We start from the raw sequence: 144,179 nt of genomic DNA on the forward strand, positions 1-144,179 counted from the left end.
CAGGATTATTAGCGACAGGCTTGATCTCACATTAGCAGGACATATAAACTTACTTATCATGAGATTCCGCCCGATGATTTATGCCATGTTTGTCAGACATGGAAGCGTTGGTGAAAAAAAAACTGATATCCCGAGGGCTCCTTCTGTCTCATATATTATGTACACACATCGTTCAAAACTGCAGCGAATGGAAATAGGAAATGTTCTGGTTGGTTGCTTGCATCAGATTTTAGATGCCATTAGGGAAGGTTGGAGCTATACATAAATGGTCGGGTTCTGATAAACAGGGAGGGGGGTAATGTAGTCTTACGGTAAATGATAAGATTAGAAGTCACCAAGGAGATCATTGACCGTATAAAAGCCATTGGGCAAGTGCTTTTATAGCGGTTATGGTGCTCCAAGGTGAATTACGACGTTCTTCAATGGGTTGTCTGGGACTTTACTATTGAGGACTTATTCTTAGGTTAGGTCATCAATAGTTGATCGGCGGGGGTCCATGCCACTAAGTGGATATTGGGCCAATTGTTATTGTGGACAGAGCCGGAAGCAGTCAGCTCCGGCTGTACAGCAGTGGCCCAGGTTGGTGTTGAATTGAACTCAATGGGAGCTGGGCCTGCAATACCAACCCTGGCCACTGCAGTTTGGACAGAGCTGTCCAATTCCAGCTCTGTCCGCAATGACAGCACGTCCAGGAAACAGCTTGATTGAGGTTTCCTGGGACTTTACTACTGATGACCTATCCTCAGGATAAGTGATCCATAGTTGATTGGCGGAGATTCGACGATCAACTATGGATGACCTATCCTGAGGATAGGTCATCAGTAGTAAAGTCCCAAACAACTTATTTAAATCTTTTCCTGCACACGGATATACCATTATATCTTAATTGGGATGCCCCAACTGCAATTAGACATAATAGTACATTCAGTGGATGGCAAGGGCACGGGAGCTGTGCATACACCATCAGCGCCAATAGCTGTGATCAGAGATAATGTTGATCCCGGACATTTAATCCCTTAGATGCTGTGGTTAATAATGACCCCAACATCTAAAGAGTTCAACTTTTGAAATTTGCATTTACAGATTTTCCTGTGGATCCACCCGTAACCCGCAGCAAAATCTACAACACTTGAGTTTTGTTGTGGATCTTGACATCCCCATCAAACTCAATGGGGAACATCTGCAGTGAATCCGTGAAAGATATCTCATCTACATGGCCTATACTGCAATCCGCTGATGATTGTACATGTGCAAATCCAGAATCTAAAAAGCTGAAGCATTTCTGCAATGTGTACATTTAACTTAAAGTGGGTCATCTCACAAAACAAAGTTATCTGATGGGGGATATCTATATGATTGGTCATGATAATGGGGCTCCAAAAGGTCCCTGAATGACTAGTGGTGGTCACACATATGCACCACCACTTCATTCATTTCAATAGGACTGCTGGAGATAGAATTCAGCTATATATTGCAGTTCCAATGAAGTGAATGGAGTGGCAGTGTTCATGCTTGATCGTTGACTCTTTTATTCAAGTACCAACGAGACACTGCTTCTCATGATCGGTGGGGATCTCAGTTGTCAACCCCCACCCATCATTTACTTATTCCCTGTCCTGTGGATAGGTGATGACCTTTTTTTGTGGGATGGCACCTTCTAAGCCTATCGACACTATTGTATTTTTTTTTCTTTTAAAATCAATGTGTTTTTGGAAATTAAGAATTTTTGTAATTGGGTTTCATTAAAAATGTCTGATTGTTATGCTTTCATTGTTTTACAAGGCATGACATTATGGAGGAAATTAGAACTCAGCAAATTCCGTCAATTAGAGTAAACTGACAGCTGCTCCCCTGTTGTGAATGTGCATTAACTTCCTTTCCACTGAGCTATGCTGCGGAATGGTGGAAGGATCAGAAGGAAAGAAAGCAGAGAAAGCTACTATTACAGAAGACTGCAATTCACTCTGGATGAATTTTCTGCTCTTATCAACAGTGAGGTGGAATGACCAACAGCCACTCAGAGAGAGCATGAGAGATATCTGTGTAGTATTGAGTGGGCGTGGCTATACTACACAGCCTCTGAAAGAGGAGAGGTGAGGGGGGGCTGAGCTTGTGTGAATTTATGAGAGAGACCAGTTGATTAGTGCTGGGAACACCCCCAGCCAAAAACCTGAATGTAGGAGAGCCTGCAAACCAACTATGAGGCCTTATAAATGCACGAGAAGGAAAACCCAATGCAAAAAGAAATAGATAAGTGCATCATTTTTTTTTCTGCAGGGACTTAGCAAGATATGCATGTGTGTATTTTTCAGGCACAAGGGTTGCCGTAACTTTTACGGAAGGAATGCAGGTTCCAGCCAGAGAGCATCCTCCATACATTGCCACGCATAGTATGCTGTCAACCATAGCATAGCAGCAGAAGTGGCTCCTATAACCAGCAACAGTAAGTCTACTCATTGCTAGCCACAATATTCCCCAGTAAGCAATCCTCCCACCGTGCAGTTAATACTTACCTCTCAAAAGTTGCCCTTTCTCTTCTTTTCCTTACCCTTTGCCATTCTCTGGCCTTCCTCTCTCATGCCTAGAGGAAATTCCAAGCAACCCAATACTTGGTGAATCTCCTGGTATGAACAAGTCTCTACAGTTGCTCCTTAGCTCAGATCCCCATGCAAAGACACAAGACATGCTGAGGATTCAGTTTGTGACTTTAATGCTTTTCAAGTATAGTAGAATTCAGACATAAGACAACCAAGGCACAATTCTCGAAACAGACAGATCGTGTAGTGTATCGTAGACATTCAATAACTGTAAGTGAATATTTAAGTACACGCGTAAATAAGCAAGAAGTGCTGAATACGGCAAATCAAATCACACGAAGAACATTTACATCCAAATGGCTTCAAAATGACAGTGATCCCATTCGATATACCACTGCTCCTGAGATACGATTGCTGGAGCTCGTTTTTCTAACCCTGGACAACCCTTTAACCCTCTACCTCAATTCAATTTGAAGGTGTATATGACCTAAGAGTATCTCCACCTTCTTACTCTTGGGACTTATGCTGGATGTGGATGAGGCCATAACTTGACCCTTTTTGTCCACTCCCAATTGCATATTACTGGAAATTATCCATACGTCATATGAAGTGGTTATGAAAATGACTAGGATGGTGAGAAGTTGGGAATAGGATGCAGTTCATTGAGTCACACAGTAGGCGCATGTGCCAATGGCAGAAGAATGCTGGGCTAATTAATCTGGATGATACATAAATTTGTGTGCCTCTTGCATTTTTGCCTGGATCACTTTTGGATGCCACCTGCCGTAATGGGTCCAAAAGGGTACCCAGCGCTAAAACCTAGTCCATACTTGGAAACATATTTGTGAAGAGTTTGAAAACACTATGTTTGTAGAATGTTTTGAGTCCAGAGTTGCCATAATGGTTCATATCCAAACCATCACATGTTCCTCAGAGAAGACCCACTTTTCTTTCAGTTACACAATGTGCACCGTTGCGGCCTCTAACTTGACTTATCTGCTCCTGTTGCAGTTGGTCACTGTTCACACTAAGCTCCTTCATATGGCAGATGCCACGTCCTTCCCAGCTCCCAGTCTCTAGCCTCCGCCTGTAGAACCCACGCTTGACTCCATCCTTAAAGGGCCAGCATGCATCCTACTAATTTAAAGGGCCAGCATGCACCCTACTAATCTTTCCCCACATAGTGATGGTTATATTAGGCAGCCTCCCCAGAAAGTGGAAGCCTAAGCAATCTGGTTCCCCCTGTTAAAGCCTGACCAGTAGTCTGTGTGCTCTCCTGGTTTTCTAACTCCTGCTCGTCTTTGAAAATACACACATTATTGCGGCCTTGCACTGGTTTGGCCTTCAGTGAAACAGTCAATGCTGTAGAATCTTGTAGCAGCAAGTGTTCACTCGAAGGCCGCTCGCACATATCGCAATGAGCATGCATCGGGGAAGGGGTTGACATTTCATGCCCATCCTAGAATCTCACGTGCCCCAACTAGTTGACGAACTATATTTCAGCCCATGTAAACGCTCCCAACAATTTGTTTAAGGACTGTGAAATTAAACGAGTCAACAGTCGCTTTGTGTAAAAGCACACACTTTAGCGACTACTTCAAGCAGGTATTCAGATGATAGATATCCTGTGTCAAGTTACCCTTTGTTTCTTGTTGTCCATTTAAAGTGGGGAAACAAGAAACATTGTTTTGTTTGCAAAATGTTTGCAGTTTGTTAACAACTTCCAAACATTTTGAAAGATTTGTAAAAACAAAAGAAACCTGTTAACATGTTTGTAATTTGCTTGCAAACAACATTTCCAAAAACACGATTTCAAGTATGGACTAGATTTCAATTTAAGGTTAAGTTAAGGTTAACTAGGACCTCAAGTATACGAGGTCCTCATAAGTGGTGAAGCTCCAAAATGTAATAGAATATACTTGACATCTTAGTAAAGATGTTCTAGAAGCCGGAAACCAAGAGCTTGGTGGGTTTTTAGGTCTTCCCATTCCAGGACCATGAGACAGTTGGACAAGTTGAACCATACATGCACAAATATGATAGGACTCATCCCACGGATCATCATTAAACTGACAAAACACTTTCATTGCCCTATATAGGAACTTTGTGATGGGAAATAGTTTGAGTCGGGAAATCTTGTTATTAGGTAGACTATCTTTGGATAGCTTATTGGTTTTTATAGAATTAATTAATGAGATACATTCGCATGAAAATTGGTGAAACACACAAAAATGGTGATGAAGAAAAAGAAGCACTTTAGGAAGGAGACTTCAATAACTAATATTCCAAGATACAACACTGATGGCCAACACTCGGGATAGACCATCAACTGTGCAATGGGCGAGTATCCTTCTACAGATTAGCAGTATGAAGGGGCAAAGTGAGCACCGTAGCCGCTTATGTATTTATCCAGGCACCGCGGCTCGTTCTTACATGTGGCTGTGCCTGGTACTGCAGCTAAGTGAATGGAACTAAACTGCAATACCAGGTACAGTTGCATATCAGGTGCCTGGAGCCTGTCAAGTGATCCCTCTGGGCCAATCAGCTGAGAGGGATCTATGTCTCTACATTACTTTGGGATTTAGGGAGCTAAGATGCCAGCAATATAGTAAACTAAACACAGTGAATACAATGCATTTGTGGTAACTACTAGACATTGTCCTCCATTACAATGGGACATAATTTGTCGGGGGAAGGGAGGGCTGGAATTATTTGTACCACCCAGACAGTAGAATCCTTCAGCACAGCAATAAAATATATAAATGCCCATTTTTATACATGCCCATATATGATACATTTCAACACCTTTAGTATATGTGTTTGCAATGTGTTGGCATAAAGTCAACAGTACATTTAACATGCATGCGTACAGCTGATTTTTGCTCCTTTTTGGCTAGTAAATCAAGAAGGAGACCTAAGTACAAATATGCTAATTAAGTCTTAAAGGGATGTACCACCTGATCATAACTTTTCCTTTAAAAAGTACTCATTGTTACAATTCTTTTAGACAGGGGTGTATCTATAAAGGAAGCAGAAGTAGCAATTGTACCTGTATCTAAGGAGGCCCAAAGGCTATTCTGCCATAGAAGTAGAAGCCAGAATTATAAATGACACATGGTAGGTGGGGGAGGGGTTACAGATTTTGCATTGGGGCCTAAGTAATGCCTGTTATTTTTGTACAAATCAGAAGTATATGTGAATAGGTAAAACTCTGCTTTACAGGAAAGCAGCCTGTAGTTCCCCTTTTCCATCTCTGTTACTGCTTAGTAATCTCCTTCAAAACTTCATCTACGAGAATCAAGCAGTAAATAGAAGACAGGGAGGAGGGGGATGCAGCTGCAGTTACTCTCTTTGCATACTCTGAGAGGAGGAGTAAATGTGGAGTGACATGTGATTGGCTGAGAGTGCTGAGCACATCCCTAGTGTCACACCAAAGAGAACCCGCCCACCAATCAGGCATGCAGGAGGTTGAAAATGACCCTAAAACATAGCTTACACATAAATTCTAATTGTACAGTAACTGCCTAAAGAGAGGTTGTGGGTTTTTTTCTGGACGCACTTTAAAGGGATTGTCTGGGCTTTTGTTTCAATTTATGACCTATGCTCCGGATAGGTCATCAATAGTTGATGGATGAGTGATAAAAGTCATTTGTGGTACAACCCCTTTAACCTCTTAAGGACCAGACACTTTTTAGGGATTTTTCCCATGTGGCGGTTTTACTGCCCTATTTTATTTTCTTCAGCTACCAAAATTATTTTTGCTGCATTTTTTTCTGTGAGATATAGAGCTATTTTTTAAATATCTTTTTTTTCATTGACTTTCTTCCCGTTTTTTTTTTTGTTTTACTGGGGTGGGGGGTAAAAAAAAAGATTAAAAAAAATTAACAGTTGTTTATTTTAGCGTAAATATACTAATTTTAAAAATAAAGTATGGTAATGGGTTTTGAATGTTTTGGATACATAATTTGTATAGTTTTGGATTGCAGGGCGCATAAGGTGATGGTATTGGTTGGAGTCGGCAGTCGGTCATTCTCTTTTTTATGTATATATTTTTATTTTATTCTGTAATTTTTTTTAACCACCTATGTCTGCCATGAGGTCATAAGACCTCTGGAGGACATTTACATTGTAATTTTTTTTATTTCATACTTTTCCACTGTAGCTGGGGCATTCATAGGAGCAGCATACATAGGAGCCCCAGTTACAGAGGAAAACATCCCTTGTGGTGAAATCACTCACTGGCAGAGCTGATCAGGGTCTGATAGGACTCTGTAGCTCTGCTGTAACAGGTGGGAACCGGTGGTCACGTGATCGCCGGGTTGCATAGTGGAAGTAATACTTCCACCTTCACTCTTTAGTACATAGCGCTCACTGAGCGCTATATAGCCTGGAAAGCAGAAGGTAGAATCGGTTAATTACGCTTTTTCCTTCTCCTTAGGGTTCTCAGCTGTGACTAAAAGCTTTTTTCTTGTCCTTCGGGTTCTCAGCTGTGACTAAAAGCTGAGGACCCGATTTGCTCCTGCTTGATTGAAGGAGCAGAGACTTTAATCCCGCACCGTACTTCTGCTATTGGACGAGATTAAAGCCTAGAACAAAGCGCCATATAGTTACCCCGCTTGGTCCTTAAGGGGTTAATATCAAATCAGTGGAGATCTAACTATTTTTCCCCCTCTCAGCTGATTGAAAGGGCCATATATTTTGTAGTGGCTGTAGCTGATTCATTTACTTGAATGGGACTGAACATTGCTGCAGTACCAGGCACAGCCTCTACAAAACTTATGGCGCCATGTCTAGTAACCAATAAAGGGGGATGTGGAGCTCATTAGAGAACCACAGCCCATTCAATCAGCCATCCAAGGGGGTGTTGGACCCCCTGATCTCATATTAATCACATAAAAGAGTTGTTCTGCATTAGGATTAATTTCCCCCAAATGCCCCAAACATGTAAATATTACAGAAAAAGGAGGAAATTCTAATATATTTCCCATTAATATTGGCTTCTGGCCTCTATTGGGCCCATGCATACAATAGACCTCATTGACTCTGTCCAGTCACAGTTGTGGGATGTTATATCATTATGAATACAATGTAGCCCTGTAACTTTAACCTAGTATTAAAACTTTGACTAGGTATAAGTTCCGATTAACAAAACGATGATTTGGGTCAGGAAAAGGGCTATTTAGGAAAAAAGTATAAAATGCTGCTTTAGACATTTAGAAGATCTCATTACTGCAAAGTGGGAACTTTCCATGTTGGGACTGGAACGAATAGGAACCCATTGTTGTCTGAAAGATCATGTGAATAATCAAAGTGGGAAATTGTGGCAGAGATGAACCCTACCCAGACCGGTGGCCAATATCAGCCTCAAGCTCAACTTTTGTCATTTATCTGTTGTCCATTGTATTGACCTCCTGATTGACTACAGATGACCCTTCATTGGAAAAAAGCATGAAAACTTTTCAAGAGCTGGGAATGCAAAAAGTGGCCTGAAGTATTGGTCAAGCCAAAAGCACCAAAATGACAATCCTGTTAATGCCACTTTCAGTTTTTGGTCAGTAAAGATACCCAAAAATGTATTGAGCAAGTACACTATCCCACCAAAAGTAATTCGACACCTGAGCAAGAATCAACAGTAGTATTTTTTTCCATAAGTTAACACTTAGTGGGACTCCTTTGGCCCTAATGACATCAAAAACTCGCAGTGCCATACTTTTTTTACTAACGTCTTAGCTGGTGTTTCCCTCCACTCATCCTGCAAATGTCTGTCGAGTTCTCTCAAAGAAGATGGCCGCTGTTCATATTTCCTAACCCATTCCCCAGGAATCCTCCACATCTCAGGTGAAGATGGAGCAGCAGGATTCGTCACTCCATAGAATGTTCTTCCATTCCTCAACTGTCCAATGATGACGCTCCTTGCACCACTGTAGATGGGCCGATGCATTGCACTTTGTGATGGACGGCTTGTGTGCAGCGGCATAACTTGTATATCCAATAGTGTGCAGTTCCAGTCACAAACTATGGCTGACAACTTCGAGGGTCTGCACCTTATGGTTTAGGATACGTCCTAATAAGACACGCTCCATTCTACTGACAGGGGTGTCAAAGTATCAAAGTACTTTCGGTAGGATAGTGTACTGCAGCTCTCATCAGCAGATGATGGACTGTTATGTCTATGGGGTATAGGCCATCACCAGACAACTATTCTCTAAAAGTTTATGGGCAGATTAAGGACAAGCGTTACATTTAACATTCCGGCGCCTCTCAATGAACAATGCAGTGAAATACATTCAACCTGTCCCATAGACACAGACATATACAGCAATTAGACTACGCCATAGAAGGTTTCCAAGTGTTTCCTCTTGGCATATTTGCCAACTGGGAGTCATAATTAAAAAAAGCAGCACAGAGGAATCACAGTCAGTAAAGAGCTGATATCTAACTGGTTGTTCTTTGCACCATTTTTGAGTAAATTCAAAGCATTTTTTGCATTTATATATGTAGCTGGTTTCAGACCTGTGCAGGTCGCCCTTGGAAACAGACTGCAATTTACCTCCCTCTGTTGTCAGACAAGTCATCTGAGCTTTCATTATGCACCACTTGGCCAATGATTATTAATGGCATGGCATCTAGGTCAGTTGGTCAAGAGTCTCTGGCCATAGATGTATCATGAAGTCCACTTTGGAGCCACCTTGTCCCTCCACAATGTGAGCCCTCTCAACCCTTCAGCAGTACCAAGAGATGTCACGTGAGTCTTGGTGCCCCTCTCATGGCTGACGCTTGGGAGAAGATAGGGGGCATTTAGCAGGCAGAATTAATTTAGCCTAACTTAAAGGCATAATGCTTCCCTACAATTAGTCATGTGATCATGTGTCATAAGCCAGAAGTGCCGAAAGTGTAATAGGAGGAGCACTCCCATTGATTTCAATGGGAGTGAAGCTCTCCATGACCCTTCCGCCTCGGACCCCAATGACAACGTCTGACCCTGCTGTACTGACAGTGGGACGGATGATCAACTGATCGCTAAGGATACTGAGTGATGGGCTGACAGCGATTATCTATTGATAACCTATCCAAAAGATAGATCATCAATAGAATTTGCTTGCAACATCCCTTTAAGATGGCCTTACACATTGCAGAAACGGTGGCAGAACCCGTTGATGTCAGCAGGACCAGCCAAACATCTAAAGTATATGCTAGTTTCCCAACACTTCCCCAACGGCAGATGTTGGGGAAAAGAAAAAAGGATCAGGCATGTCGGATTTCAATATGCCCAATACTTTGTTTTCATGGGAGATAAGCTGCTAACAAACACCTCTGGTGGTAGCTTATTCCCATATTCACAATGAGAACATGTTCACACTAGGCCGAGCCCAACAAGGATTTGGAGGAAGTACAACTATTCAAACTGTATGACCACCTTTAGTGTACCTAAATATCCTGGTGGTGCAGCTTGGCCCCGACCCCTGAAGAAGCTGCAGTGGGTATACAACGGTTTCTATCCATAGACTCAAACATACTTAAAAAAAAAAAAAGGATTTTGGTACAACTGCTTCTGCAACATGATTGTTCTCAGATATCTTACACTATAATGAACCTATTTGCAAACAAAGCAAAGGACCCCATACATACATTACCTGAACATTCCTAAAAAACACCTTCCAAATCCCTGCTTTTTACCTGTAATCTCACGCTTCAAGACTTTGCACCAAATTATTGCTCATTACAACAATGCACTGAGGATTACTTCTGTGTGACTGATAATTAGGCAATATTACTATATCGATAGAGAGATCGCAACTGCTCGTGGAGGATACAAGGCCCTGGGGTGGCTTTACACAGGATGACTATAGTCCGAATAGTTGCTTAATAGAGTAGATGGAAGCAAGAGTTGCTCCGTGTGAATATAGTCACCAACAGGGTGACAAGCGAGAACTTGTTCCCTGGTCACTAGTTGTTTCGTTTCAGCTCACCTAAAAATAGTCGCTGGTTGATTAACGGTCTTCTGGTGTAAACAGGTAATCGTTGTCCAACGACAAGCCAACGACTTGGCAAGGAGGTGTGTGCTTGTTTGGTATAAGCCACCCACCGAATGTTGACTGCCCCCTGCCTTCTTTGCGAACATTTTCCCCTCCCACTTAACATTCATTGGTTCCCGAAAACAAAAATATGTGCAAGTGATCCTCTGCTGATCAGTCCCTGCTGCTCTTCGAAAGAACACTCGCCGCTACGGTGTCTCGCTGGTTTGACTTTCACCAGAACACTTGTTGTTGCAGCTTCTCGTAGATCCCTTGAAGACTACTCGTACGCATTTATGTGCATTCAGTGGACCAATTAGCATGCTTTGGGGAGAGGTTACATTTCAAATACACGTCCACCAAAGAACCTCACGCCCCCCGAACTAGTCAACGAATTATATTTTGGCCCATATAAATGCTCCAAAAACTGGTTTAACAATCGTGAAAAACAAAATTGCTCCGAGCTAAAGCACACAAACAGTCGTTTGCACGCTTTAGCGACTATTTAGACGACAGTTGTCCCATGTAAAGCCACTCTCAGTAAAAACCAAACTAGGCGCTGGGTGATACTATCCCGCACCCCATCTCATCGTAAGCCGTTTCCGCTCACCTATTGTTGTGATATCTATGGTGTGGGTGGACCTGTGCAGAATGCTACCACCCATGAGGAAGCAGGATGGGACATACTTATACCTCAGTATGGCCCCCTCCTCAATGCTTCTATGGTATATACACCTTTAGGAGAACGGTTAATCCACGTTTCCGTTAATATAGGTCCAAGAATGTGATGTTGTTGGAGCGTTCAACTACGTCTTCTCTTCCATGATGAAACGTGTGTTGCGTTCCAGTCCTCGATACATAATGCCCATGCAAATAACTTTGATGCTGTGCAAAGACAAAAAGAAAGAAAAACCCTGTGCAGAGGATCGTGTCAGAATAAACTGCAGGAATTGTATTCATTGCAAGCTGCTGAACGCAGAGGTGGCTTCTGTTGCACCGGAGGAGGCACTGTATAAGTTCCATTGCACTTGGAAGGGTAAGCAGCAGCGTAGAAGAAGACTCTGTCCCCGTATTAAATAAAACATATATATATATATTTCTATAGAGCTATATGCCATTCAGAGCGTTGAATACAGCAGTCTGTCTGCTTTTACCAGCAAGCAGTGTAAACAAGCCAAAAGAAACAAAAATCAAAAAGGTGAGTGCACTTGTAGAACGTGATTGGTCCGAGAGCGGCCGTGGCGGCCTCCTAGACTTGGTTGGCAGCCAGGCAGCAGGACGCTTTGGAGGCACTTACGGCCCTCTGGATTACAGCCTGACATTTCTCTCTCTTAACCAGTTTATTGTTCTCAAAGAGGCCTTCGTTTCTCGGCATTCCATGGGAACCGTCGGAAAACGTCAAAAGACCTAAAAAGCAGATAATGGAGCGGATCTTACGTCAAAAGGACGAAAATGGAAAGTAAAGTAATAAAGTAGTAGAAAGAATGATGTCGTCGTTGTGACAGCTACCGGCTTACCATAGCCCTCGACGCGACCCCCTTTGAATTCACCCTCGTATTTCATCAGGTCGTACCTAGTGAACACACCCGCTCCTTGGAACTTTCCTTGAATGAACTCTCCTTCGTACCTTGTATACAGAGAATAGAGAAGAAAGAAGACATCGTTAGGGAAGACTAATTAAATGGAAACAGAGGTATTTATAATGAGTATAAAGAATAACAAGGAATGCAAGAAGTCTGATCAGTAAAATGGGTGAGCTTGAAGCGAGAATGTCTGAAGAAAATTATGATATAGTAGGAATAACGGAAACATGGCTTGATGATTATCAACAGGAACATCTCCCCGTTAACAAGGGAAGATGTACAACCAATGCAAAAAAAAAAGTTACCAACAACTCTAAATTATCCTTCAGATTCCCCATGCTAAGAAAAAGACAAAAACATTACAAAAACAAAACTTTTTTACTAAAAAACTAAAAAGGTCTCATAAAATTGCTCTTACCCAGGGAAATATTTCCAGTGTTACTGGATAGAGGGCCAAGATGGACACATTAAGGCTCGGGCTACATGGTGGCTTTGGTTGTGTGACATCAAGTCTAATAAGTTGCAGGATCAAAAAATTTGTACAATTTGCTGTTGCGGGATTGTTTTACAGCTTCGATTTGGCTGTTAAAAACAGCCAAATTGCAGACATATTGCAGACAAGTCCCAGTCACATGCAAGCTGCACTGCAGTCTATGATAGCAAAGTTATGGGTGACTTGCGACCTGGAGGAATTAGGTTGCACGTCGCAACATGACCTCATTGATATTTAGGAGATGTGACGTTGAGATGTGATATAGGTAAGTTCATGTCATGTGACCAAAGCCACCATGTTGCCCAAGTCTGCGGTCCACTTTACAAAACCCATTTTCATATTATGGAATTGTGAGCTAGTAGACAGAGGGGGTTCAAGACCCTCATCTTTTGGTCTGAAGGATCTCTCTTTCTGGAGGACCTTTGCTGTTCTGCATCACACAGACAACTCATTGATAACTAAGCATTACACAGTGTTCATTCTTCTCTGTGGAGGCACTGCAGGGACACTGAACACCTAAAGGGGTTGTCCAGTTGATGGTCTATCCTCAGGAAAGGTTTACCAATAGAAGGTCTGTGGTCATCAATAGTAGGTCCGCCATCTGGGACCCCTACTGATCAGCTTTTCTATGGCCCAGTGCACTCATGCACTGAGCTGATTTCTGCAGGAAGCAGACACCTCCAATCCAACTGCAGTGGCTAGTCTAGGTATTGCATGCAAAGTTCCCTTTCACTTCAACACCTGCAATACCAAGCCTGGCCACTGCAATGGGAACAGAGCTGAAATGAGCTCAGTGTACGGACACACCAGCCCAGAGAACATCTTATTGGTGAGGGTGCTGTGCAGCAGACCGTCACCAATCTATTATTGATGACTAATCCTGAGGCTAGGTGATCAATAGTTTACAACTGGACAATCTCTTTAAGTTACCTTTACATGGGCTCAGAGGTGTAACTTGAAGCTCCTGGGCCCCAATGCAAAACCTGGAACGGGGCCCCCAACTATAATGCTTTATTCATAGTACTGGGCTCTCTATATGGAGAAGAGAGGCCTTATGGGCCCCCCAAGGCTCCTGGGCCCGGGTGCAACCACATCCCCTGCATCCTCTATAGTTACGCCCCTGCATGGGCTGCTAGTTGCCCAAGAAGGTGCTGTGAAAGCACAGGAGTGACGGTTGCTGAGATGGCCTCCATTCAGTCTCCTGACTAAGGACAAGGGACCCTCGTTCTCAGGATTGGTGAGTTTCTCAGAAGTGAGTCCCCCACCAATCAGCAAGTTATCCCCTATCCTGTGGATAGGGGAAAACTTGCAATTGTGGTGCAACCCCTTTAACTGTGCCTTTTACTGATATGCCCCCTTTTGTCATGCACAGAGCAGAGCTGCAGAAGTTATGGTAGCCATCTAAGGTGGTCTCGCTCTGTAGCGTACAGCAACTTATGCCTGGGCTGTATGTTTAGTGCCCATGTAGAGAGCTGGTGCCGAATGTAGTGAAAGAATAAGATGTGAACAGCGGTGTAATCCGCATACAGTGTGATCAGATCTTACCTGGAGCCATCCGGAAAGGTCAGAACCCCATAACCGCTGAAAAGTCCATTCTCAAACTGTCCTATATAGATCGCTCCATCAGCAAATAGTAACTGACCAAGGCCATGCCTCCGACCTGCGTGCGGAGAAAAGTGCACTTTAGTTCACAACTGTTTTACTTTTGAACTTTTTTTTCGTTATATTACAGTTTTCTCCATACTGTATGACCAAGACGAATGATGGGAGGAGATGTTAGTTTTTCCGAGATCAGGCTTCCTAAGGCTAGACCATGAATGCTTAGAAAGAGTATGCAGGATTACAAAAACCATGGCTACTTTCTTCCAGAAACAGCACCACCTCTGACCCCAGGTTGTGCATGGTATTACAGTTCTGCTTTATTGAAGCCGCAATTTTACAGACAACCTGCGGACTAGTGTGGTGCTGTTTATGGAAAGTACAATCCCTTAACCCTTCAAGGATTCAGCCTAGTTTGGTACTTAACGAGTGACTACACTTTAAAAAATTGACATGTCAAGGTGACAAGTCAAAAGTTTTAATCAGTTTGGGTCTAGGTGCTCCGAGCCTCACTGATGACTGAAATGAAGGGGCTGCATTGCTCACCAGAATGGTGTGGCCCTTTCAGCTGTCATCATTGCTTGTTGGCTCTTCTTGGCAGGAGAAGACTGATGCATAGACTCCTATTAGTAATTATTTGGAAATTATAGTGCCAGTAGCAATGCGCCACACAGCTCTGCTACATGCACGTCACACACACACAGCTCTGCTACATACATTGTTCATCCCGTGCAACAGGGATCGGAAGCAGCACAGCATTGGAGATAAAGGAACTGTGATGACGTCACTATAATGCTCTGCCCCTGATCACAAGATGGTGACACTCATCCCGAATGAATGACTTACATGCTCCACCCATGATCACATGATGGTGACGTCATCAAAGATCCTGCATCCCTAAGCAGATTACGGGCAGACTACAAACCCCCTGCGGCCTCAGTTGCTATGGAATACTAATGTACACCTAGCCGTACAGTAGTCATGTGCGTTCAGGACCTGTGATGATGTCACCGTCATGTGATCAGGGGAGGAGCACGTAAGTCACTCCCAAACCCACTCACTCATACACGAACGGACAGGTTGTCATTAGTAGTTTGATAGACATCTATGTGTCAGTCTTCAGCAGCCGAGAGGATTCGACAAGCTACGATGCCAGCCAAATGGGCATAGTGCTGAGGTGATCGCTGCAGCCCCTTTATTTCAGCAATCAGCTGGTGTCTCAGCACAAATTTCAAACTTTTGACATGTTTTTCTACATGTTACTACTTTTCTTGTGAGGCAAAATGAACAAAAAAAAAACCCAAAAAAACACATTTTGGTTCCTTTTTAATTTTTTTTTTTAATATCGGTTACCATGCAGGATTAAAAGTATGCTCACTTTATTGTACAGGTCAATAATGCTGTGGCAATACCAAGCATGTTTTTTTTAAAAAATTAATTATTTTCAGAAGAAAAAATGAAAAGTGCGCAAAAAAGATTTTTTTTTACTAAGGTATTTATTTATTTATTTTTTTTATCATTTTCATTTTGTGAACTTTTTTCTTTGTCCCTGTTGGACCTGTGATCTATAATTATTCATAAAATACACTGCAAGACCTCTGTACTGCAGTGTATTAACACTTTCCTTTGCCATGATAAGCTATGGCAGTCAGTTGGCTCTCCCTGATTGGATGGCAGAGGTCCAATGATGTCACAGAGGGAGCTCATTCCCTCTGTTAGCTGCTTACATTCCACAATCAACATTCATTGCGGCATGTAAGGGGAGTAACAGCTGGGTCTGGTATTAGCTCTGATCCCCGCTGTTGTAGCAAGACCCCGGCTGTAGGTAACAGCCAGCTCTTGCGCCATCTGCATAGCGTACATGTATGGCAAATTTTGTGGTACCCACTTCTCCACCATGGGGCGGTAAGAGAATCTCTCAAAGGACTGGGCTAATTTTGGACTTCTGGACTTTCTTCTTGCTCACGTGGTTTTATGCTGCACAGGTCTAATTTCCTTACAGGGAAACTCTTAGGCTGGGGTCACACAGGGAGGAATCCCGCCGGAAATCTCGCGGTTTGGCCGCAGCAAAAACTGCGAGATTTCCGCCGGGAGAAGCGCCGCGGAAGAACCCGCGGCGGCTTTGAAGCGGCCCGGTCGCTCGCTCTTCCGCTACGGCCGGCGCTCCCATAGAGGAGAGCGCGGCCGCAGCGGAAAGAATAAATAAATAGACATGCTGCATATTTTAAAGCCGCAGCTGCGGTTTCGGCCGGATTAAGCGCAGCGCATTGGCCGTCCCGTGTGGACGAGATTTTTTTGAGAAATCTCGTCCACATGGCTGGCTAATCCCGAGATTAGCGGCCGCCGGCGGAATTTCCGCGGCAAATCCGCCCTGTGTGAACCCAGCCTTAACGTGAAAGGGCCGGGGGCTATAATAAAGTAGCCGTTCGGTGTGTATTAGTATACGGCACGTTTAAGCCGTTTCTATGAACAGGGTGTAGAAAATTACCGTCAGATGGCTGGAATTCCCGGTACTTACCTTCTCTCCATTCTCCATGATACTCTTCCCCGGTGGAATATGTAAAGGAGCCTTTAATCAGGGTCATAACTATAAGTGATCACCAAGAAGGATGAAAGCTGTCATAAAAAGAGTAACAACAAGACATCATGAAATACATGTCAGTCCTTAAGATAGGCTATCAATATTCCGGGCGCATCGGGGCACAGCCACAACCATATATATGGTATAGTACTAGGTAAAGTGGGGCTCCCGGGACTCGTGCGGCCCATTTATTTAAGGGCTTATACCCAAATACTAAGTAATTCCTAAGGAGCACGGACACGGGATCCCCAATCTTCAGATTGGCAGGGATCTCAGCAGTGGGACCCCCACCGTCAGCAAGCTATCCCCTATCCCATGGATTGATGTTACTTTTTCCCCACTGTCTCCTGGCAACCAGCATAAAAAAAGCGCAGTGAATATGCGCGTAACATCCGTTTTCACTGTTTTTCCACACTCCCATAGACTTTCACGGTCGATTTCGGACGATGACATGAACCAGAATAGGACATGCTGTGATTTTATTTTTTTTACGTGTGTAAAAAACACTGAATGAAAGAACCAATTTATTTCAATTGGCCCATATTCAGTCATTAAAAATATGAACTGAGTACAGACAGAAAATGCGCTTGTATGAATGGGCATTAACAGTTAAATATCAAATTGCAAGGTTTCTAATTTCCCATAATAGTGCAATAAAGAATACCGGCATCTGTAATGTGCAGTAAAGTAGCACCACCTAGTGTAATATTTAGTGAAAAAGGTCTTTACGAAATGTAGAAAAAAAAATTCCTATCATTCTTATGAATTTACAAAATATTAAAAGCATTTAAAATGATCAGAAATAAATTGTAACCTGGAGGAGAGAACGAAAATAGTAATAATAAAAAAAAAAAAATTTCCTTCGAGCCGGAATCGAACCAGCGACCTAAGGATTACAGCATGGGAATTGCACTACAGTCCTCCGCTCTACCAGCTGAGCTATCGAAGGAACCTGCAGACACACTGATCTGCAGTCTAGCTGTACATACAAAGGATGAGACCCTCTCGCTGCACGGTGACACAAGACCCGGCGCTCACTCCATGCAGCAGCTGCATACAAGCTGCTCGTCCCCAGTGTTCACCCTCCACTTCCATTAATAAACTAGTGCTATATATATTATATTCTATAGTTATATCATCTTATACACAATTATAGCTATATTGTGGGATCACCATAATAATAATAATATATATATCCCATAAAAGATGCAAAAAGAATTTGTCTGCGTTGGCCGGGAATCGAACCCGGGTCAACTGCTTGGAAGGCAGCTATGCTCACCACTATACCACCAACGCTTCACATTCGTCTGCTGGGTTTCACTGCATTATGAGAGAACCTCTTCCATACAAATGTATACATGACTCCAAACAACCAGGATATTAAGCGTTAACTCTGTGAAATGAGCCGATCTAGAGGATTCCACAGTATTTCCCCAGCTATATTTGCACATACAAGATATGCAGAAATAGTCACATGATGTATAATGCAGGCGATTACACGAGTTATGAAAAATGGAACATTTTCAATATTAACCAGAGACATTAAAATGTAATCAGCAAAGAGAAATAAACGAACTTTGGAAAAGTGGAGGATGCGGGCATCGATCCCGCTACCTCTCGCATGCTAAGCGAGCGCTCTACCATTTGAGCTAATCCCCCTGCACTGAAGACCTTCTTGTAGGAGAGGAATGGAACAAATCCGTTTAGACGTGCAGCCCTTCACCAACCAATTAAACTCCACGTTGCATGGTTTCTATGCATGGTAAAGATTGAAAGCTGCACTCTGATTGGCTGTTGTGTTGCTAAGGACAACAGATGGGCCTGGAGTGGGTTGCTGTGGAGGATAATGATCCATTTCACCTCCCAACCCTGAACATTTGTGATGGGGGTGATGAGGTTACACAGACCGCCTATTGGGGGAGAACACGGCTGTCTGAAAACCTATTTTGTTCGGTTTTAGGCCGGCTTCACACGGGCGTGTTTGCGTGCGCAATATGCAGAAAATAGAACCCACTTCTGGGCTATGGGCTCGTTTACATTTCTGTATTTTGCGTGCATTTCGGTGGCGAAAAAATAAAAATAGAACTTGTTCTATTTTTCTGCCTATTCACACACCAAAACTCCCTAAGTTTACTAAAACTGGCGCATTGGGATGCAGGGCTCGTACGGGGTGGGGGTGGGGTTGTTAGACGGACCTTCACGGCTGCATTTTTAATGTGACTGCTGCATGAAAAATGCAACAAACACACAAAAACATCCAGCGCCGAAACGAATGAAAATGTATCTGACAGCTGACTACAGGGGGGTCCGCCTAATAAATCCCATTTTCATACAAGCTATTAGGGAATGAACAGAGGGGGAGGGGAACTGCTCAGGATCACCGGAGCAAAAATCTGAAGTATTTATTACCATATGTTAATATTCAGTGGTCCAAATTACATTAGATATTCTTTGTGACGTACTTCTTACTAACGTCTGATACACTTCAGCTGATATGTCCCTCCATCCCTCCTGAAAATGTCCGACAAGTTCTCAGAAAGATGACGCATCGGCTCGTCTATAAAGGAGCGTCATCATTGGACAGCTGAGCAATGGAAGAACGTTCTATAGAGTGACAAATCACGCTACTCCAGATTCATATCAGACAGACGCGCCTGGGTGTGGAGGATGCTGGGTACACCTTTTAGATGAGTGGTTGTGCCAACAGGTGAAGGGGGTTCCATGCAAAATGCTATTGATGGCTTATCCTCAGTATAGGTCACAAATAGTTGATCGGCTGGGAACCGCTATTTGGTATGCTGGCGATCAGCTGATCGAGTGCCCACTGGTAGGGTCATAAATTCACAGGGGTAAGTGTTGAAGGATAGGTCATCATTAGCATTTTGCGTGGAAAACCCCTTTAAGAATGGCAGAGGTTCCATGATGGTCTGGGCATAATTTACGTGGCATGGTCTCGGTCCGTTGGTTGTAGTGACAAGAACCATGAACATAGAGGGGACCCTGACATTCTAGAAAATAATGTGCTGCTGACAATGTGGTAATACTCTGGGAACGGTCGGCCATACTTCCAACAAGACAACGCGCCTTGTCACAAATCCAACGCTGTTTTACATTGGTTTGAGGATATAAATGTTCCATGATTGGACCTGAACCTGCTGAATATCTCTGGGACAAACTGGAACGACGGGTCAGGAAATATGAACAGCATCCATCTTCTTTATGAAAATTCACCAGATGTTTGCAGGATGAATGGAGGGAAACACCAGCTGAAGTGTATCAGATGTTAGTAGAAGTATGCCATGAAGAAGACACGATCAGAGGGCTGCATGATGAGTGATTTCAATGCGACCAATGCGGTCGTCAGCCGCCAGGGGAAACGGTGTCTGAGAGGATGGAGCATGATTAGTCTGCTGATGGGTGACTCGGATCACTTGAGACATTTACATGCAGAATAAAAGTAAGCATTCGAGGTAAGTCTTAGACCTCGGGCACATCAGCATATTTGGGTCTATGTGCAGTCCGTGTTAATTCCCATACAGCACACGCACCCATTATAGCCTATAGGGCCATGCAGACTGCTGTTTTTTTCCCGCGGACCATCACATGTCCTATTCTCACTACAGACGAGCATGAGGACATGCAAGCGCACATCAATGTGTATCGGGCAGCACAAGGCCAAGTGTCCATGTGGTGTCAGACACAAGCCGTGCCTGAACCTCTCGGGGCGCAACTCGCACACATGACAAGTGTGATCGCAGGCCTTATTCTGCGTCTTTAGACATATACATGTATGTAGTGCATTGAACATGCTGGATAGCGCTATAACGGACGCTTAACCCTTTCCAATCCACTGTCTGACCTCTGAAGACATTATGATTTAAGGCTGTACAGCTCCGATGTTGGAGGACGTCCGTCGGGGTTCTCTTACTGTATATTGCCAGCCTCTCTGCTGTCGGAGCCTATCCAACGTGTCACCTCATGCAGTACTGGCTTTAGCCAGCAGATAGCGCTGTTGTATAATGTCAGAAAAAGAGTAAGGCCCCTGGGAAAACCAGGATATAAATTGGATTGGAAAGGGTTAATAGCGCCGTTTCTGGTGACAGGTTCCCTTTAAGGGAGAAATACTTGTGCAGCAAAGTATAAGTGCAAGAGTGTGAAAATGTTGTGTGGCGGAGGCCCAAGGGCTCGTTCACATCCGCAGCAGAAGTATGGAACCTCTGACGCCACCTTCTGCAAGAAAAAAACAAAACAAAAACAGGATGAAATAGCGCAGGAAGAAAGCCTGGCAGCGGGATGGAAACTGAATGGACCCCATTACAATCAATGGGGTCCATTTAGCACTGTTTAGTTCCGTCATAAGACCGATCTGTTCGGGCAAGGGGTACTGTTTTCCTAGCGCTAGTGTGAACAAACCTTAAATGAGTTTTTAAAAAAAACTGCCTTCCTCCGAAAAACAAAACAGCGCCACTCCTGTCCACAGGTTGTATTAGGTACTGCGGCACAGTCCCAATTCTCTTCAATACAGCTGAGCTGCAATCCAAGACCCAACCCGACTCCTTTGTTTCTTGCATCGAAGCAGTCACATTGTATCGTCTCGCAGCTGTCTCTCGCCATTGTGTTGCAGAACTGCCGCACATCTGCGCCATTATACATTACAGATCAAATTAGTAGTTCTTTTCATCGTTACACTTAATGAGCCGGCGACCGAACACCAGAATAAACATTAATATCCGTTTTGTGGTATTTTACAACTCTGAATTTAAATGGCGACAAAGAAAAAAAAAAGCAAAAAACGCAAAAGAACGACTTCAGTAATACATAAAAGAAGATCCGGATTGCGTTTCCAGCCTCAAACACATCAGACTACGGATCTTTGGCGATTTTCTGTACAGTAGCCATAAAATCTATAACTATGGGAAGCGGCGGCCGCACCGAGGTACTTAAGTGTGATTACATCCAAGCAAGATGATTTAATCGTGTAATGGATCCCGCAGCCCACGCCTCGTGTATGATGTCAGCGGCCATCGCCTCACTATCCCCAAGAGTGAAGAGTAGGAAGAGCAGCTGACCCTCCTCTGTAATACAGACCCTCCGCCCCGTGACAAAGGCTGAGGATACAAACTCACCACGTGGCGACATTCTTTCTTTAGAGCTCGCTCACATCTGAATCATCAGAAGCGATACAAAAAAAATACAAAAAATGGCGCATTGATTTTTTTCTTCTTATGCGCAATTTACTGTTCTTTCTCTTCGTCTCTGTACTACGGAGCTGAATGTGTGCCGCCATGTGGGGGACAGTAGCTAATAATGAAGGTATGTTTCCAATTTCGTCACAGTTCACTCTCAATGGGTGATATCAGACTTGATTGACAGTGCAAAGTCACCCACTAAAAATGGGCAGTGGGGTCCCGCCCACTTGACACACTAGGAGTCAGACCTATAAGTCTGAGTAAAAAACGGAGAGAATGGAAAAAAATTTTGATCTCAATGGGTTAATTCAGTTTTGCGTATTTTTTTCACGCAATGCGTGATCACATGAAAAACAATACGCGGCATGTCCTATCTTGCTGCGTTTTACGTAGAAGCCCGATGACTTGAATAGGTGACTGGCATCTGAAAAGTTGGACCAGAGTAGAGCATGCTGGGATTTTCTATAGTCTATATAGCCGCACTGTCAGTGAAGCGTCCGTGTGCTGTCGGGGGCCGTCAGTTGTAAATACGGACAGCACACGGACATGAAAATGGCTGGTGCGAATAAGCCTTAGTCGATTGTCTGCCGATTAGAGGATGGACTGAGGGACACGGAAAAAGGATTTTTTTCATATGTGGAAATGTTCTCCGCATGATAAGTGGAACCACAAAGCTCTGTAGGATTCTAATACCGCAGACAGGTCAAAGGTCACTGCGAAACCGAGCGCACTAAATTATTCCTACAGAATAGGCCCCGGGGACCGAGCGGCAACACGTCCTGCGATTCTCCTCCGAGGTCCCTCTGCATACAGCAGTGTGTACAAGTATTGTGACATCACAGGAAGTGATACAATGTAACAAAGAAAGAGAAACAAACATTCTACAGCAGAGAGATACAATGAGGGGAGGAGGGAAAACCCTGTGCAACCCGGGGGCCCCTATTAATGACGCCGTTACTAGTAAGGGGTACAAAGAGACGACTAGTTACCAAATCACCATACTTTCTAACTGCCATGGGGTAGCTGGCCACGGGGCACCCATACCGGGGCAGCCACACCAGGTGCAAGCATACTAGGGCAGACGGCCACGGGGCCACCGTGCCAGGGGCAGACGGCCACCGTGCCAGGGGCAGACGGCCACGGGGCCACCGTGCCAGGGGCAGACGGCCACCGTACCCGGGGCAGGCGACCACGGGGCCGCCGTACCCGGGGCAGGCGACCACGGGGCCGCCGTACCCGGGGCAGGCGACCACGGGGCCGCCGTACCCGGGGCAGGCGACCACGGGGTAACCCAGGTGCAACTGGTGACAGTGCCCCTCTTACAGCTATAGTTAGCCGCAGTGCCCCCACAACTGAGCTGCACGTCACCCAGACCCCACAACAAGAGTAGCCATGTACAACCCCAACTACAGCCGGCCTCGGTGACCTAATAACAGCTGCAACAAACTTCCATCCAGTATAGGGGGCGCCATCCCCATTCACTGCTACTATATCCTGCCGGCACCATGAGTCGCCCCACAGAACACACTGTAGTACACTGACTGCCCGCTGACACGTGGGAGCCACACTTACCGTTCAGGCTGCGGCCGTCAGAGCTCCATACACCTCACTGGCTCCGCTCCCAGCCCTGTCTGTGGTCTCATTCCCCCCCACCCCGGGTATCTGTCTGACAGACCCGATGGCTGTTGTCATGACAACACAGATCATCGACGACTGTGATTGGACAAATTCTGACATCTGGAAAGAAAGGTAGCCGCCATGATTAATGATGGAAAATATGAACATGACTGTTACGTTACTACAAACCGCTTATGTATTTTCAATCTGCACTTACACAGTAATGGGGAGATAACTCGGGTTTCTACGTTTCATTACCCATATTGAAATTGTGAAGCAAAAATAAAATAATTTACTGATATTGCACTTGAAAGCCTTAGCAGCCATTTCTGAAAAGGGCAAACCGTCATCAGCGCGCCGGCACCATAAGCCTACCTCCGAAGGAAACTATAGGTTATGACATTCGACGTAAGAGAAATAGGTGGAGTATACAAATTACCACACCCCCGTCCTCTACTATTGGCCACGACTTCCGGAAGTGTCTGCTGTTGTCATGCCAACGTTCATCCTCAACTTCTGTGATTGAACGAGATGGGTTTGCCTCTGAATATGCGCCATGTTTAATAAGGGCAAACAATAAAGCGCGACAGTCAGCGCTTCTAAAAATTATTTATCCCACCCTGCGCAAGGGAAAAGCGGACATGAAAAATTTCTATGGTTCATAATCTCTACCGGATAATATGAAATCACAGTTAACAAATTTGAGAGAAAGAGTAGGTTTGCGTCCATTTTTGAAAAGGGCAAAACGCCGTCGTTACGTAACCACCTCCTTATTTCGAAGCGACAGTGGGCGGTGAACTCTGATCTCCCCGCCTCTTTCCACTCCCATTGGCTGTCAGTCCCGGAAGTTTTCAGTAGCGCTTGTGAGTCAGCTGGTTGTCACCTGTCTTGTCGCCGCTGTCGCCCCCGCAGCGCCCGGGCACCTGTTCCGCCTCTCGTCGGGAGTCTGCGTACGAGCATGGACGAGAGCAGCCCGCTGGTGTCCCCCCTGCGGGAGCAGCCCGACTATACCTTCCAGTCTCAGCCCTCCCCGGCGCCGCTCAGCCCGGCCGCCCGCCTCCCCATCGTGCCTGGGGTGGTGGTCCGCATCCCGCAGCCCTCCCCGCAGTGCGTCCCGGCGGTGCCCTCTCCCCCCGGCTCCCCCACCGAGAGGGAGCGGCAGCCGCTGCTAGAGCGCTCGCATCACCGGGACAAGAACAGCTTCCCGGACGACCCGGAGTTCTCGGAGGTGGTGCGGCGGGCAGAGCGGGCGATCAGCCGGGGGATCTTCCCGGAGAGGATCTACCAGGGATCCAGCGGCAGCTACTTCGTCAAGGACGAGCAGGAGGTGAGTGCTGGGCCCCCGGGGTCACGTGATACTTTCTAACATACTTTGTGCTCGTCCATTCTTCACTGCTTGCTGTCAGTGAATGCAAAGCGCCCAGAGGTCTAATTACTCTGTACAGCTGATGGTTTGCTACAGTTGTATCCAGTCATATGTAAGTCTCGGTGAGCGCTGCTTTCCGTTTCTATTGGCGGTGGGAAAGCGGTTTTTATTTTTTTACGTTTTTGACCATTGATGACGTTTCCTCGGGTCATCAGTTGTTGATCGGCCGGGGTCTGCTGCTCAGTATTGCAGTCGATCACCTGATTGGGCTGTCGGCGCCAAAAATACTCTGACCCCCTTGTAGTATCCGATCCCCTGTGTGCCCAATCAGGTAATCGGTTGGGATCCTGAGTGGTAGATCCCAGCCGATCAACTGATGATCACTGACGTCAGCAATAGTATTCTCCTTGGAAACCCCAATTTAACCCCGTAAGGACCAAGCACTGTAAATTTACAGCTCTTGGTTCTTGGCTTTAATCCCAGCCGATAGTAAAAAAAAAAAGAAAAAAACTTGGCGCAGGATTAAAGTTCCTGCAGTATAGCACGTTGGGTCCTCGGTTGTTAGACACACCAAGGACCCAGAGGAGAAGGAAGAGTGATTTGTTTTTTTTTTTGTTTTGTTTTTTTTTAACTGCTTCTGCCTTCTTTTCCAGGCTTTAAGAGTGTTATATAGTGAAGAGTGGAAGCGGAGGTGTCCCCAGGCAGAGCTGCAGGGTCCTAAAAAGACCCAGATCAGCTTTGCCAGTGACTACTGTCACTACAGGGGGATGTTGTGCTCATATAAATGCCCCAGCTACAGTGGAAAAGTGTGAAAAACTACATGAATGACTCCCAGAGGTCTTATACTACATCAGGGGGGACCTAGATAAAAAAAATCATTCTTTTTATTTTATTTTTTTCAACTTTTTTTTTTTTACCCCTAATAAAACTAAAAAACAAGGGGAAAAAGTCAGTGAAAAAAGATATAATAAAGTCGCCCTATATGTCATGGGAATAAAAACACAGCAAAAATAAGTCTGGTAGCTGAAGAAATAAAAATAGGGCAGTAAAATCCCTAAAAAGTGTCTGGTCCTTCAGGGGTTAATATGTGACTCATCTGCTCACTGCCACCCATATTTTATACCTCAGAAAACCCCTTTAACTGGACATGCCCTTTAAGAACAGGGTTCCTCGTGACTCGGTAGATTGTATTGAGGAAGTGCGTGCGATTCCTCAGTCGGATCAGCCGCAGTCACGTGACGAGCAGCGGAGGCGCCACCACCGCTACCAGAAGGTGGAAGGAAATGATAGTAAAGTTGTATCACATGAGCGGGGTCACATGGCCGCCCTCTGAGCGGGGTCACATGGCCGCCCTCTGAGCGGGGTCACATGGCCGCCCTCTGAGCGGGGTCACATGGCCGCCCTCTGAGCGGGGTCACATGGCCGCCCTCTGAGCGGGGTCACATGGCCGCCCTCTGAGCGGGGTCACATGGCCGCCCTCTGAGCGGGGTCACATGGCCGCCCTCTGAGCGGGGTCACATGGCCGCCCTCTGAGCGGGGTCACATGGCCGCCCTCTGAGCGGGGTCACATGGCCGCCGTCTGAGCGGGGTCACATGGCCGCCCTCTGAGCGGGGTCACACGCCTGAGACTCCCCGGCTGCAGTACAGACTGCGGATGGGACCTCTCAGATTCTGATACAAGATTCCATAGAAAGTCTTTGTATACGAGGGGCTCCAACAGTCTGGACCCTCGGCACTGGATTCAGGGGGCGACCCGTGAAGAACCGTCACCTCCTAACCGTTCTTTGGTATCGGTTTTGCAGTAACATCGATGCCAGAATCAGGTGGTGACGGCAAGGTGCAGATTGTAACTGCTGATGGGTTTTCTGAAATCCCCTTTATCTGGCGGCACACAGGGGATCTTCTTGTTTCCACTTTAGCTGGTGCCCACGAGGGGCTTCCTGGGTTTCCCCTTTAGCTTGCAGCTCATGGGGTTTCCCCTCTTAGCTTCTGGCCACAGGAAGGGGGTTCCTTACTTCTACTTTTAGCTGGTGGCACACTGGGGGTTTCCTTGGTTCCCTGTTAACCAGCAGGCTCCCGTGAGGAGGGGTAAGTGTGTTCCCAGGTTCTCCCTTTAGCTGGCAGCTCTGCGGGGTTTCTGGGTTTCTCTTTAGCTGCAGACTCAAAGGAGTTTCCTCAGGTCCCCCTAAAGCTGGTGGCCCATGTGGGGGGTTCTTGGGGTCCCCCTTTTAGCTGGTGGCCCATGTGGGGGGTTCCTGGGTCCCCCCCCCCCCCGTTTACCTGGGGGCTCACAGTGGTAGGTCCTAGTGGTTCCACTTTTATCTTTCGGTCCCCCAGGATTCCCTTTTAGCTTTGACCAGTGTGGATTCCTGGACAGTCTCAGGGTTCTTGGCTGTATATTAGCTGGTGGCACCGGGATGGGGTGGCCCAGGTGTATAATAGCTGGTGGCACCGGGGTGGGGGTGGCCCAGGTGTGTAATAGCTGGTGGCACCGGGGTGGGGGTGGCCCAGGTGTGTAATAGCTGGTGGCACCGGGGGTGGCCCAGGTGTGTAATAGCTGGTGGCACCGGGGTGGGGGTGGCCCAGGTGTGTCATAGCTGGTGGCACCGGGGTGGGGGTGGCCCTCGGGTGTGTCATAGCTGGTGGCACCGGGGTGGGGGTGGCCCTCGGGTGTGTCATAGCTGGTGGCACCGGGGTGGGGGTGGCCCTCGGGTGTGTCATAGCTGGTGGCACCGGGGTGGGGGTGGCCCTCGGGTGTGTCATAGCTGGTGGCACCGGGGTGGGGGTGGCCCTCGGGTGTGTCATAGCTGGTGGCACCGGGGTGGCGGTGGCCCTCGGGTGTGTCATAGCTGGTGGCACCGGGGTGGCGGTGGCCCTCGGGTGTGTCATAGCTGGTGGCACCGGGGTGGGGGTGGCCCTCGGGTGTGTCATAGCTGGTGGCACCGGGGTGGGGGTGGCCCTCGGGTGTGTCATAGCTGGTGGCACCGGGGTGGGGGTGGCCCTCGGGTGTGTCATAGCTGGTGGCACCGGGGGTGGGGGGGGGGGGGATGCCTCTGCCATATGCTAGCTAGCTAAGGCCCTGCTCACTTGCACATCTGAGACTATGTACTGGGCGGCCCCCGTTCTGGTCAGCGAGGTCTGTTGTCTCCGCCATAAGACAAAACCCTGGAGATTAATGGAGCACGAAAACGGAACCTCTTAGCGCCAATCTGAATGAGCCGTGCGTGCTGCTAAATCCCTGGCGGCACGCACAATGTTGGCTTATCCTTCAGCTGGCAGCATGGCGTTTGCTGGTTTCCCCTTAATGACTGGATACATAAATGTATAAGCACATTAACCCCTGACGGCCTCCATTGTGCCGATTGCTGTGATATGTGGCGGTATAGTGATGTGATGCTGCCTCCTTGTTCTGCTGCCCCCGCCATCCGGGAAGCTGGCATTGTAAGAATGAGAATTCTCTTTCGTTCCTAGTCCGCAGTGCGTAGCGGTGACCCGCTAGTGAGATGCTAGAAGTTGGCCGGCGTGCCGCGTCACACAGATCTGACTTATGTACCGTACAGAGTGCTGAGTGACTCCGATAAATGATGGAAGCCCTTCTGAGGAGCATGACTGCGCCAGCGCAAAGCAACCAGCTGTGGAAGACGATGCAAAAACATCCTGAAAATGTCGCCGTGCGGCTGTGCAGCTCACGCCCGCTGGAAATCTGGGTGACCGGTAATGTGAATGGCTGTCCTGTAGTACTACACAGCTCAGAAAAATTGTACTACTGAGGACAGTAGTATCAGTAGTATTTTTTTCCGGAAAACCCCTTTAAAGGGGTTGTCCCGCGGCAGCAAGTGGGTTTATGCACTTCTGTATGGCCATATTAATGCACTTTGTAATATACATCGTGCATTAAATATGAGCCATACAGAAGTTATTCACTTACCTTCATTGCGCTGGCGTCCCCGTCTCCATGGTGCCGTCTGCGCACTTGCGCAGAACGGTCTTCTCCCTTCTGGTCAGTCCAGGCACGAGCGGCATTCTGGCTTTGCCCCCTTCTACGCGTCATCACGTAGCACCGCCCTGTCACGTGTGCCGATTCCAGCCAATCAGGATGTACTGGTAGTCCTGGTCCGGTGACTGTCTGTACTGCTTAAAGGGGTTGTCCGGTTGTAAACTTTTGATGGCTTATCATCAGTATAAGTTATTACTAGTAGATTGGCTGGGTTCCGTTGCTTGGGTGCCTTGCTGATCAGCTATTTGCTGGCTGGTGCAGTCATGTACTGAACTAAACTCTACAGGATGCAGACAGCACTGTTTTTACTGTAGTGGCCAGGCTTGGTATTGTAGGCAAAGATCCCATTAATTTTAACAGGAACTTGGCCTGCAATACCAAGTCTGTCCACTACAGACTATTGGGGGGGGGGGGGGGGGGGGGGTTGGTGGAAGCTGTTGTAACAGTTGCCTGTCTGACTGTTGGAGGTGTATGGGGAGGCTGTAGGGGTACTGGTGTATTATGTCACCACCAGCGGCGCCAAAGGCCAGCGGGCAGTGGTGTACAGAGGCTTGGAGCGGCAGCTCCCACAGAGGCGCGTGAGGAAACTGCTTGAGGCTGGGAGGGCCGGCACAGCAGCGAAGCAATGTGCGAGGCTGGGAATGGCGTTCTGTTCTATTCCCACGCCAGGAGGACAGCTAGGGTTGTGAGAGGGGCGTTCCTACATGCAAGCCCTGTCAAACCCCTAGCTTCTGATGGCGTCAAGCTACACCAGTACCGGATGTAGGTCAGTCGGGAAAAGGGCCAGATTCTACTTTTGAAGAACGGAGGGGGATTAGAAGTCGGGTCCGTCACCTGCAGGCTGTTCTTGTTATGGCACCCCCTGGTCTCTTGTGTACAACCCCGTACTGATGTGAAGTAGTAGCTTTTTGCACCTTCCTGCAAGTCCATCGATTGCATCATCTCCTTGCCATGCACTTGACCGCAGTGGAGACTCTTCACCAAAGACTTGTCTGACATTCCCCGGATTCTTGCCGTCGTGTTTGCTGTCTGACCTGTCAACTAAGGATCAGTCACTTTGATGTCTCATTCTGAATAATTCATTGCTTCAAGTTCCGAGTGATCTAGGACAAGAGGGTAAAGTAAGGACTCCAACTTTCCATAGACTTTAAGAGTGCACTGCTCGGTCCCTATGATCTCCACGCATGTATGACATGGGTACAGAACTTCCTTTTAGGTGCCCAGGTCTTGTGATCAGATGATAAACAGTCCCCTCTATGTGATGTATATTAGATTTGTTTGCCTTCTGATGCTTTTACGAGGCCAAAATGTAATGGGATTAGGTTTTAGTATAATACAATTAGGTCTACAGATTTTTATTTTTTTTTTGTGATGGCTGTGATACAAATTCCAGCATGGCGTGTCACCGGGCTAACATATACCGACATGCCAAAAGTCATGGGACAGGAACTAATGTAGTGTAGGACTCCCTCTAGCCCAATGAAGTGCAGCATCTCGATGTGACATTGATTCCACAAATGGACCGATGTTGAGTCATGCCATCCTGATGGCCACCTACAGCTCTGTAGGGCTGGAAATGGTCACCAAGCAGAGAAATGTAGTGAGCACCAGTAAATGATGTGTTTAGGAGGACAAGTGGACCCAACCCATGCCATGAGAACCCACCACACCAGTAGGAAACCACCACCAGCCTGCACAGTGCCATGTTGACAACCGAGGTTCATGGCTTCATGGGGTCTCCGCCATACATGAACCTCACCATCAGCCCTAAACAATTGGTACTGTGACTCATTGGACCATACCGCATGTTGCCCATCTTCTAAGACCCAGTTGGCAACCTCACGAGCCCAGATGAGGCACTGTGTCCGGGGTTGTGGTGATAACAGAGGCGCTCCGGTGGTTCTTCTGCTCCTATATCTCATGGAAGCTACAGAACATTGCACTGACCTGCAGGATATACATGTGAGGCTTCTGCACTGGATATGGATTCTGCCTGAGGTGCCATAGGTCAATGTCATGATCATTGAGCACCTGTGGGCTGTAATACCTTCAATAATATATTCCCAGTACACACGTGACACTGGATCGAGGAATGTTAAACTGGAAAGTCCTATCTGTCTGGCACATGCTTTCATGCCTTGTTCCAACATTCATGTCACTTTGTCACAAGCACGCTGGCCAATGTTTAACCTCGCTCACAAGATAACACCTCACTCAGGTGTGGGCGTCCCCAAGTCATCACCTGAGGTAACCCAACTTCATCATCAGTTTACATCCTGCTGTCCCATGACTTGTGGCATGTCAGTGTATAGCAATACGAGTACTCTGCATATAAATATTATGTATGAACTTTGCACTTTCCAGTAATTCCCCTTTTGGTACTTTTTATAACTTTTTTTAAATTTCCTTTTTTTGTACGGCTAAATAGGAAGGAAAATTGAAGTGTTCTCACTTTAGAGAGTAAATGTTATTCGCCTGACTGAGAGGTGGACTTGTGTTTAGTCCTACTGCAATCTGTACCTATTAACCAGTCTACATCAAGCGCTCCTATTCCACTTCTTAACCTAGTTTCCAATGTCCAGGATGGTTGGTCCAGTCCATAATTATCACACCATTAATGGGAGCCATAACTAACCATCCTGTAGTCCTTCAGTGGGGGGCTAATCTTAGTCATCCAAAACCATCAGCTTATGGATCTGAGTACACAGAGGTGTATTCCCATCAGGTTGGGATGTCACTTGGTTCTCCTATTGACCCTGCAAGTGTCTCTCAGAAGATGGACCTTGAGTGAGTGTTTTTTAGACCCTCAGATGAAACTTCAGCGCCTTAGTCCTAGGGGTGATACCAAAGATTGAATAATTCCATTAAACAGCAGCCTTCAAATGTAGCTCTGCCAGTCCCATAAATGAAAGCCATCAAACGACAGTCTTCTGCTAGTCTGTTGGTTGCGAACCCTCAAGTGATAGTCTTCTAGCGTTTCATTGATTAAGGGCCCTCAAGTGAAGGTCTGCCAGCCCCTTAGATGGAACCCCTCAACCAAAGGTCTATCAGTCCTATAGATGAAAGCACTCATGTGGAGGTCTTTCCCCAAACCCATAGATGAAAACCTTCCCAAGGGGGAAAGTCTCTTGCCAGTCCTGTAGCTGACAGCCCTCCCAAGGGGGAAGGGGGAGTCTCTTGCCAGTCCTATAGCTGACAGCCCTCCGAAGGGGGAAGGGGGGGAGGGGGAGTGTCTCGCCAGTCCTGTAGCTGACAGCCCTCCTGGGGGATGGGGAGTGTCTCGCCAGTCCTGTAGCTGACAGCCCTCCTGGGGGATGGGGAGTGTCTCGCCAGCCCTCCTGGGGGATGGGGAGTGTCTCGCCAGCCCTGTGGCTGACACAGTCTCGTAGACAAAGGCCCATCCACCAGGGTCTGCCTCCCACTAAATGGTTGGGGTGGTCTTTTGAATGGTTGAATCTCCCAAACAGGTTTGAGATCGAATGACTCCTCCAATGAGAAACCGGCTGCCATATTGTCCAGTGCCAAGAGGTTTCCATCCATTAGTTAGATGAAGGCCACCCAAGAGCCACTAGCTTGTTGGAAGAGCCCACAAAAGTCTTCAGGATTTGGCAATTGGTCTAATGTCTCTGGGCAGCTGATGAAATATGTCTTCTGATACTTTACTAGCAGACTCTCTTATCTTGTGTCTTTGTATTGCGAGCCGCGGAGCCGTTCGGTTGGCGCAGTGCTGTGAAACGAGAGCGTCTCAGCGGCGTTCCCTTCCGATCTCACTTTCACGTCTTTTCTTGGGTTCAGGAGTGAAAGTGCTTGGCGTCTCAGATTTCTATCTCCTACTTTCTCACTTTACCCGTCCTCGCGTTTCACCTTTTACGCGGTTATCATCCTGTGTAACGTTGTTTGGCCGTGTGCGTCGCCGCGTTATCAGTATTGTGGATCTGCTGAGTTTCTATTTTCATTCGTAGCTCGCTTGTTATTGATTTTTGGGTTGGCGCCAATCATCTCGGAGGGAGCGGAGCCTCCGCTATCTACCGCTCTTACTTAGCATAACAAAACAGCCGTGCATGCTTAAGTAAAGGAGACTCGCTGTTTGGAAGCGGAGCCGCTCGTGTTCTGCGTTACGTCTGCCGTGTGTACGGTTTTGGATTTCGCCCCACGTTCTTTCCATTCACTCAACTTTAATCAGTATAAATAGGGAACGGGGGGGGGGGGGGGGATACGATGGGTTAACAGGTGATGGTAAGCCTTGTTACGTGCGTCAATCAATCCGGACTACAGCCGTTTGGATTAATAATTTAACCCCTTAATGACTGCAATATGCCGCCTTACTGACCTCCCTAATGGGATTTACATCTGCACCTACAGCTTTTTAAGGCAGCTGCTTGACTGACTACTGACAGCCAGGCTCCTGCTCTAACGGAGAAACCTCTGATCTTGGCAGCTTGACCCCTTACATGCCACAATCCATAGCAACTGCAGCAGGTGGTAGAGGGAGGGGGCTCTTCTGTCATCCATTAGGTTTCATTAGGGACAGGTTACTGGTCTTGCGATGTTACAGTGAGAGTAAAGGTCATAGATTGGAATGTTGAGGTCTCCTTGACCCATTGATAAAGTGGATCTACATGACGTTTATACATGACCTTCCCCTTCATCTTTCAGGAAATCATTGCAGTCTTCAAACCGAAAACGGAGGAGCCGTACGGTCAACTGAACCCCAAGTGGACGAAGTGGTTACAGAAGCTCTGCTGCCCCTGCTGTTTCGGGAGGGACTGTCTCGTTCTGAATCAGGGATATCTGTCGGAGGCTGGAGCCAGTCTAGTAGACCAAAAACTGGAGCTAAATATTGTTCCTCGGACTCGGGTAATGCCACTCCTCCGTTATGCAAGTAGCTCTGCTTAGGCCACTGCTCCACAGTGATATGACCATGTGCGACTCGGAGGTCACTTTCTATAATTCGCAAGTGCCTTCAAGAGTAGACGCTCTTTGTAGGAGATTGCTCTTGAATGGGGAACTTAGGATTCTTTAAGAAGGTATTTGAAATAAGGTTTTACACGGTTTTGGGACAAAATTCTGGCACAGGAACAGCCAGGGGGTATATAACCTGCAGTTGTTCTTCTCTCCACCGGTTTCTGGCCTTGTTTTTGGCTGTCCAAGATGGCTGCAGCAATTTTCTAACTACCTTATGTGCACTGCTCTTTGATTGGCCAGTACTGAACACATGAGCCGCTATGGTCAATCGTAGACCAGGTATTGTGTATTGATAGTCTAACGCTACCATTGCACTTTGGGGATTAGGCAGTCGAAGGATTGTGTCGGCCTTCTTGGATGGCCAAAATGTGGACCTTGATCTGGAAGAACAGAGGGACAACCGAGGAGAACAACTGCAGGTAATATCCCCTCTGGCCCCAGGACACGGTTTTATCCCAACAGAAGGGAGGGTCACTTTAATAACCATCCTTACTGTTGAATAAGTGCTCTAATATCCGTGATGTCCTTTGGTGGCCATAACCAGAAGGGTATTTCCTTTGACTGGGCTTTCTGGTTGACCCAGTCAGGCATTGGGGTACCTCAAAAGGACCCAAGTCTGTCTGGACACACTAACTGCAGTCTATCTAATTGTGAAATGTGAACAATATAGAAAATGCCGAAAACTGCTACTTCTACATTCACAAATTCTATAACTTACACATTAATGTATATTAACCCCCAAGTGCATTATAACTACATGGCTGGGAAGGAGCCATAACCATTAATTTCTGGCCCCCTTCCGGGGACTCGTTACATTGTATTCTCATATTCATTATAGAAACGCGATCTGTTCTGTTCAGCCCCGTTTGTGCTTTCCTTTACAGGTTGTATTCTTAGCCAGTGAAACCTTTAATTACAGCGCTATAGACCGGGTGAAGTCCAGGGGGAAGCGGTTGGCGTTGGAAAAAGTGCCAAAAGTCGGTCAGCGGTTTAATCGGATTGGATTGCCTCCCAAGGTAAGGTAGGAGAACCAATAACTTGTATTGGCACACCGAGCCTCTTCTGTACTGCCCGATGGGGACAGTTATGTATCGCTGGATGACATCTCATTAAAGCACTCCGTAATTACAACACCCTGTTCTGTTACAAGGCAGATCTCGGATGTCCACTCTTGTTTTCTGTACTGCGGAAGACAACGTTAAAACCGAAGGCCGTACAATGTTAAAGGGAACCTGTCAGCAGCCTGGAATTGGGACACCATTGGCATGTAGGGAAAAGTAAATTGTAGAGTATGCCAACTGTCTTTATTATTCCTGCAATGCCCGCATACCTGGTAAGTGAGGTTTAATCTTCCCCATGTTGTATGTAAATGAATGCCGAATGGTTCGGTAGGAGGACCTGAACCATCTCTGCTGCCCTTCTGACCCTGGCAGTCCTCTTGCTAATTGATAGGTGAAGTGGTTGGATGGTCATGTAAGAGACCTCATTCACATCAATTGTCAGAGAGAGGAAGACCAGAGATTGGGGGGTGTTAGGGACAGTAGATGCGGTCCAGGTCCGCCTATCGGACCGTTTGGCATTCATTTACATACAGCGTGGGAAAGATTAAAGGGAGTCTGGCAGCCACTTTGAGCCCTATGAGCATAGTTTTAAGGGGTTAAATTAGCTGACCCACTTAGTCCAGGGATGAAAGTTTTATGCTTGCCTTCCCCGCCATTTCCCCATTGATAGCGCTCAAACCTGCTGCTGAAAGCATTGAACGGACTACCTAGTCATGCGAATAGAATGGGAGGACTACTTGGCATCCGTCTATGTAGTCCGCTCAATGCATTCAGCAGTGGGCTAGAGCACTAACAATGGCGAATGGCGGGGAAGGTAAGTATAAAACAAACATCCCCGGGTCAGCAGATCAGCTATTACGTTGGCATCCTTTCATTTAGTGTTCCCTAGAATGCCATTGGTGTCACCAGCTCCTACCCTTTAAGGGTACGGTCAAAGTTTGCGTATTTTGGTGCGAATCCATGCCTAAACCTACAGCATGTTTTGTGCTGTGGATTGAGGTGTGGACCCGCACCAAAGTCCGCACCATTTGATTCAGATTTTGACGCGGTTTTTGCCGTGCTCAGCAGATGATTCACCCTTTGAAGGGCATTTGGTGCGGATTTTCTGTTTTGGGAAATTCGTAGCAATTCTGCAATATGTGAAGGTATCTTAAGGGTGCGCTCACATGGAGGATTCAGCCGCCACGCGTAAAACGGTGGTGGAAATCTGCAGATTTAGCCGTGTCAATGGCAAAACCGTGTGTAGAAACTGCCGCGTTTACACGCAGATCACCGTGAAAAAATGGCAAGTCGCTTCTTGGTGGTAATCCACACGCAGATTTTGCTGATTGACAGGGCTTTACAGGTGGATTCCGGGCAGGTAATTCCACAATTGCATCGGCCTTGTGAATGTGCCCTTAAGGCCTGATGTCCACGGGCAAAATCAGGCCTGCCGTGGATTCTTCATGGAGAATCCGTAGCGGGTCCCTCCTGCCTCGCGAACATGAGGCCAAAAAATAAGAATAAACTCACCTGTCCTGGACGCTGCGGTTCTTTCTTCCTTCCCGGCCGGATCTTCTTTCTTCGGCCCGGCGGATGTGCTCGGCACGCCGGCAGCGTGCCGGGCACATCCTCCGGGCCGAAGAAAGAAGATCTGGCCGGGAAGGAAGGGAGACCTGCAGCGTCCAGGACAGGTGAGTTTTAATTCTGGTACGGGTGTTCCGCGGATCCGGACAGCTTCCATAGGCTTCAATAGAAGCCTGCGTGAGCCGTCCCCGCGGGAGACCCGCACTAAAATGGAGCATGTCCGGATTTTTTCCCGCACGCGGATCAGCGCCTGAAGGGAAAAATGACATCCGCAGGTATTTAACTACCTGCGGGTGTCCAATGCATCCCTGTGGGGCGCGGATCCGCGTGGGGGAAAAACGCTGCGGATTTTAACCCTGTGGACATGAGGCCTAAGGCTTCTCCCCATGACAGAAACCGATAGGATATCCTTAAGCTATACCATCACCTTCTGAGAATGAAGGGGGCGCAGCATCGGTTTAGCACTGCGTCCCCTTCATGGTTCTTTTCTGCATCATAGTGATGAAGGCAGAGTGGCGCTTTTGTAATATATGGTATATTGAGGGTGGCAGTGTATATATTGTACTATAGGCCTATATTTGTCCTGTAGGTTGGCTCCTTCCAGCTGTTTGTTAAAGGCTACAAGGATGCAGATTATTGGCTCCGGAGGTTTGAAGCAGAACCGCTTCCCGAAAACACCAATCGGCAGCTCCAGTTACAGTTCGAGAGGCTGGTGGTCCTCGATTACATAATCCGAAATACAGGTACATTGACACCGTGTTGCGCACATGTTGAAGAAACTGTCAGCTTCTATGAGCCCTATAAACTAAGGATACGAGCTGTCAAGTCTTTGGGTGTTGCTGTCATACTTGCCTTGCTCACCGGTCCCCTGCTATCTGCCTGCAAAGCTGCCCCTCCTTGTATATGGCACTCCTAATGCAGAAGACCAGTCCTGTCGTCATGGGTGTGCACGCTAGTGGCAGCTATGCAGATAGACACTGGAGGAACGACGAAAGAGTTGAGCTCATTTATGGGGATCATAGGAGCTGACAGAGTCCCTATATAAACACCAAAAAAACGCACATCATAATCATATAATTGCATGGTGACTTCCAACGAGGCCGGGTCATCGGTACTAGACTAGCCGGGCCAGGATTTCACTGCCAATCTTGGGTTTTCTCATGTAATCATGTGAGTATACACTGAGAATGGTGTGATCGAGGGAAAACATCCTGCGAAAAGAGATCCTGTGGATGGAAACAACTTGTCACCAAAAGGGGTCAGAGGAGGGTGTCAGGAATCATTGTGATAAACAGGTGCTGTACAGTCAAGAGCAGCTGAATACATCCCTGGTGCTCCAACTAATATGTCAGAATGTACAACTCGTCGGTCCTTAGCACGGATGGGCTATAACAGCAGACGGACCAGTTCCAGCGCCGTTGTGCCTAAAGTTGTTCATACACCTTCAATAGTGATTCCGCCGGTCACTGATATATCTGCATTCACCTGTTTCCTTAGATCGAGGGAATGACAACTGGCTGATAAAATACGACTACCCCATGGAGAATGCAGCGTCCAGGGTCAGTACGGGCTGGGGGTTTCGGATTCGTTTGGATGTTTATAGCATTTACCTGCTAATCGGGGGGGTTTGTTACCGTTTACTTCTCCTCAGGATTCCGATTGGGTCTTGATAAGAGAACCCATCATCAAGATCGCTGCTATAGACAACGGCTTGGCCTTCCCACTCAAGCATCCGGATTCCTGGAGAGCCTGTAAGTCTCTACAAGTTTATCTGCTGTGAAGAGAGATATAAAGCCATTAGAGATCTTGGAGGAAAACTTCACCTTTGGACCTGCAGTTAAGGAGTTATGAGGAAAGGCCCAAATAGGAACTCCCCAATATAACAGCAGTTAGTGGAATGCTAAAGTACAAGTGCAGCAGTCCCTCCAGTACCGTGGGTGTAACCAGAGCCTTAGTGTCGCCATTCACATTTATAGCCTATAATAAACAGAATGGGGCGGATTCACTATGGAAAATGGGCCAGAAAACTGTCTTCGTACATATTTATGATGTGTTTTAACCCCTTAGTGATAAAATACAATATTTTTTGCATCCCTGTATTTTAGATCCCATAACTTTCTCATTTTTTTTTTTATCACAGGAGCTCTTTCAGGGCTTCTTTATTGCATGACGAGCTGTAGTTTTTATTTGCACCATTTTGGGCTTTTTTGTCCCCCCCCCCCCCCCCCCGCCCCCTTTTTTTAATTTATTTATTTTTATTGGATTTTTTGAGAGGCAAAATGGACAAAAAGAAGCAGTTTGGCTCAGATTGTCAGTCGCAGCTAGCTCCCACTGTGGAGGATGGGGGGTCAGCTTATGGCCCCGTCCTAACCATAAGACTTAAGTGTGCACCCATTGGTAGGAACTGCTTCCCAGCTAGGGCGTGCATTTACACCCTGGGGAGGGAAGGGGATCAATGACTTCAGGGTAGTAGCTCAATAGTTCATTGGTGGGGGGTCATAATTTGCTTCTCCCATCGATCGGCTGATTGGAGTGACAGCAGAGCTCTGATGAGCGCCACGGCTATTTCAGTCCATACAAGGCACAGTGCTGCACATTGTATAGCAGCGGTGCATGGTATATAGTGGCTCAGCCCCATTCATTTAAGCAGGACTAAGCTGCTCTCAGGCCATGTGATTGGTGAGTGTGACGTCTCAGGCTTGAGAAGAGGCCATGAGCTCTTCAGACAGCTGATTAGTGGGGGCCATATAAATAGGTCATTTCTCTTACTTGCGAGTACCAGAGGGTAAAGACTGGGCTGTGGGGCAACCTTGTATAAGAAGTATGGTCAAAACAGCTTCACCACCCTGTTCCTCTAAAAGGCTTTTGCTAGGCGTTAGCCTGTTCTATGAGCATGTAATCCCTGTAGCTCACTCTTTGCCAAAGAGGCGCTCTGCCCTTGTTTTTTTTCACCCCTTCATACACATGCAATTTCTACAGGGCAACATAAAAGGCAGCCAGACAACTGTCCAATCCCTGTTTGCCAACGAGAGATCAAATCAGGGACGCTTCCCCATTGCTATACTTGATTTTTGATGCCATTACTGGAGCCGCCTGCTATATTATCTGCAGCTCCTGATTTATGTTATTTTACGGCTGCATGTATGTCTTGGGCCTTTTCAGTTTTTAAGTCTTACTATGTTTTGTTTCCCTCTTCCTTAGATCCCTTCTACTGGGCCTGGTTACCACAAGCCAAAGTTCAGTTTTCCCAGGAGATCAAAGAACTCATCCTCCCGAAAATCTCAGACCCCAATTTTGTCAAAGATTTAGAAGAAGATCTCTTTGAGCTCTTTAAGGTTAGATAACCGCATTAAAGCGTATCGCATGTGGCGAGTAACTTTTTGGAATAAGCTGTTGTGTGTACATTAGGAATATCCCTACATCTGACTTGTTTCCTGGTTTTATCACCCGTTTCTCCTCTATCAGCTGTATACCTAATTCTCAGCTTTCTCTGAGCTGGTGGGTGTAGATCAGCTGCTATGATGTCTCCCTTACACGTAGAAGAGCAGGATCTCTTCTTTTTTCTCTCTGTAGCACACTCTTATAAGTAACAGCATTATGGAGAATGTTACGCAGCAGTACTGAGCAGTGTAGCTGTCATTTTAGTAGTTGTGACACAGTAAATGGCTTACTGTTGGCTACAGCAACACATCATTTTGAGTCTCTGCTTCTCTCCCTCCTCCACCGCCTCATCTCTCAATAGACTTCCATGGGTAGTATGATTCATCACCCTCTTCAGTTTCCTGTTATCTGTCTTTTTTTCTGCTACTAGAGACAGTTTTCACATAACGGGCAGTGGACAGCAAAATGGTAGGAAATGGACCCCTAGTGGCCAACGTTTTAGAGCACTGTTTCAGCTCAAACAGCATTTTAGATAGCATTGCTAGCACATATGCACAAGTTTGTTGAAAAGTTGGCAACCATTTAAATGACTATTTCACCTGTACAAGATATGCATAAGTGCAGCTGATATCGGCATCTCCTCCCTGTTGGCATTCCATAGTTTAATGGGATTGTCACACTTCTAGCTGTTTTGTTGGCTGAAGCAGACAGCTCTGTACATTCTGCAGTGGCCCGGGTCGGTACTGTCGGTTGAATCCTCTCGAAGTGAATGGAACTCTGTCTGCAGTACCAACCTGGGCCACTGCGCAATGTACAGAGCTGTCTGTTTCCTATAGCAAAACTGCTACAAATGGGCCAACCCCTTTAAACTCTCCCTCCAGGCATAATCTCCCATCCATTCTGACATCAGCCATGGAAAGAGACAACTGTAAACTGGGCGATGGATTTGCTGAAGCCAATGTACGTATGACGTTCAACGAGTATCATGTATGGGTCCTATTAAAGGTGGCGTATCACAGTTGACTTATCGCCTATACCCAGGATAATTTACAAGCCTGACTGGTGGGGGCTTCACCACTGAATCCCCACCAGTCCCAAGAAAAGGGGTCCCGTGTCCCCCTCTTCTTGTCTCTGTGGGCTCATTGAATCCACCTGCCGTGATGTGGAGATTAAATGGAGCAGGGGAGTGCAGTGCGCCCACAGTGAGGAGGAGAGGGGGACATGGGACCTTGTGCTCAGGATCAGTGGGGCTCTCGGCGGTGAGACCCCTACTGATCCTATCCTGTGGAAAGGTGATAAGTCTATTGTGGTACCCCTTTAATTAGAATATGACTTGTAGATGCTTGCTGGGCAACTTCAGTTGACTTGCCAACTGGCCAGCATGCAGTTGCCCCTCTCCATGCCTGATTAGATGGTTGAGTATGCCTGGAAGTATGTCAGATGTAGCAGCCCTTTTAATATATGGTCATAGAATACACTTCCTTCTGTATCTCTGTATTGAGTATGGAGGGTAATGCTTCTCCTTGTGGAGAGCACCACAAGAGTGTAGGGAGTGTTTTATATAGGCCATGCAATGCTTCCTGGGACAAAGACATGCAAATGGATGATGGAATAATCCTCCACAGCTCCACCTGTTGGAATGGTAGCATACTATTCCACTAGGTGGTGCTGTGGAGGATTATTCCATCTTCCATTTGCATCTTCTCTAGATCATAAGAGTTGTCTAGGCACGACAACCTATTCTTGACATGAACCCAGCCCAGCGACTAGCTGGCTGCATCCCTACTGGCTTCAGAAACCCTGACGGATTGGCTGCTATCTCCATCATGGCCAATGGAGGGGAAGTGTAGTATTTGTGTCCACCAGGTCCATAGAGCTCTCTGTACTGGTTTATAGGGGACATCCATACAACCTAATGGGCCACATGGGAGATGAAGGTCTTAGACAATCCCTTTAAATAAGAGTTGTTTTCTGAGAACTAGTGAATAGAAATGAAGAACTCTGAAGGTTTTGAGGGTCTTGGTCAGTATTGTAATGAGCAACCCTTCAGCTTACAAGTAAGTGTTTGTTCGGCCGGGAACAATATGAGGCCTGTTCTCTGCGGGCGGCGGATTCCTTCCTACATTTTGTACAATTTGATGTGGTTTACAGTGAAAATTCATTTCATTTATGGATTGTGGTTCTTCAGAGAGACGAGTTGTCCATAAAACAATTTATTAGGAGTTTTCATCGGAGTAACATCATGACTAATGCAGAGGACCGAGGCAAATGTGTGACTCACCCCGCGCCGCTGCCCTCATGATGAGGGCTTATTATACGGGCGCTAGTTCACCCGGTCATGTGACCGTGCCACTGATCGTACAGCAAATGCTTGGCTGCTCGGTGACTTCCTGTTTTATGCCGCAGCACTTTTTGCCTATAACGTGTTTTATACATCTTTTTTGTGTGTTTTACTTGATTTTTAAAAGAGGAAAAAATGTAATTTTTTTTTTTTTTATTTAAAAAAAAAAAAAAAAGGCATTTTTTTGTTGTGATATTCTGAGCCCCATAATTTTTGTTTTTCTGTCAATGGCACAGTGTGAGGACTTAAGTTTCACGGGGCGAGCTGTTGGCTCCATATAACATTTTGATCACTTTTTGTCCGATTTTTTTTTTTTATTTTTTTTTTATTTAGTTATTTTTTGAGAGGCGAGGTGACAACTTGCCCCACTATTCTGACAATTTTTTTTAACAGTGTTCTCTGTTTGAGGTAAATAAAGTTCGATGCTGCAATGCCAATTATGTTTTTTATTTAGATTGTTTTGTGGACAAAGGGGACAGGGTTCAATTTTAAACTTTTTTTTTTTTTTCTTCTTCTTCCTTTTTTTTAGTCCCCTTAGGGGACATGAACTTGTAATGGTTTGATTGCTTCTATAATATACTACAATACTTCAGTATTGCAGTATGTTATTTTTAATGTTCACATATTAAGACACAGGCAGGACTTAATATAGTTAAATACATGGCAGCCCTGGGAGCCTTCACTATGCCCAGGGCAGCTAGGCATCAACACCATCACAGGGACCTGAACGTGAGTCGAAAGATGATGCCCCCCCTCCCATTATTTACATGCTATGGTCAGGATTGACAGCATATGTAAGCTGAGAACAGAGCTAGCGCCAATCGTGGCTGTCTGCAGCGGGTATCAGCTGTTTCAAACAGCTGGTACCCGCCAGGTACACAGTGGGCTTAGATTCTACTCAGCTCCCACCTATGTGATATCCATTCCTCTTGGATTGCACTCCAGTAAAAAAAAGTCAAGCAATTATCATGGGTGTAGCAATGCACGGAGCTGCTGTGCTGCCGGGTGCCCAATCCACATATTCTGGGGTAGGGTATTTTCCCTTGTTAACCCCTTGTTATTGCGGTGCTACCCTGCTAACTCATCATTAATGTCTGTTTGCTATAGAAAGATCCCGGGTTTGACCGAGGACAGTTCCACAAGCAGATAGCGGTTATGAGGGGGCAGGTAAGTTATGTTACTCTACTTTTAGATGCTTTTACATCACATTCAGTCCTTGCATGGGGTGGGGGACATATACTTCACCTCAAGATGTCTTTCACCATGACAGAAGTGCTTTAACACAAAGCAGTGCATGCTACAGCCGTTTGGAGAATTGGTAGCACACAGCGAAGATCTGGCTGAAAATACCGGAAGCTGACCGGAAAGCAGGCGGACCCCTTTATAGTCAGTGGGGGTCCATCAAAAATATCTTGCATCACTTCGGGGAAGTATCTATCTTCCGGCGTGGAGTGTTTTGTACTGGCGCACACTGCTTTGCCCACCCTATTGAAAACAATCAGTGATGAAGATGCGAAGGTATGCCCAAAGATAGGGCATGCTGTGATTCCACCCCCACCACCCCCGCCCGCATCGCTCATGCGTAGGACTCCATTCAAAAGAATGGAGTTTCATATTTATGCATCTCCCACACTGACAGCAGGCCAGATAACAGCTGGTCTTCCAGGGCCCCAGCGGGCAAGACCTAAAACAACGAAAACCACAATACTCAATACTCTTCTATCTTCTCCTCCCTGGTAAGCAGCGCAACAGCACCCGTGGTGTTTCCAGTCTGTGTTTACAGGGGAAGTCAGGTAACCGCTCCAGCCAATCACAGGTGGCAGCGTCACTATCCTGCATCTCCTGGAATGATGGCATCTGGGTAGTGAGCCCTTATGCCAGAACGAACGCTGACGCTGCAGCACTTAGCTGACTTCCTCTGTAAATACAAACTGGGAGAGCCTGCTTACTGGGGGAAGACGAGAGGTAAGTCTTGCTTCCTTTATTGTGATAGGGCAGGGCCAGCTGTTTAACCCTTTCCAATCCACTGTCTGACGTCTCAAGACATTCTGATTGAAGGCTGCACAGCTCAGATATCGGAAGATGTCCTTCTTACTGTAGCTTACTGGCCTCTCTGCTGTTGGGGGCCTCCCCAGCATGTCACATACCGCAGTACTGGCTTTAGCCAGCAGATGGTGCCATTGTATAATGGCAGAAAGAGAGAGCTCCCTAGGAAACCCTGAATCCAAAATTGGATTGCAAAGGGTTAAAGGGGTATCCAACTTAAAAAAAAAAAAAAAAAAAAAAAAAGTTTTTAAGTCAAGTGGTGGCCATCACTCACAGACCAGACATATTCATTGCTATTTTGCCACTTGTCGTCCGGTTTATTGTTACTAGTGTATTTCGTGTCTGTATCGTGGATATCTTTTATAAATGAGATCTCGGACCCCTTTTATTGCAGATCCTCAACTTGACTCAGGCACTTAAAGACGGGAAGAGCCCTTTGCAGCTGGTGCAGACTCCACCGGTCATCGTGGAAACCGCACGGTCGCATCAGAAGAGCACCAGCGAGTCCTATACACAGAGCTTCCAGAGCCGCAAGCCATTCTTCTCCTGGTGGTAATGACTGACGGCGGCTCAGGAAGGCGTCAATGTGCAGCCTTAAAGCCGCTTCTTGGACATCAAATGGAAAGAGAAAAAAAAAAACTTGCCGGGAAACTGACAAGCGGAGAGAATGTCCAAATCTGAATGGTGGTAGCACGGATATGAATGACTAATTCACTGCCATGGAATGTACACCCTGACGAGATGCATTCCGGGTGCATGCATGTGGCAATAGGGATACTGTACGACACAGTGTGTAATCACAAGATTGAAGAAGCTTTACCCTTTTAATTGTACTATTACCGAATCCATCCAAGAAATGTAACTAACCACGGGGGAACCGTCCGCGCTACCTGCATCCGACTACATCTAGTACCTGTGGTCCTGCCCCAGGGCACCCGCTTCTTCCATGCACCACCCTAGTCATGCACGCTAGCCTCGCAATGAAATAGCTAGAACTAGAGATACCACATAGGTATGTATTTAATAGGTGCATGTTCTAGATTACACAGCGAAGACTGCCACCTCATGGATGCTAAGGGTATTGCATGCATCGGTAGTTGTGCAGTCTATGAAGGCGAAGAGGGAACTTGTTTTCCCAGTACCTTGCTTGGCGCGTATTTGGGAACTGTACACAAAGGCACGCTCGTCATCCCTTCACATGCTCCAAAGTTTTAAGTTACAAAACCCTCAGTGAGGGCTGTATTATATTTTTTAAAGTGACAGCGGGTTTTGTTTTAGCGTTCACCACGAAATCTTCTATTTATAATTTTTGCAAATCTTTGTGGATTTGTGAGGAAAGGAAATGGGCTGTCGGGGTACCGTCCCACGCTGCCGTAAACCGCATCCGCTTGAAACCCCCAACGGCTTTGCCGATAAGGTAGTATTGTTGTCAGATCGGCCACTGTGGGGTCTCGCGCTCGCGGTTTACCGCATTGTAGGACCGTACGCTTTAAATAATTTAACACGAATCCTATGGCAAATTAAATAAATGGTAACTGGTAAAAGGTCCTTGTGGTCTCCGTTTCTTGACATGGGCTGATGAGGGTCACGCTCTCCTTACTTCGGCCGCTTTCATTTTTTTTTCTTTGTACGTGCAAAAAACTGCATGTGGTGATATAAAACATGCGGTTCAGAAAGGCAGGCGAAGGTGTTGTTGACTTCTGCGTCTAAGGGTTTCGTTAAAATCCAGAATTAAATGGCGCTGCTTCTTCTGCGCCAGAGCGCATACGGTAAGTTGAATGAACAGACAGTGTTGACTCCAATGGAATCTGACATAGCCGAGATCTATTTTGGCCCAGAATTCCGTTTGCCAGTTACTATAGGTGTTTCTAGACGGGCCAATATTGTTTGGATTCCCGCCATCCAGTGAGGACCTGAACGCTTATCGTTGAGTATAAATGCATGCGCCGACTGAATGACGACTGAGAAGGCATTTGCTTCTCACTTATCTAGATTTTGCATGCAGAATCGGTTGTGGAAATAGGCGCTCGTTCACTTATGCCTGCTTACTGTGACTGGAGGTGGGTGGGCTGGACCGGCCCCCTCCGCCTCCATTCACTAGCAATAGTAGTCGCTGTGTAAAAGTACATAAACAATTATCGTTGGGACGACCTGTCGGGCATCTACAGCCACAGGTTGTCCCATGGAAAAGCATCTTATACCGGAACTGGCGAGCGCAATTCATAGGGTAGATGCGAAGGAGGCCGAAGAGGAATTATCTACCAGCCATCAGTACTTTTTCTAGTAAGATGTTCAAAGCATTGGGGCACATCAGCGGTATTCCAATCTCTAACTGAGGCCCTATCCCCTGGGAATCAATGCAATTACAAGCACAGACAACTACACCGACCTCCTACTCCGACCGCAGTGTATCCTGGCAGCCGCTGCCTCTAAACCCCTTTAAGTTGGGGGTTTGTCCAGGCCCAGAAGATCACTTTAAAAAAAACAAAAGTGGCGTCACCCGCTGCACTTTAGTAGAAGGCGCTTCTCACTGCTTTGATTAACCAGCGCTGGGCAATTAGCATGTAAGGTCTTAAAAGGATACTTCACACGGGGTGATTAGCCCCTGAATTCTCAGTGGAAACAGTGAATTTGGGTGATGATCATGCGGCTGGTGACAGGGCACTGAGCAAGAAAATAGCGCACCTGTCGGAGTCTGTTTTTAGTGGGCATTGGCCGTGTAAACGGGAACTACTCCATCTTCTGCTTACTGTAAATAGTGGCTGGAACAATGGCGGCCCGCTCTGTCTCCCTTCATAGAATGACTATGGCTCCTGTGTAAGCAGTAGTAATAGTTAGGCGGTGGGCTACTTCTGCACCCAACAGTCATCCCATGTAAAAGGCATGTTTGGACTACCCATGTGTACGAATACAGTGTACAGCAGGTAGGTACCCAGTGGTTTGGGCATCGGTGGTTGTCCTCTACTCGAACACTGCACGGTGCTGGGGCAATAACTTAGTAATATGACAAAGGGAAGTAATGGTTATTAATAGGGCAAACAATTAAAGTGACCCCAGCGGCTAGTCTTTGTGTGGGGGGCACATTTATCATACAGACTGCCATGCTGTGCCCACATTCTGCCAACTGGAGGCTTCCCAAACCCACAGAAAATCCTTTAGTGGAGCTATGAGCAGTGGGGCCCCCACATAAATGGAGATACGGTCACATATGCCCACTACTGTTCCACTTTGCTCCGTGAGAGCGTTGGCTGTTTCTGAGTAAACGTTCTTGGCCATCTTCTTCGCAACCACTGAAATGACCAGATTGACATTGTGCATACACAACCGCCCGCTGTATTCCGGAGGGGCTATTAAGAGCTTCGGGGTCTCAGCGGCTGTATCTCCACTGATCATGAAGTACCATTTTGATTCTCTAAGAAAAGCCTGAACACCCCGCAAGCAAAGTGAGACTATGAAATAAGATTTAGAATGTATTACTCTTTGGTCTTGAAAGGGTTAAAGGGATTATCCAGGATTAGAACACGTCTGCTTTCTTCCCAATGCAGCGCCACTCTTGGCCGTATCTAATATTACAGTGTAGGTCCCATTCACTTCAACTGAGCCAAGCTGCAATACTAGACAGTCCATAGCTGAGGGTGGCGCTGTGCTTAGAAGAAAGCAGCCAAGTTCTTCTAACCCTGAACAACACCTTTAACCTCTTCCTGACGCAGCCCTTTTTTTTTTATTCCATTTTCGTTTTTCCCCCCCACTTTTAAAAAAAAAATCATAACTCCTTTATTTATCATCGACATCGCTGTATGAGGGCTTGTTGTTTTTTGCGGGACGAGTTGTAGTTTTTAATAGTACTATTTAATGTACCAGATAATGTACTGAAAAACTTTTTTTTTTTTTTTAAAGTGGAGTAAAATGGAAAAAAAAGACATTCCGCCATATTTCAGTGTGTCTTGTTTTACGGCGCACAAACTAAAACAAAAGCGACATGATAACTTTATTCTGTGGGTCGGTACGATTACTACGATACCAAACTTGTATAGTTTTTTTTTTTACTATACTGCACTTTTTTTTTCAGACATTTAATTTTTTTCAATTATTTTCTGCGGTCATTTTGTGCACGCAATAACTTTATTTTTCCGTCGACATAGTTGAGCAAGGGCTCATTTTTTGCGGGATGTCCTGTAGTTTCCGATAGTACCAATTTGGAATATATATGACTTTTTGATCGCTTTTTATTGGGTTTTTTCTGGGAGACAGGGTGACAAAGTGCATTTCTGCAGTTTTTTTTTTTCACCGTGCATGAAAAATAATGCGCTACTTTGATAGCTCGGACTTTTACGGACAGGGCGATACCAAATATGTATTTTTATTTAATTATTTAGGTTTTTAATAATAGATATGGGAAAAGGGGGGTGATTCAAACTTACATTTTTTTAACTTTCAAGTCCCCCTGGAGGATGCTTTGATCGCTATAGCATTACGTCATACTGCCATTTGACAGGCAGTCTATCAAGCCACCCCACGGGGCTGGCTTGATAGGCCCCAGGGCTGCCTTAGCAGACTGACTTTCTAAAGGCATGTGGCTGCCATGACACCTGCACGGCTCCCCCGATCTCACAGCGGGGAAGCCGTGCGGGACCCCTGAACATTGTTTGGGGGATTAAAATGCCGGTGTCAGGATTGACAGTGGCATTTAAAGGGTTAATAGCCACGACCGGCCGATTGCTGTTATTGCCCGCGGGTGTCAGCTGTAGTAAACAGCTGATGCCCGCGCTGTATGCAGAGAAATCGCCCCGCGACCTCTGCATATATACCCTAACGCTCCAGGACGTACATTTACGTCCTGGAGCAGGAAGGGGTTAACCTGTGCCGTCATAACCTCTATACAACCACTGTATACGCACTAGAATGCTATGAGCACTTTGAACCTGGTGGGGTCACAAGCGTGGATCTGATATTGATCACGTATCCTAATAATTATCAAGAGGGTCAGAAAACCCCTTTGGGCTATGCCCACACAGAACAGCAACGTGGATGAGATACCACATAGTGTGGAAACTGACCTGCAGTGTGAAATTTAAGTTCATAGTAAGTCAATTTTAGCAACAAGTTTGCAGTCTGGTTTCCACCTCTTCAACCGCGATTTGGTGCAGGTTTTCTGATGTGGCCTGTGTGGGCATAGCCTTAAAAGGGTTCTGTCAAAAAACAAAAAAAAAAACTTACCTATTCCTCCCCAGGCAATCTACTTACCAGATCTTCTCCTGGCTCCTGCAGTTCCCTGAGTCACCCTCACTGCAAGCGGTCCGGATCATGTTGTTGTGACTAAGCGTCCATTGCCGGCAATCTCCTTCCTGCAGGTCAACGTACCCTATGTCACTAATGACGTATCGTTCACTGCCTAGCAGGGAATGCTGAATCCTCGGCAGCCTGCTTTAGCGCAACTGCGTGAACTCTTACCGTTAGTGGTTTGTACACAAAACAATAGCTGTGAGACTTCACGCATGTGCAGTCGCACTAAAGCAGGCTGCCAAGGATTCGGCATTCCCTGCTAGGCAGTAATCGCTAGGTCACTCGTACTGTTCATTGCCCTGCAGGAAGTGAACGGCAAATAATGGACGCTCCAAAACAGGAAGAAGAGGATCCGGCTGGCTTGCGGTGACGTGACCCCAGGGGACTGGAAGAGCCAGGAGAAGATTGGGGAGGTGAAGATGCGGTAAGAAGACTGACAGGGAAGGAATAGATAAGTATTTTTTTTTTTTCCTAATGACAAAACCCCTTTTAAAGTACACTTCATAACTTTTTTTCCAGAAACAGCACCACTCCTGTCCACGTGGGATATTGCAGCTCAGCCCCATTTCAGTAAATAGTAGCATGTTCACATGGCAGAAACCACTGCTATTCTGTAATGAGTCCGCACATGGATTTAGCCCCGTCAGCGCACAAAATCCGCAAATAGAGCTGACACTTTCGTGCGGACCTACATGACGTTTCTTTGTGCAAATCTGCGTGAAACAGTGTTGAAAATGCGACGTTGGGATTTCGCTCATTGAGGGGACTAAATCCACAGCAAAAAGAGCGGCAGATTTTTGCCAACATTTTTTTACAAGTGGATTTTGCGGCCGAATGTACGAACGAAGCAGCGGCAAAATAAACGTGCGGATGTGGAAGTGTCCACTACAGAGGAACAGTCCCTGTGGCTTCTAGGTAGAACACAAGGAAACAATTTATTTTTTATTGACCGAGCAGATGAGGTTTTCCCAGAACGCAGGAACCTTACACAGTGTACTTGGACGGCCCAGCATGGACCTCTGTTTGTTCAGCCGAGTAGAGTATATATGTATGCTCCCCTCTGTCAGTAGGTATCATCTCATAGCAATGACTGATTAACAAGATGTCCAATCAAATCAGTCCAAAGGGCGACATCACACCCCATTAGTAATATCCTTGTATTGCGGAGGGGGGCACAGTCCTGTGGATTTTAGCAGCCGTTCTGACTATAAAAACTTGGTCACGAGAACTTTCCTAGAGATCAGTAGACAATAATTCGAGGGTTAATAGTGTTTCACTCCTGCATGTAATAAATACCATAGAGGACGGCCAGCACGGCTCCACAATACCAAGTGAGTGCTACAGAAGGGTATTGCATCAGTAGTGTAGACGTGACAAGCGGCGGCTGCTTCTTGCATAGCAGTTGTGACGCGGCAGCGGTTCCGTCCGCACCGCTCATCGTTTTATCTGGTGCAGGTAGCTTGAGATCTCCCTCTTCTGGTGCCGTCTTAGTTTACCCTTTGTTCTCTGGATTTCGTCTGCTTTCTTGCCTCCACAGAGTGCCGGCCTCTCCTGGGGGTCACTGGTGGGCTGCGCAGGTTCCTCCTCTGCAGAACTCCCATCTTCCTTAATGCTGATAGGGATCACAAACAGATTGTCAGCTCTTCAGCTCAGGAGAGAGGTGAAGTCACGGATACATTAGGGTTACACTGTGACTTTAGGTATGCCATACCAAAATGACACCCCAAAACAGATGTGAGACTTCAATGCAACAGCAAGTCACACATTGCATCCCCCCCCCATCCCTTCCCAACCCCGATCATGTGAGAGAGAGAAAAACTTATTTAATCCAGTCTAGGTCTAGTAATGCCAGCACTTCCACATCCAGCCCAGTTCCAATAGTGGGTCATGTGCTATGGACCTCTCATCGGTGGCGACGGCATCTTATTTCCCTGAAAATAAGACCCTGTCTAATAATTTTTGCCCCAAAAGAGAGACTAGGTCTTATTTTCAAGGGATGTCTTATTATACTTACCTAGCAGCCACGGTCCATGTCCTCCGGAGTGCTTGCATGCATGCAGTCCTCGGCTGCCGGCAGAAGATAGTTTCCTGGTTCCAGGATTCATTACTCCGCCTCCAGGAAGCAATAGCTCTGATTGGCTGGCAGCGCTTGAAAACCAATCAATGCAGAGCTCGATGAAGCGATGGCTGTGATCGGTTCATCGAGCGCTGCGTTGATTGGTTCTTAGAGTGCTGCTCAGCCAATCAACGGCCATTGCGTTGTGGAGGTGGGATTTTTTAATTGGCTGAGCGGCATTGGTCTCAGCTGAGTTAGTCTCTGCATCTCTGGCGGTGGCTTCTCCTCACTCCGCAGCCGGAGAAGCAGAGACTAATGCTGCTCAGCCAATTCAAAAATCCCGCCTCCACAACTTGTGAGCTGTTGATTGGCTGAGCAGCGCTCTAAGAACCAATCAATACAGAGCTCGAACTAATCACAGTCATCATATATGTTTCATTTAGAGCTGCATTGATCAGGGCCATCGCTGCCTGGAGGCCGGATTTATGAATTCCAGAACCAGGAAGCGATTTTCTGTCGGCGGCTGAAGACTGCAAGCAAGCGTGCCGGAGTCCAGTGGGAGGACACGGATTGTGGTGGCTAGGTAATGTGTTTTTTTTTTTTTCTTTTTTTTGGGGGGTGGGGGGGGGGGGGGGGAGGCTTATATTTCAAGGCCCACCCTCACCCTAAAAAATAAAGGTAGGGCTTATTTTCGGGGAAACACGGTAAGCGAGCTAAGCCCTTCTCTGCATTGGCCATGACAAAGCGATTTGGCTTGCCTATTGAAGTCAGCCAACCTGCTGTAATGTCACCAATGAGAGGTCCATACCATGTGACCCCCCAATGTTAAATAATTTCATTTTTCTCCCAATTTCCCATAACTTCTTTACTATTCTATCGATTATTGTTGGACAAGTTTTTTTTTTTTCTTTAATAGAACCAAATGCACTTTAAAACTTACAAGGGATGAAAATAAATATCTGCAGATACGCCATTCTTAGTGTAGGGCGGGTTGCTTTTACTGAGGCTTCTGCCCCCTACCGCTTAGATGCTGCGGTCAGCGTTGACTACGGCATCTAAGGGCTTGTTCACATCAGCAGCGGAGGTTCCATTCAGAGCCCTGAGTCACTGAATGCCACTGAAGAGGATGAACCAGAATGGCAGCTCCCTTGACGTCAGCACTTCCTCTCATTAAGCTTTGGCGTAGACACCTCGTTTACAAGGACAGATTTTATCTTCACATTTCATACATGGAAGATGATACTGAGATAAATCTGAGGCTCGTAGCAAGGATAAAGTCAGCGGCGACAGCTGAACCGACATACAGAGCGGGTTGGGGATCCGAAGCTCCGCAGCGTGCCTGAGAATCTAAGACCCGCTACCTCAGATCCGGCTGATCAAGTCCTACATCACCGGCCATCTATGTAATACAAGGAGGGGCTGAATCACCCAGAGCATAAATAGGACACGTGCTATGGGGGTGTTTTAGTGAAGCAGTGCTGGTATGGAAAAAACATAATAGCACCACTTTTTTTTTTAGGAGAGGGGGGGGGGGGGGTGTTTGGGTTTTGCGACAAAACTGACAACTTTATTCTGTGGGTCAGTAAAATTACAATACCAAATTTAGGCCGGCTTCACACGGGCGTGACGGGCTCCGCTGCGGAATTCTGCGGCGGAGCCCGTCACGGCGCCCTACAGAGACCCCAATACTTACCTCCAGATTCGGCGTCCTACGTCCCGCACGACTCTTTGGCGCATGCGCAATCGAGCGCGTGACGCGCCGCAGCGTCACATGACGCGGTAGGTGGGGAAGCGGTTACACGCTATCTTCCGCTGTGCTACAGCGGAAGATAGCGTGACGGACGGCTTCCATTGACTGCAATGGAAGCCGTCAGCGCGTACACCCGCGGCAAATAGAGCATGCAGCAGGTGAGGACAGGTGATTTTACGGTGCGGAATTCCACCGCTGAACTTGCATTAGGTTCAATAGAACCTAATAGCTGCGGGCAACGCAGCGGATTTCCGCCACGGATTACGCGGCGGAAAACCGTCCGTGGGAAGGAGCCCTTATACAGTTTTTTCTGTTGTATTTAAAAAACAATTTATTAGTACATCCTTGAGGTACATACTAGTTCTTGATGGCTTTAAATATTAAAAAAATTAATAAAAAGTACGCTTCCGATAGTATTCTTTTTTCTTTTTTGCACGACAGTGTACAAATAAAGCCATTTTTATATATATGACTTTTACGGACCCGATTATTATTTTTTTAAATTATTAATAATGTGAAATTTCCCTTAGTCTCCTGAGGCTGCCTTCATACGGGCTAGAAAATCGTGCAAGATTTGTGCGTTGCGAGTCGCACAAGCATGAACCCTATTCTTTGGATGGGGTCATACACACGAGCGGGTTTTTTTTTTTTCCTGCATGGCACTGCGAGGCAGGAAATATCGCGGCACGTTCAATCTCCCTGCGTGCTCTTGCATCGCAGCGCTCATTGTTTTCAATGGGGCCGATGGCAGCATCATTAGGTCTCCCATTGAAAACAATACGAGAAAATCTGCAATCCTCCGGCGGCGGCGGCGGCTTGCTTTTCCTCCGAAGTGATGTGAGGCCATTTTGACATGAAAACGCCTCACATCATCGGGAAATTCACATGGTAGGAAGCGTGATATGAAGGGAGGATTTACAGCCTCATATTGTGCTCGCCAAGGTGACGTTAGCCTGAGGGAAGTGTAGCTTGTGATTGATCGTTTATACGATATACTGCAATACTTCAGTATTGCAGTATGTTGTATTTCTGCAGGCACATCTTGATAGGTAGATATACAAGTCTGCCATGACACCCAAACGGCACCCCATGATATCATTGTGGAGTAGACAGGAGGGACCCCAGAGCTGTGCATGTATGGCGGATATCGCCAATAGATTGAGGGTGCCTGGCTGCTTCTGCATGGTCACCCTCCATTGGAGCCTCCGTGCGGCGTGCTCAGCTGTCCCATATCCCCCCCATCGTAGAGTGGCCGCCGTCGGCTGCGGACCCTTACCAAAGTTTGCTGAAGTTCTGCACGGACAGTCCTCCGATGCGATCGCCGCTCAGTTTGTGATGGGATGAATGAAATCCCTTGTTCCTCTTCTTCCTCCGCAGTTTGATCAAAGCTTCGGCGATGCTCTTGTCTCCGGCGTAGTTGTAAATGATTTGCGCACGTTCATCCGCGCACTCGTCCCCGCAGGTGCGGAAGAGCGTCTGTATCTGCAGGAGGTCAATGTCTTTGAAGATGTTGGCGGAGGCCTTTTTCCTGGTCCGCGGCTCGGGGGCCTTCCATGCTGCCGCGGGGGAGCTGATGACGGAGGCTGGCGTGCCCATGATATAGTAGCCGGATAACAACTGCGAGGGAAAGGAGAGAAGCGCGGAGATCAATGTCTGCATCCAAATGTGGCACCGGTGGGGGAAGCGGTACTATAATTTGCCCGCCGCCCACGGCAGCGGCAGACCAACAGTTTCGGTTCCTTGTTTTAACTAGTTCTGCTTTCTGCCGGCGCCTCCAGCCAAACTACTGAATCACGGAGGGTTAACCCTTGAAGGGCGATCTCCCAGGAGCAGAATATCTCACATACTGAGGTTCGTACTACAACCCCACAGCCGGACCCGCCGTCACTTTGCAGACCTGAAATTAGTTCACCAGGTAAGGGGTCTAGATATTGTACCTCGACTATGGAGGGCCAATTAGCAGCCCCCTCTATACTGGATATAAAGTTATACCTAGTCACCTGACTCCCACATACGTGTTTTTGGCCTCGCTTCCATCCGCACACATGCAGTGTGTTCCATAGTTAGGGCTGACCTTTACTATAAGGGAGCCTTCACACGGGACTTAAATGTGTTGTCCCACTTCTAGCTGTTCTGCAACAGGAAGCAGACAGCGCCGTACATTGTGCAGTGGTCTGGGTTGGCACAGCAGCCTGTGTTCTATTGAAGTGAATGGGACTCAGGCTGCAGTACCAACCCAGACCACTACACAATGTACAGCGCTGTCTGCTTCCTGTTGCAAAACTGCTACAACTGGGACAATCCTTTTACATACTGCAGAATTTGCTATGGAAAATCCACAAACAGTACAAGTTATGTGGGTGAAAGAACAGGGACTTTGGAATAGGCGCCGTTGACACCAAAAGACCTTGACAATGGCTGCACGAGAAGCGAAGGGTTCTTTGTCCACATGAAAAAAAAAAACGCACAAAATATGCATTTAAACACACAGTAAAAACATTGCGTATTTCACACGCCAAAATTGCAAACACGTGTGTGAATGAGCCCTAAAGTGCGCATCAAGCCGTGGACATGTGGATAGGATGACCCCCAGGGTGTAAGGTCACATGATCAGTAGATAGGGGGCCATTTATAGGTGGCAGCATTCCAAATAAGGTACATCAGCGATCTTTCCGCGGCGGTTCTCAGGACGCGCCGACCCCTTTAACATGTCGAACGCCTCGTGTTTCCCGGTTTACCCCTTATCTGTGGTTTCCGGTACTGGATGTCACATGGCTAGCACACATCTGACACACAACCGCATTACCCAGCCGTGCCAAGCTGCGCAAATCCCGGCTCACACTTCCTGCTTTATCTGCGATTAGCAGACATGACACATCCTGAGCTGGAGCCGCGCCAGACTTGTGACTCACGCCGGCTGAGCTGCGGATCACAGCGTTATCACCGCACGTCCTGTGCAGGCCAAGGATTCACAAAAGGGGGCAACGTATCCCCTACTATGTGCTATAGGCGAGCAGCAGGGGGCGCTCTGCCCTTGTCCAACCGCTGATAGGCACTTTCCAGGGGTTTTACGCAAATTACGGTAAAAGGTCCTTTTATCCAGCCCAAATATCGCGCACGAATATTCCTCCTTGCGTTCGTTTGCCCGAAAACTGGCCCGCGAAAGGGTGGAGTCACACGGGCGTTTAATACCTGTTTTGATTTTCTGTCTCTTCGCTCCGTTGTTGGGTCAGAGACGGAATTAAACGGATCCGTTTTTAGCGCCATTGAATTGAACGGGGTTTTTAAAAACAATAAGGCAAGTGGAAAGCTCCACCCGTTCGCGTAGGTTTCCATTAGCGCAGTCCGCAGCGCTATACGTTGGAAGCAAACAGGGCGCCTTGTGAAAAAACGGATGCAAATTAAAAAAGCACATGCGCAGCAAAAATGCATGCAACGTTCCCGCGCAGTAAAAACGGCGCATTTCCCCCCCCCCCCGAACCACGTTTATAAGGCAAATCCGTTATTATATGACGGTAGGCCATATCAGGGGTTAGGAGCGAATACGGAGGCTCCATTCACGCGGCGTACTTTTTCTGTAAGGATTCCTTGCTGAAATCCACAGCGGGATAAGCGCCATTTTTGCATTTTATTGCATACAAAGCAAATCGCCATAATTCACACAGCACGGGGTTTTACGCCCATGTCAAATAATTGCTGTGTACGTTTTTGTCGCAGCTTTGGCGCCAGAGGCCCAGTTGCCCTATTGAACCCTGCAGCGGAATCCCAAGGCTCCGTCTCAGATTTCTGCTGCGCATCAAGTGCGAGATCCGCATCAGAAAACGCCAACACGGATCTGACGCTAATAATCTGGGTGAACGCGCGCTAAATATCCGTCGCCGATACCTCGTTATACTGGATATGGGGGAGAAAAAAAAACAAACCACACATTCTGACCAAAACTCCGGAAATTTCTACTGCATTCGCCGCACCCGGGTCCGCTGCTCCTGTGTTTGTAAGTCATCACGAAAAACAACTGCGAGAGCCTTAAAGGAGAAATCCATTAAAGGGATCTCCTCATCGTCACCTTTTTTGGGCAAGTCCGCGAGCATCAACCCCCACCAGACATCCAGGATGCGGCATTCCGGAACTGGCATCAGTTGGGCACGTGGAGAGTCCATCACAAGGGCTGAAAGGGTAACTAAAGTTTTTGAAAACTTTTGACATGTCAGAAGTTTTGATCAGCGAAGGTCCGAGTGCGGAGACCCCCACCGATCGCTAAAACGAACGGGCATCTGACGCCTGTTATTGAAAGTCTACGGAGTCCGCACACCGTTCACAGCGGCATCCAATCAGGCACAGCGCCCAGTTGAACACTTCTGCCCGTACCTTATAGCGATCGCTGGGGGTCTCAGAACTCGGATCCCCACCAATCAAAACTTCTGACATGTCGAAAGTTTGTAAAAAGTTTAGTTATACCTCCCAGATCCGGATTACAAATGCGCACACGGAGAAATGAGCGCCACCTAAACGCCATCATTGATTCCCAATCAGATATATGGGGCGCGGGATCCGGCGCAGAGTCGCACTACATCCAGGCCGGGCTCACATCCGCATTGGAATCTCCAGAGGTTCCGTCGCGGAACCGACACAAACTAGCATGAGAAAAAAAGTGCTGCTGAGTTCTGCTGCAGATCCTCTTCCGTTTAGCGTCCTTTTATACGTAGCGAGGAATCGTTCGATTTCCTTCGTCATTCGCTGGTCTTTCAGGGGACCGCGCAAGGGACCGCACACTTTATACGTAACGACTTGCAAACGGCTGAACGACGATTTTTAAAATGAGCGCTAAGCATAAGGATCATCACTCGATCGGCGGCCGTAAAAAATTATCGCTCCGTTTCGCATGACGCAACGGTATCTTTTTTTAACGCAACAAGGGTTCTAAAGCCGCAGATCTGCCGGTCAACGGGCAAAACACACGGGCGGATTTTTCCAAGCGCAGAGTCCGCATTAAATAGTGACCTGCCCCTCCCCCCCCCAAACATACGGATTTCAATTTGCTGACGTTATAAATGCTGCTGCCCATTAAAACTAATCGAACTAGTCTGATGCAAATAGCTGCGCCACTTTTTCCATAGCAACACCATGTGATCACATCGTACCGCGGCAACCGTTACTATGGATACACAAACAGTTGTGAAATGTAGGTTTCCCTGCTGTTTTGCAAAGACAGCAAATTCTGGACGCCCCCTTTAAATGTGAGGTCACGTGATGCCAGTAGGAAGGTAAATACACGTCCCCATATATATGTAGCATGACGCTGTACATGTATGACGCGGCCCGTATAAGGCGCACCTACCTGCCCAGACATACAGTAGGTCCTGGAGCTCAGCAGGCCGCACACATGACGCTCCCCGCCTCCGCACACACTGACCTCAGTCTCTACCTCCCAGGACACGCACAGATCTCCACCCCGCCCAGGTGGTTGACGCAGGCACACAGATCAGCCAATCAGCGCGTTTGGGGGCGGGACTTCGCATTGGCGGGAGGAGGCAGTGACGTCATGAGGGAGAGCTGAGGTGACTGTGAGGAGTCGGTGTCTCCTCCGCCTGACGGCCGGCCGCACGGCGCTCTGCGGGCAGAAAGACACCAAATTGGATGAATTGTCCCCAGAAAATCACATAAAGTGTATAAACTTCTGTCAACATCAGAGCCATTATCCCAAACATCCCAATAAACATGGCCGCCACTAAGCTAGGGCCGCACCGCGACCTTGACCAAAGCTGACAATGTTAGGCCAGATTCGCGCGGACGTATTTGTGCACGCAATACGCAAAGTCTAGAACTTATTTTAATGGGCTCGCTCACATGCACGTACTTCTCCTGTGCGTTTTGGTCACGCGAAAAAAATAAACCGCAGCATGCTCTATTTTGCTGCGTATTTGCGCACAAAGGTCAATGGAGGCTATGCAAATGCGTGTACAATGCGTTAGAAGATCAGACGAATTCTCTATTTAAATCGGCGTGTCGAATGAACAGGCCAGCTGATGATGTCACCACTTGTCATCCCCCTCACAGCGGCGTAAAAACGCAGTAAAACAGCATTACACGTACAGCTGCGTATTTACTATATTTTTTTACACATCCCATTCATTTCAATGGGGGGTTTATGTGTGAAATACGCGCCGAAAATAGGACGCAGAGTAGGCACTAGAGATGAGCGAGCATACTCGTTAAGGCGATTTACTCGAGAGAGCATTGCCTTTTTCGAGTACCTGCTGGCTCGTCCCTGAAGATTCAGGGGGGTGGCGGAGTGGATCTCTCTCTCCCTCCCGATCGCCTCCGCAACCCCCCGCTCACCCCCGCCGCCCCCCTGAATCTTCAGGGACGAGCCAGCAGGTGCTCGAAAAAGGCGATGCTCTCTTGAGTAAATCGCCTTAACGAGTATGCTCGCTCGTCTCTAGTAGGCACGTCAAAAAATCGCATCTAGAACCTCTGGGTTCTTTCAGATGAATGATTTTTTGGTGTGCCGAAAAAAAATTGCGTTATAGGTGTGATTTTTTTTACGCCGAGATATCTCTCCATCAAAAGATAGGGAGCCGTCCGGCAAAGGGAGGGGAGCGGCATACTCGCGAATAGTAGCCGCTACTGCTATTCATTCACACGACTTAACGCTCAGGTAGCCGCGATGTTTTAGCGCAACGTTTGTGTGAAGGAGCCCTCGATGGGGAAAATTGGCTTCTACCTCATTGCTTTTTTTTTTTGCCTTCCTCTGGATCAACATTGAGGGGGGGGGGGGGGGGTAATAGACTGAACTGGATGGGCAGACGTCTTTCTTCGGTCTAACGTACTATGTTACTAGGTATTTCGCGTGCGTGTAATACACAGCTTGTGTGAGAGTGGCATTATGTAGTATGGATCTGTAGTATGCGGCCCATAGACCGCTATGTGCGAATACAGCAGGTATATGGTATCTGTATCAAAAAGAAAATTGCGCGTTACAATAACCCATTAGTTACAATAAGTTTTCACTTGCAGCGATGCTACAACATTCAGGCCGAATGCCCACGGACGGATTATCGCTGCGGAATTCGCCGCCAGACATCTGTCGCAAATTCCGCAGCAATGTCTGTCCATACACATGCTGTGGTGAAAGATTCTCCCCTGCCAAGGAGCGGAAATCAACTGCGATTTTCCCCTCATGCGTAAAATCGCACAGACGGCTTGCGTTGCAGTCAATGGAAGACATCTCTCCTGAGCACAGCGGAAGTATCATGGGAAATTGCATCACAGCCCAGCGCCGGCACGTTACGCGCTGCACTCTGGATCGCCACCCGAGATGCTAACGGCGGATCCAAAGAGGTGAGTATAGGGTCTCTGGGGGGCGCCGGGTCAGATTCCGACTGCGAAATCTCGCCGTGGGCATGAGGCCTTAGCGCTTAAACACAAGAACGTGTTTTAGTCCCGTTCTGCGGTCGTGATAATCACGGCCACATAACGGGACAAAACGAGACCATTTAGTTTTTGCTACCAGGATTGGCGCCTGTTAATGGTACAGGCGAGAAAAGACAGGACTTGCGCTATCTTTCCCACACGTATTTAACCCTTTCCAATCCACTGTCTGACGTCTGAAGACATTCTGATTGAAGGCTGTACAGCTCTAATGTTGGAAGACGTCCGGCAGGGTATTCTTACTGTATATTACTGGCCGCTCTGTTGTCGGGGGCCTTTCCAGCAAGCCCCATACCGCAGTACGGGCTCTAGCCAGCAGATGTCACCATTGTATAATGGCATAAAGAGAAGGCCCCCTAGGAAACCCTGAATCCAAAATTGGATTGCAAAGGGTTAATACTACTAGGGCATGTCCTATCTTGCCGCTGTTTTTTTCAGACTGTTGCGCGGAGTTTGAAAAGCCCGAAAACGGGAAAAAAGTCAGTTCATGCATAACTATGCTCCATACTGGCGAGCGTAGTTGCACATACAGCCGTCTGAAACCGCCCTTATATCAATGGGTTCTATTCTATGCATATTGCACACGTAGATTCCACTTCATGGGTTATTGTTAAGCCTCAGTATTCGCTCCCAACTCCCGCTATGGCCTACTGTCATATAATATCCGATATGCCTTATAAACATGGTCCAAGAAAAAAAAAAGGAACACTTATCTAGCAGGCACGGACCAGGTCCTCCTGCTGCTCTCGGTGCTCCAGAAGATCACTTCCTGGTTGCGGGATTTAAAAATCCTGCCTCCAGGAAGCGAATGCTGTGATTGGTTCATCCAGCTCTGCATTGATTGGCTGAGCAGAGTTTGAAGAACCAATCACGTTGTGGAGGCAAGATTTATGAATTGGCCAATCAATGCTGGGGCTCAGCCAATTCATAAATCCTGCAACCAGGAAGTGATCTTCTGTGAGCGAACAAGGACTGCAGGATGCCAAGCGGAGCTCCGGAAAGCAGCGGGAGGACCCGAACCAAGCCCTTTAGGTAAGTATTCCCTTTTTTTTCAGGGAATTCAGCTAGGGCTTATTTTAGGGGGAGCGCTTAACCTTCTCGTGATAAAATTGCGCTAGTTTATCTGGCAGCACTGAAGCAATGTGCAATTCTTCACAAGAAAAACAGCGGGAGCTGGCTGTCACTAGTAGCCGGCCTCCCGCTGCAACAGTGGGGGTGCATTGGAGATCCGGCCCCCTCTGTTAACCCCTTCCTTGCCGCGATCTAAGAAGATCGCGGCAGGGAAAGGGTTCACAGAGGGAGCGCGCTCCCCCTGTGACTTCAGCCGGCTCTCACTATGTTATTGCAGAAAGCCTGGCTGGTTGCTATGGCAACAGGACTCCAGATACCGGCGTTCTGTATTGCCATTGCCTAAGATCGCTGTAATAAGAGATAAGGCATGGCAGGAGAGAAGTCCTGCAATGCCTTATTGTAGCGATCATCAGTGCTGAAGTGTAAGTCCCTCAGAGGGACACAGATGGTGTAAAAAAATCAAAATAATGTACAAAAAATAAAAATGTAAACCAAAATGTTAAAAAAACATTTTTTTGTACTTTTTTTTTTTATCCAACATATTTGGTTTTGACGCGTCCGTAAAGAGCCGTACAATAAATTGAACCTGCTTTTAATCCTGCACGGCAAAAAGCGGTAAAAAAACCCACTAAAAAACAGGCAAAATGCTAATTTTTAGCATTTTGCCTCCCAAAAGACGCAATAAAAGTGATTAAAAAAAAGGTATGTACCCCAAAATGGTACCAATAAAAACGACAGCTCGTCTCGCAAAAAATAAGCTCACAGAGCGCCGTCCATGGAAAAAGAAAAAAGTTATAGCACTTTGAATGCAGTAATTATAGAAAAAAATAATTTCCAAAAAAGGCTTTTTATTGTGGAAAAACCTAAAAAAATATAATAATTTTGGTATCGTTGTAACCGTACCGACCCGCAGAAAAAAATGTAGCGTGTCATTTATGCTGCATAATTAACACTTAAAAAAAATCTGTCAGAATTGATGCGTTTTCTCTCCCTACGATCATAAAAAATAAAATGGTACCAATAAAAACTAGAGTTCGCCACCCAAAAAACAATCCCTTATACGGCTGCGTCGACGGAAAAATAAAAAAGTTATGGCTTTTGAGAAATGGAGATGAAAAAACACCTAAAATCATTTGGTCCTCAACGCCAAAATAGGCCGTGTCATTAAGGGGTTAACCCCTCCATAACTTTAGTTTTCATTTTATACTTTCGGTCTTGCATAAAAGAATACAACTTTGTACAAAGACACTACTTTGCATCAGAGTGATATCCTTTCCAAGGTAGAAAAAAACTAAGTTGGTTAATAGCTCCCCCTAAAGGAATTCTGAAGAGCAAATCTGCAGAAATTAACCCCTTAGTGACAGCCCTGTCGTAAAACTACGTCCTGTGTATGGAGGGAGGTAGCGCTGCTATCTCCCTCCATACAGCGCGGGCATCAGCTGTTTATTACAGCTGACACCCGCGGGCAATAGCTGCGCTCGGCCGTTCGGCCGATCACGGCTATTAACCCTTTAAATGCCGCTGTCAATTCTGACAGCGGCATTTAAATCCCACACGCCCCCCCCGCGGTGAGATCAGGGGAGCCGTGCAGGTGTCATGGCAGCCGGGGGCCTAATGAATGGCCCCAGGGCTGCCTTAGCAGACTGCCTATCAAGCCATCCACACAGGGTGGCTTGAAAGACTGCCTGTAAAAAAGCAGTATGACGTAATGCTATAGCATTACGTCATACTGCAGGAGCGATCAAAGCATCGCATGTTAAAGTCCCCCAGGGGGACTTCAAAGTAATGTAAAAAAAAAATCAATAAAGTTTTTTTAATTGTTAAAAAAAAAAAAGTTATAAAAGTTTAAATCACCCCCTTTTTGCCATATCCATTATTAAAAAATAAAAATCATAAAATAAAAATATGTATTTTGTATCGCCGCGTCCGTAAAAGTCCGATCTATCAAAGTAGTGCATTACTTTTCCTGCACGGTGAACGTCGTCTGAAAAAAAAAAAAAAGAACGCCAGAAATACACTTCTTTAGTTACCCTGTCTCCCAGAGAAAACGCAATAAAAAGCGATCAAAAAGTCATATGTATTCCAAATTGATACTATCGGAAACTTCAGGACATCCCGCAAAAAATGAGCCCTTGCTCAACTATGTCGACGAAAAAATAAAAAAGGTATTGCGCGCACAAAATGACCGCAGAAAATAATTGAAAAAAATTAAATATCTTTAAAAAAAAAATAAAAGTACTACAGCAAAAAAAATACTATACAAGTTTGGTATCGTAGCAATCGTACTGACCCATAGAATAAAAATATCAGGTCGTTTTTGTTGCAATTTGTGTGCTGTAGAAACAGGGCGCACCGAAAGATGGTGGGATGTCGTTTTTTTTTCCATTTCTCTCCGCCAAGAATTTTTAAAACGTTTTTCAGTGAATTATATGGTACAATAAATAGTGCCATTGAAAAACACAACTCATCCCGCAAAAAACAAGCCCTCATACAGCGACGGTGATGGATAAATTAAGGAGCTACGATTTTTTAAAAGGGAGTAGGAAAAAACAAAAATGAAAAAAAGCAAAAAAGCTCCCTCACTAAGGGGTTAAAATACACTTGATAGCCTACTGGTGATTTGGAAGAGGATTTGGGCATTGTGTGGCTTTTTATTTCATGTGTTATTGAAATAGATCGAACGTTTACAAATGCAGGACTGTCATATTGTTTAAACTTTAAATATTTTGTATTTTTTGTAATAATTAAAAAATATTTAACTTATTTGTTTATCTTTACTTTTTTTTTAGTCTCACTAAGGCCGGCTGCACACGGCCGTGACGGCGCCCCCCAGAGACCCCAATACTTACCTGCGGATCCGGCATTCTACGTTCCGCATGACGCTTCAGCGTGACGCGCTGCAGCGTCACATGACACGATGGCCACGTCACATGACACGCTGGACACGTCACATGACACGCCCACAGCGTCACATGACGCGGTAGCGGTAGGCGGGGAAGCGGTTTCACGCTATCTTCTGCTGTGCTACAGCGGAAGATAGCGCGACGGACGGCTTCCATTGACTGCAATGGAAGCCGTCCGCGCGTACACCCGCGGCAAACAGAGCATGCTACGGGTGAGGTCGGGTGATTTCACGGTGCGGAATTCCATGATGGAATTCCGCACCGTGAGCATTGAGCTATTAGGTTCAATAGAACCTAATAGCTGCGGGCAACGCGGCAGATTTTCGCCGCGGAAATCTATCCGTGGGAAGGAGCCCTAAATCATCCAATTGCATGTACAGTATACTGCAGAACTACAGTATTGCAGTAAATTATAGGGAGTACAAAATAACACATTATATATCCCGCACAGTGAATGCTTGTCAGAAAAAAATGCACAGCGCCAAAACTGCGCTTTATTGGTCACCATGTCTCCAAGAAAAAAATAATAAAAAGTATTCAAAACATCATATACACTCCAAAATGGTACTAATGGAAACTACAGGGCATACACAACTATGTTGATGAAAAAAAAAAAATTATGGCTGGCAGAGATGGCGGCAGGAAATGATTTCATTTTTTTCCAAAGACATTTTATTTTGTAGGAGTAGTACAGCCAAAAATATATATATATATAAATTTGGCATCGTTGTCATGGTACCGATCCACAGAATAACGTTATCATATCATTTGTGCCGCAGTATGTACACTGTAATAAATATAGCAAAATTACGTTTTTTCACTCCTCTTAAAAATTTTTTTATAGTTTTTCAGTCCATTATATGATACATTGCATAGTACTACTTAAAAATACAACTCATCCCACAAAAAAAACAAGCCCGCGAACAGCTACGGTGATGGATGAATAAAGATGTGGAGGAAAAACCAAAAGTGAAAAAAAGGGAAGATGCGTCATTAAGGGGGTACATTTTCTGAAGGAAAGGTCAGGTTCAGAGTCTCAAGTCATTGCAGATTGCTTTCTCTTAGGGCCTATTCACATGGGCATAAGCGCATTCCGGCCGTGCAGATATACCGCATGTTTGGCGACCGTAATGCACTATTACCCATGTATTTTACCTGCTCTGGTGTGTATCTGAGTGCACAAATACATCACATTTGCGCACACAGAAAAAAATACGCAAAAAATCGGATTAATTTTAGGCGTATATGTGCAGTGAATACGCAGGTTTTCTGTATATGACGTGCGCATTTTCACACACCCATTGAATTCATTGGGCTCTCGCGATGCGCAAATGCCATGTATTTTTTCACATGATCGCACGACGGCTGAAAAAATACTCTCATGTGAATGAACCTATTGAGATCAATTTTGTTCTCTTCAGGGTGGATTCAGACGATCGTATATCGGCTCGGTTTTCACGCCGAGCCGATATACGGTGTCGTTGTCTGCAGGGGGTGGAGAATGGAAGAGCCAGGAGCAGGAACTGAGCTCCCCCCTGCAGACAAGGACACTGTATATCGACTCGGCGTGAAAACCGAGCCGATATATGGTCGTCTAAATAAGCCCTTAGTATGTATTACGAGCGCAAAATCTGCGCATGTAAGGGCGGTTTCTGATGGTCGTATGCGCATCTACGCTTATCGGTATGGAGCATAGTTGCGCATGAATGGATTTTTTTCTTTTACTGTTGGGTTTTTCAAACTCTGCGCCAAAGTGCAGAAGTTTAAAAAATGTGGGAAGATAGGTTCTGCTCTATTTTTCACGCAGGCTTTATTAACTACGTGTGGGAAAGATAGGGCAACTCCTATCTCTTCTGGGGCGTAGTATTCACGCCCGAGAAAACAGCTAGTAAAAAACGACACCATTGAAAACAATGGTTTCGTTTTGTCCCCTTATGTGGCCGTGATTAGCACGGTCGCATAATGGGAGTAAAGCACGCCCATGTGTTTAACCCCTATAGGCTCCTCCAATACATTTGTGTGAACGTACTCTTAGGGCGACCCCCACAGGGGCGCATTTGCGGCCGCAAAATCTGTACACCGAATGTGCAGCGAATAGAACTTATTGGATTAAATGGGATCCTTCATGTTTTTTTTCCATGTGCATTGCGAGTCTGAGGGAAAAAAAGTGACATGCTTTATTTTTGCGCATGGGAGACCCCTATGACCAAAATCATGCAGGAAACTGCGCGATTTCACAGGCTTGAACGAGAACACCTGAGCCTACCAAATCAGCTGACCCACTTACCGAGTCAGCTGACCCACTTACTAAGTAGGCTACCCCTACTACTCTAACATGGTGCTGCCAGGACTAGTGGTCCCCACAGTGCAGTAAATTGCGCAGATATGGGGACAATAGCTAGCGATCATGTGCCCTGCATTGCAATAGCGAGCGTATATGCGCTTACGCCCAAATGAAGCTGCCCTTAGAAGAGGAGTAAAATCACTGATAGCTTTATCTTCCCTTGCAACGAGGGAAGCTTGACCTTGCGTGTGCGTGGCGTGTAGTAGAGAATGCAGCCTCTTGCTATATGGGACCTTTCATACAGGACAGAATCAGGATGCGCGGATATTTCGGTGTCACAATGTTATCCCTATGGGGCTTGAATTCCGCAGCTTTTAAAATTTGCATGTCTTTACTTTAAAACCGCTAGATTAAGGCCTCCTGCACACGGGCGGATTTGCATTGCAAAATTTGGAGCAGGGTTCCGCCTTTGGATTCTGCAGCAAAGCCAGCCCATAGCATGCTATGAGAAAACGCGATTTCTGCCTATGAGCAGAAATCGATTGTGATTTTCCGTTCGCGGGGAAGAAATCACAGCATGCTGCGATTTTGTGCTGGCTACACTCGGCCGGCTTCCATTGAAGTCAATGGAAGCCGACCGTCCCGTGGCCATTCTGCAATCATCATCGCAGAATAGTCGCAGGAGCGGGGTCATTGTGATAGCGACGGCGCAGCGTCCTCTGCACTACGCATGTGCCGGTCGGCGGTCCAGCTGGCACATTCGCAGCAGAGGAGAAGACGGTGGAGAGATTAGCTGGGGTCACCAGTTGGGCACTGGGTCGAACTCTGCTGCTGGAGTCCCATGACCCGCCTGTATGCAGGCAACCTAAATTCTACAGCGCAAAGTTTTTCTGCTACCGAATTAAGGACATCTTTCGGAATTATTGTTGCCGACTTCTAACCTACGGGAGACGTCATTCTGCAATTAAAGTCTGCGGAATAAAATGCTAGAAATTCCATAGAACGCATTCCGCAGTTAAAAATTCTCACTAATTGACACAATTTGCGTCTGCGCTGCGCCCTGCGGACAATTCTGTCCTGGGTAGACGGTCTCAGCCACCACATCCAGCTTTTACAAGTTACTGACACTCGGGTGAGGAAAGGGTGCAGGAGTTACACAAACATCGCCAACCGTTCTATCCAGATGTTGAAGTCCACGGAAGTTGCATGTAGAGTGATGTCAGCAGAGGAAGAGGCATTAGGTTACATGATGGGACTGCCCACACCCTGCATCTCACTAGCTGCACACAGGACGGGGGTCTTCTCCTCTAATCACAGCTAAAGCCTCCTCCTGCACTGGCACACTGGGCAGTGATTCTGCATAGCTGGCAATGTGTGCCCTGGCCGTAGATACAATGCCTTCCCAAGCTACCAGGAGCTCCTTGAGTGCCAACAAGTCTTTCCTGAGAAGTTTCCCAGGGGTGCTGAGAATTCTGCAGCTGGTCATGGGGGCCGCACTGTGGATCACCATCGCCTCCACGTCTTACAGCGGTGGGGTCCACTTCGTCCTGTTTGTGGCTGTCTTCTTCTGGCTCCTCACCCTGCTCTTCTATTTCCTCACCCTGCTGGACAAGCAAGACCTGGTGCCAATCCTAGGGGGTGACCGCTGGCTGCTCACCAACCTCATCTACGATGCTCTGGCCACAGTTTTGCACATTGCTGCCACCATCGTTGTGGCCAAAAGCACAGATGACAATTCCTACTGCACTCTCCCTGGCTACAACTACCGATGCCCTTACAACACTTACTTGGCGGCCTCTATATTCGCCAGTGTGTGCAGCCTTTTGTATCTGCTCACTGCAGCCTGCTTCATCCACAAGAAATGCATCGGGGGGCAAAGCATTGTATAGGGAGGGGGCTTCTGACTGCTGCTGGAGCCAGAGAGGTCCTGGGATGCAAAGAAAGTGACAGTATTTTCTCTACTTTTCTATGAATGACTTGTTTGGTAACACTTTATGTCACACCTGGCTATCCTGATTGGTCTGTGTCTTGTATTGTAGATACATTGTTGCTTACTGCTGGGTAAATGTTACATTAGTAGTTGTTACATCCTGCTGCCTTATGTCTGAATATAACAAAAAATACACCAGTAATGCTTCTTCTGTTCTGGTTTTGGGGTTGATTTGAAACAAAAGCACGTTTTTTTTGGCCTGCTGCTGCTTTATTTAAAGGAGACATAACCCTTTTTTTTCTTCTAAGGACCAATGCAAGAAATGAGTGTGTTTAAAATTATAGTATGCATGCATTTATAGCGGAAATGTTTTGCATAGAAGGGTGTGCTAATTCTGCACTTCAGATCTTAGACCTCGCCAGCAGCCACTTCACTGCTTTCTTAAGCATTCCCATAAAAGCACACAGCGCTGCCATGTACACAGACCCTGTAGGGTGCCGCCTAGAGTAGTAATCCTTATTCCTGTATGTTCTTTAGCACTGTACAATTCAGAGAAGGGAGGATTAACCCCTTAATGACACAGACTTTTTTTTTTTAAAGTTTGGTTTTTCCTCCCCACGTTCAAAAAGTCATGATTCTTTCTTTCTGTCGACATAGCGGTCTGAGGGCTTGTTTTTCGAAGATAAGTTGCATCAATGGCACTATGTAATGTACCATAGAATGCACTAAAAACTTTTTACAATTTCTAGGTGGGGTGAAATGGAAGAAAAGAGTGGGTGGGTCTTGTTTTTATAGCCTATACCCTGTGGCAAAAATGACAGGATAACTTTGTTCTATTGGTCAGTACAATTACACTTTTTGTTTGTTTTTTGATAAGAACTTGGGAAAAAGGTGGGGGGGCATAAATGTTTAATACCTTTCTTCTAAAAACCTTTTTTAACTCATTCTTTTTCAGTCCCCAGAAGGGTCTTGAATTTACAATTGTTTACAGTATCAAGACATGCCACAGGCACGATCATGGCATTCGCTCATGGCAGCCCTGAGGGCCTTTAGAAGGTCCCAGGCTGCCATGGCAACCAAAGAACACCTTGCAATCTCATTGTGGGGAGGGGGGGGGGGGGGGATTTAGGACCCCCAAACACCGATCAGGGCATTTAAATGCCATTGTTAGAACTGTCAGCAAATAGGGGTGAGAGCTCTGCTCACAAGAGCTTACAGTCTATAAAGAAATATTGTTCTACATATTGGTCCAGCCTCCTTATATATATATGGTATATATATAGGGTAGTATACATGAAGCCAAAGTCTCCTTTTTTAACGGATTCGGTAGACACATCAGTTAAAATAATGGACAGTTTTTTCAGTTTTATTTCTGTTTGATCACATTTACATCCATTTCTAATGGATGCGTTTTCAAGTGTTTGGTCTTTCTAATCTTCTTCACATGCTCATTTAAAAACAGATCAGTTAAATGGACAGCAAAAGCAGAAATAAATGGAAATCTTTCCATTCTGTTCTGACACCCATTAACTATAATGTAAAAAAAAGGAAGTATCCTCTCCATTTGATTTACATTTTTGTGTGGAAACAATGGCGCAGCAGTCTGCACTATTGTTTCCATTTAAAAACGAAAATCATATGGAGCAGAGACCAACTGAGCTGACCTGAAGCACTTCAGTTCCCACTCAAATCAATGGGAACCTAATTGGAGCCACTCTTCAGGCGCAACAGCTAAATGAAAAACAAAAGCGCAGATGTGAAGAAACCCTTAGATTATGAAATGTGATATGACCCTCTAAAAAGATGTGGCTTTAGGGCACGCTTAACATTGTGGATATTGGTGATCAATGTGATTGTCTGGGGTAGTGCATTCAAGGGAACTGGTGCAGATTGGGAAAAGTTTTCGATATGGGAGTGGGAGGTTCAGTCTATGGTGGAACTTAGTTTAAGGTTATAAGCAGGATGGAAAGCACAGGTAGGGCAGTAGGGATGAGGAAGGAGATGCAGCACTGTGGAGAGCTTTATGGAGGAGAATAATAAGTTTAAAATTGTATTCTATAGTGGACGGCCAACCAGTGAAGTGACTGGCACAGGATAGAGGGGCATTAGTGCAGGGATTGGCATATGATGGATGGGCAACCAGTGCAGTAACTGGTGCAGGATAGAGGGGCATTAATGCCGCGACTGGCACAGAATGGACAGCCAACCAGTGCAGTGACTGGTGCAGGATAGAAGGGCATTAGTGAAGTGACTGGTGCAGGATGGATGGGCATTAATGCAGTGACTGGCGCAGGATGGACGGGCAACCAGTGCAGCGACTGGCGCAGGATAGAAGGGCATTAGTGCAGTGACTGGTGCAGGATGGATGGGCAATCAGTGCAGTAGCTGGCGCAGAATTGAGGGGCATTAGTGCAGTGACTGCTGCAGGATGGATGGGCAATCAGTGCAGTAGCTGGCGCAGGATAGAGGGGCATTAGTGCAGTGACTGGCGCAGGGTAGAGCGGCATTAATGTTGTGACTGCAACAGGATGGATCAGTCACATCAGTCAGGCTGCTACATTTGGGATGGATTGGAGAAGGGAGGGAAAGGATGACCAATCAGTAATGATTTACAATACCAAAGGGATCATACTCCTGACCTGTAGGTTGTCTGTATGCTACTGTATGATGCTTCTGTGTTGGGCAGTATTCTCTATAGGAATGAATATCTCTGCTTTTGCGGTGTAAAAAGACCTAAATTATGATCCAAGCATGCTCAAGATCCAAATCATTTCATATGTGTTTAAAGGGAGTATCCACTTGAAAAACAGTCTTGCTTCCCCATTTTTTTCTCATACATATTAGAGTTGACTGGTGCCACAGAAATTGGCAGGTTCGGCTGATGTTAACCTAATGTCTATGGCCAATTTAAAGGAGTATTCCCATTTTAGCACTTCTTGGCTGAGATGATAAAGGTGTTTGGAAAACCAGCCGCAGCATTCTCATCTCACTAGGAAGTGCTAAAATAGGAATACCCCTTTAAACCAATAATCTTGCATCAGAGTACTGACCAATAATGAATAATTGGATTGATGGTTCATTAGGGGGATGGAGAGAAATAGTTAGGTCTGCCTATATTCCAGCTTTATATTCCCTACGGAAATATATGAAATGTACAAATGGGTCTTAAGTAGAAGCCATGTATAGGTTGTCAGAAGGGACCTGTGTGCAGCCAGGACTCCGCTTATAGAGGAACAACTGTTCACAGAGCTGTAAAGCATCCTAAAATGTAAATGGCGCAGTGCATTCATACAGAATGGCCTCCAGGGATTTACAGCATAATGGGGTAATTCATAATGAGTGATATACGGAGCACTATAGGCCATACAGTGGGAAATCAATAGGATTTAGTGTTTATCTCTTGTAGAGAGCGGTGATATTTCTCTGGATGTGCTCTCATTACACGGGTTATGTTCCTTCTTACATGATAAATTGTATATGCAGAACCATGGCAGCTCTTGGGGCCCATAAAGCTGCTTGAGCATTAAATGGATTAAATGGGGTTAATACTGTACTTAAACAGACGAACGTGTTTGCACATAATTTTGATTTCAATGGGTTTGTTCTCATGAGCGTGTTTTCCACGCACAAATCTTGCGTGAGAGAAAAGATAGGCCTTGCCCTATTTTTCTGCATTTTATGCAGAAAGCTGCTATAGAAGTCTATGGCAAGGTTAAAAAATCAAGGGGAAGGGTGTGACCGGTAGAGAAAAAGACAGCTGGCCCTAATTTGGCTTTAAATAGCCATGCAATATCCATGGAAAGGGAGTATCACGCACATGTGTGAACTGCATTTCGAGCGCAAAAATAACATTAAATGGGGTCAGGACCCCGACTGATCAGCTGAGCATGCTGTCAGCGCCGCAAATACATAGAGGTCGAAACTGAAGCAGCGGAAGTCTCCGCACCAACCTCTAACAGCAGGAACAGCTTGCGTTGATTTCAATGCGAGCTGTGCCTGCAGTTACAAGCGCCGGCCACTATACAGAGGTCAGCGCGGAGACTTCCGCTGCTTCAGCTCCGACCACTGTGTATTTTTTAGGGCTGACAGCTTGCGCCCACTCAGGTGATCGGTCGGGGTCCCGAGCGATGGACTTCAACCGATCAACCTAGGTTGTTAGCATTTTCAACGGAACTCCCTTTAACCCCTTCTATATAATGTACATTTACGTCATGCAGGTGCAGGGTATGTATAAAGAGAGATCGCGGGGCGACCTCTCTTCATACAGCGCGGGCGTCAGCTGTTTATTACAGCTGACACCCACGGGCAATAGCTGCAATCGGCCGCATGGCCAATCGCGGCTATTAACCCTTTAAATGCTGCAGTCAATTCTAACAGCAGCATTTAAATCCCCTGAATGATGTTCAAGGGTCCCATACTACCTCCCCCCCGCATGAGATCGCAGGGAGCCGTATGGGTGTTATGGCAGCTGGGATCCTTCTGAAAAGAGTACAGTTATCATGTCATTTTTGTTGCAGTTTGTCTGCCGTAGAAACAACACACACAGAAAGATGGCGGAATGTTATTTTTTTTCCCATCTTACTCCACTTAGAATTTTTCAAAAGTTTTTCAGTACATTAACTTGCCCTCATACATCGACATCAATGGATAAATAAAGGAGTTACGATTTTTTAAAAGGGGGGAGGAAAAAACGGAAATTGAAAAAAAAAAGGGCCGCGTCATTAAGGGGTTAATATGCGCTGGCATGAACGTATCAGCCTGTTTAGTGCTATCTCCAAACCTTGTTCATGCACAAATATGCTCCATTGCCACATTCATCTGTAGAAGCCAAAAGGCCCTATTTACACAGCTGATAGCAAGTTGTGTTCGAGATCCTCAGGCACAACTCACATCCCTCAGCACCTGAAGACCGTGAGGTGGTGCACATTGCAAGTCTTAGGTCTCATGTCTACGGGCGGGTCGGATTCCGCATCAGGAGCCTGCTAGCTGCATGCATGCGTAGTACTTTTTTTTTAACTCCTGCTTTCCAGCAGTATCCGCGGCCCATCCGCAATTCAATTGCGGGCAGGCCACAGATCGGACAACTTCCATTGACTTAAATGGAAGCTGGCCATGCGGGATCCGCAGCAAAATGGAGCATGCTGCGATTTGTTTTTCGGACAAAGCAAATCCACATGCTTTAATGCATTTGCGGACGTCCATGTATCCCTATGGTCAAATCCGCCCGTTTATATGAGGGCTCGTTCTTGCACGAAAATAGGACCTACTTCAATTTTTCTATCTCACACTATGACTGCGAGAGAAAAACTGTCCATGTAAATTAACCCATTGAAAACAATGAGTTGTTACAATGTGCGCACATTCTTGCTATTGCACAGAATGTGGCCATGTAAATACCGACTAAGGGTGCATTCAGACGACCGTATATCGGCTGGGTTTTCACGCCCAGCCAATATACGGCGTCCCTCTCTGCAGGGGGAGGAAGCTGGAAGAGCCGGGAGCAGTGCCCTGAGCTCCCGCCTCCTCTCCACCCCCTCTCCGCCCCTCGCCACTATTTGCAATAGGAGAGCTCGGGAAGGGGGTGGAGCTAAGTTTCCAGGCAAAGCCCTCATTCCGCCTCCTCCCATTGCAAATAGTGGCGAGGGGCAGAGAGGGGGTGGAGAGGAGGCGGAAGCTCAGTGCACTGCTCCGGCTCTTCCAGCTTCCTCCCCCTGCAGAGAGGGATGCTGTATATCGGCTGGGCGTGAAAACCGAGCCGATATACGATCGTCTGAATGCACCCTGAGGCTAAATTCACACAGCGAATTTCTCGGCCCTATATCGCGCTTGCCAAAGTGCACAAAACTCACGTGAGATTCTCGCCAGTGCGAATAAGCCCTGAGACTGTTTTTACATGGAGTGTAAAAGTTTGGCATGGACAAAGGGCAAAAACACGTGGCCATATGCGCAGCTACGCTCGCCGGTATGGAGTACAGTTACACATGAATGGGTTTTCTTTTTTCCTCTTGAACTTTTCAAATTCCATGCTAATGCATGCGAGTTTGAAAAAAGACACCAGAAAAATGGGTCCTGCCCGATTTTTCTCACACGTAGTATTAACGGGTGAGAATACAGCTAGTGAAAAGGAAACCATTGAAACCAGTAGTTTCATTTCCTCCAGTTATGTGGCTGTGATTATCACAGCTACATAGCGGGACTAAATTACGCCCATATGAAGAAGCCCTATATTTATATACCCAATAGGCTCATGTGAAATACAAGCCAGTATGTCCTCTTTTTGGTCAAATCTTGCAAGACAATAGGACTTGCACAGCACACAAACAATGCCAGGGGATGCAACTCTTGGAGGCACACCTTGCTCATTGTCTTTGCTGATTGGCCAGGGTCACAGAGGTCAGATCCCCTGAAATCAAATACTGATGACCTAATCTAAGCGTATATGCTATACATATCTATTATATCCCCCGTATTTCTAGCCCTAACACATGGAGGCTTTATTAACATGGGTGTTTTATCGTGGCTGAAAATCACGACCACCTGAAGCATTGGATCCCAATGCATTTGTTCAGATGGGCAATTTTTGGGGCTGACCGGAATAGATAGCTCTGGACCTTTCTTTGGCCAGAATACGGTGGCCAGTCCCATAGACTTGGTCGCGGCTGCCTCTCGTTGATGTGATTTTCAGCCGTGATGCAGCCGCGTCGCGTGTGGCTGAAAATCGCATCACCCATGTGAAGAAGCCCTCATGGTCTCTATTTCTAGGCTCTGTGATGATGACATCAACATGAGACTGCTGCAGCCAATCACTGGCCTCAGCATTCTCTTGCTGGATACCACTGAAGACAGTGATTGGCTGCAGCAATCACATGTTCTTTACACGATGACATCGCTGGAGCGAAAAGAGAGCAGTGGGGTTGGAAGAATGGGGACTTTTAACAGCTAATTATAGCATATTTTATTTTATACATTTTCCTCTCCCTTTCTAATTTTTTTTATTGGACAGCCCTTTAATTCCACAAGAACTCCTTTAAGCTGTGCATTACAGGGTCCCATTAATTTCAGTGGAATATGGCTCTAATCTAATTTAAATAGAGACAGGCAGACTCTTCTATGACATCACCAATTAGGGGAAACAGGATCAGACATTGCATATTAATAGAGGAGTCAGGAAATGTATCCGTCGGACGAAAAACTGTGCACACAGGAAGTATCATATGGATATTGGCAGCTTAAACCATCTCCATCCATTCAGTTTAGTTGCTGTAAATAGGTCAGAGATTCTGAGCTTATTAATTCCATAAAATATATTTATACAGGTTGGAACTCAACAGTTTTTAGTACAAAGCTCCAAATCCCTTCTTGCCTACCGGGTTCTCATTAATGCTCCATTCGATTGCTTTCTATGAGCAGTAAGGATAGTTGTTCCATACGGCAGTCTTTGTAAATGAGGCCCAATGTGTTAAAATGTTGCTGCTGAGAGCTGGTAGGATGTGAGCAGCTGAAAGGATGATCCCTCTTAGACAGAACACAATGGAAGCAGGCTCATCCCCGAGTGCCCTCCCAAGGATCGACTTCTGGGCCGCGTTCACAAGTAGCATTTTTGGTGTGGGTTTTATTGCAGATCTGCAGCAGATTTCACCCTTTCAATTAAATTCAAATTGAAGGGATTGAATCTGCTGCAGATCTGCAACAAAATCTGTAGCAAATCAGCTACATGTGAACGTACCCATAGACCATATTCACATAGGGGGATTTTCAACACTGAAACTCCACAGCATTAACAGTAGCAGAAATGTGGATAGGATTTTCAAAATCTTGTTGACACGCTGCTGTATGACACTTGTAGGGCAAAAATAGACAGATGTATGCACAACTACGCTCGCCGCTACGTAATTGCGCATGAACAGGGTTTTTTTCCCCCTGAGTATTCAAACTCCGCACGAGTTTGAAAAAAAAACCCCAGCAGGTTCCGCCCTGTCTTTTCTTGCTCGTACTATTAATGGGCGAGAATACCGCTAATGAGAATGAAACCATTAAAATCAGTGGTTTCGTTTTGTCCTGTTATGTGGCTGTGATATCAATGGGACTAAGGGCTCTTTCACATTGGCGCTGCAATTTTCGGCTGGCAGTGTCACGGCCACAATGTGATCGAAGATTGCATGAACAGGAGCCAGCTAAAGCTCCCATTCAGACAGCCAGGGTCTGGCAAGTATACGCCGAGCCCGGGATACCATTGGGCAGGGGGGGAGAGTTTAGCTCTGCTAAACTTCCACCCCTTCTCCGCCCCTTACCGGCTGTCAGCAACGGGAGGGGGCGGGAGCTAGTGTGCTAATCTCTTGCGCCGTCTTGCCCCGTCCCGCTCCCTCCCTTTGCCAATAGCCAGCAAGAGGCGGAGAGGAGGGAAGGGGAAGATGCTGCTAAACTCCTTGCCCCCTCTCTTTTTCTGTATCTCCCATAGGCTTCCATAAGAGTCTATGGGACTGCCCGCCGTATTCCGTCCAGAAGATATTTCCAGAACTATCTTTCTTGACCGACGTAAAAACAGCCGACCAGAACGCACACTGTATGCACTATCCTTGCCAGACTGCCGTTTTTACACACCACAAAAAAGGCCATCTGAACTGAAGCATTGGAAGCCTCAGATGGGTAGCGTATATCAGCGAGCCGTGAAAACGGCTCATGTTAATGAAGCAGGTTGATCTGAAGAAGCCCTTATGCCCTACTGAAAACACTGATTGATATTGCTGATTTTTTTTCTGTGTGCTGCGAGACTTTAGAAAAAAACAATGCAAATGAGTATGAAACTATTGGAAATCATTGGTTTCATAATCATGGCTCTCGCATCGCAAGAAAAAATATCGCTAGTGGGTAGAAGAAATTTTTCTTCTCGGACCTTGCTCCAGTTTGTCTATGTATTTTTTAAATTGGGGTGCCCACAACTGGACACAGTATTCCAGATGAGGTCTGACTAAGGAAGAGTAGAGGGGATAATTACCTCACGTGATCTAGACTCTATGCTTCTCTTAATACATCCTACAATTTTGTTTGCATTTTTTTGTTGCTGCATCACACTGTTGACTCATGTTCAGTCTATGATCTATTAGTATACCCAAGTCTTTTTCACATGCGCTGCTGCTTAGCCCAATTCCTCCCATTCTGTATGTGCTTTTTTCAGTTTTCTTGCCCAGATGTAGGACTTTGCGTTTCTCCTTGTTAAATATCATCCTCTTAGTCCCCACCCACTGTGCAAGCTTTTCTAGATCATTTTAAATCCTCTCTCTCTTCTCTAGTGTTAGCCATCCCTCCCAGCTGTGTGCTGTTGGCAAATTTGATCAGTTTCCCAACAATTCCCTCATCCAGATCATTTATAAAAATGTTGACCACCACTGGGCCTAGAACAGAGCCTTATGGTACCCCACTTGATACATTCTTCCACTTGGATGGGCAGCCATTTATGACCACTCTTTGAGTACGATCACTCAGCCAGTTGTGAATCCCCCCAGTAGTTGCCTTGTCAATCCCATATTTGATCATTAATAAGTATGGTATGAGATACTTTGTCAAATGCTTTACTAAAGTCAAGATATACTATATCCACCGCATTTTCCTGATCAACCAAGCCGGTTGATCAGGAAAATGTGGTAGATATAGTATATCTCATTCACTTTGCTGCTACTGTAAATCTGCGGAGGTCCACACAGCAAATCCTCCCAGTGTGACCATGCCCTTTAGCTGGGATACTTTGTGATAGCCATGCCTGCCACATAATAGGTAATGTAGTCGTTATCAGACCCCAACAATCTCTTCACTAGTACAGATTTATATCCTGATCTTCTCCCGCATGTGATTCTCTCCTGACTGTAAGATGCCGCCGGCTATTCTTCAGTCCTGCAGCTCGTGGACGGACGGAGCAGCTGGATTATTACATTATACTGCTGGAAACAACTGTCTATTGAGATTCTCAGAGTAATGCACCCCGACAGAAGAAAACCCTGGAAGAAATGCATTATGGAAACTTACAAGAGAGGTCGGAGTCGCAGCACTTAATATTCGTTACTGAGGGAAATATGCAAAACAACAATAATGATAATTACAACACTAAATGCAGTCGTCACCTAAGTGAAGCTCATAGAAGTGCCGCTGCTGTAGATCTAGAGATATGAGATAAAGTGATTAGGTCCCCAGGAGGTTTCTGAACTTCCTGTTGAAGAATACTCGTCAGCCTCTCCCCAACCCAAATTACAGGGAGTGATGAATCGTTCACACAAGCAAACGATGACAAAGTTCGCTCATGCAGCCTGTTTTTGCAGGCGCATTAACCCTTTCCAATCCACTGTCTGACGTCTTCAGACATTCTGATTGAAGGCTCTACAGCTCCGATGTCGGAAGACGTCCGACAGGGTATTCCTACTGTACATTACTGGCTGCTCTGTTGTCGGGGGCCTCTCCAGCAAATCACATACCGCAGTACTGGCTCTAGCCAGCAGATGGCGCCATTGTAAAATGGCAGAAAGAGAAAGCCCCATAGGAAACCCACAGTTTCGTTGGGAATTGCATTCAGGAATCGTTCAGTCTTGCACATTCACTGAACGAAAGAATATGAATGACTAAACAGTTGCTGTTTATACGGAATGATGAAGAAATGAGTGAACGATTATTTTTTTTTGCCTGTGAACGACAAACGACAAGTGAACCTACTCTTGTTTGTTGGTCAGTGGTTGGCTGTGTTTACACTGAACGATTATCGTTCAATTCGCACAATCCAGCGATTTTTTTGAATGATAATCATTCCATGTAAAAGGGCCGTCAGCTGCTCTCAAGCGCCCATAGATAACTTTTAGCTACACAGGAAACCAGGATCAGACTGACTGTTTAATCCCTGAACTACCTGCCACTTTTTGGGTTTTTGTTTTTTTTTCATCCTGGACTTTTAAGAGCCATAGCATTTTTTTTTATAAACATAACTGTATGAGGACTTGTTTTTTTGCAGCATGGGTTGTATTTTTTAATGGTATCATGTAATGTATATAATATAATGTATTGCAAAACTTAACAAAAATGTAAGTGGGGGTGGAATGGTAAAAAATGCAAATGAGCCATTTTTCAGGGGGTTTTGCGGCATTCTTGGTTTAGTAAAAGGGATATGTTAAAGGGGTAGTAACAGAATTACAAGTGATCCCCTATTCACAGGATAGGGGATAATTTGCTGATTGGTAGGGACCGGAGCGCAGCAGCCAGCGCCAAGAGGCCACCAGGAGTTCAGCGGAGCAGCTGAGACAGGAGGGCAGAGTGAGCGGCCGCCGGGACAGCGGATGACGTCACCAGGAGGAGCAGAGGAGCTGAGTATCTACCTCTGTGTGTGTTTGTGAGCTGTGTGTCTTCTGTGTATCTGGTTAGTTGTGTCTTCTGTGTGTGTGTGTGTCTGGGGGTCTAAGTGTTTGTGAGGGGGGAAAAAAAAATAATTTTGACTGCTTGCGCATAAGTGTCAGCGGGTAAGAGGTTGCGCGAGAGAGGCAGCGGGTGAGGGGTTACGGCAGCGGGTGAGGGGTTGCGGCAGCGGGTGAGGGGTTGCGGCAGCGGGTCAGCGGTTGCGGCAGCGGGTCAGCGGTTGCGGCAGCGGGTCAGCGGTTGCGGCAGCGGGACAGCGGTTGCGGCAGCGGGTCAGCGGTTGCGGCAGCGGGTCAGCGGTTGCGGCAGCGGGTCAGCGGTTGCGGCAGCGTGTGAGCGGAGTGTGAGCAAGTCTATCTTCACTACTTCCACAAGTAAATTGTAGATCCCCATTAGGATAAGCTCCATGCCTGGCAATGTCATCCAGTGTGCTACTTGTGCAATGTATGCGGTCCTTGATCAGCCGATCGAGGGTGCATACTGTTGCGCAAGATGCATGCACGTTGCAAATTTAGAAGCCCAAATTCTGGATCTAAATGGGCAACTGGCAACACTGAGAGCCGTTGACATCATGGAAAGGAGTTTGGTGCTCACTGAGCAGGCACTCGCTGGGGTAGAGGCGGGGGCGGATGGTAGTACGGAAGAGCAGGGGGAGCAGGCAGTCAGCTGGGTGACAGAAAGAAGGAGGGATAGAGGGAAGAGAACCAGGGAGGCTAGTCCTGAACTGGCACAACCCAACAAGTTTGCACGATTGGCAGATGAGGGGGATGCCATTACAGAGCCAGCACCGCTGCAGCACGACACGCCCTATGAACGCCAGGGGGATGACTGCTCCAGTGAGACGGGGACGGGGAGCGCAGGGCAGGCTAGACAGGTTCTAGTGGTGGGGGACTCAATTATTAGGGGGACAGAGAGGGCAATCTGCCATAAAGACCGGGATCGTCGAACGGTGTGTTGTCTTCCTGGCGCTCGAGTTCGACACATCGCGGATCGGATTGACAGATTACTGGGAGGGGCTGGTGAGGATCCAGCAGTCATGGTGCACATTGGCACCAATGAACAAGTTAGAGGTCAATGGAGGGCCCTCAAAAATGATTTCAGGGACTTAGGGTCCAAGCTCAGGGCGCGGACCTCCAGGGTAGTTTTCTCGGAAATACTACCTGTACCTAAAGCCACACTAGAAAGGCAGCAGGACCTTAGGGAGGTAAACAAGTGGCTCCGGAGTTGGTGCAGGAAGGAGGGATTTGGGTTCCTGGAGAACTGGGCTGACTTTGCGGTCGGCTACAGGCTCTACCGTAGGGACGGGCTGCATCTAAATGGGGAGGGTGCAGCTGTGCTGGGGGAAAAGATGGCTAGAAGGCTGGAGGAGTGTTTAAACTAGGGACTGGGGGGGAGGGTAAAATGAGAAATAGTGGGGTAGCCAGTGTAATTAGCGATCTGGGTCCAAGCAAAGGGAATGGGGGTCGAGCAGGGGGTGGGGTTAGTACAGTTAGAACTGACAGATCAGCCATAAGTACGAATAGCAACAAAACAAATTTAAAAAACAAAAAAAATGAAATAAATTGTATGACCACGAATGCAAGAAGTCTGATCGGTAAAGTGGGTGAGCTTGAAGCAAGAATGACTGATGAAAGTTATGATATGGTCGGAATTACTGAAACATGGCTTGATGATAAGTGCGATTGGGCGGTGAATTTGCAGGGGTACAATCTCTTCAGAAGAGACCGAAGGAACCAGAAAGGGGGAGGGGTATGTCTGTACGTCAAATCGAACTTGAAGCCGAGGCTACGGGAGGATATAGGGGTAGGAGACGAACAGGTGGAATCTCTGTGGGTAGAAATACAGGGAGGAAAAAATAACAAAATCCTGATAGGGGTCTTCTATCGACCACCAAAAGCAACAGAAGAAACTGAGAACTTACTACTAAGGCAGATAGAAGAGGTGTCAAAACGAAACAAAGTAATTATCATGGGGGACTTTAATTACCCAGATATAACATGGGAGAACGAAACCTGCAAATCTCACAGGGGTGATAAGTTCTTGAGAGTAATTAAAGACAATTACCTGAACCAACTTGTGCAGGAACCAACAAGAGGGAGGGCCATTCTGGACCTAGTGCTAACTAACAAACCGGAACGTATAAAGGGGGTACAGGTTGAGGGGCACTTGGGGAACAGCGACCACAATATAATCAACTTCCAGCTGTCAATCAATAGGAAGCCTTATCAGGGAGTGACAAAGAAACTAAACTTTAGTAAAGCAAAATTTGATGAGCTTAGAACTACTATCGGTAACATTAATTGGGACAACATCCTCAAAAATATCAGTACGGAGGAAAAATGGGAAAAGTTCAAAAGGATCCTAATCGCCTCATGTGAGCAGTTCATTCCCTTTAAAAATAAAAGAAACTCAGCTAAAAGGAAACCAATGTGGTTCGACAAGACGGTAAGAGGGGCAATAAACGAAAAGAAGAAAGCGTTCAAACTACTAAAGCAAGAAGGCAGCGAAGAAGCGCTAAAATCATACAGGGAAAAAAACAAAATATGCAAAGATACGATTAAAACTGCCAAGGAGGAAGCAGAAAGACGGACCGCAAAAGAGAGCAGAAACAACCCAAAGCTATTTTTCAACTACATAAACAGCAAAAGGATTTGCAGGGAGAGCGCTGGCCCTTTAAAAAACAATGCAGGAGAAATCATTGATGATGACGAAGGGAAAGCAAATCTAATAAACAGTTTCTTCTCAAGTGTGTTCACCAAAGAAAAGGAAATTCCACACGAGATGCAGGGGAATAAAACGAACCCCTCACAAAATATCTCATACCTAACGCAGGAGGAGGTGCGGAAGCGTCTAAAGAAAACTAAAATTGATAAATCACCGGGCCCAGATGGATTACACCCAAGGATACTAAAGGAACTAAGTGACGAGATAGCTAGGCCGCTATACCTAATATTTCTAGACACTATCAAGACTGGTGTAGTACCATTGGATTGGCGCATTGCCAACGTGGTTCCAATTTACAAAAAAGGGAGCAAAAGTGAGCCTGGTAACTACAGGCCAGTAAGTCTCACTTCAGTAACGGGAAAAATTTTCGAGGGGATTCTGAGAGACGCCATCGATGAGTACCTCAAGGAGATTAAGGGAATAACTCCTCACCAGCATGGATTCATGAAGGGTCGCTCATGTCAGACAAATCTGATCAGTTTCTACGATGAAGTAAGCTCTAAGCTGGACCAGGGAGAATCTATTGATCTTGTATATCTGGACTTCTCTAAAGCCTTTGACACCGTGCCACATAATAGGCTAATATACAAAATGAGGCAGCTCGGACTGGGCGAAAACGTGTGTAAGTGGGTAAAAAATTGGCTCAATGATAGAAAGCAGAGGGTGGTAATAAATGGTTCGTACTCTGATTGGACCACAGTCGCTAGCGGGGTGCCACAGGGTTCAGTATTAGGCCCCACTCTGTTCAACATATTTATTAATGACCTGATAGAGGGGCTGCACAGCAAAATATCAATATTTGCAGATGACACAAAATTATACAATATAATTAATGCAACGGAGGACAATGTGCGGCTACAAACGGACCTGGATAAGCTGGGGGCTTGGGCAGAAAAATGGCAAATGAAGTTCAATGTTGAAAAATGTAAGACTATGCACATGGGCAAGAGGAACGGATGTCACAAATATTCACTTAATGGGGTACCACTAGGGAAAAGTGATATGGAAAAGGATCTGGGGGTATTAGTGGATAATAGACTAAACTGGAGTAACCAATGCCAGTCAGCCGCTGCAAAGGCAAATAAAGTCTTGGGGTGCATTAAAAGAGGTATAGGGGCGAAGGACGAGAACATTATCCTTCCATTATATAAGGCACTTGTCAGACCTCACATGGAATACTGCGTACAATTCTGGACACCGGTGTTCAGGAAAGATGTCACAGTGCTTGAGGGGGTTCAAAGAAGAGCGACTAAACTAATACATGGAATGACGGGACTGGAATACCCAGAGAGGCTATCCAAATTGGGACTATTTACTCTAGAAAAAAGAAGGTTAAGAGGCGACCAAATAACCATGTATAAGTACATGAGGGGACAACACATGGATCTCTCCCGCGATCTGTTTACACCCAGGACCACGATGGTAACAAGAGGACATCCGCTACGATTAGAGGAAAGTAGGTTTCATCACCAACATAGAAGGGGGTTCTTTACTGTAAGAGCAGTTAGACTGTGGAACTCTCTACCGGAGGAAGTGGTGATGGCAAAATCCATAGAGGAGTTTAAAAGGGGACTTGATGTCTTTCTGGAGAAGGATATTACAGGATATAAATTTTAGGTTAAGTGTCAATCCTGGTATATAGGCAGGTAGGAACTATTAGGGGTTGATCCAGGGAACAGTCTGATTGCCATTAGGGAGTCGGGAGGGAATTTGTTCCCCAAAAGGGCTAATTGACTTCTGGCCTTGGGGTTTTTTGCCTTCCTCTGGATCAACACAGTAGGATAGACAGGCTGGACTAGATGGACAATGTCTTCATTCGGCCTTACATACTATGTTACTATGTTACTATGTTACCTCTGAGAACCCCAATGACCCCAAGAACGGGATTCTCAAGTCTTCCTCACTCCTCACTGCGGGATTGCTGCACCCCTGCAGGGAGGAGGAGAATGAATCAATGGGACTGCAGCAAGTGCTCTGCTATTTCTGTCTACCCCATTAAAATAAATGGAGCGCCAACCGTTAGTGCTCTACTTGCTGTGACATCACTGCGGGGGGGAAAAGCGTCACAGGAATAAGAATGAAACGGAACGCCTGTTCTCAGGACTGTGGGGCATCTCAGCGGTGAGATAGGGGCTAACTTGTAATTCTGGTAAAACTCATTCAACTCCAATCTATAGGTCAGTACCATTACCAGGGGCGTAACTATAGAGGATGCAGGGGATGCGGTTGCACCCGGGCCCAGGAGCCTTGAGGGGCCCATAAGGCCTTTCTTCTCCATATAGGGAGCCCAGTACTAGGAATAAAGCATTATAGTTGGGGACCCTGTTACAGGTTTTGCATCAGGGCCCGGGAGCTTCAAGTTACGCCTCTGGCCATTACAACAATACTATGTTTATAGATTTTTTATATTTTACTACTTTTAAAAAACCTTTGGTTAAAAGCTCATCTACTTTACAGCTACTGTAAATCCGAGGAGGGTCTGCACGGAAAATCTGCTGCAAATCTGCCCAGTGTGAACATGCCCTTCGGCTGGGATACTTTGTGAAAGCCATGCCTGCCACATAATAGGTAATGTAGTCGTTATCAGACCCCAACAATCTCTTCACTAGTACAGATTTATATCCTGATCTTCTCCCGCATGTGATTCTCTCCTGACTGTAAGATGCCGCCGCCGGCTATTCTTCAGTCCTGCAGCTCGTGGATGGACGGAGCAGCTGGATTATTACATTATACTGCTGGAAACAACTGTCTATTGAGATTCTCAGAGTAATGCCCCCGGACAGAAGAAAACCCTGGAAGAAATGCATTATGGAAACTTACAAGAGAGGTCGGACTCGCAGCACTTAATATTCGTTACTGAGGGAAATATGCAAAACAACAATAATGATAATTAAAACACTAAATGCAGTCGTCACCTAAGTGAAGCTTATAGAAGTGCTGCTGCTGTAGATCTAGAGATATGAGATAAAATAATGGGCCTATGGGGTCAGCACTAGAGATGAGCAAGTATACTCGCTAAGGCACATTTCTCGAGCGAGTAGTGCCTTAGCCGAGTATCTCCCCGCTCGTCTCTAAAGATTTGGGAGCCGTCGAGGAGCGGCGGGGGAGAGCGGGGAGGAACGGAGGGGAGATCTCTCTCTCCCTCTCTCCCCCCCGCTCCCCGCCGCAACTCACCTGTCACCCGCGTCGGCCCCCGAATCTTTAGAGATGAGCGGGGAGATACTCGGCTAAGGCAATACTCGCTCGAGTAATGTGAGTATACTCGCTCATCTCTGCTCAGCACCACTATGATGATACTGTGTTTATAGATTTTTTTGTTTTAGGACTTTTATAAATCCTTTTATTAAAAAAAAAAAAAAAAAAATCTTTTGATCGCCCTTTTTTGAGCCCCAGAACTTTTTTTGATGGGAGTGTGTAAGGGCTCATTTATATTGTTTAAATTGTTTTGTGGGGAAAATGGTTTATTTTTATATATCTTTTTAATCTCAACTTCACTTTTTTTAGGGATGTCTTAGGCCCCCTGCACATGGGCGGAAATTCCGCGGTGGGATTTCCCACAGAATTTCCACCCATGCCCGCTGCCATAGGATTGCATTAGATAACGCAATCCTATGCACACTACAGTGATTTGTCCGCGTGAAAACACGCGTAGAAAACAAATTGCGGTATGTATGTCTCGCAAAGGGCCCTCACAGAAATGTCACTGGTGATGTGCTGGCTCCACTCTTCGCTTAGCAGAGATGGGAGACGCCAGGAGCGGGTGAGCCGCAGGTCTCTGCAGGGGCACGAGTCCACATCCCGCTGCGAGAATTGAAGTTGTGATTATTTGATCGCTTCTGCAATACATGGCAATACTTCAGTATTGTAGTATATTGTATTTTTAACAGTCACTTAATTACATGATATGGCATGGAGCCCTCTCTAGGCCCAGGGCTAACATGGCAACCTTTGTCATCCAATGATTGCATCATGGAGGGCCGATGGTGAATCGGACAGGGAACACCACTAACCCCCTTCCCCGGTTTCCAACTTACATGCCAAGATCAAGATTGACAGTGCATGTAAAAAGTCATTGGAGCTAGCTCTTATTGCGGCTGTATGCGGTGGGTATTACATGGCTCCTGATCCCAATTCATACCCATCCTGCACCTCTGTGATGTATATGTATGTATGTATGGGAGAAGGGGTTAAAGTCCCTTTTAACGATCTGTTCAAAGCCACAGGCATAAAAAGCTGGACAAAATAGTGCAGCATGTATGTTGTCCAGTAAATTACAAGAGGACCTGCTGAAGCCAGATGGATCCCATTATAGTCAGTGGGGTCCATCTGATGCTGCTTGGGTCTGACGTGTGCTGAAGGCGGCACTTCCGCTTTTTTTATTGTGTGGATCCGAGGATGGAAGTGAACAACAGAATATTGTATCGCTGGTGTGAACCTAGCCGATCATAAATTGGCTTTTCTTGGAGTTTGTAAATATGGCTAAGGCCGGTCATACATATAAAGCTCTTAAAGGAGATTTTTATGCACATTTAACCCCCTCTTGCTGCAAATATATAATTTTGTAAATTATTTACCTTTTCCAAACAACGCCTATTTGGCGCTCTGGTGGCCTCCTGTGACTAGTGACATCACCAGTTCTTTTAGCCCCATTAACATGCTGTATATAGGTCACATGTGCTAGTGTACTGGCCCAGAACAATAGGGTCCCTCCATAACTGTATGCATGCATTTGTATATATAATGTCAGTGTCTTCTGTGTTGCATGAATGATGTGTATTGCATAGCTGCAGCACTGAAAGGGTTAACTGTCTGGTATGTGAGCTGACTGTCTGGAAAATGTATCTGTTTATTTGTCATGGGACCTTGCGATATATATGTGGATGCATGCTGCATGAATGCAGAAGAAGAGGAGTTCCGAGTTCAGTTCTGAGGAGTTCTGCAAGAGGACCACACAGGCACCTTCAGCCTGTGTGGCCCAGAATGGAAGAGGCTGAAAAGAATCTACAGCCTACCCTGGGCTTGCTGTACCCAGGAGATGAGCAAGAACCTATTAAGAGAGTGAGAGAGAGTGAGGAACCGCCAAGCAGCGCACCTTTTCCCCTGAATGTGAGTGTTGACCGGTAGAGAGTGGGAGAGAGAAAAGGAAGTGTTGCCAGGACCAGGACCTACAGATAACAAGACTGTGGTTTCTCCTGTTCACCCGTGAATCTGCTGGGACCAGGACCCACAGATAACAAGACTGTGGTTTCTCCTGTTCACCCATGAATCCTCCCTGTCACAACACTTTAAAGTTTGCACTGTGTTTTCCTGCTGGCGTGTATTTGCAAGTTGTGCGAAGTAAATGAGCTTCACCGACCGTTCCCGGTTTGGCTAATAAAGTTAACTCCCTTTGTGTGGACTCTTTATTACCAACAACTGGATTCACCTTAGAGGATGGAATGGTGGCGTCACACGTGACATTAAGGACTAAGGTAATCCATCATTGGGTTCCCCTATTTAATAACCTGCCCTTGGCTCCTTGTATGTGTCACCGGTTACCCTTTGAGTGGAAGACGGTAGAGCCACCGTGACAAGGCCCAAACTCTACCATGCTGTCTCCTAGGCTGGGACTCGTTCCTCGGATGCTGTAGGGTACAGCTTATTCTTGGCGTCAAGAACAAGATAAATCTTATGTGCCTGTTCTCAAAAAGCCGCAAGAGAAATGCTTGCCCACCATTTTTTCAGTCGCTGAAGCTTTTTGCCCACGCACATGTTAAAAGGAGCCATTTCCAGTACTAAGGCCCCTGGGTTTTCCTAGATGTTCAGGACAACATCCGTCCAACTCTTAAAAATAGATTGCGCGTCCTCTTAGCCTAAGGCCATTTGCCAGAGTGGTGCAAGACCAAGTTGTTTGCCAAGAGATGCAAAAGGAGAACCTTAATTTGTACGTAGCAAGGATGCACTAAAAACTAAAGAAAGACTGTGTTGTGTAACTGGATCGTGTGGAGTTGCCTACGTTACATGGTGAGAAACTAATTGTAAATGTAGACTTTGACTGTATGCATGGCCAAGATGGTGCCTAGCCCTCATGCTCTTCTTCAGCGAATCTTCACCCTGCGAAAATTTCCTGCCAAGGCTGTGGAAAAAGTAAGGGGGGGTGGTCACCCCCACAACAGAGCAACAGTCTGCAGCTGGAAACCGCCCAGAGGAGGAGACTTCCTTTGCCTTCAGCAAACCACTAAACCTGTCTTAGCAGACCAACCAACACCTTCCAGATTCTATTGGGGCGATGAGCCGGAGTTACGGGGGTTGGTGCCCTTGCCGTCCCCTCTCTCCCCTCTGCTAGAGGGATGCCTGCAGGAACCGTCCAGGTGGGAGTCCACTCGGATTAGCCTGCCTGGAAGAGGTTTCTCCCAGTTTCCACCGCCTTGGAGGAGGATGCCCCTTCTACATCTACTCAAGGCCCAGAAACTTCTCAGCCACAAACTGAGCCTTTTCACGTGCCCTGGATTGTCATTCATCGTGAAACACCAAAGCTAGAGCTGCTGTTCCTCCTGGGTTGCGTCCCCATATACGGGACTTTGAGGACCCCAAGGTTCAAGTCTATGTCGGAGACAACCGGCACCATTGGCCGAATTGTGTCGTCCTTTCAGTGGACCCCCACCTGTCGCTACCTCTCCTTGAGACCCTAAACAGTCAGAGGATGTTGAGGTAAGGGCCTCTGTGTGTCAGAGCCCATCCCTTTGTTCTTCAGTGGGCATACGTTCATGGAACAGCTGCGAGACTCCCACAGGCTTTACCACAGAATCAGAAGTTGAAGAGCCTGCTGCTACGCATCAGATAGTTACCTGGTGCTAAAAGACTCCCATATGTGGATGCAAGGTGCATGAATGCAGAAGAAGAGGAGTTCTGAGTTCAGTTCTGAGGAGTTCTGCAAGAGGACCACACACCTTCAGCCTGTGTGGCCCAGAATGGAAGAGTCTGAAAGGAATCTTCAGCCTACCCTGTGCTTGTTGTACCCAGGAAATGAGTGAGAACCTGTCCAGTGTTAAAAGAGAGAGTGAGGAACCGCCAAGCAGCGCACCTTTTGCCCTGAGTGTGAGTGTTGACCGGTAGAGAGTGGAAGAGAGAAAAAGAAGTGTTACCGGGACCAGCACCCACAGATAACAAGACTGTGGTTGTCGGAGGATGGAATGGTGGTGTCACGTGTGACATAAATGACTGAGATATTCCATCATTGGGTTCCCCTGTTTAATAACCTGCCCTCGGCTTCTTGGACGTGTCACCGGTTTCCCTCTGGGTGGGAAACAGTAGAGCCACCGTGACAAGGCCCAAACTCTACCCAGCTGTCTCCTAGGCTGGGACCCACTCCTCGGACACTGCACTAGGAGCTGAATGTCCCTGCATGGTACCCATCCTTCTGTTTCTGGGTATGTTGTTGGCAGGAGATTGGCTGCAGCAGTCATGTAAGTATGCAAGTAGGTCACTACTGCAGCCCTGTAAGCAAACATCCGCAGGGAGGACTGGAGCAGCGGTGCTGAAAATAGTAGGGAGTTTACCAGGTAAGTACTGTTCTTCCGCCCCCCATGGCCAATTTTTAAAGAACTCAGACAACGCCTTTAGGGTTTTGGAAACTGGTGGTGTGCTTGGTATTATCTTTGGTGGTCTAAAGGTGTTAGTGGAGACATCACTGGTAGTCTTGAGCAGTCCAAAGTGTTTCTGCAAACATCCCAGGTGGTGTAAGGCATTGAAAAGATTACTGGGCACATGCTTGGCTAGGGGTGGCTTCAGTGGGGACAATTATTATAGTCCAAATAGTTACTCAATAGTTGTTCTGTGTAGTGATGACTAACAACTGGGTGACGAGCACGAATTCGATCACTAGTCGCTTCGTTTCATCTCAACTAAAACTAGTTGCTGGTTGATTAATTATCGACTGATGTAAACAGGTGATCTTGGTCTTTCAATGACTAGCCAACAGCTTTGCAGGGAGGGGTGCGCTTATCCGGCGTGCACCTCCCACTGAATGCTGATTGGCTTCTGCCTTTTTTAGACATTTTATCCTACCAGCTAATGCTCATTGGTTCACAAAAAACACATAAATACGTGATTTGCGACTGAACATTCCCAGCTGGTCTCCAAAAGAACACTGTCTGCTACAGTCTCTGGAAGGTTTTAGTCCAGCCAGAGACCGCAAGAGCGAGTCTGGAAGGCATATTTATGTGCATTCAGTAGACTCGGCAACCAATGTACGTGTGTTGAGAAAGAGACGAAATTTCAAATTCACGCCTGCCAGAAGAACCTCACTACCCCTAACTAGTCAATGCAGCCTAGCGCAATAAAGGATTAAGGGGGCTATCCAAGACTTGTACTATCGATGACCTATCCTCAGGATAGGTCATCTATAGTTGATAGGCGGAAGTCCACCGCAGAGGATCCCTGTTGATCTCTGGGCCCGCTGCCAGTACAGACAGTGCTGGAAGAAGATGGCACTGTCCGTATTGCAGTGGCCCAGTTTGCACCTGTAGGCACAACTACTACTGGATTCAGTAAAAGTCATTTAATGTCCATATGCTTGGTGGTCTAGAGCAGTAAAGGATTGAGGAGTACATTTCATGTGATCTAGGGCAGTGAATGCGTTAATGGGCACATCCCTAGATTCAGAGCTTTAATAGTGGAAATCCACTTAGATAATGAGCATCGTCACATGACGCCATGGCCAGTATAAAGGATGGAATAGCTGATGTACTATATTTGGCCCCTTGACCATCCTGTTTTAAATAATTCCTCCTTGTTCTTTGTGAATTCTATATAAGAACTTGGATACCCCAAGACTGCTGACTATTATCTGCATATCACAGCATCTCTGTTAATATGCATACGCAGATTACACAGAGAAATCCTGTACTTACACGCCATGTTATATGCTTATACCCTACACGCTCAGCATGCATGTAATCCGTGTGGACGCTCCTTCAGGCACTGTCCCCAGTGGTATAAATGTGTCAGTGCAGCATCGTCCTATCGCACATCTGTTCTTATGAGCAGAACATAAAATGATGCACCCCACCTAATGATTTGGGGGCCACATACGGTTCTTGAGTCACCTGCGCATGGCTGTGAGCCAATGTCATCATGGCATTACTAAAATGTAGCTTAGTGGTTCCCTTGCCCCTTGATTCTGAGGATGGGTGGGGACTCAACCCATAAGGGAGTGATGGTGAATAATAGCAACATGCTATTCTTTCCTAAAATAGGACGATCCCATAAAAAGTACATTCTCTTCTAAAACTACATATTTCCCATATAGCAGCAAGGAAATGTCTTTAACAATTCTTAGAAGCCGATATTGGTCCGTAAAAAACAGATTTTAATCTAAGTGTATGTCCATGCGGCTTGTATCTGCATTGTATGTGCCTTTTTTTTAAACTGCGTGGTCATCTGTTAGTCATCTGCAAAAAAATGTAAAAAAACAGAAGGAGGCATAATATTTTTTTAGCAGTGCTTAAAGGGACCCCGCCATCACCTTTGAGCCCCATAAACTACATTATGGAGCTCAAAGTTGAGAGAACAGGGAGTCCGGGAAGTACTCATTGATTTCATTTTCCCTCGCATGCAAAAAAGAAACGCAACTTGCTCTATTTTTGTGCCTATTTACGCACCTGATACCCACGGAATTGTACAATACGCTGCCCAATTTTGCGTGAAATCGAACACATCTGGTACTAATTAAGCTGCACAGCCTTTTAAATCACGACGTGTGTCCCGCACTGATATGAACGGTCCCCGATAGTGTGAAAGGTACAGTAAAATGCACAGATAGGTGCGCAATAGCGTGACGTTCATGGCGCAAAAAGGTCCCTTGTACATAGCGCAAATACTTTGTGCTGAGGCGTCTGCAAAAACTCCATAGAAGTGAACAGAGTGGTGCTCATGCACCACTCCCCTCACCCGGTGGACCTGGGGTGAGCCTTTCTCAAGGTCCCTGGGAGTCCATACATACACAGTGACGACAATTTGCTAGTGACACTGAAGGATCCTGTCGCTTTAATATTCCTGTATACACTGAAATCTCCATCTTTTTTTGATCCTGGGCAACAAGTTGTTGCATGATGTGTTGTCGCTACATTTGTAAGGGCTCATTCACATGTGTAATGTGGTTTTTGTTTGTCTGGTTCATTATGGGGGCAAGAAAATGGAACCCCCTCGCAGAACGGATTAGTTTTATGATGGAACTGAACGGCAGCAGCACACAGCTAGGAGGGATAACTAACACTAGAAAAGAGGGAGAGAGGGGATTCAAAAAGATCTAGACAGGTTTGAATAGTGGACAGTGATTAACAAAATGGTATTTAACAAGGAGAAATGCAAAGTCCTACATCTAGGCAAGAAAAATGAAAAAAGCACAAACAGAATGGGAGGAATTGGCCTAGGCAGCCCATGTGAAAAAGACTAGAGTATACTAGTAGATCACAGACTGAACATGAGTCAACAATGTGATGCAGCAGCAAAAAAGGCAAACACAATTCTGGGATGTACTAAGAGAAGCATAGAGTCTAGATCACGTGAGGTAATTATCCCCCTCTACTCTTCCTTAGTCAGACCTCATCTGGAATACTGTGTCCAGTTGTGGGCACCCCACTTTAAAAAAGACATAGACAAACTGGAGCAAGTTCAGAGAAGAGTTACGAAGATGGTGAGTGGTCTGCAAATCATGTCCTATGAGGAAAGGTTAAAGGATCTGGGAATGTTTAGCTTGTAAAAAAGAAGGCTGAGAGGAGACTTAATAGCTGTCTACAAATATCTGAAGGGCTTTCACAATGCAGAGGGATCAGCCCTATTCTCATCTGCACAAGGAAAGACTAGAAGCAATGGGATGAAAATGAAAGGGGGGAGATACAGATTAGATATTAGACAGTGAGGGCGATGAATGAGTGGAACAGGTTACCACGGGAGGTGGTGAGTTCTCCTTCAATGGAAGTCTTTAAACAAAGGCTTGACACACATCTGTCTGGGATGATTTAGTAAATCCTACACTGAGCATGGGGTTGGACCCGATGACCCTGGAGGTCCCTTCCTACTCTACCATTCTATGATCTGCACCAAATCAGCCACGTGTGAAGGCACTCTAAAAATATCATTTTTTTTAGTGTACCTCTGGACATAAAAGTATCAAACCTCATACAATGAAATGATCTGAGATTTTCATGATGACAAACTAAGATCTCTTCTTACATCTTTTCTCCTGGGGTGGAAGCCTGAGCCGCAGTTACTGGCATTGTTCGATGAAGAGACACTGCTATTATCATTATTGCTATATAAAATCCTAATAACGGTGCCGAGCCGCCCTATTATGAAATGAATGCCGTGTTGTGAGTTGGCTTGGAGAAGATAAATGCTATTATTTTCATGTCATGTTTTCCTGATTCAGAGATGAGACACTAAGAGGTGTGGAGCCATCTGTTGGCAAGTGAAACACGTTCAAGAGAAGTGCCAGGAAATTACTCAGTATTATTATTTTGTGTATATCCTGCCAGGGACGGCTTGGCAAAGCAGAGAAGGAGGTAATTACATCAGAGGGTGCCTGTGGGGCTTTTTAGTTTTCAAAAGTTACTGGGTCTGACCTTAGTGTTGGAAGTTACCTCCAGCGCACAGGTGAAGAAACTGGTAATGCCGCAGAAGGTAGTGCCACGTACATTCAGCAGTGCCTTTTAATGGTATATTGTACACATTGTGATGTAACAGAGCTGAGTTTGTCAGTAAATTGGTTCCTCTAGAGATCCTAACTGCATATTAGGCCCCATGCCGACAAAAGAACCTAGAGGCATGTAATCATGCAGGGCAAGTCCACAGCCATTGAACAGGCTGTCATACCCCAGGAAGTATGTATGACCACTTAAAGTTCTGATTTTCAGGTGGTCTACCATATTTTTCTGTTGCTATGCTTCTTGCAGTATACTTCTAGGGAGCTGGCATGTAGCAAGCCTAGCATCCTGCCAGTAGTTCACTGTCCTGACTTCCTTGCTCTTACTTCCCATGCTGCACTGCACAGTCTGTAGTCCAATCAGCAGGGAGGCAGTATCTGAATGCCCGCCCCTCTGATTTCCCAGGACGATCAGGCAGTTAGATACATTTTGGCCATATGGTTAGTAAACTCACTATAGTGTGTGGGTATATACACACAGATGCTGTAACAGCAGGAGAGGCAGAGACTGTGGAGATCCTTATCACAGTGTCTTCAGATCTGTCAGCCTGCAGCCTGATAGCCCTCCCACTGTTGCAATGGAAATTACCCATGTCCTTGTTACTAAGGAAGCTCTGTACCTAACAACAGAGAGTGGATTGCGAAGAAGCTGGAAGGGAGACCCCTAGTGGCAGCCACTTCAAATGTGATTTACAGTGGCAAAGCAACAACATTTTAATGCAAGTATATTACAGAAGTGATGAGACTAACACAAGCTGGTAGATGAGCAGAAGTTGTCTGAACAGTTAGTGCCTCTTTAAACTACATGGGTACTTCAGGCTACCACGCCAAACCGTAAAGCGGTGAAATTTCCTGCAGATCCACACTAAAAACCGCATTAAATTCTGTACCAAATGCTTCCGATTTTGATGCAGATTTTAGTATGGATTTCCTGCTTTTTTTTTTTTGTTCGTTTGCAGAAAATCCTCAGCAATCCCATCACGTATGAACATGCCCTCATGTGTATGGATGCCTTTGCTGCCAGGTTTCCCCATATACAACTGATGATTGGCAGGCCTGGCATGGTGACTATGATCTAATTGTCGAAGAATCTTTCGAACAAGTAGGGATTGTCCAAAGCAGAAAACAACTGCAACAACATAGTCAGTCCGGAAAAGCTGTGTAGATCTGGTTGTGCCAATTATGTGCCACTTAGGTTGAAGACGCAATGAAGGATTGTTGATGCTGATGTACATATTCACATTACTAGTTAACTTTTTCATGTTCTCTTTATCCTTTGCCTCTTGATCCATGAATAGAATGCAAGAAGGACCGTGACAATTACACTGGCAGAACAGTGGAAATGAATATATATATAGGGCTTGCAGCTATCTGGAGAAAGCCCACCAAGAAAACAATGAATCTGATGCAGAGGACAACTCAAGGACGTCTAGTTTGTTTATTCTTTCCACTTTATCTCTGCTTCCCTGCAGGCCAATTCAGTCTTCCATCGCTTTGCAAGATTATTAAATAGCTTGTTTGATTTCTCTGGTATCTGTCCCTTCTTGTGTTTAAGATAATCATATTGTTGGATTAGTACAGATTTGGTCAAATCCCAGGAGCCCAGTAGTGAATTTATATAGAAACTCGCTACAGGAGCCTAAGGCCATATTCACACACCGTGGTTTTACTACGTTACATTACAGCAGGAGCCAAACGCTACATTCTTGTCAATGGGATGAGAAACAGACTGTAAAAGAATTTTTTCTTTTTTTTGTGCCTTTTCTCTTTTTTTTTTTTCAGCGCAGAAGAATGCCTGAATTTACCTAGTTTTTGTAGTGTTTTTTGCTGCACCATTATAGCCGCATGTGAATGTTCTTAAGTTTTTTAATTGTTTTCCGCTGCTATGTATCATTACTCTTAATTTTTGAACTATGGAAAGAGGGACTGCTTTTGTGGTACTGTTTTTTGCTGTTGAGGGGCACCCCTTTTGTGCTAAGCCATGCCCTTTGTGTCTCCTCACAGTGATAGTGCCTCTCATTGACTGCCACAGTAATGGATCCCCTAAGTGACCTCCTCAGGGTGGACACCTACTGGCGATATTTTCTTTCTTGCGCTGCGAGAGTACGGGAAAACTCTCGCCTCGCAGCGCAAGAAAGACGCCGAAATAGAACCGCCATATCGCCAGTGTTTTCAATGGGGCCAGCGGCAGCAGCGCTAGGCCCATTGAAAACATAGGAAGTATACCACGGACTTCTGCCACAGCTGTCACAGCTGTGACAGCTGTGGCAGGAGTTTCCTTCATCCCCGAAAATCCCTGAAAATCATCAATAAGTGTTAAAAAAAAAATGTATTCACCTCTCCGGCGCTCAGATGCGTCCTCCGGCTGGCTCCCCGATACTGCTGTCCAGCACTTTCAGCAGGCGGGGATTTAAAAATCCCTGCCTCCTGAAAGGGCTGTGCTGATTGGCTGAGGGCTCAGCCAATAGCAGCTAGTGCTTAGCTATTGGCTGAGCGCTCAGCCAATTACAGATAGTGTTTAGCTATTCATTCATGAATAGCACTATGTTAGCTATTTATGAATGAATAGCTAAGCACTATCTCTAATTGGCTGAGCGGAGGACGGGGCAGAGAGGTGAGTAAATTTAAAAAAAATTTTTTTAACACTTATTGATGATTTATAGAGAAGGGCTTATATTTGAAGCCCTTCTCCGATAATCATACTGCGGGGCTTGCAAGAAAGCACTGCTTTCAATGGGATCGGCATTGAAAGCAATGGGATATCATTCTGCACTTCTATCATTCCCGCGGGGATGAAGGAAACTCCTGCCACAGCTGTCACAGCATTCTCCATATCTTTTCAATGGGGCTAGCGCTGCTGCCACTGGCCCCATTGCAAAGACTGGTGATATCCTGGCATGATGCCGTTTGTTTTCTCGCACTGCGCTGCGAGACTTTTCATTTACTCTTGCAGCGCAGTGGAGAAAAAAACACCAGTGGGTGTCCGCCCTCGTAGTAATAGTGCACCTCACTGACTCCCTTACTTTAATAGTTTATAGCCACACATACCGTGTTTCCCTGAAAATAAGACCTTGTCATTAATTTTTGCCCCAAAAGAGGCACTAGGTATTATTTTCGGGGGATGTCTTATTATGCTTACCTAGCAGCCGTGGTCCATGTCCTCCCACTGGTCTCCGGAGTTCTTGCTTGCAGTCCTCAGCCGCCGACAGAAGATTGCTTCCTGGTTCTGGGATTCATAAATCCCGCCTCAAGGAAGCGATGGGTCTGATTGGTTCTCAAGCACTGCCAGCCAATCAATGCAGCGCTCAATGAAACAATGCGATGGCTGTGATTGGTTCATCAAGTGCTGCATTAATTCGCTTAGCAGCGCTCAAAGAACCAATCAACAGCCATCGCGTTGTGAAGACAGGATTTTTGAATTGGCTGAGTGGTGTTCATTTCAGCGGAGTCTCTGCAACTCTGGCGGTGGCTTCATCATCACGATGAATGCTGTTCAGCCAATTCAAAAATCTTGCCTCCACAACGTGATGGTGGTTGATTGGTTCTTTGAGCGCTGCTCAGCCAATCAATGCAGAGCTCAATGAACTAATCACAGCCATCACATTGTTTCATCGAGTGCTGCATTGATTGGCTGGCAGCGCTTGAGAACCAATCAGAGCCATCGCTTCCTGGAGGCGGGATTTATGAATCCCAGAACCAGGAAGCGATCTTCTGTCAGCGGCTAAGGACTGCAAGCAAGTGCGCCGGAGCTCCGGGGACCAGTGGGAGGAGACAGATCACGGCTACTAGGTTATGTATTGTTTTTTTTTTTCTTTTTATGTAATTCAGCCAGGGCTTATTTTCAGGGTAAGACTTATATTTCAACCCCCACCAAAAAAAATCCAGAAAAATCAGAGCAGGGCTTATTTTCAGGGAAGGTCTTATTTTTGGGTAACACGGTAGTTTCTTTCAGCCACATATTTGCTCCATTATATCTTACAATTCTTCCTTTTTTCTCCTTTATGGAAATATCATATAGTGTAACTAGTGATTGAAAAAAAGGAAATGGGTTGTTAGGTAGGTGGGTATATGGAATGAGGCTGGGTGGCATGATAATGGCCTGGCACTTAGTAATAGGTCTTTGCCAATTGCTCTATACCACAGCAGTTCTGCTCTGCAGTCACTCTTATTGCAGTTCTTGTCCTGCAGCCGCTGCACAATGAAGTTTTGCACGGCTAATTCACTTTGATAATGTAAGATGGTGACTGGCGTTTAATGGAGTGTGGCAGACTTGGACAACTACCTTCACTTTCTCTCCAAGTAACACTTCCTCCCTTGTGCCTCACTCTACATGAGATGCACTCGCAGAAAATGGATTTTTAATGTATGAATGAAAAAAGCCATCCGTAATTTATGAGATGAGGAAATGAGTGCGCCGCTTGTGCGGAGTGTGATTGTTTCGCTAGCTGCGGCTTAGAGAAGACTGTGACCTAATAGAGGTTCTGCATGCTGTAAGGATTGATGGAGCAGATCATTCCTGCAGCTTTAATATAGCACCTCAAATAACATTTCTATATGATATTACTAGCTGGTATACCCGGCTTCGCCCAAGTTAATTTGGTACTGGTGTTTATCTGGTGTTCACACGGAAAATCTTATGAAGTCGTGGTTACTTTAGAGATACTCAGGAAAAACATATGTTCACCATTTTGCATAGTTCTCTGCGTTACCCAGGAAACACCACGTGGAGGTAACCATGCGACGTTTCCTTCATATAAAATGACAGGAAGTGAGAGAATTAGATTACGTACATAAAATTTGGACACTAATTCTTTTGCGCTTAGAATTGAATAATCGAGTTGGGACCTATTAACTTTTCATATTTATGACACAATCAATGCTTGCGCCAAATTTCATGTTTCTATGACATTGGGAAGTGAGAGATTTGGATTATGTACGTAAAATTTGGACGCTAATTCTTTTGCGCATAGAATTGAATAATGGAGTTGGGACCCATTAGCTTTTCCTATTTATGACATAATCAATGCTCGTGCCAAATTTCCCGTTTCTATGACACCGGAAAGGGAGAAAATTACATTCCACACGTAAAATTTGGACGCTAATTCTTTTGCGCATAGAATTGAATAATTGAGTTGGGACCCATTAGCTTTTCCTATTTATGACATAATCAATGCTCGTGCCAAATTTCCCGTTTCTATGACACCGGAAAGTGAGAAAAGTAGATTCCGTACGTACAATTTGGACGCTAATTCTTTTGCGCATATAATTGAATAATCGAGTTGGGACCCATTACCTTTTACTATTTATAACATAATCAATGCTCGTGCCAAATTTCCTGTTTCTATGACACCGGAAAGTGAAAAAATTACATTCTGCACGTAAAATTTGGACACTAATTGTTTTGCGCATAGAATTGAATAATCGAGTTGGGACCCATTAGCTTTTCCTATTTATGACATAATCAATGCTCGTGCCAAATTTCCCGTTTCTATGACACCGGAAAGTGAGAAAATTAGATTCCGTACGTAAAATTTGGACGCTAATTCTTTTGCGCATAGAATTGAATAATCGAATTGGGAGCCATTAGCTTTTCCTTTTTATGAAATAATCAATGCTCCTGCCAAATTTCCCGTTTCTATGACATTGGGAAGTGAGAGATTTAGATTATGTACGTAAAATTTTGACGCCAATTCTTTTGCGCTTAGAATTGAATAATCGAGTTGGGACCCAATTTCTTTTCCTATTTTGGAGATAATCTATGCTTGTGCCAAATTTCATGTTTCTACGACATCGGGAAGTTGGAGAACTTTTGGCGAGTCAGTCAGTCAGTGAGTCAGTGAGTCAGTGAGTGAGGGCTTTCAGCTTTATATATATAGATTTATTATATACCAATTAAAATACGTATGCACCGATCAGCCTGCCTGGTAATATGTGGGTCGCCCCAACGCCTGGACTCCACAAGACCTTTCGTGAAGAACTGTGGTTTTTGGCACCAAACCATTATCAGCAGTTCTAGTAAGTTGTAAGTTGCAGCCTCCATGGACCGGAATTGGTTTTCCAGTACATCCCAAATCAGATTTAGGGCTCTTTCACATGGGCGCTGGGATTCTCGGCCTACTGCATCGCGGCCGCAAATCGCACAAATGAGAGGCAGCCGCAACTTGGTCAAGGCTGCATCTCTTGTTCTCTCGCCCATTCAGACGGCTGGGTGCAGCGTATATACACGGCAGCCCGGAATACCGTCGGCTGGGGGGAGAGAGTTCAGCTCTGCTAAACTCCCTCCCCCTCTCCACCCCTTGCCAGCTGAGGAAGAGGGCGGGAGCTTAGCAGAGCTAGTGCGCTAAACTTCCTCCCTCTCTCCGACCCTTGCCGGCTGGGATCAGGCGAGAGCTTAGCAGAGCTATTTGTGCTAAAAATCACTGTAAAATTAGTTTTCTATTCCTGAACCATTTTTGCATTGTGGCTGGCGCAGTATCCTGCTGTAAGATAGCACTGCCATAAGGGGGGTACTGGATGGGGTACTGGATCTGCACTGATGTATAGGTACAGTAGGGGGTACTTGTCAAAATACGGGTCCATTTATACCAGCCGAGAATCAGTCTATTGTAACAAGCCCCAATCAACAAAGCATGTTGATCGATGCCTATTTACTGCTGTTCACACATAGCAGAGGATCGTCCCTATGAAGATGATCATTAAAGGGGTTGTACCAAGATTGGATTTTATCACCTATCTGTAGGATAAGTGATAAAAGTCTGATCGCCTCTGAGACCCCCATTGATCCCGAGAACATGAGTCCTGTGTCCCCCCGCAATGAGGAGATTGAATGCAGTGGCAGATAAGCGTACACAGTACTGCTTCATTCATTTTCACTGGGACTGCTGGAGGTAGCTGAGCACTTGTACTTGGCTATTCCCATCACTTCCATTAAAAGGAATGGAGCTGCTCCGCACATGTGAAACTGTTGCTCCATTCAATCTCCAGGTCACTGCGGGTGAGTGCAGTGAGCCCATAGTGACAAAATGAGGGGGGCACGGGACCCCTGTTCTTGGGATTGGTGTGGGTAACAGCAGTTTGGACAAGTAATAAAAGTTAATCTTAGTGGTACAACCCCTTTAACCCCTTAGTGACCAGGCCAAATTTTGAAAATCTGACATGTGTCACTTTAACATAGAATAACTCTGTTAAGGTTTTGCATATCCAATCGATTCTGACATTATTTTTTTTGCCACATGTTGTACTTCATTTAGGTAGTAAAAATAGACCCATAGAATTTGTGTATATTTATTAAAAGCGCCAAAATTGAGAAACATTTTAAAAAATTGTCATTTTTTCACATTTTCAACTGCAATATCTCAAATATGTGCGAACATACTGTACACATTTTTGATGAGATATATATTTCCATCTGTTTATTCTGGATGCACATTGGAAAAATGTCATTTTTTAAAAAACATTTAGATGTACAAATTTAACACCGATTATTAACATTTTGAGGAACACTTTGTTTTCCTGCACCAAGCCAAGATTGGAAAGGCTCATAGGTGTCAGAATGATAGATACCCCCATAAATGACCCCATTTTAAAAACTACACCTCTTAATGTATTCACTGAGGGGGGTCAGGAGTATTTTGACCACACCTTTTCTTTTCAGGAATGAATGCAATTCAGAGGGGGAAAAAAAAATTCACATTTTTGCAAATATGTCATTTAAAAGACAGGATTTTTTTCTATAATGCACATGATAATGAGTATTTGTACCGAAAATGGATACCCCTGTTTGTCTTGTGTTCAGAAACATACTCATTGTGGCCCTAATATTATGTCTGTATGCACAACAGGGCCCAAACCGAAAGGAGTGGCCGCTGGCTTTCAGGACAGACATTTTGCTTGAAGACGATTTAGGCCCCGTTGCAAACTTGTAGAGGCCTTGAGAGGCCAAAACGATGGAGAATCAGCACAAATGAACTCATTTTGAAAACTAGACCCCTTAACGAAAACCGAAAGTAGCATTAAACTTCAACTGTGTTTTACCTTTTATGTAGTCCCCATTATCCATTGGATAACGGCAATCATGTGACTGGGGAGCGCTCACCGTGGCCCTCAGTCAGTGTTCCAAGCTCTCAGCTACCTGTAGTACCCAGGAGCAGGGAGATTTTAAATTTCCCGGGCCCTCCCCAGCTTCTGCTCTTGTTCCCGCCATTTTGCAGATGAGCGCATGCGCAGAAGTTGGAGAAAGGTCCGTTGATAAAGATCCTTTCGGTCACATCGCTGGAGGCCTAAAGTAAGTAATTTCACCTCCCCTCACGAATCCGACTTTAACGTTTTTTAAATTTTACGTGATCAATGTTTTCTATTGGAAAACAATGATCACGGGACCAGGGACAGCGTACCACGGCCCCTGTGAAATCCGCAGGCTCTTGGCTATGTTTGGTAGCCAGGAGCAGGGAGATTTTAAATTACCTGGGCATGTATCCACCATCAGCCGTGGTGAGGTCTGCGGAAAAATCCGGGAACTTTGGGTATGTAATTTCATCTCCCCTCACGGATATGATCTATGAGGGGAGATGAAACTTAAACTTTTTTCAAACTTTTTTTTCACTTTACATGATTGCTGTTATCTATTGGATAGCAGCGATCATGTGACCGGGAACCGCATTGAGCGGCTCCCAGTGATATCTGTCTGCTCTGGGCTACACATGTTAGCCAGGAGCCAGAGAGATTTTAAATTTAGCGGGCCGCAAGCCCTTCTGGCATGCATGCACAGAAGGCACGTCGGGACTGGGAGGCCAGAATGCCCCGTGACATCACGGATGATGGGAGTGAGTACTTTCAGCTGCCCTGATGGATCCGATCCATCAGGGCAGCTGAATCTTTAACTTTTATAAACTTTTCATTGAGTTTCATATATTCACCGGCATTTACCATCTATGTGACTAGGGGGGAAGGTCACGTGTCCCGGAGTGAACGCTCCAGGCTGTCGGCTACCTCCGGGAACCTGCAGCATGAAGCTGTCACATCCACAGTTTGCAGGGTTCTAATCCCTGCAGTGAGCATGTTTTTACAACCCTGGGGATTAAGGCCCAGCAAGCCAGGACTTAAAAACACTATGGGGTGGTCACTAATGGGTTAATATGATAATTTGTCTCCATACAGCATAGGTCGGCTGTATCTCTCCTTGTTTATACAGGAAGATAAGCAGCCAAGCAGCGAGCATATTTATGCTTGCATTGACAAGCTGGCTGGTCGACAATCAAGCTATTGCCCTTTAGTCTGCTGATCATGTGCACATTGAAACCCTTAAATTTCTTTAAAAACCAGATAAATGCTAGGACTTAATGTTTCTCCAGCAGAACATTACCCAGAGCATCACACTGCTCCGTAGCCAACAATGTAGCTACAGAGGGTGCATAAAGTAGCAGTTGCACACTGGCCCTGGTGCCCGAGGTAGCCCAATGTCCCTTCTGCCACATAGTGGGCCTGTTACAGATTTTGCCTCGGCATCCCAAAGTTATACCTTTTGATTAGCATTTTATATTAGAATGTCTCCCTGCACCTTTCCTTTCTTCATCATTAACCCTTTCCAATCCAATTTGTATCCTGGTTTTCCTAGGGGGCTTACTCTTTTTCTGCTGTTATACAACGGCGCTATATGCTGGCTAAAGCCAGTACTGCATGAGGTGACACATTGGATAGGCTCCGACAGCAGAGAGGCTGGCAATATACAGTAACAGAACCCCGACGAACGTCTTCCAACATCAGAGCTGTACAACCTTAAATCATAATGTCTTTAGACGTCAGACAGTGGATTGGAAAGGGTTAAACTTTTCTATTCCTTTTTATGACTTTTTGATCATCTGGAATAATTAAAATTATTCTGGAATAATCAGCAACTATCATGTTGTTTATTTCTGGATTAAATTAATTTTGTTGTATTAACAGGTTGATTATTGTCCATGCTGGCATATTAGACCCGCCTCTCATGTGACACATAATGGCGCTGTAGGTTAGACTGGTGGAGGGCCAACCTGCTCAGTTAGTGAAAATTGTGTTTCTAAGACTCATTAAGTGAAATCTGTTCAGGTAAATGGAATTATATCCATCTATACTCCTATTCTAGAAGGGAAAGGCTCCTCCGCCATAAATTGAATTTATACTTATATTATGCCTGTAAGCAATACGCTGAGCGATCACGCTGAGGCAGCGACTGAACCCGTGTCTCCGGAAAAGGCCATTAATTGTCTTTAATATCATTCTAAACACTGTTCTGTTTTTAATCTCCTCTCCGTGTTTCTTAGTTATGTTTCACTCTGCTAAAACATGAAAAACAGCCGGCATATATACCTAACGGGAAGGGTTTATAGAGTAGCGAGCAAAAGTAATTGTAGGAGGCCCCGCTGTGCTTTCCCACCGGTTATTCACACTACTGAAATCTATGTTGTTTGTCAATAGACACAATGAGATGGTTGATGTTTTTTGTCTTTTGATATGGAAACTAGCTGAGTCTCTGCAATAAGAACCGTCAGCTCTCCCCTGCTCCCCGGCGGCGGCTCCCGCGGCGGAGATCCGCTGCAGGATATCAATACGACCGTGGACAGGTGCCCTAAGACAACATGCCTAGATTTCTATGGGGTCCTACTGTAATTCTAGCACCTCACATTTCTAACCTTGAAGGGCAGGCAGACTGTTGTCTTCTTTGGTCCCGGCGGGAGGAAGAACCCAAGTTCCAGTGCTAATAAGGGTCCCTAGTAGAGATGAGCGAGCGTACTCGGAAAAGCACTACTCGCTCGAGTAATTTGCTTTATCCGAGTATCGCTGTGCTCGGGTCTGAAGATTCGGGTGCCGGCACGGAGCGGGGAGCTGCAGGGGAGAGCGGGGAGGAACGGAGGGGAGATCTTTCTCTCCCTCTCTCCCGCCCGCTCTCCTCTGCTCCCCGCTGCGACTCACCTGTCAGCCGCAGCGGCACCCGAATCTTCAGACCCGAGCACAGCGATACTCGGATAAAGCACATTACTCGAGCAAGTAGTGCTTTTCCGAGTACGCTCGCTCATCTCTAGTCCCTAGCTATTACCAAGAAAATTGTCAGAGGCAAGAGAATAGCCGAATGGTTATACCCTCCCAAACACAAAATAATAAATTGTATACTTTATTAACATATACGCACTCAAAAAAGACAAAGACACTTTAAAATAAAGGAGTAGGTGGCTAAACTAGATCTGGAGTATGTCCATAGAGGAATTAACCCCTTAATGATGCGGCCCCTTTTTCTTTTTCCATTTTCGTTTTTTTCTCCCCCCTTCAAAAAAATCGTAACTCCTTTATTTATCCATCGACGTCGCTGTATGAGGGCTTGTTGTTTTTTGCGGGACGAGTTGTATTTTTCAATAGTGCTATTTAATGTACCATATAATGTACTGAAAAACTTGAAAAAAATTCTAAGTGGAGTAAAATGAAAAAAAACCAAACAACATTTCGCCACCTTTTAGTGCGTCTTGTTTCTACGGCGGACAAACGGCAACAAAACCTACATGATAACTTGATTCTATGGGTCGGTACGATTACTACGATACCAAACTTGTATAGGTTTTTTCTTACTATACTCCTCTTTTTTTTCTTTTCAAAGACATTTAATTTTTTTCAATTATTTTCTGCGGTCATTTTGTGCGCGCAATAACTTTTTTATTTTTCCGTCGACGTAGTTGAGCAAGGGCTCATTTTTTGCAAGATGTTCTGTAGTTTTTGATAGTACCAATTTGGAATACATATGACTATTTGATCGCTTTTTATTGCGTTTTTTCTGGGAGACAGGGTAACTAAAAAAGTGCATTTCTGGCGTTCTTTATTTTATTTTTCAGACGACGTTCACCGTGCGGGAAAAATAATGCACTACTTTGATAGATCGGGGTTTTATGGACGCGGCGATACCAAATACATATTTTTATTATATGCTTTAGATTTTTTAATAATAGATATGGCAAAAGGGGGGTGATTTAAACTTTTACAACTTTTTTTTTTTTCAATTAAAAAAACTTTATTGATTTTTTATTTACATTACTTTGAAGTCCCCCTGGGGGACTTTAACATGTGATGCTTTGATCGCTCCCGCAGTATGATGTAATGCTATAGCATTACGTCATACTGCTTTTAGGCAGTCTGGTATGCCACGCAACCTCTCTTCATACATACCATGCGGCTCCATGACGTACCGGTATGTTATGGAGCGGGAAGGGGTTAAGTGTATGTTAGCTAGGCAAGCTGGAAGGGTATGATACAAAAGTGTGAGTCTGTGTCCTTTCCTTACAAGTTTCCCTAGCTGGCTTTTCCTCCCTGTCCCCTTTCTCCAATACAAAACATCTAAGCCCCTATCCTACCCTAGCCCTTTCCTACTAAAACTATAACCCCTGTCCCAACCCTACAAACTCATTGATGGCCGACCCTGCACTAAACTATACCCTGTTTTGGCCATGACCCACCACTAAAGGTCCATTTACACACTGCAATTTTTCAAACCAACTGACGAATCATCGGTTTCAAAGTTTAAGGTTCTGCTGGACAGTTCTATCAATATGATCCCTACAGTTGGTCGAGGGCAGGACTAGTGCTTAGCAATGGCTCTCCAAAAGGCCATGTGCTGGTCTGCAATACGTCATGTAAATGTAGATGTCCTTATGAGCCGCGCAGCTATTTATACAGAAACTGGCACCATAATGATGGCACGATTGATGAAGATCAATGGTTAACTCTTTTGCAGAGTTCACAATGTTTAATTATTACAGGCCCTTAAAGGGGTATTCCAATGTTTTAAAGTGTTGGCATATCACTATAATATGCCATTATTTAATGATTGGTGGCGGTCCAATCTCTTGAACCCTCACCAATCCTGAGAATGAAGGCAATGCAACACTGCTTATTTTCTCCTATGGTGATGCAGTCAGCCACTATGCAGAAAACTATAGCATGGCCTGTTTTCAAGTGAATGGGCCAGACTGCTGTTCCATGGCTGGGTACCCAGTGCGGCAGCTTCTTCATTCTCAGAATTAATGGAGACCCCAGAGTTCAGCCGCTCATGATCATATCCTAGCTTTATGCCATCACTTTATATAATGTTAAAATCCCTTTAATGTGGTTGTTTCATCAGGACAACCCCTGTTCATATATCTTACTAGGAGATATGGATGTTATAGAGGGGACTTCTTCCACTACTGGTCAACAGCAGGTTCTGGCATACTCAAGTTGTCCATGTGGTGGCTGTCTATGGCGGTTCTTAAAGGAAACCATAGTAAACCAGGCCCAGAGCTAGAATTATCACCTATATCTGTTTACCCAGCTGATTTCCCCATGGCTCTTTATAAATCCATACCTGAAGAATTACTGTTTGAAAAGTTCCTGCACTGCATATAAAATCATCAGAGTGGTCCAGTGGGCAGCTACAGGTGATAATTCTAGCACTGGGCTTGGCTTACTATGGAAAAACTGAGGGCAGGTTGCCTTTAAACCTTTCTAATTCACTGTCTGACTTCTTACAACATTCTGATTGAAGCCTGTACAGCTCCGATGTCGGAAGACATCCGGCAGGGTATTCTTACTGTATAAACCTTTCTAATCCACTGTCTGACTTCTTCCAACATTCTGATTGAAGCCTGTACAGCTCCGATGTCGGAAGACATCCGGCAGGGTATTCTTACTGTATATTGCTGGCCGCTCTGTTGTCTGGAGCCTCTCCGGCATGTCACATACTGCAGTACTGGCTGTAGCCAGCAGATGGTGCCATTGTAAAATGGCAGAAAGAGAAAGCCCACTAGGAAGTCCTGAATCCAAAATTGGATTGCAAAGAGTTAAATTAAAGAGGATATCTGTGATAAGACAACCCCTTCAACAGTAGTGTCTGAAGAATGGAACAGATCTATCAGTACTGAGGATTGCTTTAACACTATGTATGAAATGTACATCAAAAGGCTGCTCGAAACATCTAGTAGGTTCCATCACGGTGGTCATGCATTTGCAATGAAAATTCTTTAACCCGCATTGCAAATTTGCTTTATTTGCCAAATTTACAAGGTTTCAGCTTTTTGCAAAAAACAATAAAACAAGGACAATTAAATAGCTCAACACAACTAATATAACAAGTGTTTTCTCCAAATTCACCACAAAATGCCAGTTATAATGATACCAGAGTCTCAGAATTATTTAACTCCTCATAATAAAATCCCTCATTAGAGCACAGATGTGCAGATCAGGTTTTGTTATTTAGTACTTAGCGTCTTCAGTACTTCAGTAGAGAAGCTTTTGCTGTTATGTCCGGCTGCAATGTGATTCATAGCCAGACAACTGCTTCTGACAGTATCTATGAGGAATCTTAGCCCATTCCTTATGGTCAATGGCGTCCAGCTCATAACCATTCTTGGGGTTGCATGTTACAACCTCCTTCTTCCCACCCCACCAAAGATCTTCTATGGGGTTCAAGTAAAGGGACTGTGACGGCCACTCCAGAATCTTCCAGGACTTCTGAAACTTCTGGATCATTGCCCTGTTGGAAGGTCCAAAGACTCCTAAGCTTCAGCTTTCTCACAGAAGGCATGACATTTTCTCCTAGAATTTCCTGCTAATTAATCGAATCCTTTTTGCCCTCCACTCGTTGCAGGTTTCTTGGGCCAGAGGAAGCACAGCAGTCCCAGAGAGTCACCGAGCTACCGCCATATTTCACTGTAGGCCGGGGGTTCTTTCAGTGTATATGTGTCATTCTTCCTCCTCTAGACATAGCGCTGAGGCATAGGCCTGAAAAGTTCCAGTTTTGTTTCATCACTCCACAGAACCAAATCCCAAAACTTCTGTAGTTCATTTATATAGTTTTGAGCATATTGGAACCAACTCTGTTGTGCTTTTGGGTCTGCAGAAGTGAACGTCTTGGCGTTCGGGCACAAAGACTTTCAGCATTCAGTCAGCGACTTACTGTGCAAGCATAACCTCAGTGCCTGCTACCACCAAATCTTGCTGCAGTTTTTTTGCAGTCACTTGAGGATTTTTAACCCCCCACCTCAAGAATCTGGTGGCAGACGGTGATAGCTTCCTCTCTCTGAAACGTCCAGGTTTTGTAGCCAGTGTTCCTTTAAGCTTGAACTTGCAATCTATGCTTCCAGCTGTATCACTAGGAAGATCCAATGCCTTTACTAGCTTTTGGTCTCCTTCTCTCAACTTTCTAGATCACTCTCTTGATGTAGCCATATTTTTAACATGCAATTAAATGTCACAGTCAATTTGATGTCTTTTATCTCACCCACACCTGGTATAACTAATGAAGCCCTTGATTAGTTACATCAGGTGTGTTCGAAATAACACCTGCTTTTCAATCCATCACATGCTATTATGAGGGATTCTACTCAGGGAGTTGAATAATTTTTATACTGCAGTAATCATTAAAAGTGGCATTCAATTTACAATGGAAGGTAAATAATTTTGATTGCAACTGGTACTTTTATTATGTTTTCTCCTGTTTGCAACCTGAACAAATTCAGCTACTAACAATATATTATGGAAAAGCCGATAATGCAATTGCTTAAAATTTCGACCATTGCTCCTAGATGAAATGCATGAACTAATTCCAGTCTATCTGCTTTTCACGTAAACAAGGAGTTTGTATGTGGATGTAGCAGGAAACATTTCTGTGCCATGTTCTGCCTGTTACATGCAGTTCTTCACCATCTTGAAGTACTTGTTCCTAAATATAGACGTCATGCCCAGCCTTGTGTGTAATGCATTCTGCAGTTCCCCACAAATACTCCTTTTTTCGCTCTCTTCTGGCAGGGTGTAGCTGGGAATTTATATATAGACGCTGGCAATGATACAAGGAGTCTGTTTGAGAAGATTGTGAATTCCTGACGTATTCACTATGTTATTGTGGATGCCAGAAGGAGACGAAGAAAACCACTAGTGGAAAAGTCCTTCCAAAATATACTCAGCCGTGTGCTTTGAACTTGCAACTTTTCAATTTTTCTAGTATTTTTTTGAAATTTCAACACGTTCTCAATATATTAAACATGCAAACGAAGCGTAGTGAATCTGTTTAAGGCCAGGGCTGTATGGCGATAACGGCTATCCTCCCTATCACACTGCACAGTGGCCGTAGATTATATAGTTCCTATTCTGATTATTTCCTATAGCCGTCATGCGGTCCCATTGACTGAAAAATGTTAGAAATTTGTAAAATTTTTCAAGGCTCCTTCATACAAGAGGGATTATTTATATATTTAATATATTTATGAATGACCTGGTAGAAGGACTGTGCAGTAAAATATCAGTCTTTGCAGATAATACAAAACTTTGTAAAGTAATTAACACAAGAGAGGGCGAAAGGCGATTGCAAGAGGATCTAGATAATTTGGGGGTTTGGGCAGAAAAGTGGCACATAAGGCTTAACATTGATAGGTTATCAAAATTGGGATTATTTAGTTTAGAAAGGGGCGACCCAATAACTATGTATAAATATATCAGGGGACAATACAGAGATCTCTCCCATCATTTGTTTATACCCAGGACTGTAACAAGGGGGCGCCCTCTACGTCTGAAGGAAAGAAGGTTTCTACACTAACATGGAAGGGGGTTCTTAACTGTAAGAGCAGTGAGACAATGGAACTCTCTGCCTGAGGACGTGGTGATGGCGAACTCCATAAAAGAGTACAAGAGGGACCTGGACACCTTTCTTGAGCGATACAATATTATATGTTATAAACATTAATAACTTCAAAAGGGTCGGTGATCCGGGGATTATTCCGATTGCCAGATTAGAGTCAGAAAGAATTTTCTTCTCTTAAATGAGGAAAATGGGCTTTTACTTCAATGGAATTTTTAACGTTCCTCTGCATCAGCTTTGGGGGGTAATAGGCTGAACTGGATGGACATGGGTCTTTTTTCGACCTTACATACTGTGTTACTGTAAGACTAGAGATGAGGGAGTATACTCGCTAAAGGCAATTGCTCGAGCGAGCATTGCCTTTAGCGAGTATCTCCCCCGCTCGAGACAGAAGGTTCGGGTGCCGGCGCGGGGGAGTGGTGACAGCAGGAGGGAGCGGGGGGGAGAGAGGGAGAGAGAGATCTCCCCTCCGTTCCGCCCCGCTCTCCCCCGCAGCTCCGTGCCCGCTGCCGGCACCCGAACCTTCGTGCCCTCGCGCGGGGGAGATACTCGCTAAAGGCAATGCTCGCTCGAGCAATTGCCTTTAGCGAGTATACTCGCTCATCTATATGTAAGACGCGGCTTAATCTGCTGCTGCGGAGTTCCACTCCAGACCACGGGACTGCCTGCAGGTTCTGAAGCAGAGTCTGCATGGAAACTGTGGATCTTGGTGAGGAATTTACTGCATTCTGCAGTGCGTAATACAGGTTAACTCCACTTGTGTGAAAGCATCCTTAGTAGTTTATATGGTACATTATATGGTAGCATCGAAAAATAGAACTCGTCCCACAAAAAACAAGACTTCATGTGGTTATGTCAACAGAAACATAAAAAAAAGCTATTCTTTCTGAAAACTGGGGAGGAGAAAATGAGAACAAAAAATTAAAATGAAGCTTATCCTTAGGAGGTTAGAAAACACTAGTACCGCATATCAAGCTGCAAGGAGTCTGGGGGCCACATGTAGGGGATAGAAGTAATTGCAAGCCACTACTAGGAACCAATCATGTAGAAGAAGAGTGCCAATAAACATGTGTCAATTGGCGCTCTTTACACCAGGCCAAGAATGTGGTGGGTCTAAAAGACTCTATAGTGGGAAACACATAATTATACTGTCTGAAATACACTACAGGTACTTTAACATGTGCAACACCCCAGAGGAGTACCCTGGACACTGGACCGTTGTGGGGAGCTGGGAGGGTTAAGTGTCGGCTTGTCATGGCAGCACTTACCAGGCTCCTTTCCCAGAGGGATGACACATAGCCAAGGCCAGAGCTGGATTGCAGGCCCCCGTCGACACCCCTAAGATAGGGAATGCCAATAAACAGGTTGATAGAGGTAGTAGTTGTCACGGGTGATGCCCCCGTTCCCACACACCGGTATGCTAGATGGCGGAGAATAAACACAGACACTGGTCTATAGTACCTCGGGTCCCCAGGAATGGTTAGGGCCCAGTATAACTTTACTTGGAATAACTTTTGCAAAACAATTATGGCTCCTGTCCATGGGCGAATTTTCATATAGAAAGCACAGCCCCCCTGTCCTCGAATGGAGAATCATAGAGATTCTCCGCTCACGGCCGGCAAATCGCAGCATGGAGATCACTCCGGAGATCCATCAGCTGGCTCCTGCTCCCTGGCGATGGCTCCCGCGGCGGAGATCTGCCACGGGATATCGCAACGCCTGTGGACAGGCAGCCTACTTCCCAACAATTCTGGTACAATTCTTCACAGTGCAGGTCAAAAATAAAGCTCAGAGGTCAGGGAGGATACGCAGGATGAAACTGGTCCTACAGTCTGCGTTATCTGTACCGTACCGCTCCTGGACTGGGAGCACTCCAGAGGAGGAAGGGGGTAGGGGTCACTCCACAAACACCCTGCTAGTAATTATTTACTGTTAGGATTTACACCCCATATAGGAGACACGTGGGTGTGACTTAGTAAAGTACTTCTACACGGTGATCCTAACTTTGGATGGCCACATAGGAAAAACTTGTGGGTTTGAATTAGTATCTCTGCACTGGGTCTTACCAGAGAAAGTGGTTACTTACAAAGGCTCTCTCTTAGGCTTGGAGCTCACTCCACTCACATCCAAAATGCAGACACTACGGGAAGTCTCTCTTTCTTCTCCATCTTCACCACAAGGAAGCTGAAGGTGCTTCCATGTGGCTCTGTGTTTGGAGGCACTCAGGTAGCAGACAAGATGGAACTTCTTTCCCGCTCTAGGGTACTCCTATTTATACCCTCACTCATACCACATGACATGGCAGACTGATACATTTACAGGCAGGCAATGATTTTATGAAACTTAACCTCTCAAGCGCTGCAGCTGTGCAACACACACACTGGAAATAACAATGCATCTACATAGGACAAACATGTATGACATTTATGGAGGGGACCAGGATGATATTCTGGGACACTAAACATGGGCCGTTAGTCACTAGAGTAATGGTCAAACAAGCGATTATGGGTGACTGTTGTCCTGTGTAAACATGGGACTCAACACGGCAAGTAAGCAAGAATCGCTCACTTGTCGGAGGTGCCTGGTTTTTAGCTTACGTAAAAACTAAGTGACTATTGTCCTGTGTAAACAGGCAGCCATTCATCTATGAGCGACTGCCTGTTTACTCTGAATGGAGGCCGGAAGAGATCACCAACCCACTATTCCTCTATTCACTGAGCGGTTATCGCTCCAATGTGGCAGTTCCCTCAAAGAAGACGGAGACTGTTCATATTTCCTGACCCAATGTTCCAGTTCATCACAAATACATTCAGTAGGGTTCAGGTCGGGACACTGTACAGTCCAATCGTGGAAGATCTATATCCTCAAACCAATGTAAAGCAGCGTTGGATTTGTGACAAGGTGCGTTGACTTATTGGAAGTATGGCCGACCATTCCCAGAGTATTACCCCATTGTTGGCAGCACATTATTATCTAGGATGCCAGGATGTGCCTCCGTGTTCATGGTTCTTGTCAGTACAACCAATGGACCGAAACCATGCCATGTAAAACATCCCTAAACCATAACGGAACCTCCACTGTACTTACCTGTTGGCACAACACACTCAGGCAGATGACGTCCCCCCCAGGATCCTCCACACCCAAGTAAGTCCACCTGATGTGAAGGTGGATTAGCGTGACTTAGCAGACAAAGCAGCACAAGCAGTGCAGCTTGCTGTTCATCTCTACCACATTCGAGGATAGCAGGACTATAAATTAGATGTGGGTGGAGGGGGGACACTTGCTACAGATTTTCTACCTTCTCCCAATATCAGGACCTCCACCTGCTGGAATATACAGCAAGTGCCCCATCCTTGTATGTAATCACACAAGTGGTTTACATGCAATTGTTTTTTTGTGGTTACGGTAATACCAATGTGAGTGCAGCGATGTCATACGAGCAGCAGGTGGCAGCGTTGTGCCCGTTACCAGTTGCTTTAACGTAGCTGTAGAGATTTGCACAATTTCCCACTGTTCATTTTGTGAGTGACCTATAAAAGATTAGTTTTTACATATTTTTTTTTCTTTATCCCATTTGTGTTCAGGGAAACCAAATAAGTTATGTGTTGCAGTTCGGGACAAATAAAGGCAGTGATTCTGAAAAGCGGATGGAAAAAAAACGATGGAAATTATAAATGCCAGTTTAACAGCGGCGATTTATGTACTTTATAAAGCTGCCGTTTGACTTACATTTTCTAATCAGAAGGTTGCAAAGAGCAGCGTCTGCGGATAGGAACAGACATTGTTAAAAAGAGAGTTATGACCTCATAAGGTCTGGAAATAATAAAGGCGGAAGAGAGAAGAAAATTAAATGCTGCTTAGACTATAAATGCATGTAAATAAAGGGTTAACGGTCCTATTGTATATTAGTCTATTAAAGGGCAGGTTATTTTTGACTTTAAATGGGGTTTTGCAAGCTAAAATTAATGAATAGCAGATCGATGGGGGAAATAGTCAAAGAAATTATTGATTGGAGCTAAGGAGTATGTACAGAGGCATAAATACAGCACGGACCACCCCCAACTACCACCAATTATGCCAAAACCTACATTTCATCCTGCTTATATTTTAATCCAATTACACAGAGGGACATGGGGAGTTTTCTTCTCATAGATTATAAATGGACACTTTATTAGAGACCCCTGTAGTAGCACATTGGATCTCCTTTTGGTCTTCAGGACCGCAGCAATGGTGTAGATTCCACCAGGTGCTGAAATCGTTCTGCTCGAATATTGGCCCCTGTGGACAGGACGTTTCTTGTAGTTACTGCAGATTAGGTGGAGGTACTGATAAGTTCTGACCATCTGACAGGAAGGGTTCATCCATTCATGCTGCTTGTGCCAAATTCTGCCCTCCCATCAGCATGGTGCAACCGAAATCTGGATTCATCTGAGCAGGAGATGTTTTTCCACTGCTCAGTGAGCCATTTTTGCATTTTTTCATCCACTGTTGTCTTGTCTTTCCAGTTCTCTTAGAATAGCAATTTCACTGGAGCTGGTTGTCTGCTGTTATAGCCAATCTGTGTTGAGGCACAGTGAATTGTACATGTGGACACATTAGTTGGAGCACCAGTGTTGTATTCGACTGCAGTCTCCTTGACCGTGCAGCCTTTTGTCAGAACCATTCCTGACATCCTCCTAAGACCCCTTTCAGCAATGAGTTGTTTCCATTCATAAGATCCCCTTTCACTGGATGTTTTTCCTCGGCCATTCTCAGTATACTTTCCACCCCGCTACATGAGAAACCCCCATAAGGTTGGCAGTGAAATCCCGGCTCCTGGGTAGTCTAGCACCGATGACCCGACGTCGTTGGAAGTTGCTCAGATCTTTGGATGTTCCCATCTACTGTGGATTCACACTGAAACTGATCCATGGAAACCTTGTCACGTGATGTTATTCTGCGCTCCGGTGTCACAGCTCTAATGTTCATACAGGAAAGCTCCAATCGTAAAAGGGTCGGGGCTCTAATAAAGGGGCCACTCAGTGTCACAGCAGTAGGAAGTCCTTGATCTGCTAATTATTATTACTCTAATAACACAAACAATGATTATCTGTATTTTAAAGAAAGCACAAAAACAAAGCAGATTAAACAGTAAAGATCAGTAAATGGGCTGTTTGGACACTTGAAGGGGTTGTCCAACTTCTGGTGGTTTTGCTGCAGAAAGCTGATAGCTCAGTACATTGCATAGTGGTTAGGTTTGGTACTGCAGGTTAAGTCCCATTTACATTAATAGGACTCTGCCTGCAGTACCAACCCTGGCCACTGCACAATGTACACAGCCGTCTACTCCTACAGCAAAAACACCTAGAAGTGGGACAACCCCTTTAACATTTATAAAAAAACCCGCTGCTCCCATTCCAACACTTCACATCTCTACTGGACTCTGTACTTCTAGGTCCCTCTTGACACAGATAGGTGACTAGTGGTTACACATCTGTGGCAACAGAGATAAAAAATGTGACATTTTAAAAAATGATTTTACATAATTTTGAGTGCGCTTAAAAATAAAAAAAATTAATTGCCTGAACAACTGCTTTAAATGAGTTTTTTTTAACGTAAGGATGACCTATGCACAGTTACCAAGTTTTGTATTTCAACTCTGTCCCATTGAAGTGAATGGGAGAGAGCTGCAATACCAAAACAAGCCACTGTGCTATGGGTGACATTCAGAGCAACAGCTTCTCCTACAACAGGCACCAAAGTGGCGAATGGCACCGTGCTGATGGGAGGTCAGAATTTGGTGCAAGCAGCATGAATCAATGACCCCTTTCCTTTCATAACATGTCATCTTATTTGCAGTAATTACAAGATACAAGAAGCTTCCTGTCCGCAGGGGCCAATAATCCTGCAAAACAATGCCATCACCTATTAGCATCTACGCCATTCGTGAATTGCTGCGGTCCCGAAGGCCAGAGGAGGTCCAACGCGCTACTAGATGGGGGTCTCTAATAAAGTGCCTATTTAGTGTATGAGAAGAAAACTCCCTATGGCTGTCTGTGTAATTGGACTAAAATATATGCAGAGGGAATTGTAGGTTTTGACGTAAAGGGTGGCGGTTGGGGGTGGTCTGTGCTGAATTTTGCATGAGGGCTCATTACCATTTCGTTATGCCTCTGTGCATACTCTGTAGCTTCATTCAATAATTTCTTGTAATATTTCCCTAAACTTATTACACTGATTTCCGGAATCATGTTTTTTCCATTTTAGGGAAATATAACCTCTAAATCAAACTGAGGAAATGGGTAGCAGCAAACATGTAATAATCAGTAAATCTGCGATATAAGTATTTATCGTCTATGCAGGGTCTAACTTCAAGAGGAGTGGAGCCCGCAGCTAAACGAGCGGCTTTCCTTCTCTTCACACCTTTCAATCTTACTAAAAGGAGGAAACTCTAGGAGAAATCGCCTGCAGGCTCTTAGATGTTCTTGATGTTGGATCCAGCGTTCACGTTTTATTCATCTTGCTCCTTCTTGAGCCTGTAGGAGGCAGACCGCGGCGTGCATCTAATGTCGCTCTACTTCTTACATTTATTGCTTGGGCACAAATACATATTTTTTATAGCAGAAACATGTGGCGCCCCGTGTGACTCGGCGGCTGGCAGGATTTATTAGCTCTTTTGTACTTATTTCTTGTGACGTTATTGCCGGCTTCACACAAGCGTATTTGCATGTGCATGAGTGCTGCGTATTTGCGGAATGAACTATGCTTTTTTGCGTGCGCATCAGCGGTTTTTACTGTACTTTTTGCGCCCGCAAGACATGTTCATTTGCGCGCGGCAAACAAAGACGCTCCGATTGAAATGGCTAATTAGTCTTACTGAGTTCTGGATGTGTCCTTGTCTGCAGGGGGAGGAGGATGGAAGAGCCAGGAGCAGGAACTGAGCTCCTATTGCAAATAGTGGAGAGGGGCGGAGACAGGGCGGGAGCTCAGTTCCTGCTCCTGGCTCTTCCATCCTCCTCCCCCTGCAGACAAGGACACCGTATATCAGCTCGGCATGAAAACCGAGCCGATATACGGTCGTCTGAAATAGCCCTTATGCAGTGTTTCACACATGTCCTGGCATATTGCTTGCGCATTTGTGCGCCCTCTATTGACTTCTATGGGGGTCTTTGGTGCGCAAATATGCAGAAAAATAGAGCATGTTGTATTTTTTTTTTTGCATGCGCAAAATACATAAATGTGAACTAACACATTGAAATCAGTGAGTTCTATTCTCTGCTTATTGCACTGCATATACGTGCGCAAATATAATAATAATAATCTTTATTTGTATAGCGCCAACTTATTCCGCAGCGCTTTCAGGCATGGATAAATGCAAAACAATACAACAATTACAATATAAGGTACATTGGGTTAGACACAAATGGGTTGAGGGTGGTACAGGAGGTGCAGGGGGTGGGGAACACAGGCAAGGGGAAATTTTATGTACAGATCATTTATCAGAAGGCAAACAGGCTGGACCACCATAGGGAGGGGCGAGGGACTAGGTCAGGAGATTTGGTATGCTTCCCTGAAGAGGTGCGTTTTTAAGGCACGTCTGAAATTTCGTGCATCGGGAATTGTCCGGATGCCTTGGGGTAGAGCATTCCAGAGGATGGGTGCTGCTCTGGTGAAGTCCTGTAGGTGAGCATGAGAGGTTCGTATTACAGGGGTGTTTAGTCTGAGTGTGTTAGCCGATCGGAGTGAGCGGGCTGGGTGGTATACTGACAGTAGGGAGGCGATGTATGGTGGCGCAGCGCCATGCAGAGCTTTGTGAGGGAGGTAGAGGAGTTTAAATTTAGTTCTGCAGTGGATGGGCAGCCAATGCAGTGACTGGCATAATGCAGAGGCGTCTGAATAACGCCTGGATAGAAAAATTAGTCTAGCTGCTGCATTTAGTATGGATTGGAGCGGAGCGAGTCTAGTGCGGGGGAGGCCAATGAGTAGCGAGTTGCAGTAGTCGAGCCGGGAGTGGATGAGCGCAACCACGAGCGTCTTTAGCGTGTCCGTGGTTAGGAACGGACGTATTTTAGCAATATTTCTGAGGTGCATGTGGCATGTTTGGGCCAGAGATTGGATATGGGGGGTAAAGGAGAGGTCAGAGTCCAGTGTGACCCCAAGGCATCGGGCATGCCGTCGGGGGGTTATGATGGTGCCAGACACTGGAATGGAGATGTTGAGGGGAGGTCGGTTAGAAGGTGGAAAGACAAGGAGGTCAGTTTTAGAGAGGTTTAGTTTGAGAAAAAGGGAGGACATAGTGCTAGAGACAGCGGACAGACAGTCGGTGATATTTTGGAGGAATGGTCCAGAGATCTCACGAGAGGAGGAGTATAGTTGGGTGTCGTCAGCATAGAGATGGTATTGGAGGCCGAATCTGTGGATTGTTTGTCCAATTGGGGCAGTATAGATGGAGAAAAGAAGGGGACCAAGGACCGAGCCCTGGGGTACCCCGACAGCGAGAGGAAGTGGAGCAGAGATAGAACCAGCAAAGGAAACACTGAAAGAGCGGTCAGAGAGGTAGGAGGAGAACCAGGAGAGAGCAGTATCCTTTAGACCAATAGAATGGAGCATAGTGAGAAGGAGATTATGGTCGACAGTGTCAAATGCAGCAGACAGGTCAAGGAGGATTAGTAGAGAGTAATCACCTCTCGACTTTGCAGTCATCAGGTCATTTGTTACTTTTGTAAGGGCAGTTTCGGTCGAGTGTAGAGAGCGGAAACCAGACTGGAGGGGGTCGAGGAGCGAGTTGTCAGAGAGAAAGCGAGTAAGCCGGGAGTAGACCAGGCGTTCCAGTAATTTGGAGATAAAGGGGAGGTTTGAGACGGGTCGGTAGTTAGCAGCATTAGTCGGGTCCAGGGTTGGTTTTTTAAGCAGAGGGGATATGATGGAGTGTTTGAATGAGGAGGGAAAAGTGCCAGAGGTTAGGGAGAGGTTGCAGATTGTGGTAAGGTGAGTAATGAGAGCTGGGGAAAGGGAGCGGAGGAGGTGAGAGGGGAGAGGGTCGCTGGCGCAGGTGGTAGGGCGGGCAGCGGAAAGGAGCCTGGAGACTTCTTCCTCTGTCGTTGGTTCTAGCGTAGATAGTGAGTAGGTGCTGGGTGCAGTGCTGATGAAGCTGGGATCAGGGCTAACCATGCAGCTTTCAGAGATTTCTTTTCGAATGTGGTCGATTTTTTCTTTGAAATAGGCAGCTAGTTCTCCAGCAGTCAGGTCTGTTGCAGGGGCCTGTTCCTTGGGGCTGAGGAGGGAGTGAAAGGTCTCAAAGAGTTGTTTGGGGTTGTGGGATAGTGAGGAGACAAGGGAGGTGAAATAAACTTGTTTGGCATGGTGAAGGGCTAGGTTATACATTTTAAGCATGAATTTGAAGTGGAGGAAGTCTGCTGGCAGCTTTGACTTTCTCCACAGCCGCTCGGCGCACCTAGAGCACCGCCGGATGAAGCGCGTTTGGGACGTGAGCCAGGGTTGCCGTGGTCTGCGTTTGACAGCTCGCATCACGGGCGGTGCCACTTCATCCAGGGCACGGCTGAGGGTGGTGTGGTAGTATTCGGCTGCCAGGTTAGGGCAGGGGAGGCGAGAGATGGGCGATAGGGAGGACTGAATAGTTTCAGCAAACTGTTTAGTGCGGACAGACTGGAGGTTCCTAGAGGTGCGATAGATAGGAGGGTCAGGAGAGATGCTAGGGTGCCTGATGGAGAAAGAGAGAAGGTTGTGATCCGAGAGTGGAAGTGGGGAGTTAGTAAAGTGAGAAGCAGAGCAGAGACGGAGGAAAACTAAATCGAGAGTGTTACCATCTCTATGAGTGGGGGAGTCAGAGATTAGCGATAGGCCAAGGGAGGAGGTAAGTGTTAAGAGCCGGGAGGCAGATGAGGAGCTAGAGTCGTTAGTAGGAATGTTGAAATCACCAAGGATGAGGGTTGGGATTTCACAGGATAGGAAGTGGGGGAGCCAGGCAGCAAAGTGGTCTAGGAACAGGCGGGTAGGACCTGGGGGGCGGTAAATAACTGCGACACGCAGAGGCAGTGGGCGGAAGAGTCGCAGGGTGTGGACTTCGAAGGAGTGAAAGGTAAGCGAGGGAGCTGCGGGAATGACCTGGAAGGTACAGTTTGGGGAGAGGATGATGCCTACTCCTCCACCGCGTCTGTCATCCGATCTGGGGGTGTGGGAGAATTGCAAGCCATCATAGGACAATGCAGCGGGGGAGGTAGAATCGGACTGCTGTATCCAGGTTTCCGTGAGGGCGAGCAAGTTCAAGTGTTTAGTGGTGAAAAGGTCATGGATAGTTGGGAGTTTGTTACACGCAGATTGGGAGTTCCATAGGGCGCATTTGAATGGGGCAGTCGGGGGGCATTTTGGTAGAGAACAGTACGGGGTGGGCCTGGGTTGGGAGAGATGTCCCCTGCAGCTAGGAGTAGCAGAGTAGCAAGGGTGAGCACATGGCTAGGGGATTTGTGTGGGTGTCTGAGGTGTTTCTTTGCAGTATTAGGGGGTTGAAGGCGACTTAGGAAGTTGAACAGTGCATGGGAGCCATACATAGGTGAGGAGAGGAGGGAAGGGCTGATGTGGATGGAGTGTGTTGGGGCTGGGCGTTGGAAGAAAGTGTGAAGGCTTGAAAAGAGGATAGTGATGGAGATCAATGCAAAGAGGAGAGCATTTCGCTCCAGGCTTTGGTCAGTTGTGCATGTTACCTGTCTCCTGCACTGTCGAACTGCGCTGTATAACTGCATCATTCTACAGCATCAACCACTTGTTGCTGGACACTTAGTGCTGGACACATCAGGTGAGGCTGCCTCGGGTGAGGCATGGAGGGTAGAACTGACTTTAAAGTTCTGGCTCCAGGACTTCAGCTGGGAGTGGCTTGTTACATATCACTAGTCAACCAGCTAACCCCACCTTTAGATGGCTAATGAACAAGATGGGGGGGGGCTTTATTGCCCTCTTACAATACAAATATGCCCGCGTGAAGCCGGCCTAAATTTATATTTTTATTTTTCTGGAATTCTAACCCAAGAATGCTCTGGTTTACAAGGATGGGGAGATTTCTTAGGTCTCACACAAATGGATTTTAATTGCAGACTCGCCGATTGCCATCTGGAGTTTCCGCGGCAAAATGCAGGCACTGAAAGACATGTAGATTGAATTTTTTCTTCACACTCGTGAATACGAATTGCGAGCGGATGAAAAATTGCAGCATGCTCTATTTTGCTGTGGACTTCATGCGGACGGCCTTGATTAAAGTCAATGGAAGCGTCCGACCTGCAGTCCATATGCATATAACATTGCGTACGGGCATCGGGTACCCGCGTCATCACAGGAAATACAAACAAAAAAACTCTGTACTGCACATGACCACCTGTGAGCCTAGGCGGCCTTACACAATACATGCTAGTGCCGCACGCAGGGTCACCGGCTGGGTTCACAACCCTAATCCGCTGCGGGTCTCCTGCATGCGGAATCCGATCTGGTGGTGTGAACCTGGCCTTAAACAGTTACATTTGCAAAACACAATTGATGTTCTTATGTCTCATTAGTTTGATATTTACTCTTTGGTTGTTGTCTCTGAAGTAGTTTGTGCTCTTTGAGTGATGCAAATGGAGGAACGAGTATGTGTGAACTGGCTACCATTTAAAGGGAATGTGTCACCTGTATATTTTACTGATAGTGAAACATTTCCTTTTTTCTAATCTGTTCCTATTTCCTGATTGTAGATTTTTTTATTCTGCTGTCTGTACATGACTATGGAGATGTCCGTCTAAGCTGTAGTTATAACAGCATTTAGAGATGTGCTTTAGAGCAGCCTCATGGGCCATACACACAATTAATAGGACCCATTGACTTCTATGAGAAAGTGTTGTGAGCATGCTCTGTGACCAGTGTAGAGTGGGAAGGAGGTAAGCTATCACATCACCTATTGTGAATGGTGACTCTTGTTTTATCTATGTGTGGGAGAAGCTATAATTTCCTATCCTCCGTTTTGTCTTGTCACCTGCTCTTCTTTTGTATTTCTCTGTCTTTCCTTTAGCACATATTTAAATATTATGATACTTTCTATCACAGGAATGCAAGGCCGCTTTCCAAGGCGATTTACTGAGGTATTTTGAGAAACAGCTTCAATCAGCCTAGAGAAGACCTGCCTCTAAAAAGATGTCACCCCAACGTGGGGCACTTGTTGAGTTTTTAATAACCAATGATAATAAATTCTAATTATTACAAGTGAGGCGTGTTCTAGCCTCATTTTAAATGTCTTTGTATAAATATAAATAAATCTTGTTATTTGTACAGCACCAACTTATTCCACAGTGCTTTCAGGTAATTTTTTCATTTATTACCCCCCACCAAGCTTTGTACTCATTTTACCAACCTCAGAAGGATAAGTCAACCGTAAAGCCAGCTACCTGAACAAATGCAGGGATTAAACTTGCAACCTTCAGGACATAAGTGAGAGCTTGGGACTGTATCTATGCTGCCTTAAAACTCTGCACCACAAAAGGCTTTAAATGTCTCTGTGGAGTGACTAATAGATGTGACGACTTCCGATCACATTCAATGCTGGGTGTGATTTTTAAGCTTCCCCGTACTCCAGCATTACCACTTAATTTGGCTGCCTGAAAAAGTACCAACTAGTGAATATTTTGTTAACATATGTATGGGCATTACCTCTCAGTGTAATCCTGCCTGTGATGATAATGAGATGCCAGCTGAAAATGTCAGATAGCAAATTCTGACTGTGAGCCTGGCCAGTCGCCCTGCATACCTGTTTCCACTGTAGTGTGAATGACCGCAGAGTCTTGCTGACGGTCATGCGTAGGACAGGTTTTTTGTTTGTATTTCCCACGCCATCACTTTGCGTATGGGTTGCGGATTGGAAGACCTCCATTAACTTCAGGCCGTAAGCGTGGATTTCATGGCAGAATAGAGGATGCTGGGATTTTTCTTCTGCTCACGGAATATGCAAATTTGTATCCATGATTGTGAGCGAAAATGCATGCCTTTCAATGCCCATGTTTTACCGCAGATCTCCCACGCAGACAACGATCACGGAATCCGCCCATGTGAGCCCAGCCTAAATGGAGAGTAATGGGTACCTCCATTTATGCTTTTGATTGAGTCTCTGGTGGTCAGATTGCTAAGGAAATGCAGTCATTTATTGTGTTGACACAACACCACTGGAGCAGAAGTAACAGTGACTGGAAGTGTCAGCAGCTGAGTGGCAAGGGATTGCTAGGCTATTTAAAAAAAAAATATGGGGTTGGACAACCTCATTAAAGATGATAGAACATTTAGTGTGGCAATTACTTTACTTTAGTACTGTATCTCCACAAGCAGGCCAATGTTAAAATACAAATACCACATCTGTTCAATTCCTCAATATCAACCACCAGTTTGAGTGTTCTATGACTGGAATCATTAAAATTTCTTTTCTTCTCCATTTAGCCCAGACCATCATGATAATTTCTCTGATGACTAGGTTCACATGAGGAGAGCTTTGTTCTTCCTCTTTACAAGTCACTGGTTAGATCACACATAGAATGCTGTGTACAGTTTTGGGTACCGACACTTAAGAAGGACATATCAGAGCTGGAGCAAATTCAATGAAAGAGTTCAAGAGAGGGCCTGGACGTTTTTCTTTGATGATACAATATTATGTTATAATCATTAATTACTTCAAAAGGGTTGTTGATCCAGGAAGTATTCCGATTGCCAGATTTGAGTCAGAAAGGAATTTTCCCCCCTAAATTAGGAAAATTGGCTTCTACTTCATTGTTTGTTTGTTTTTTGCCTTCCTCTGGATCAACATTTGGGGGTAATAGGCCAAACTGGATTGACAAATGTCTTTTTTCAGCCTTACATACTATGTTACTGTGACTGCAGAGTTTGCTGCTGAGACAGAGGAGGGTGCCTCCTTCACCCCACTGGCACTTGCGCTATCTGATCTTGGGGTACCATTGGTTACCATCTCAATTGGAGATCAAATTTTGACCTCCAAGTCTGCCATATATGGTGGCCTGTTGAAGTCAGTATCATCACAGACAGTAACAGGCTGCATAGTTGTATAACATTAAGGTGATTTCAGATCTTGCCTAGCTATGGAGCAATATGAAATGTGTAGCATTATCCATCTATGTCCGCTATCATATTTTTGAGTACCGTCTGATGGCAAGCTCTGTAATGTTTCATTCATATATGGATTCCACGGGGGTCTGCACAGTGCATAAAGTCCCATCATTTATTGAGAGGATATAGGATCTGGCAGATCGCAGAGCGACAGAAGTTGACACATTGAGGAACGCCATAGTTACCTAACAAGCTGCAGTCCCCAGGTTATTAGGGTCTGGTTACTGTTGAACTGTTTCTTGAAAGTACCCATGCTGCTGTTTCCTGACCTTGTAAACAAGGCTTTACTTTATCACTTCTTGAATGTTATATGAGAAGTTTTCATTTTCATTTCCAATATTCTTTAGCAGAAAGTTGTTGCCTCACATAAAAAGTCTCAAGGACACCATCTTCCGTAAAGTTTTTTAATATTCACTTCTGCTGTTTGGAGTTTTTTGGGATTGGACACTGTGATCTAACTTATCTCGTTATACTCATCAGTGTAGGTGTGATTCTGTAATGTGACAGGACAGTTGTGTGGTTTTATTTTACAACCTCCATTGGAAAAACACAAACAGTAATAATGCCCTTTAACATCCCCACCAGTAATAGTGCCCCCTTCTCTGCCCCCACCAGTAATAGTGCCCCCTTTTCTGCCCCCACCAGTAATAGTGCCCCCTTTTCTGCCTCCACACAGTAATAATGCCCTCTCTTAAGTCACCATCAGTAATATTGTCCACTATGCCCCTTAGTAAAAAGGCCCCCTATTCTGTTGAAAAACAAACAATATACTCACCTCTTTTGCTTCCCCCATTGCTCTGGCACTCTGCTCCTTCCTCCCTTCTGGGTAAACGGTCATGTGCCAATACACATGACCACTAGGGCCAGGCATTGGCCACAGTGAACACATGCCACCTAGCAGGGGATAACGCTAACTGGAAGGTGGAAAAGCTAGACTGGATGCAGATCAACAGAGGAAGTATAAGACATGAGGGATATATAGTTGCATTTAAAATTAGTCAACCTCCATTGCAAATTCGTTTTATTTGCCAAATTTACAAACTTTCAGCTGTTTGCAAAAAACGATCTTAGAAGAACAATTTAAATAGCTCAACACAACTAATATAACAATGGTTACTCCAAATTCACCCAAAATGTTACTTTAATGACTACTTCAGTCTCAAAGTTATGCTACCACTAAATCTAATCCCACATACAGTAGGAGCACAGATTTGTAGATCAGGTTTTGTCTCAAGCACACTTGATGCAACTAATATAAAACTTCATTAGTTACATCAGGTGTGTTTGAGATAAATAACATCAAATACCTTTACTGGCAAGGACTTTATTGATCGTAACGTTTGATTGTATATTAGAAATATGGCTCTGGCTCCTCAGACCCGAACAACGAAAATACTAGAACCACCATATCTGGCGCATGTCAGCGCTAAATGGTGCTGAACCTATCCCATTGACTATGATGGCTTGTGGAATTCTGACCAGCATTCTAGCTGATGAAGTAACCCAGCATGTTGTGCCATTTTATCTGTGATTTTATACCAGATCTATGCAAATGTGAATTGGGCCCAAGTTAAGAGAGTGGTCGAAAAAATTAAGAGATCATTGCCTTGCACAAACAAGGAAAAATATACAAAAAGATACTGAATGTTCCTAGAGATACAGTTAGAAACAATTCACAAGTTTAAAGTTAAAGGGACACTGGCTACACTACCTGGATATGGCAGAAAGAGAAAACTATCACCGGCTGCTACCAGATTCCTGAGGAGGCATTTGATCAAAAACCTCGAGTGATCGCAAAAGATCTGCAGCAAGAATTGTTTTAGCAGGCATTGAGGTTTCTGCTTGCTCAGCAGGGTGCATACTAAGTATGGTGGGCATAATTATGATTTGTTTTCTTTTTTAGTTCGGACATCAGTGCCCTTTTCACAGCTATGATCTAATGCAATCCTATGGCAGCGGGCATGGGCAGAAATTCTGCGAGAAATCCCGCCGCGGGATTTCCGCCCGTGTGCAAGGGGCCAAAGGCAGGGTGATGAGTTCATTCTTTTCAACACATACAGTGAATAATAAATGATATACAATTTTGCAACAATGAAGATACTTGTGTCTAACACATTTATATACTGGGAGCTTACTCTGCATTTCTTTTCTCCATCTGTCTTCATATTTACATCTCTTTATCTCTCTCTTCATCTCAGCTCTCTCTCTTATCTCTCCTCTACTCACTGTCACAGCTGAATCTCCTTCTCTGTTACTCACTGTTTCTCTGATTCTTCTCCTGTTTCTCTCTCTTTCTCCTGCTTCTCTCTTGTTTCTCTCTTTCTCTCCTGCTTCACTCTTTCCTTCTCTTGCTCCTGCTTCTTCTTTCTCCTGCGACCGTTGTCCAGCTCTATATCGCTTCTGTCATCTGACTAGTCTGTCTGCAGCCAATCACAACCTATTTGGTTGCTTGGCTACTTGTATCATCTGAGTCTCTAGGCATTTTTTCTATCTTGTGCAGCTGGATAAAAACAACCTCACTTGTTGCTAGGTTACCTGCATCAGCTGTGTAAAAGGACTCAGATTAAACCCCTAGGGCCAGTTATTATATTACTGGTCCTCACAGCTAAATAGTGCTATATAGTGCCCTTTTTCAGGCCACTACATCAGGGTTGGAGGTCTTCACGTCCGAACTCCAAGATATACACCTCTACTGACTCAAAGGCACAAGGGAAATTGCTCCAATATGCTCAAAAGCATATAAATAACCCCCAGAAGCTTTTGAATTCCTTTCTGTGGAGCTCTAAAACATATTTGTTACTTTTCAGGCTTATGGATCAGCGGTATGTCTGAAGGAGGAAAAATGAAGCATACGCTGAAAAGAACCATGTCCATAGTGAAGTATGGCAGTGGCTCGGCGATGCTCTGGAACTGCTGTGCTTCCTCTGGCACTGAAAACCAGCAGCAAGTGGAGAACAAGATGGATTGAATAAAGTATCAAGAAGTCCTATAAGGAAATGTCATGTCTTATGTGAGGAAGGACCTTCCAACAGGACAATGATCTCAAGCAAACCTCAGAGTTCAACAAGGCTTTGTTTCAGTAGTCCTGGAAGATTCTTGAATGGCCGTCACAGTCACCTGACTTGAACCCTATAGAAAATCTTTGGTGGGATATGAAGAAGGAGGCCGCAACATGCAAACCCAAGAATATTAATGAACTGGAGGCCATTGCCCATGAGGAATGGGGAAGATTCTTGAAGAATGCTGTCAGAAGCTGATATTTGACTATGCATCACATTGCTGCAGGTCATAACAGTAAAAGGTTCTCTACTAAGTACTGAATACACTTGTCATGACGGGTGTGAGTAATTTTGAGACTGCGGTAGTTAGTAAAAGTGTCATTTTGTTATTTTAGTTGGGTTGAGTCATTTAAAATGTTATTTGATTTTGTTTTTGGAAACAGCTGAATGTTCGTAAATTTGGCAAATGAACCTAATTTGCAATAGGGGTGAATAATTTTGACTGCACTCTGGCTGTAGAATTTATTTTAATAAACTTTCAGAAAAGACAAATACATTATTTTTCTACATAATCTCCCTGCTTTTCAATGCACTCTATATTCGCTCACTAAAAAAATGTTTTAGGCTGAGCTGTAAGCCACGAATGCCCCGCTGTCTTCACCTCTTCATCAGACGTGAGTCTTCATCCTCTAAGGGCTTCTTTCAGTTGACCAAACAGGTAATAGTCTATTGGGGCAAGATCAGGACTTATAGGGAGGATGCTTTAACACCTCAAAACAAAGTTTTTGCAGAGTGTCGACAGTATGGGCAGCATTGTCATGCAACAACACAACACACTTGGATAGCAGTCCTCTGCTTTTTGTTTGAATTATAGGCTTTAGTTCTTCAGTGAGCCTCTCACTGTAACGAGCACTGTTGATTGTTGAACCTTTTTCCTGTTAATGTTCCAGCTCTTTCTCCATTTGTCAAACCTTCCCTAAGTTTCACTATCCATTCATACACACTTTTTCATGACCAAACACTTTCTCCATACTCTACCCAAAGTCTTTGATAAATATCAGCACCAGACGCACCCTCAGACCACAGAAAATGAATCACTACAAGCTACTCTTCTTTCATGCAAATCACAAGTGGGGCAGACATTTTTTCAGAAATTAACTGATGTAACATGTTCATACCTGCACATCGGTGACTGGGGAGATAGCGACCTGCAACGGAAAGCGTTGGTAAGACAGTGCGGCCAACAGAAGGTTTAATCAAACTAGAGTGTGGATAATTTTTGACTCTCACTTGTATATATCTATTCTTTTGGTAGTCCTCCCCCACTTAGTAACCGCATACTCAGGTGAGACTGGCAGCCCACATTTCCCCGAGATGTGGGGACTATAGCAGCTGCAATGGCTGCTACAATGGTAGTCATGCACCTGCTATGTTCAGTCTCCGTTTTTTGAGCCAAAGTCAAAAGCATATCCAGCCAGAAGGAGAGGTTGAAGCCCTTCATATATACTTCCAATTCCTTGGAAATTATTTGTGTCTTTGGCTGATAAAACTGCTTAAAAATCTGCCACTTTTTTCCAAAAAACTTCCCTTAAAAAATGAGACGACTTCATTCTCCATAAGCAATGATGGGATAAAATAGACTTTGAGACGGTACATCACGTCACCACTCTATAACAGCTATATGGAAGTTTCTGCTTCAGTAATGTCACAACCTCCCAGTTTTTTTCTACTGATATTTTTTATTTTTTTACCCATAAGAGACGTTAAGCGCTTGTTGTCCGCAGGGATCATACAGTGAAAAAACACCATATAACGTGTGATGGCAGTAAAATACATTATCGACACTCCAACTACAAGATGTGCTGTGATGCTCGTTCCTTAGTGGGAAAGGAAGATTTCTAAAGGTGGAAAAGTAAAGCTTACGGTTCACAGGGGCGAAGTGTGAGATACAGCGCGAGGCTGGCTTGTGAAATGTTCTACAGTAATTGTAACACCTACAGATATTGTAACTGCACTTCATCATTTCACTCTTTGCGACCCACTACCTATGCATCAGTAAAGGAGCATGAGTAGGAATAATGACCGTTTAAGGGGATGTCCACTTTTGAAAACCCATTGCATACACTTATTGGGCTGTGTTCACACGTGGTGTTTTTTCGTTGCGGATTTCAATGGTACATTGTTACTAAACGGGGTAATGAGGGGGATTATCAGTTAATCGAGGCTGATTGGTGCTGAATGAAGAGACTAAAGGCATTATTACTGATTGTGGGCACTTTTAATGTGTATAGGGTGGGGCACTAAGCTTGGGCCTACAGGGAGCACTAAAAGGTGGATACTAGGGGCACCATAAATGGTTATTATTACCTTGGGCATTACGGATGGGGAGATTGTGTAGAAGTTTGAAAAAGGAAGCCAGATGGAGAGAAAAATATTTTGCATAATCTCAGATTACAGGGCGGATATGGCTACCACTTTCATTGGTGTTGGTGGTGGTGGTGGGTTGTTTGGTTTTTTTCAGATATATTTTTATTTTTTTCTGTAATTTTTTAAGCCTATTTTTGGAACTTTTTTTTTACATCTATGTTTCCCGTGACGTCATGTGAATCCTCTAGGAAAAAGTTTTTTTTCTTAATTTCACACTTTTCCACTTTAAGTGGAGCATCCGTATGAGCAACATCCGTAGCAGCCCCAGCTACAGGGGAAAATATCCCCCTGTAGTTACAGTAGTCACTGTGAGAGCTGGTCTGGGGTCTGCTAGGACCCAGCAGCTCTGACATGCCGGGGTTCTCTGGCGATCATGTGATCACTGCGTCCCATGCAGGAAGCGGCAATGCTCACTGAGTACTATGTAGACTGTAACAGCTAAGAACTTGACCTGCTCCTGCTTGATTGTAGGAGCAGGAGCTTTAATCCCATGCCGTATATTTACCATCAGCCGGGATTAAAGCCATTTTTAACAGTGCATGCATTTTTTAAAGTGTTTTTTTTTTGCTGCGGCTCAAAAATGCAGCAAAAAATGCCTTGTGTGAATGTAGCCTAATAGTCCATCTTCTCTGTATAACGGCTGCTTCGCACAGGCGTATTTTTCATTAGTATTTTGTGAGCCAAAGCCAAGTCTAAAATACGGGAGAAATGCAAACCTTTCCATTATACTGACTCTGTACGTTCCACTTCTGCTTTTGGCTCACAAAATACTGATGAAGGAGCCCTATGTCCCACACCAGCTATAACTTGTATTCCTTTCAGCATTCACTGAGGAAGAGGCTTTTGCTTCGAAACGCATATATTCTTGCTGGTTTAATACTAAATAAAAGTCAGCTTCATTTATCTTGTCTTGAATCTTCTATATATATGAATACTCACACTGTGCATCATTTTTTTGTCCTCCTACCTATTTCCATCATGTCCACTATCCACAGTATGGTATAACCCAAGTTGGCAGCAGCTTCCACCATCTTTTACCAATTACTATTATTGCATCACTATACTTATGTGTGCATCACCATACAGGAGTGTCAGGATACATTTACCCGGGCAAGACGCACAAAACTCAGGCAAATATGAACTCAATTCTTTTGAATTGACTTATTCGCATGAGCGATTTTGCCGCGCCAGAGAATCGCAACCTCACAGAAGTGATGGGAGGCGTTTTTTTTAAATTTTTTTTTACAGAAAAACATCTCACATTCGCGGTACTTCGCACGTGCACGAGCCTCAGAGAACTCTCAGACCACTTGTAATAAATCAATGTAGAAATCCGGGTGATTCCAGTGGGTTCACTTACTTTTCCATGCACTTGTCTCTGCATAAATGTGGAGAGTATTATGCTAGAATGAAAAAAAAAAAGAATTTGTTTTGTGATAAATCGCTTATTTCCTTTTTATTCGTAAAAAAGATGTGTTTTTCCTCTTCTGTCTATTAGTAGCGATTGGCAGAAGTTGCCACTTTTATTTATGCCTGGAGGACACATAATTGTTTCTCCTTAACAGGTGCACTTACAAAAACTGATATTTAATAACGACAGATGGCAAGTATACAGGGGATTCAAATGGCACAGATTTAATAACACGGTAATCACGCTATCAAACAAACAAAGCCACAATAGAGATTGCCGCCTCGCATTGTGCCTGGGTAATTTAGGACAACTGGATGGAACGAAATTTATCAACCACAGAAAGCTGCGATGCCGAGGCCGTGATTGCAGATACAATGTGGGATGTTCTTAGAATACCCCTGTATTGTTAATCAGCTGCATCACATACACAAGAGGACTCATTTATAGGTATCAAAAGGAATTCATTCGCTCTCCTACCGCGTCTCGTTCAATCCAAACCGGCATGAATGAGAGGTGGATGAGAAGAGCTGCCACTTAGGAAAGTCTGCACAATGCCAGGCTCCCCAGTAAAGGCTTCCTGGTGAAACAGATGCCACTTTTCAAAGAAGTATAAATAACACTGAAGTGACGTTTTTGGACGGTGATTAAAACGACGCACGAGAAGTGTAATTAGCTACGTGGGACAATGCAAGACGACTCAAAGGGATAGACTGAAAGAAACAAGCATATAGCGTCCGATAAAGCTCTGTAGTATAGGCTGTAGGAAGTGGAGAGAGTTTGTAATTAGAGATGAGCGAGCATACTCGTTTAGGGCGATTTCGCATTCGAGCATTGCTTTTTTCGAGTAACTGACTACTCGGGCGAAAAGATTCGGGGGGCACCGGGGGGCGACGTGGTGGAGAGGGGGGTAGCAGTGGGGAACAGGGGGGAGCTCTCTCTCTCCCCCCCCCACTCCCCTCTGCAACCCCCCACTCACCCCCGGCGAAAAGGTACGGTGCATTAGCGCAGCACGCCACCGGCGTCCTAAGCGCATCCGGCCGCGACGGAGGAGAGCCTCACAGTGTCCAGACAGGTGAGTATAATGTATTTTTTGGCCTCATGTGATATTGGCTGGCTGGAGAATTCCGAACCCAGACAGCACAATTATTCCATACTTGTAGAACAACAGATCCCAGCAGCACAAACCTGACATGGTGCTGTATTTATGTTATTAGATTGGCTCTGGTGTTGCATTTATAGAATGAGCTTGGTGCTGGTGTTGTATTTATAGTTATGAGCTTAGTTCTGGTGCTGTATTTACCTGTGGATTTTACTTCTGGTACTATATTAACTGAGCTTGATTCCAAAACTGTGATTGCTCACTGAACATGATAATGTACTTGTTCACTAAGCTGTCTAGGTTTTGGTTATGGTACAATCTTGATGCTTGCATACACCCATGCAAACTGCTCATCAGACCATTATAAATATATATCTATATATATATATAGATATCTATATCTATATATATATATATATATATATGTATATATGTATATAGATGTAGATATCTATATATATATATATATATATATATATATGGAAAATGTTGCAAAGTAAAATAAAATAAATCGCCCATTAGTTTCTGTGAGGTCGATTAAAAAAAATCGTATTACACTCATATGCCATGAAATTGGCATGAGAATGCGATGCTATTTCTATCATTGACACTTATTGAAATCACTTGTGATTTTTTTTCACGTGCGTGTAAATCGCAATTACACAGATGTGATGCAATGCCTTTTTATGTTCAATCGTTTTATTTGTATTTTTGCCAATATTACAAACATCATAACAAGTTGTGTTCAAGTATGTACTTCAGTATATCGCTTATCAAGCCACTTACGCCTCAAACATTATCTTGGAGTCCAAGTGACTCGTCAAAACTTTGGTGCATTGGTTTAAGTCACTTAACCGTTCAGTATATAAAACGTGACAAACAACTGTACATAGACACATTAGGGAAGGTTGGGGAGGGAGGGGGTGCGGGTGGGGGGGGCAACCATACCCCAATCGTTCATGGTGAAGACGGTAGTGGAGCCCGGGCCCATGTGTGCTATTGGGCGTTTGTTTTGCCCCTCAAAGTCTGCCGGTTTCTACCCACGTCTTTAACCTCGCCGAAGTCCGGAAGGAGATCCACACCTGCCAAACCCCGTAGAACTTTTCCAGGGCTCCACTCTCGTCTGCCCCCAGTTCATCAAAGCGCATGAGTTCATTAAGTTCTTCCACCCACATGGCCCTTGACGGTGGGGTTCTAGACCTCCACAGTCTCGGTATAATTCTTCTGACTGCCAAGATAAAGAAACGTAAAATGCTGTTTTTGATCGTTTTGATTGATCCCGGGAGGACTGAGAGAAGGGCCATCTCTATGGTTAATGTAACTTGAGGGGAGCAAATGGCATTATGTATCTCCATTACCTCTCTCCATAATGTGGCTATTGCCGGACAGCTCCACCAGATGTGGGACATATCACCTCTGTCCGCATTACATCTCCAGCATGTAGGTGGTGTAAGGGGGTATATTTTGTGTAGGGTCTCCGGGGTCCTATACCACCGGGACATAATCTTAAAATTAAGATCTTGTAATTTGCATGCTGATGATAATTTATGGCACATGCTCCATGCCCTCTCCCAGTCCTCCTGTGGGAGGCTCCTTCCCATTTCCCTCTCCCAGTTGGCCACGTAGTTAGGCATCTGGAACTCCGATCCCCGAGACTGCAGCTCTCCGTAGATTACGGATATCATGTGTCTCTGGACACTCGTTGACATGCATCTCTGCTCAAAGGCCGTAAGCGGTCTTGTAAGGTTTACCTGAGGGACCAGGGACCCCACAAACCCCCTAAGCTGAAAGTATTGCAGTCACGCGTTTGGCTGCGCGTCTCTCTCACCCAAGATTTCCAACAGCGATTTAATTCCCGTGGGGTTCATCACGTCTCGGAGGCGCGGAGTTGGGTTGATCGGTATCCCCAGGACTTGAAGTCCCTGCATGGATATCTCAAATTGTGGGTTAGCTGTCAATGGAGTAAGTGGGCCTGGCACCGTTATTAGGCCTAAGTTCGGCGCAAATTCTGCCCATGTCCGAAGAAGTTGTTCCATAAATGGGGATATGTTAGGGATAGCTCTTATGTATCTGGGTGGGATCCAGATTGCTCCCCGTAGGGATCCTGGTACTAGCGCATGTTCCGCCTCCACCCAGAGCTTTGAGCTTTCTCTTTTGAGTAGGTCTAGCATGCAATTGGTGATGCTTGCTTTATGGTAGAGGGCTAAGTCAGGTAGGCCCATCCCCCCACTGCCCCTAGGTCTCGTGAGTAGGGAGTATCGCATCCGGGGTTTTCTCCCTTTCCATACAAACGCTGTGACTATTGATCGTAGTTTTTTTTAGATAAGAGTTGGGTAATTTTATTGGGATCGCTTGACAAATGTACAGGAACTTGGGAAGGGTGTCCATTTTTAGGGCGTTGATTCTTCCCCCCCAGGAGAGAAGTAGGGATTTCCATTTATTTAGTTCTCTCTCTAGGTTAGTGGTGAATGGTAGGTAATTTAATTCGAATGCTCGTGAGATGTCCGCTGGTAACTGTATACCTAGATATTTTATCGCGGAGTGTCTCCATTGATAGGGGAATTGGTCTTCTAGTTGAGACACCTCGGTCTGCGGCAATGAGACATTAAGCACCTCTGACTTTTGCGCGTTGACCTTATAATTACTTAGCCTCCCAAACCGCATGAACTCCTGGTGTAACGCTGGAAGCCCAATGCGTGGGTTAGTTAGGTAGAGTAGGAGATCATCTGCAAAAAGAGCCATCTTGTGCTCCGTGCCTCCGATACGATAACCCGCTATAGATTCATTCTGGCGAATCGCATTCGCCAGAGCTTCCATGATGAGAACGTATAGGAACGGGGACAGGGGGCAGCCCTGTCTGGTTCCGTTTCGTATTTGGAAGGCGTCCGACAGGGCCCCATTGACTCTAACCCTGGCTGAGGGGCCCTTGTAAAGGGACATGATTTTCCCCAGCATTCGTTGGCCGATCCCAATTTTTGTCAGGGTAGCTGCTAAAAAGTTCCAATTGACCCTGTCGAACGCCTTCTCAGCGTCTACCGTCAGGAGACACAGGGGATGGTTGGCTTGCTTGGCTCTGGCTATTAAGGCCAGGGACTTTATAGTGTTGTCCCTGGCTTCCCTGCCCGGGACGAACCCGACCTGTTCTCTATGTATCACTTTTGGGATGATGTTTTGTAGGCGTAATGCTATCAGCTTTGCAAGTAGTTTAATGTCTATATTGAGAAGTGAAATTGGTCTATAATTGCCGCAGACCGAGACGTCCTTTCCTGGTTTGGGGATGACCGATATGTGTGCCATGAGTGCCTGAGTTGGAAATAAACTGCCCTCCCCTACCGTGTTGAATACTTTCAGTAGCATGGGGGAGATCTCTTCTCTGAATAGCTTGTAGAATCTGCCTGTGTATCCGTCTGGGCCTGGGCTTTTATTTACTTTTAAGTTTTTAATGGCTTCCTCGAGCTCCTGGGACGAGAAGTCTGATTCTAGGTCTTCGGATTCTTCTGGAGTCATTCTAGTAGGCCCATTGAGGTCCAGGTATGACTCTATCTCGGCTAACTCGCTTTGGGTGCAATTTGGGGCGTCTCCCTTGATATTATAGAGCTTCTCATAATAGTTTTTAAACTCCCCTAGGATATCTGAAGTGGCGTGTGCTAACCCTCCTCTGCCCGTCTGGATCTTAAGGATATGTGTTAGTGGGGTTTTGGGGTGTAGGGTCTTTGCTAACCAACTCCCACATTTATCGCCGTATTCGAAGGCGCCCCTCCGGAATTTGTCTCTTATGGCCAGGGATCGTTGGTCCAGGATACTCAGTATTTCCTGCCTTAGGGCGAGCACCCACTGGCGTTTTTTTACCTGCGTTTTGCGTTTTGCGTTTTTCCTGCACAGGCATAGAGATAACATGTGTTCCTGTCCACTGGCGTTTTTTTTGCGTTGCGTTTGCGTTTTTAACATAGGAACTGTCAGTTGCATATGTGTCCCTATTTTTCTCCTAATGCACCCATGAATGTCAATGGAAATTAACGCAAAACGCCGCGAAAACGCAGCGAAAAACGCGCGGAAAAAACGCGAGAAACGCTGCGAAAACGCTGCGTTTTTTCCCCGCGGAGAACGCAAACGCCAGTGGGTGCTCGCCCTTAATGTGGAAATTTCTGCTTTGAGGACCTCTTGCTGCGCTCGTTTGTTATCTGCTTCTTTGGTTTGTAGGTTCTTAATTAGCTTACTTAATTTTGCGGAGTTTTCCTTTTTACGCCTTGTCCCGTGAGAGATTAAAACACCCCTAAGCACACACTTCAAGGCTTCCCACTGGATCGGGGCTCCCGTTTTATCATTTTGGTGGACTTCTGTGAACTTGGTTATAGTTTTTTTGGTATCTAAGACACACAAGGAGTCTTTAAGTAAGTTGTCATTGAGTTTCCAGGAGAAGCCTCTCTGACATTTGCCCCAACCCGCGAATCCACCCATCACCGGTGCATGGTCAGACCATACGAAGTCTCCCTGAGAGCATTTCGGGGAGCAGTCCAGGAGACTTTGTGATACTAGTAGCAGGTCTATCCTGCTATAGGAGTTATGCGCTAGGGAGTGAAATGTGTAGTCCCTGGTCCCTGGGTGGAGGATCCTCCATAGATCCACCAGATGCATTGTGTCTAACGTGCGTTTAAGTGAACGGAGTGCCGCTCGGGGGATAGAAGTCCTACCCGATGACGTGTCCAGTTCTGGGTCGAGGGCCAGGTTCAGGTCTCCGCCGAGTATGATCCTGGAACCTCCCGCAAATTCCGCCAGGGACTTCAGGAATCTTGTTGCATACTTGACTTGGTCCTGGTTCGGAAGATAAATGTTAGCGATGGTTATGATCTTACCCATAGATTCTATTTTCAGAAAAATATATCTCCCTTCCGGGTCTATTTTGGATTCCAGAACCTGGTGTCCAAACTCCTTGTGGAAAGCTATTGAAACACCTCCCGCTTTTTTAGAGGGGTGTGGGCTATGAACCCAGGTAGGATAATATCTAGTGCCACAAGAAGGGATGCTGTCTGTTCTGAAATGCGTTTCCTGTAGCATAGCTACCATTACTCCTTTCTTATGGAGATGGTATAATATCTGCTTTCTCTTCTGTGGTATGTTTAAGCCCTTTACGTTAAACGTACAACAGGTTAAGTCACTCATTGCTATTGAGAGTGCAGATGGCTATCAGGCAAATGCTTGGGCTGCCCCCCAGGTAGAACTAAGGAAAGGGGAAGGGAAAGACCAGGGGAGTGGGAAGGGGGGGGGGGGGGTGACACACATGGTGGATAGACAAGACGTGGGATAACAACATAAAACATATGGAAAATATCGTTAGACGATTTACCGCGAAGGTTGCTCAGACCTTCGCTACCCGCTGGGTTTGTGGAAGCGAACAATCTCTCGAATCGACGAACAACCGCTCCCCCCACCCGCACCATAAACTTAGTATGTAAATGCTTAAACTTTATCAACCCCAGAAATGTCCGGGACCCCTCTCGGACAAATTTGTGTAATTTTAACGATCTCGTTGGAGATTGGCTGTAGTGTTGTCCTCAAGTTAGGTCTCTGGTTGGGGGCGCACGTGCCGTCCGTGTCTTCTGGCGCGGTGCTTGACGCCTTGGTCTCTGGTCAACTTCCTGCCACTCATTTCTTGGTGGGGGAATTGGCAGAGAGCATGAAATTGGCCACTCAGGTAAAGAAATGGAAGGCAGCTCAAATGTGGAAAGAAATCTCGGTAAGTCACCCAAGCCTTTGAACGTAGCTGATTTGTCTTCTTTGTTAGCGTGTAATTGGAACGGGAAACCCCATCGATAGTTGATTCCCTTTTCTTTCAGAAGTGTCACCAGCGGTCTCAGGGCCTTGCGTAGCTGTAGGGTGCGCCGAGATAAATCTGTTAGGATCATTATTGGTGCGCCTTGGTATGATAGCTCTCCTGCTCTCCTGGCTCGCTGGAGGATCTGGTCCTTAGTTGAGTAGAAATGGATTCTACATATCACATCTCTAGGTCTCTTGGGGTCGGTCGGCTTTGGGCCCAGGGAGCGATGGATTCTATCTATTTCAATTTCGGAGTCTGGAGGCTTCTGGAGTAGGTCATTAAAGAATTCACGTGCCCAAGTTTCTAGTTGGGAGGGAGCGATGTCTTCGGTGAGGCCTCTGATCCTCACATTGTTTCGGCGATGCCGATTTTCCAGATCGTCTAACATACAGTAGAGCTCTGCTATTTGTTGTGATTGTTGATGCAGCTCCTGCGAATGGACGTCCATGGTATTGTAGATTTGGTCATGGCTCTCCTCGACTGCTTCTACTCTTTGCCCTATATGGCGGATGTCCTGTTGCAGGGCTACTATATCCTCTTTGTGGGACGCTTCCATTTTCTGGAATAGTTGGCTTATTTTCCCTTTAGTGGGTAGTGCCCTAAGGTGGGCCCTCCAGTCCCAATCTTCTTGTGGATCAATGCATTCTAATTGTTGGGTAGGGCGCCTTGCGGAGTCACGTTTTTCCCCCTTGCGCTCTGTGGATGGGTGGTCAGGTAGCGGGGGTGGGGGTTCTCCCCATTGATCACTTCTGTGGAGGTGCAGATTCTCCTTTGTGGTCCTAAGGGCGTCTGTAAGGGCTCTCTTTCCCCTTGCCACCTCATGAATGTCTGCTGAGGAGACTTGATGTGGGGGGAGGGTAGAATGCCCCTCTGATTCTGAGCCCTGTTCATCCTGTGCACTGCCCTTTCTCATTATATGGGAAGAAGCCCCCTTTACTGTGTCTGCATGTGGGGCATTTCTTTGGGCAGTGCTGTTCCCCTCAGTCGTGGCAGGGATTTGGGGATGTGGGGTAGCCCCCCCTATAATGTCCCTTCTAACCTGCTGGTCGTCTGGGGTCTGCTGGCTGCTGTGTCTCTGCAGTCCTCCCTCCTGTCTGCTGTACTCTTCTTGGTCGGCCTCTCTGGAGCTGCTGCCCTGCCTCTGCTCGTTTGTCAGGGGATCGCTATGCAGGGGGCTCCCTGGCTCTGGCTCCATTACCTGCGGCTTGTCTCCGCTCTTTCCCTGCTTCTCTATGCCGGCTCCGTTCTTTTCTTTCTCCTCAGTGCTCTGCCACCGGCCGGTCACGTGGGCGCTCCTCTTCTCTTCTATCGGCGCCATCTTGCTCTTCTCCTCGCTACCTCCCGGGCTTGCCGACGGACGCAGGTATGAAGTTAATCCTCTCCCCGGGGTGCTCGATTTTCTCCTGGAGGTCTCCTGCGGCAGCTTTTTTACCATGGTGGTCGCTGGTGGGGTCCCGTTTTCGTCCGGGGTCTGCTTTTTGGTGCTGGTGTCAGGAGCGGTGCAGGGACACGTCTTAGCCGCTCATTCGCAAGCCACGCCCCCCGCAATGCCTTTTTAAGCAAAAATGCATTGCACTTGCATGAAAAATCGCATGTTTGCAGGTGTGATAAAGGTCTTCCATGAAGACCACTTCTAGCCAGACTTCTCCATACTGTAGCTGGGTATAACTGGGTCCCACTGGTTTCTGCCAGTTCTGAGCTGATGACACAGCTGGACATCTTCCGATTTTGATGAAAAAAGAGTATGACGCGGACCAAGTCCGGTCCCCAACATTCCTCGTCTCTTTGTATCTCTTCAAAAGACATCTTGAACCCCCAGTCTGCTTTAGAATCTATGCCCGGGACAGACCTTGCTGATGCAGTATAACTACCTTGTATTTTGTTGCTCTGCTCAGTCTTGCCATTAATCTGTGACACAAAACTGTCTTCCACAACCTCAACTTTGCAGCAAAGTTTGGTTGTTCCTCACCCAGTTTTAAGCCTCCTACACAGCTGTTCCTGTTTCAGTTAATGACTTTGTGCGAGTGTACCTACAAGAATATTCTTGAAGGGTGGCCGCACCAAATATTGATGTGATTTACATCTCTCTTTTGTTTAGTCCCTTTGCATCTTGTTAATTGACATAAATAAGCTATTAACTCTTCTATTTTCAAAAACATTCTTGCTTTTTAGCATTTTTTTTCACACCCGGCTAAAACCTTTGCACAGTATACGGAATTAACAAAAAAAAGAAGAAGAAAGTGAGTGTGGGTCAGATAGGCATGTATGGTTGGCAATTTTAGTCACAGCTGGCTGATAGTTGTGTGAGAAGAGAAGAAGACTTGAAGGCAGACTTGCCTAATGGAGTCGACAGTCGGCATATGGCTTCAAGTTTGCACATATGTTGATATATACCTTAGTTTTTTATGATGTTTAAAATTGGAAATAGCTTTGAGTGAAGATCAGGTCGAGCTTTGCCAAAAGTTTGAATCTGCACAAACCTAAACCTCGAGTTATACTTAGCCAAACCCACTAAAATTCTTCCTCCTCTTCCACTCAATGGATAGCACTGCAGCCTTGCATAACTTCAGTCCTAGGTTTAAATCTGACCAAGAACAACATCTGCATGGAGTTTGTATAAATGATTATAAAAACCCACACAAACATCCAAGCAGATGTTGCCCTTGCTCAGACTAAAACCTAAGACAGGGGCGTAACTATAGAGGGTGCAGGGGATGCGGTTGCACCCAGGCCCAGGAGCCTTAGGGGGCCCATAAGGCTTCTCTTCTCCATATAGGGAGCCCAGTACTATGAATATAGCATTATAGTTGGGGGCCCTGTTACAGGTTTTGCATTGGGGCCCAGAAGCTTCAAGTTATGTCTCTGTGCAGCATGGTTTAGGTATGGGTACCGGTACAGCTACAGATAGAGGGGGGGCCCCAGCTCACCTTTTGAATCAGGGCCCCTGAGCCTTTAGTTACACCCCTGACATAAGACCCCAGTGCTGCAAGGGAACAGTGCTAACCATGGGAGGAAGCAGTTGTTTCAAGGCTCTTAGACTGTTTTACACAACAGTTTTAGAGGTATTGAAGAAGTTCCGGCTTGGTTCGAACAAATTCAGACCGAATTGAACTTTTCGCTGAAATTCAATGAATCAGCCGAATTGAAGTATTCAAAAGTTTGCTTGACACTAGTTGGAAAGTTAATGAAATCAGTATAGCTGTGGCCGAACTTCACCCATAATAGAAGTATGGTTTTGTTTCTTTCTGGGTCTGGGGCATGGAGGGGAGGTTTTCGTGGTTTAACGCTTGAGCTCTTGACTGTTTGTGTCTTCTCCTGCCTGTATCATCATTCACTGCACAGAAAATAACATCAAGTGAAATCTTAGCAAATTGTATTTGACAGCACTGAGAATTCAGACTCTGAGAAGAGCACTTATGATGCAATTTGTGAGCAGCGTTTCGGTGTATTCAGCATGCAGAAGGAACAATTATTTCTTTCAATACTCCACATTCTTTCCACAACGTCCCAGATGCGCCCCGCTGATAATCAATATCCTGCAGTTCTAAAAAGTCATCAAACGCCTGATGTTTTTCGTCATTTGTCAGCAATTAAGGTACACAGACAAAACGGCTATCAATGAAATGCTTGCTGGATTCTGTAAGAAACAATTTCTGGAATTTGATTTTAAAGGTCTGTTTCAGGAGGCGAATGCAGCATTACATTCTTATAGTCGCTGCACTATTATGTCTGGAAGAAATGCCGGAAAGGAATAGAAACCTGGTCCCATAAAGACCCTGTTGGTCAGAGTTTGACCAATGAATGTCTATGGTTCGCCCAGGGTTCCTACAGGAATGCTCTAAATAGTATTCTGGCACGAAAAGGCTAAAATGTGGTTTGTACGCACCTTTAAAGGGGTTGTCCCACTAAAGCAAGTTATATCCTATCCATAGGAGCCAAGTGCTTGAACTCAGCGGCCCTATTGAAATGAATGGAGCAGCAGCATGCATGTGTGTCTGCCGTTCCCTTCACTTCTAGACAAAGCAGAACCCTGTTCTTGGAGTCCCACCCATCTGCAAGTTACGCCTGTGGACTAAATTATTGATAAGCTATCCTCAAGATAGATCATCAATAGTTGATTGAGCGGGGCAATCGTTCAGCATTTCTGCAGATCAGTTGATTGAAGAGGATGCAGCCTCTTTTCAGGCCTGTGACATCACGTTTATCAGTCACATGACCTGAGAACAGAGTGAATGGGACTGACCTGCAATATCAAGCACAACCACTATACAATGTACAGTGCTGTGCCTGATATAGACTAGAATTACAGTGTTGCTGTCATTTCATTTGGCTGATCAATGGGAATTCCTAGCTGTGTACCCCAGCCAATCAACTATTGATGATCTATCCTGTGGATAGGTCATGAATATTTCACTCCTGCGAAGCACCTTCAACTTGTCTCAATGGATATCATCAGTCACTCCTAGGCTCACATGTTAAAAGCATGTGTAGTACCCCAGAGTTGGGTACTCCTGCACTCTCTGGGTCCACTACAAGGTCTTAATGTAATGTATTTTGTGTGTGAAATGTGTTATTGTTCATATTTCTCCCTTCTAATTCAGTGTGTGCCTTTAAACGGTCACTAAGGTGTTGATTTTAAGATTCCTGGCACCTAACCCTGCATGACTTTGCTGAATACACTCTGACCTGCTCTAGTGCCTGTCAGTCAGCCCTAGCTAGATCTAGGATTGGATAGTTAGATTTTCCCTAGACCAGGATTGGTTGAGAAGAAAGGTATAAAAGTGTCTAAAAGCCAAGTTAGTGGAAGCTAGTGGAAGATGAGGATAGAAAGAGA

At 45.7% G+C, this 144,179-nt stretch overlaps 4 protein-coding genes across 5 annotated transcripts; 2 read left to right on the plus strand and 2 right to left on the minus strand.

The window, feature by feature from the left end:
• Window positions 1-2,687: 2,687 nt before the first annotated feature.
• MORN4 (MORN repeat containing 4) lies at window positions 2,688-23,670 on the minus strand. The gene is made up of 5 exons (XM_066601085.1): window positions 23,570-23,670; window positions 16,746-16,843; window positions 14,174-14,288; window positions 12,070-12,179; window positions 2,688-11,959 (listed from the first exon to the last, which is right to left on the minus strand). The coding sequence occupies exons 2-5, from the start codon at window positions 16,810-16,812 to the stop codon at window positions 11,802-11,804; spliced, it is 450 nt and encodes a 149-aa protein (XP_066457182.1). The 5' UTR covers window positions 16,813-16,843; window positions 23,570-23,670; the 3' UTR covers window positions 2,688-11,801.
• A 786-nt stretch (window positions 23,671-24,456) lies between these two features.
• On the plus strand, window positions 24,457-45,885 carry PI4K2A (phosphatidylinositol 4-kinase type 2 alpha). Its single transcript, XM_066601086.1, has 9 exons — window positions 24,457-24,941; window positions 33,634-33,834; window positions 34,827-34,958; window positions 37,159-37,312; window positions 38,067-38,128; window positions 38,221-38,320; window positions 39,771-39,904; window positions 43,399-43,458; window positions 44,732-45,885. The coding sequence occupies exons 1-9, from the start codon at window positions 24,573-24,575 to the stop codon at window positions 44,891-44,893; spliced, it is 1,374 nt and encodes a 457-aa protein (XP_066457183.1). The 5' UTR covers window positions 24,457-24,572; the 3' UTR covers window positions 44,894-45,885.
• Window positions 45,886-50,536: 4,651 nt separating this feature from the next.
• On the minus strand, window positions 50,537-58,889 carry AVPI1 (arginine vasopressin induced 1). 2 transcript variants are annotated; one of them, XM_066601087.1, is made up of 3 exons: window positions 58,765-58,889; window positions 54,703-55,043; window positions 50,537-51,232 (listed from the first exon to the last, which is right to left on the minus strand). In XM_066601087.1, exons 1-3 carry the CDS (start codon window positions 58,774-58,776, stop codon window positions 51,055-51,057), a joined length of 531 nt encoding a protein of 176 aa, XP_066457184.1. In that variant the 5' UTR covers window positions 58,777-58,889; the 3' UTR covers window positions 50,537-51,054. The 2 variants fall into 2 exon arrangements, with proteins under 2 accessions (XP_066457184.1, XP_066457185.1); XM_066601088.1 differs by having other exon boundaries at window positions 58,779-58,838.
• Window positions 58,890-68,347: 9,458 nt separating this feature from the next.
• Window positions 68,348-69,256, plus strand: MARVELD1 (MARVEL domain containing 1). Its single transcript, XM_066598837.1, has one exon. The coding sequence runs from the start codon at window positions 68,486-68,488 to the stop codon at window positions 69,002-69,004; it is 519 nt and encodes a 172-aa protein (XP_066454934.1). The 5' UTR covers window positions 68,348-68,485; the 3' UTR covers window positions 69,005-69,256.
• The last annotated feature ends 74,923 nt before the right edge of the window (window positions 69,257-144,179 follow it).

This window comes from Eleutherodactylus coqui, chromosome 4 (assembly GCF_035609145.1).
Source record: "Eleutherodactylus coqui strain aEleCoq1 chromosome 4, aEleCoq1.hap1, whole genome shotgun sequence".
In the NCBI taxonomy this organism is placed as follows: Eukaryota; Metazoa; Chordata; class Amphibia; order Anura; family Eleutherodactylidae; genus Eleutherodactylus; species Eleutherodactylus coqui.

What these genes read in the sequence shown, in the direction of transcription:
- MARVELD1 (XM_066598837.1), top strand. Translation starts at nt 68,486, where the DNA reads ATGTGTGCCCTGGCCGTAGATACAATGCCTTCCCAAGCTACCAGGAGC.
- AVPI1 (XM_066601087.1), bottom strand. An exon ending in CAGAACTTCAGCAAACTTTG is followed by an intron (nt 51,233 to 54,702) that starts GTAAGGGTCCGC and finishes GATCCCTATCAG; the next exon opens with CATTAAGGAAGATGGGAGTT.
- PI4K2A (XM_066601086.1), top strand. Translation starts at nt 24,573, where the DNA reads ATGGACGAGAGCAGCCCGCTGGTGTCCCCCCTGCGGGAGCAGCCCGAC. An exon ending in TTACATAATCCGAAATACAG is followed by an intron (nt 37,313 to 38,066) that starts GTACATTGACAC and finishes CTGTTTCCTTAG; the next exon opens with ATCGAGGGAATGACAACTGG. An exon ending in TGGAGAATGCAGCGTCCAGG is followed by an intron (nt 38,129 to 38,220) that starts GTCAGTACGGGC and finishes ACTTCTCCTCAG; the next exon opens with GATTCCGATTGGGTCTTGAT.
- MORN4 (XM_066601085.1), bottom strand. Translation starts at nt 16,812, where the DNA reads ATGACCCTGATTAAAGGCTCCTTTACATATTCCACCGGGGAAGAGTAT. An exon ending in ACCTTTCCGGATGGCTCCAG is followed by an intron (nt 12,180 to 14,173) that starts GTAAGATCTGAT and finishes TCTGTATACAAG; the next exon opens with GTACGAAGGAGAGTTCATTC. An exon ending in GGGTCGCGTCGAGGGCTATG is followed by an intron (nt 11,960 to 12,069) that starts GTAAGCCGGTAG and finishes TCTGCTTTTTAG; the next exon opens with GTCTTTTGACGTTTTCCGAC.